Source organism: Mesocricetus auratus, unplaced genomic scaffold, assembly GCF_017639785.1.
Source record: "Mesocricetus auratus isolate SY011 unplaced genomic scaffold, BCM_Maur_2.0 Super-Scaffold_15014, whole genome shotgun sequence".
NCBI classification, from domain to species: Eukaryota; Metazoa; Chordata; class Mammalia; order Rodentia; family Cricetidae; genus Mesocricetus; species Mesocricetus auratus.
Genome location: NW_024429186.1, coordinates 43,643,436 through 43,766,804, shown reverse-complemented (window position 1 = coordinate 43,766,804; position 123,369 = coordinate 43,643,436). Strand labels below are relative to the sequence as shown.

Here is a 123,369-nt window from a genome sequence, read left to right as displayed (position 1 = left end):
TCCATCCCTGCATCTTTGGCCTATAGAACAGGACCTGGCAAGGCTGAGTGTTGAATACAGGCTTCCTTAGAAGACAGAATTCATTTGTTTTTGAGAGTCGCTTTGTATGGTAAAAATCCTTGAACTCTAGAAACCCCAAGATATATATTAATGTCTCCTAACCTAAGCATAGATTCAGCATTATTTAACAATTAATAATGTAAACGAATTGCTGCCGTGTTGTGCCAGCCTCCATAAAGACCCTGCCTGACTCATCCTTTTGATGGGAAATCAACCAGTGGCTTCGCGTCTTCCAGACCGAGACGACCAGTTTACCTTCTCCTTGCCGCTCCTGCTTCTTCTCCACCAGGGGAAAATTTAAGAGGGTGTTTAGAGCCACGTATTTTAAAAGCTGGCTGAGTTTTGTCCAGCAATGTAAGATCTCCTCACAGAGGACACAATCAAGACATCGAAATTCTCTGCCAGTTCCGTCCAGTTGTTGTGCAAATCAATGCGCATGCTTAGCCCTTCAGCAAAGCCCGCGTTCGTGACAGCAACTCTGAATAGAAGTTTTCCTGTTTACCTTCTTAGCACTTGTTTAAGTTCTAAGGAGAGAGACCTGGCTATTTTGTTACAGAATGGGTGTTTTCAATGTAAAGGGGGGGAAAAATCACAGTTTTGAGTTTTTACAATGTTTGCCCCTTTTCCCAGCAGGGATGTGTTTTGAGTGCCAGGAGACAAAAAGTGTGGCCTCAACAAGCAGAATTTTAAAAAAGAACATCATTTTCATTATGTAGTCAATCTCAATTACAAGCAAATGTTTTCTCTGTGGAGACTCTCCTCCTTTCAGGGCATTATGTGAGCCTCTTTTGTGAATTGAGAGAAAGGATCAGTGGTCAATAGGGAGCAGAGTGCTGTGTTCAGTGGATTTTTGTATCCCTCCGTCTCCTACATAATGCGTTTTGTCAGGAGAACAGCCCGCCATCCTGAGCAGATTTGCTGAATTAAAGAGCGCAGCAGGGATAGGAAACTTGTTGCTAGGTGACTGGCCGCCGCTGCTCGGCGGCTCCGGGCCTAAGGTGACTCCGCTTTTCTTCCACTACTTAATCTTGCCTTTTAATCTGCATCTACAATTAACTCTGTTAATGCCACACATCCATTTGTTTCTTCTTTACCGCACTTCAGGCAACCAATTTATTATCATTTAGTCTTTACACTCAAATAACAAAACTATTTTTTCTCCATTAGCGTCACCAAGGGGAAACCTTCTGCCTTGCAAAGGAGAGATGTAGTAGGCTCAGTAGCTACTGCCTCACTTCCTGCAAGGGTTCAGGGATTCATTAGCTAATCTGGAAAAAACAAAAACAAAACAAAACAAAACAACAACACCACACACACACACACACACACACACACACACACACACCAGATCCTCGAGGAAACACTCCTGCTTTTCTGCATTTTGAGTATTTTGGATTAATTGAAATGTCCTTGGTGACTTTAAATTCCTCTTGGTGGCATATATCAACATTTAAGACAATGCCTTTTTTTCCTTAGCGACTTATACAATTGTTTAGCCTGAAACAAACACATTACTTACATTAAGTTTTCTGTGATCATCAGCTGTGGAGGCTGAACTTGGGTGCAGATGAGTAAGGACTGTGCAAAAATGATTCTAGTAGCTTCCAGAAGGCAGCTTGGTTTCAGTGAATATTCATTCATCCAGTGGGAGAGCTAAAGTGGCTTCCAGGTCAGGCCTGTGCTGGCCTCCAACACTGCTCCTGACTGAGTGGCTTCGTCCCTGTGTCTGACCTTCCTGGGCACTGTGTGTGCTAAGACATGGTTTAAGAACCCTTACTGGCAGTTCTGCATTTATTCGTACGGTCAGGATAGAGGTTAAAAGATGTGGAGGTAAACTCACAGTGCATGTGTTCAAATCCCACACAAGCCACCTGCGTGTTGCTGGACCTGAAGCCATTTACTTAGTCTCCCTTTGGCCTCTTCACCATTAAAACAGAGATAATGGTATCTGTCTCTGTGTGCTTTTATGCCTCATGCAGGATTAAATGACCTAACATATGCAGAGCAGTTACAATTAGTGTTTATCAGCTGTTCCATTGATGACACAATGACATACTCATCACTGCACGGTAAAACAAAACTGTGTGCCCTCAGGGTTTCTGGAATGGTGTGGTCACTTGTTCTCCATCCTGGAACTTCTTTAGTTTTGCGAATTCTGTCTGGTTACTTTACCAAAGATAGCTTAAAGACACTTTGGGAGGCGGGTAAAGAGTGTATATTTTGTGTGTTCGGTAGGGTTATATTAAAGTTTTGTTTTAAAAAAGTGCTCAATCTCATCCTTTTAAATTAAGGCAAGGCATTTATATGGGCTTTTATGCCAGGCATATTTGGAGAGCATTAGGCTATAATTAAACTAACTGGGGCTAGTTGGAGGTTGTGATGGCTGCGCTTCAGCAGTGCATAAAAGCTCCATGCACACAGAGAATTAGGAAGCTGGGGTAAGGACCATTAGGATGTCATTTACTACATTTTCATTTGATCAATTTATAGTCTTTAATGTGATGGCCTGGTTTGCATCCTTTATGCAGGTGTTAATCCTTTGCCTTTGACTCTTTAATATATGTCTGCGAATGTGCTGCCCATCTGCTCCTGTGTAGAGATGGAGGTGAGATTGCATGGTTAGGGAAGTCAGCCCTGCATCGTCCCTGCCGCTGCTGCACACAATGGGGCAGCTAGGAAACATTCTAACATTGGTCCCAGATGAAGCTACACTGTGCTGTGCATGAAGAGCACCACAGTGAGGTTGGCTTTGATTTTCTTTCAGGATATTGCTTTATTGTTGGTCAGCAACAAGCAAACACAACATGTAACAGTGTTTGAAGCAAATGGTTCAACTGAGGACTCATGTCTGACCTCTCTTACTTTAAAGGTCTTCCTGGATAGTAAAGAATTCTCATGCTTGAGTGAGACAATTCACACCCGGTGGTTCTTGCTGCCTGAGTGTGAGTCCAGGGTAGGAATGAGTGGAACTCAGACTGCTTCCTTCAGATCCTGCTCCCTGCTGCACCGTCCCTGTTCCAGAAATCCCAGTAACCATATACAATAACAAGGTCACTACACTCAGGGTGAAGGGGGCTGAGGGGCCACCTTAACTGGCCTTGTGGAATTCATTACATTTGGACTTTTGCAAAGGAGTTTGTCTCTAAATATCAATAACAAAATACTCAGAAGTGTCTTTCTTGGTTCCCAGATAAAGATCTCATAAGATTGAAGTTCCATGAGCTCAGGGGTTGTACCTTTGGAGTCTACCAGTAGAAGTTAGCATGGTGTTTGGAAGTGCTTATAGTATCTGGTGAACAGTCAATTAGTGAATGAATTCATTATTCGGTGTGTTTAAAAGGGGAAGCTGTTACCCATCTTAGTTTCCTAAAATTCATTCATTTCCATTGTTTTTATTTATTCTTTCACAAATTTATTTATGTATATTATGTGTTTTATGTATATCATGTATTTCTGTCATATCCCACCCTTTATCTCCTGCCACTGACTTTCCCCAACAAATCCCTCTCCTACATTCATGTCCTGTGTGTGTGTGTGTGTGTGTGTGTGTGTGTGTGTGTGTGTGTTCCACTGCATTTAGTTAGGGTTGCTTCTACAGGCATGGATGAAGGGTTATTTTCTTGGGCAACAGTAATTTGCCAGTGGCTGTATGACTGAGGAGTATCAGAATATTGGTGGGCCCAAACTTGAGCAGGTCTTTAGGTGACTATGGCTTCTGTAGTTCCCGGGTCAGAAGAGAACATTTCTCAACACTCCTCCTTGCCCCCTACTCTTACATTCTTTCTGCCTCCTCTTCCACTAAGTTCCCTGAGTCCTAGAGTGACATAAATGTCCCATTTTCAGTAGTTTTTAAAAAGTGATCAAAAATTGGGTCCTGGGGAGATGGCTCAGTGGTTAAGAGCACTGACTGCTCTTCCAGAGGACCTGGGGTCAATCCCAGCACCCACATGGCAGCTCACAACTGTCTGTAACTCCAGTTCCAGGGGATCCAACACCCATGTCAAAACACCAGTGTACATGAAATAAAAACAAATTTAAGAAATGAAGAACAGTAGGAGATTTAAAAGGATTAAAAATAAAAAAGTCAAGGAATTTTTTAAAAAAGTGATCAAAGGGTAATCTTAAATTTGAAAGGCTGCTAGAAACTTGACTGTTAATTTTTTCATTTGTTGCCAGTGAGTCCTAGGGGACCATGGAGACTGTGGTCATTGACTTGTCACCAAGGAGTCAACTGAAATCAGTGCTGTCATCTTCTCAGGTGGATCCCTCTGTATCTGCAGCTGGATGGACAACATGAAGGCAGGGAATGCTAAAGCCTCTGCATTCACTTCTTCTCGAGGAAAAGTAACTCAAAAGTTTTTTCTTTCTGAAACACAGTGACTCTGTGTAGTCCTGGCTCTGCTGAAACTTGCTCTGTAGACCAGACCGGCCTCAAACTCAATGATCTGCAGGCTTCTGCTTCTGAGTACTGGGATTAAAGTCATGCACCACCACTGTCTGACTCAAAAGCTTTATTTAAGTATTTAAAAAATTTAACCTTATTCTCTAATGTTTAGGTGAGTATAATAATTAAAAATATATAAAAAAACTAAAAATTGAAGTTTAAGCTTGGAAGTCCAGCAATTACATTTCTTTTCTAGTCTAATGTATCTTTTTAAGGAAATGTAGCCATTATATGTATGTGCTAAGAACTTCTACTGAATTAGTTTTGTCATTCTAGTGTAATTTGAGAAATTAACATTGAATAAAGCTCATTAATAAACACTAATAATTGGTGGTTGGTTGTCTTTTACAGCAGGGAGAAAGTGTAATTTTCATTTATTCATGAAAACCCACCTTTTAGTTAACAAGTGCTGTTAATTGGCATCCATATGTATAATGGGAGCCAGGCCCAAACTGTATTTTATTTATATTCCTTTTGCATTTATTAAAAAACTAACAGCATTAATTATTGATCATTTCCCCCATAATAATCCTTTTCAACTTTTTCAGAGATTAGTGGATCTTTATTTGGATAAAAGCTTCTGTTTTGCTAGATGCAGAGACCCATATCCAACATTAGGCAGAGCTCCAGAATCCCACAGAAGAGAGGGAGGAAGGAATGTAGAAGCCAGAGGGTAAGGACACCTCAAGAAAACCCACAGAATTAACTAACCTGACTCATAGGGACTCACAGAGACTGAACTGACAGTCAGGGAGCCTGCATGGGACTGATCTTGGCACTCTGCATAGATGTCACAGTTGTGTAGCTTGACCCTCTTATGGACTTCTACCAGTGGAAGCAGGGGCTGTCTCTGATTCCTTTGCTGGTTTCTGGGACCCTAATCCCATCCTGGGTTGCCTTGTCCAGACTTAATAAGAGGGGAAGTGCCTATTCTCACTGTAACTTGATATGGCATATTTCCTTGATATCCACGGGAGGCCTGCCTTTTCTGAAGAGAAACAGGAGGGGGGGCTGGGAGGAGAGGAGGAAGGAGAAACTTCAGTGTAATGTAAAACATAATAATAATTGTAAACTCATTTTTAAAAATTTCTGTTTTGCTATTTTGACCATATTTATGTCTGTTGCATACTAATAACTTTATTGCTTTTAGAATAATTTCATGTATAATAGATAAAGATTAGATTCAAGAAATGCAAATAGGAGGATGTTTTACTGTAATGGTCATCTGTATAAAAAAGGAATATAGCCTACAATTTTATCCATCTTGCTTTATAATATGAACACTAGGATCTCAGTAAAATGCAATATAATTCTGAACATATTTGGTTTATTATTGAACAAACTGGATTACACAAGTGGTATTCCAATTTAAAAGAATGCTCCCAGCCTTAAGCAGCCTCCGGGAGCTGTATAACGAACAGAATGAGTTAATTTGTTCTGCTGCCTGAATACGCAATGCTGGCCTTGACTAAGTTCCCTCTGCCAGGTTTCTGTGAGTCATGTGCACGTGAATGCAGAAACCCATGGAGCTCAGAGCAGGGTCTGATCCAGATCCCGTGAAGGCGAAGCAGGAGTCATAGGCTGTTTTAAACTGCCCAGCATGGTCCCTGCAGCAGCAGTGTGTGCCCTTAACCACTGAGCCATCTCTCTAACCCTCAAGGGAAGCCATTATTATTGTTTTTTGAAACAAGGTCTCACTATGTAGCCCAGGCTGGCCTCAAACTCACAGAGATCCACCACCCCCTGCTGCTTTCCGAGTGTTGGGACTAAAGGTGTGCACCGCCAACACTGCCCACTGTCCCTTCCCCAAACCTGAAAGAAGTCATTTCTAAGACACAATTTTCTTTTTTCTTTCTTTTGTGTTTGTTTGTTTGTTTGTTTGTGATGTTGTTCCACAGTTAGGAAATGTCAGTAGCTTATCGGGTATCGCTTCTCTTGGAAATGTACGTATGCTAATCATTAGGCTCGAACACCTGAAGTACACCTTATAACTGGTTTGTTTACTCTTCAGAGTCTGAGACAAGCATTCTGGACTAGGCATAATGCTGATGATGCGTCCACTACAGGGTAAAGCAGACTGTGGTCCTCGGAGTCCGGAAAATTCTCTAAATCTAATGGAGGAGATAGTTTGGGAGGAGGGTGAGAGAGTAGGGTAGAAAAGGGCCTTGGGAGATGGATAATTAAGGGTGTTTAGAAACATTTGGATATCTACTATTTTACAAGCTCCCTAAAATGTACATATTAAAAAAATTAATTGGAGTCGCCCTATGTGGAGGGGTAATGCCCCTCCCAGAAACCATAGGTTGTCAAAAACAAAAGCAGTGCCAGATGTGAGATACTGCTGTGCAGCTGTCCATAAAGAGGGTCCCAGAGAACCCCAGACAGTACACAATATTGCTGCTACTCTTGGTTATGCACTAGAACTTCATGGTGAGCTGATATTGCTGGATATACCATACTTTGGTCACAGGACACAGAGAAATCAAGCTGGCATTGATCTGGAAGATTCTTCTCCAATGGCCAGATGTTCTGCAGCTGCTGTGTGTGGAAGAAAAGGTACCAGCTGTCTTACCTGGCTGTGAACCCTGAGAACTACAGCCTGGTAAGGTAAGTCCAATGGTACAGTATTGGTATGGATGTTACGGATGTAACCAACAACTTTATTTTTAGTTAATGCTAATTTTTTTGAGATTATAATATATTATTTTCTCTCTTCAAACTCTTCCAAATAAGCCTCCTTGCTCTCTTGCAAATTCATGGCCTCTCTTTTTAGTTGATTAGTTGTTGTTACATGAATGTATATTATATTTACAGAATACATAAATACAACCTGCTCAGTCTGTATACATTACCTGTACATCTATGTTTTCAGGGTTGAGCATTTGGTATTGGATAACTGATTGGTGTGCTCTTCCCATGGGGAAGACTATTTCTCCTGCTCTCAGCATCCCTTCCTTAGTTGCCCATAATTCTTTGAATGGGGTTGAGGCCCTGTGTATTCATGCAATGTACCCATCTCCCCCATTTTAAGGTGTCTATTGGTGTGACTGTCCTTGTTCAGCTCATGTTTAGGCAGTAATGCTGGTAAGACATTATGTATGAGACACACTCTCACAGCAAACTCCCTGTTCCTGACTCTTCTTTCTTCCCCAATGGTCCCTAAGCCCCTACAGCTTTCTACTTGGACTTAAGGGGCTATTCCACAGGAGGGAAAATATGTCTGGTATTATAAACCTGGTCAAATACCTGTGGCTATGGAGGTCATGGGCCCTATTACTGTTGATTTGCTAACAGGAAAGTGATAACAAATCTCCTTCAAAATAGTTTTCCTTTCACCCATAGACTAGAGCAACTCTCACCTCTCATGAGAGAAGCCCCTCTATGCACCAGTCTTACAACTTATCAGAGTGTAGAGAAGTATTCTGGAGGTCTCGTCCAGAAAGGACATGCATGTCACACCCCTGAGGATAGTCCTAGGTACTATATGAAAGCAGGATGAGGAAGCCACCAAGTAAGCAGTCCCCACCCCACCCCACCCCTGCCTCCAGGCTCCTGCCCTGCCTTCCCTGGAAGATGGGTAACAAACTGTTAAATGAAATAAACCCTTTCCTCCCCAGGTTGATTTTGGTCACAGTGTTTTAGCACAACAACAGAAAACCTACCTAAGGCAGTATACGTGCGTGAAATTGTCAAAAGATAAACAAAAAATTTAAAAATTAAACAAATTCATTTTCTTCATAAGATTCCTTCCCCAAACATTCAAATCACTTAAAGAGTGATAATTCTATTTTTGGATTTTTGTTTTGTTTTTGTTTGATATAAAATTTATTGGTAGATTGTTAAGTTTATTTTCCTTTACTTTTTAAAAATTAGGCTAGAAAATGAAGATTTAGTTAAAATAAGAAAATAAATGAAAACCATGTACAAACTTTCAAAAGCTGAATTTCTACTACAAAATGTAGAAAATGTAATTTTAAGTTTAATTACCTGAAAATTTTCAATAATATAACCCAAATTGCTATATTTCTAATAACTATTTGTGTGTATGAGAGGGTGGGTACATGTGTGTGGGGTCCCTAATTTTGTATTACTGAAAATCTCATTCAAGGGGACATTCTTCTCTGCCCTGGACTTTCTAGGGAATTACAGCTGGCTGCCTTAAAGGAATTTCCCCAATCAATGTTTTGAGTGCCTGATTTTGTTCTCTCCCCTCTCTCCCTGTCTTCCTGTCTCCCCCTTTCTCTCTCTCTCTCTCTCTCTCTCTCTCTCTCTCTCTCTCTCTCTCTCTCTCTCTCTCTGTCTCGCTCGCTCGCTCACTATTTAGTTTTCTGTTTTGCCTTGCTATATACTTAATATACTCACTCATTTGAAACCAAAAGTATGATTATTCTAGGTCATTTTCTGAACTGTACTGAACACTAGCACTGTGAATGAGACCAGTAGATCCTTGGGGTTTGTTGGCCCAATTTAGATAAGTCAGTATTTAGTGAGAGACTCTACCAAAAAGCAGAACAAAACAAAAAGCCCAAATTGGAGAGTGACTTACAAATATCAACTCTGGCCTCCACCTGTACATATGCATGTATGAACACATTCATACGTATGCACATATACACACAAAGAGATACACACGTGTTGTATGAAGACATTCTTTTTTTTTTTTTTTTTTGGTTTTTTGAGACAGGGTTTCTCTGTGGCTTTGGAGGCTGTCCTGGAACTTGCTCTGTAGACCAGGCTGGTCTCGAACTCACAGAGATCCGCCTGCCTCTGCCTCCTGAGTGCTGGGATTAAAGGCGTGCGCCATCAACGCCCGGCGTATGAAGACATTCTTATGAACAATAATAATACCCTACCCGCAGTCCCCAAACTAACACTGAGAAATGTAAACAATCTACTTTCCAGAATTACAGTATTGGGTTCATATTTCTAGGTTTGTTTGTTTGTTTGAGATAGATTTTCTCTGTGTGACAGTCCTGGCTATCCTGGAACTCGATTTGTAGACCAGGCTGTCCTTTAACTCCACCTGCCTCTCCCTCCATCCCCCATCTCCAACCCTCTGCCCAGGAGTGCTGGGATTAAAGACATGCACCATCATTGCTGGGCTCTGTATCTAAGTTTTAACAATGACAAAAACCCATCTCACAAGAGGCAGGAAAACAAAAAGATGGAAAGATGAGCAGGATGGAAACATTGATGGCAGATCTACTAGACAAAGGCTCTGAGAAGTCTGTCTTCAAGTTTCTTAAAGCATTAGAGAAAGATGTGTAGCAAGTCAAGGAGGCCACCTGTCAACTAGGGCAAGCGTTTATAACAAAGAGACAGGAACGCCTGTTTAAAACAAGAAAGTCCGGAATATAAAGGTATAATCACTGAAATGCTGACTCCTCCATCGGCATTCCACAGCCAGGACCATCAGCTTCAAGATGGGACAGCACAAGCCTAGCGGGGTGGTTGGTGATTGCGTAGTTCCCATGCTCGGGAGGTTGAGGCTGGAGGAGCTCTTGAGCTCAGAAGGTCAGGCCTCCTTGAGCAACACAGTGACCATACTTCAAAACACAAGGAATTAAAACAAAACAAACAAACCCCCTAGAAAGCACAATGAGAATTATGAAACCTAAGAAGTACCTGGACTGGCAAATCCGAAACATATTAGCAGAGCAGTAGGTGTCCTGCTGTAGTGCCTGAAGAAACACACCAGGCAGGGGGAATGTTTCAAAGCAACGCTGAAGAACTCCCCAAAGCCATAAAAGACACAAAACCCAAGAAACTCTAGGCTAAATTCAAATACACCCATACTAAGACACATGGAAGACAATGAGAAGCTTGAGAGCAGAGAGAGGCGCCTTGCACACAAGAGTCACCAGGAAAGACATCAGCAGATTTCGTATCTGAAATGTCAGCTGCTTACAGGCAAGTGTAAATCTAGTCAACGTGCTATAAGAAAAATACCTGTTAACCAAAAATCCCTTCATGCACTGAAACTTTCCTTCCAAGAATGAGGGCAAGATTGCAATGCTCCCAGGCAAACAAAAGCTGAAGGGACTATTCCGGCTGGCTCTACATTGCCTGAAACACTCCAGGGAGTCCTGTGGGGTACAGCGTGGCAGGACACTAGATGGTAACTTGATAATTTGAAGCCATATGAGAAGAAGGCTCCTCAGTAAAGGTCATAGACAGTTACAAAAGCCAGTATTATTGTCAGAGTTCTTTCTGTTTTCTACATTGAGACTAACACATTTTTTAAAACAAACATTGGTCTAAACACTAGTACTCCTACAAGTGGTTTGTAGCTCTACCCTTGCTTTCTATGTAATCTGATAGACTTAATACAGTTCAAAAAAGTATTTGTGTGTCTTTTGAGGCACACAATAAATACACAATTTTGTGACATCAGCTGAAAGGGGAGTAATGGAATTGTTAATCGAGCTAGCCGGGCGTTGGTGGCGCACGCCTTCAATCCCAGCACTCGGGAGGCAGAGGCAGGTGGATCTCTGTGAGTTTGAGGCCAGTCTGATCTACAGAGCGAGTTCCAGGACAGCCTCTAAAACAATACAGAGAAACCCTGTCTTGAAAAACCAAAAAAAAAAAAAAAAAAAAAAAAAAGAAATCTTGAGGTAAGTTTACATATTACTGAATTAAGCTGCTAGAAGTTAAAATTAGGGTGTTATACCTTTGGTATCTAAATGTAATGTTCATAGTAATCATAAAGAAAACAGCTACACACATACTCACCCATCACTGCAAGTTATTAGCTAGACCCTGAAGAACACAGAAATCAGAAGACGAAGAAAAAAAGAGCTTAGGGCACAGAGAAAACATGTGACAGAATGACGTAAGTCCCTCCCCGCTGGTCATCACTTCAGCACTTTGAGCTTTCTGACCCAAAGCCAGAGTTAGAAGAGATTTTTTGTTTGCTCCGCTGAAACCCCAAGACCAAAACTCAAGTTGGAGAAAGAAGGGCTTATTAGGCTCACACTTCAGCATTGCCGTTCATCACTGAAGGAAGTCAGGACAGGAACTCAAACAGGGCAGGATCCCAGAGGCAGGAGCTGATGCAGAGGTCATGGAGGGGTGTTGCTTACTGGCTTGCTTCCCCTGGCTTGTTCAAACAGCTTTCTTTCTTTTTTTAAGTAAATTTTTATTTAAATTAAAAGTCTTATTTTACATACCAATCCCAGTTCCCTCCCTTTCCCTTCCTCCCATGGCCCCACCGACCCTCCATCACCCCACCCCATCCACTCCCCAGGGAACTGTAAGGCCTCTCATGAGGGAATCATCAAAGTCTGACACATCATTTGGGGCAGGGTCTAGGCCCTCCCTCATGTATCTAGGCTGAGAGAGTGAGACAGTATCCCTCCATAGGGAATGGGCTCCCAAAGTCCATTTGTGCACTAGGGATAAATACTGGTTCCACTACTAGAGGCCACATAGACTGCCCAGGCCTCCCAACGGACACCCATGGTTTGATCCTATGCTGGTTCCCCAGCTGTCAGACTTGGGTCCCTGAACTTCTATTTGTTCAGGTCAGCTGTTTCTGTGGGTTTCCCCAGCGTGGTCTTGACCCCTTTGCTCATCACTCCTCCCTCTCTACAACTGGATTCCAGGAGTTCAGTTCAGTGCTTAGCTGTGGATCTCTGCTTCTGTTTCTATCAACTACTGGATGAAGGCTCTAGGATGGCATTTAAGGTACTCATCAATATCATTTTAGGGGAAGGGCATTTAAGGATTCCAGGAGTTCAGTTCAGTGCTTAGCTGTGGATCTCTGCTTCTGTTTCCATCAACTACTGGATGAAGGCTCTAGGATGGCATTTAAGGTACTCATCAATATCATTTTAGGGGAAGGGCATTTAAGGTAGCCCCTCCCTTATTGATTAGTTCTTAGTTGGGGTCATCCTTGTGGATCCCTGGACATTTCCCTAGTGCCTATAAACCTATAATGACTCCCTCTATTAAGGCATCTCGTTTCTTGCTCTCCTCTATTCTTCCCCCAACTCCATCTTCCTGATCCCTCATGGTTTCCGCCCCCGCTTCTCCCCTCCTCTTTTTCCTCCCTCCCTCCCACTACAATCCCAATGTGTTCAGGAGATCTTGTCCCTTTCCCCTTCTCTGGAGAACCATGGATGTCTCTCTTAGGGTCCTCCTTGTTTCCAAGCTTCTCTGGGGTTGTGGATTGTAGGCTGGTTATCCATTGCTTTATGTCTAAAATCCACTTATGACTGAGTACATACCATCCTGAGTGAGGAAACCCAGATACAGAAAGACAAACATGGTATGTACTCAGCCTGCTTTCTTATAGAACCCAGGATCACCAGCCCAGGGATGGCACGACCCACCCTGGTCTGGGCTCTCCCCGACTGATCACTAAACGAGAAAATGCCTTACAGCTGGATCTCATGGAGGCATTTCCTCAACTGAGGCTCCTTCCTCTGATGACTCTAACTTGTGTCAAGCTGACACACAAACCAGCCAGTACAGGGGCAAAGAGATGGCTCAGTTGGGAAAGTGCTTGCCACATGAGCCTGAGGACCTGTGTTCAAGCCGCATCACCACACAGAGTCAGGTATGGAGGCATGCACGTGCACCCACAGTGCTGGGAGACAAGACCAATCCCTGGGGCTCACTAGCCAGCAACTTAGCCTCATTAGTGAGCCAGTGAAAAATATTGTCTTATAAAGAACAAAACGACAGCAAACAGAGGTGGATGGCTCATGAGGTTGACCTCTGACCTCCACATGGACACACATGCATGTGCACCTGCTGCCTATACATTTGAAACTGCACACACACACACACACACACACACACACACACACACACACACACACAGATAGAGTAAGACAATAAACTCACAGGCATATCCAAGTGCTCTATCCAGTTAAAACAGCATATATATTCTTTCTCAAGTATACATGGGATACTTTTCAAAATAAAGCAGTTGTTATCACATAAATCAAGTCTCAATATATTTGAAAATACAGATAGCATCCAAAGTTTTTTCTCTCATAAGTAGATGAAGTTAGAAATCAATGCCTGGAAAATTTATGTACTGTTAAAAACAAATGGATGGAGGGGGCAGAAATCACCAGTAACACTTTAAAAATACCTAGACAAAATGAAAATAAAAACACCACAGAGAAAGTTATTGACCAGAGAAGACAGCACAAAAGGTAAATTGAGGGATGAGGGCTGGAGAGACGGCTCAGTGGTTAAGAGCACTGCTGCTCTTCCAGAGGATCTGAGGTCAATTTCCATATCCACACGGCAGCTTCACAACTGTCTGTAACCCAGTCCCAGAGGATCCGACACCCTCTTCTGGCCTCTAAAGCACTGATGTGTATGTGATGTACTGCTGGGGAATATTATATTAAGATGTGTGACTTTTGTTTATGTTGCATTTGTTTAACTCTGTGAAGCTGTGTTACTCTGCTTGTCTAAAACACCTGATGGCCTAATAAAGCGCTGAACGGCCAATAGTGAGGCGGAAGAGGGAGGTAGGTGGGGCTGGCAGACAGGATAAGTATGGGGAGACATCTGGGGGAAGGATCTGAGGAGCAGGCAATGAGAGAGGAGGAGAACTTCAGGGGCCAGCTACCCAGCCACCCACAGCCAGACACGGAGTAAGAAGGAAAGAAAAGGTATACAGGAATAGAGAAAGATAAAAGCCCCAAGGCCAAAGATTGATGGGATAATTTAAGTTAAGAAAAGCTGACAAGAAACAAGTCAAGCTAAGACTGGGCATTCATAACTAAGAATAAGCCCCCTTGAGTGATTTATTTGGGAGCTGGGTAGAGGGCCCCCAAAAGAGTCAAAAGGGTAAAACATCGCACAATGAACAGACATATATCCTTTCAAAATACACAAAATACAAAACAATGAAAAGATGTTACCTTGATTTTATAACGTCATATACTAGGAAGAGAAATAAAAGGTTCAAAGTTAGCATAATGAAAAAATAGTAAAGATTGGAGTAGGAGCCAATGAAATGGGAAAGGACAGGCAATAGGTAAAAACCAATTATACCAAAAGGAAATTCCAACTGACAAACACTTAGAAAACTGAGAAAAAAGAGAGAAGGTGCCATTACTAAGACTCAAATGGAGGTGAGGTTTTGCTGTTAAATGTAAGAGGATCAATTATAATGCAATAAAATGATTGCAACAAATTACAGTCCTGGGCATAATGGCCTTGCCTCACAGCTGAATTTTTGAAAAATCTAAAGAATGAGGAAGCGAGTGTTTTTTCAAACTTGGCCAAACAAAGGAAGATAAGAAACTAATATCTAACCTCGACACCAAAGCCAGACAAAAATACTATTGACCAATATCTTCTATAAACATTAATGTAAAAACAGCAACAAATTACTATCAAACCAAAGCAATATCTTAAATAGAGTATACCACAGTCAAGTGGAACTTATTCCTAGAATACTAGAATACAAAGATGGCTCAATGTAACGGAAAAAAATCAATCAATACAACATTTCACCTTAACAGAGTGAAGGACAAAAACTATAGCAGTCTCTCAACTCATGCAGAAAAAAGTATTTGATAGATTTTAACACTCCCTCATGATTGAAAAAAAAAACTGAATGAACTAGAAATAGCACGAATCAACTTCAACATAATACAAGGTACCATGAAAAGCCCACCAGTGACAAACTAGCAGCATTTCCTCCGAGATCAAAAACAAAGTGGGATGCCTGATTTCACCACTTCTATTACAGTGTGTGGAAAGTGCCAGTAAAAGCAAAATAATGAATAAAGGCATCCAAATTGGAAGAAAGATAAGATTATTTCATTTTATATATGATGCACTCTTGTAGGTAGCAAACCCTGAACAAGACAAGAGCATTTGTGCATGAGTGTGTTTGCATAACACACACACACACACACACACACACATGCACACATGTACACACATCCAGTAAGGGCTAGTAAATGAATTCAGTGAAGTGGAGTACAAAGACAAGAAGCAAAAGTCAGCTGGGTTCCTCCTCTACACTACCAAGGAACATTCCAAAAGGCAATTAAGAAGACAATTACCCTTCTAATAGCAACAACAACAACAAAAAAAGAAAATGCATAAGGATGAACCTAGTCAAAAAGGGTCCACGGGTGTGTATACTGCAAACTGTAAAACATCACTGAAAGAAATCAAAGAAGACATACAGAGATGGGAACCAATCCTGCATCCATGGACTAAGGGCTGAACACTAAGATGCCAGCACTATCCAAAGTGATGTACAGACCCAGTGCAACCCCTATTGAGTCTCAGTGGGAGTTCTGTGCACAAACAGAGAAGCCTAGCATAGAATTCCAAAATGCAGTGGATTGCAGAGAGTCAAAACAGTCATGAAAGAGAACAATGATTTCAAGATTTGCTACAAAAGTAAAGTGACTGAGCCACAAGAGGGAGGGAAACCCACCACAGAGGGATGGATCCACAAAAGGTGGACACACATATAGTTGAGGATTATTTGGGCCCCATATGGGAGGAGATCATGGCAAATACTACAACGAGGATCTCCAAGGACATTAAGCTAAGTGAAATAACCTTCCTAGTCACAAAATGGCATCCACTTACAAAGGAATTTAAAGTGGACAGAATTTACAGAGACAGAAAATGGAATTGCTACTGACCAGAGGCTCGAGAAAGATGAAATGGAGAGCTGTTTGATGGGAATAGAATTTCAGCTGTGGTATAGAGAAGGTCACATAGTACTACAAAGGAATTACCTCAAATGGAAATACTCCTGGGAAATACTTTCCATGAAACCCTGAATATATGCCTGAAACATGTTTTCTCCCCCTGTACATAATAAAGATACAACTAAATTCAGAAATTAGGCACATGAAGAGATTAATTAACAGCAACAGTAACAAAATGCAAGAATTGTAACTGTGTATTATAACATTGTGTGGCTGCCAGCCCTCCCTCCCTAAGGAAACGGACTAGGACAGGGTGCCTAGAGTGGATACGCTGGACAAGGAATGACTCATCCTGGTGAGGCGGAACCAGGTGTGGTGACATTCCAGCCGCTCAGAACAGGACTCAGCCACTTAAAGTCTACTGGCTGTTTATGGAATTTCCATTTAATATTTTTAGCTATGGTTGACTGCAGTTAACTGAAAACATGAAAAATGAAACCTACAGATAAGAAGGGACTAAGGTGGTTAAGATGGTAAATTTTACTTTGTGTACATTTTACCACAATAAAAAGTTATTGGAAGGAGTTAAAGTTTTCTTTAAGTAATTATATTTTCTATTGAAAACATTCTTTTATGTAATATAATACAGAAATATAATACAGTATGAATGCAAGAACAGTAAAGTTTCATTTATATTTTAAAGCTAAACACAGAAGTAAAAAGTAACTCAGTGACACAGTGTTTGCCTAGTATGAGTGATTGCATAAAAATAAATAAATAAAAACAGTAACATCACAGAGAGTCATTTATTGTTGGCATTTTTCATTTGGATCTTCGTATGTATTTATGTCTTGACACAGTTGAACGTGAGTTATACATAAGCATGTATGCTTTTAATTGTTTTAGATAATAGGGTGCGTGGTTCGCTGAGAGCATTGAGCATGCCGTACAAAAACATGATTTTCTAGAAGGAACTGCTGAGCTGAAGACAACGTGGTGGTGAGTCAGAGGCTATTACGACAAGGCTTGTCCACCAGGAATACAGATTTGATTACATGTGACTCGTGTCAGCCTTGGAGAAATCAGGAGCAAAATATAAAGCGAGGCGACGGAGAGGTTTCTAAATGAGCCTTTGAGCCTCTGAGGCAGGTCACATGGCGGCAACTGAAATCCAAATGGAAAGCATCAACATGCCAGCCTTACTGTCTTTTAGGTACGTACCAGTGCTCATCCATTCCTTCAAAAGGTCAGAAAGCTTACCGGGAGTGGTGGCACATGCCTGAATCCCTGCTCAGGAAGCAGAGGCAGAAGGATTGCAAGTTCGAGGCACCTTGGACTACGTAGTGAGACTGTTTAAAGATAACCAGGGCTGGGAGGACAGAAGCCACATTATCAAAGGGGCTGGGCATGGAGGCGTGCACTGCAGCATCAGCACCACTGAGCTGCAACCAGGCTCAGTGGCCAGTGAGCCTAGGCTTTGAGGTGAACTCCAGGGCAGTGAGAGACCCTGTCTGAAGAAGGAAGGAAGGAAATGGGGGAGGGGAATGGGCCAACCTGAGGAACAACACCCGGGGTTCTGGGGTTGTCCACACATACACATAACCATGCCTCTAGCACCTGAAATCCTCTTCAACTGAAATAAACAAACAAACAAATAAAACTTTATATTTCCACTCATCAAAAGGATTTGCAGCCCTGGGTCGGCAGGGTAGTGGAGGCTTAGCTTTTGGCAATGTGGAGTCACACATCCCAAGCTACTCTGTCAATAGCATTTACATCTCATTTCCTGAGTCAGCGAAGTGCACTGATGTTACAACACACAAGCAGATCTTATTCCCGAGCTTTAAAGCAATATAATTTACACTGCTTAAGATCTAGCCGAGCCGAGCATTGGTGGCGCCACGCCTTTAATCCCAGCACTCGGGAGGCAGAGGCAGGCGGATCTCAGTGAGTTCGAGGCCAGCCTGGTCTACAGAGCGAGTTCCAGGACAGCCTCCAAAACAATACAGAGAAACCCTGTCTCGAAAAAAACAAACAAACAAACAAACAAAAAAAAGATCTAGCCGGATATTGAGGGAAAAATTCAGTTAAACAGTGAATTGCCTTAATACTCTACGGAGTCAAGAACCCAACTACAATCGAGGTCTCTGCATCGTTAGTGACCATGCGGTTTGGGAACTCTAAAGAAGGTTCATCCAATTTGAGTAAACGTACTCCAGTGTAAGAGTTTCAACAGAGATAAAGAATCCAGGAGAGTACAGAAGAAAGAGGTCATAGAGACCATTCAACTTTTTGACAGCTCCAAGTGCACTTCAGTGAAGCCTGGTTCCAGGCTAATTTGACAACCCCCGTGCTTCATTCCAGACTCCAAGGGCCTGAGCTACAGACCTACCCCAATGCCAGGCAACCTGGGCTGCCTCAGGTTCAAGGTCCATTCTTTTGATTCCAGTATTCATGTTCTCCCCAGGACCAGGGCAGCACTCACAATTCCAGACTCCAGGTCATCCAAGGCTGCTCCAACCTGACTATTACCAAAAGACAAAAGGTAACAAGTGTTGGCAAAGGCATGGAGAAAAGAGAACTTGTGTCCGCGTTGGTGTGCATGTAGGGTGGTATGAACCTTATGGGAAATAGTTAAGAAAGAACTTTTAAAAGTTAAAAATAAGCCGGGGATGGTGGTGGAGGTGATGATGATGGTGTACACCTTTAATCCCAGAACTCAGGAAGTAGAAGCAGGCAGATATCTATGAGTTTGAGGCCAGCCTGATTTACAGAGTTCCAGGACAGCCTCCAAAGCTACACAGAAACCCTGTCTCAAAACAAAACAAAACAAAACAAAAAACCAAAAAGTTAAAAGTAGAACTACACACTAGAAATGTATAAGGAAAGTAAAATCAGCATTGAAAATACATTGGCAGAAAACTTCGATTGCAGCACTGTCATCAATAGACAAGACGTGAACACTGTGTTTAGTGATTTGGATGGATAAAGCAAGCATGGCACGCACAGTGGTATGCTTAAAAGAGATCTTTTCTATTTGTGACAACTGGAGGGCAATGTGCTAAGGAAAATGAACTAGGTACATAGAGACAAGACACCTGGAGAATCTTTCTCTTACTCATAGAAGGTTGAAGACAAACATTGAAGTCATAGAAACTGAACGGAACGGTGGCTGCCAAGGAGGAACAAAGTAGGGGAGATTGAGAGATGCTGGCTAAGGTTTCAATTAAGTGGGAGGAAGTGTAGCAAGAATTCTAATAGTTCATAATAATAAAAACCTGCAGTCAGATACTGAGGGTGGGGGTAGGGGAGAAAGCTGAAAGATCAGAGGAGCAAAGAGGTAGCCACTAGAGAATTCTTTCCTCTCCCAATGCTCAGACCAAAGGGGTGATCCTGTCCTCAGACTGTATCCTCAGACCGCATCTCTCTCTTGTCTCCTCGAGCCATATGTTCTTCTCTCTGCCCAGCCATATCCCTTCCTATCTCCACCTCCCTAGTGCTGGGATTAAAGGGGTGTGATCCCAACTTCTGGGATCAACTTTGTGTGAGCTCTTTCTCTTTTAGACAGATTCAATCCATTGTAGCCCAGGGTGGCCTTGAACTCATAGAGTTCCATCTGCCTCTGTCTCCGGAGTGCTGGAATTAAAGGAGTGTGCCACCATGGCCTGGCTTCTATGACTAACTAGTTCGGCAAGCTTTGCATGCTGATCTATAGGCAAACTTTATTTGCTGGATCATAAACAAAATATCACCGGAAGGAAGCAACTATTAGTACAACATGTACAACATGGTAAATGCAGTCAATAATACCTTGTTACACACTGGAAAATGCTAATAAGACATATCTTGCCAAATATCTAACAAGCAAATATCAGAATCAGTTTTGACACAGCCATTGGAATTGTTAAGAAAATTAAATATGCAATGATTAGGGTGCTAGGACTATCATCTAAAATACAGACAACGCTCAAGATCGAATCGACGACTTCAGAGAAGAAACTGAAACCTTTGGAAAGACTCCAGGAAAGTGTTAATAAGGGTAGAACACAGTAACAAAGAAAACTGCCTCTGATGGGCTCAGCAGTGGGCTTTGCACGTCAGTTGGCATAATCTCTGTAGTTATCTTCAAGGTCACTGGCCTATTATTCTGGCGACTTTATAAAAGGATATACTTTTTTTTCTATCTCCCATTTAAAAGTGTCTCTCTCTCTCTCTCTCTCTCATATATATATATATATATATATATATATATATTTATTTATTTATTTATTTTGGGTACAGAATCTCATTTTGTAGCCCTGGAAGGCCAGGCACTCACTGTGTAGACCAGGCTAGCCTCAAACTTACAGAGCTTCTCCTGACTACTTCTAGCGTGCTGGGATTAAAGGTGTGTGACACTACACCCAAGGACTTTCTTCTTAAGTGTACCTGCTACATTCACCAATACACTCTATATTCTGCACTATAAAACAATCCTTAACAAATATCTGTATGCTCCAAAGGACGCTGTAACGATAGGCGACACACAATTACTGAAAGTAAAACTAAGTATTTATTGTAGAAATTACTCACAAGATACCAAACAAGCAACCCAGAGGAGCCAAGCAGTTTTCCGCTGCCAGACCGGAAGCCGAACTCCGGGAAAAGAGACCGAGACTTCCTGTGTACTGTCTTTTATACCTTCCCCCGTAACGCCCCCTAGCCATGCCCAAAAGTGGGCCTGGCTAGTGACGTAGTTCCGCCTACGTACGTATAAGTCTTTAGTCCTGCCTAAAGTGGGTGTGGTTAGTGGTGTGGTAAACCGCCCTTTTATTACCTCATCTGTATGCGCCTCTAATAAGTCACATGTTTAATGGCGGCATACAGACTTCCTCCTACAAATATCAAAAGAAACAAGTCGTACAAAGTATTCTTTGGGTCATAATGAATTTAAACTTGAGACCAATGACAGATGGATCCCTGAAGAATCTCCCAATAATATGAAAATAAACAATAAGCCTTTAAATAAGAGTCATGGGTGGTCCCAAAGGAAATGTAAGCATACTTTAATTATTATTTTTATTTTATGTGTATGAGTATTTTGCCTGCATATAGGTGTCCATGGGTGTGCCTGGGTGTCTGTGAGATCAGAAGAGGATGTCAGATCCCCTGAAACTGGAGTTACAGATAATGATGAACTGCTACATAGATGTGAGGATTGAACCCAGATCCTCTGGAAAAGCAACCAATGCTCTTAACTATGAGCCATCTACTCGGCCATCTGAGTTACTCTCACCCTTAAACACTTTCATATGAAAATAAGAATACTAAGATTTGATCAAGCAGTACTTAAAACATACAGAGAGTATATATAGATACAGCTAAAGTAGTACCAAGAAGAAAATCCATAGCACAATCTAGTAGAGAACACACCAACAATTATTCAATTATTAGAACTAGAGAATGCTCTCAAACAATTAGCTTCCTATAAGATTTTGAAGACACAGGCAGATCTCTGAGTTCCAGGAGAGCCTGATCTACATAATGAGTTCTAGGTGAGCCAGGGCTGCCGAGTGAGACTCTCTATCAAAACAAAATTTATAAGAAACTAAAGCAAGAGAAAAAATTAAACCTAAAACAAAGAAAGAGAAGGTGGGAAATGATGATTATAAATTCATGAAATTAAAAATAAAAAAATTGATAAAATCAACTAAACCAGAATCTAAATTTTCATGTGGTAACAATAATAAACTTTTAGAGCCAGGTGTTAGTGGTGCATGCCTTTAATCCCAGCACTCGGGAGGCAGAGGCAGGCGGATCTCTGTGAGTTCGAGACCAGCCTGGTCTACCGAGCGAGTTCCAGGACATGGTCCAAAAAACAATACAGAGAAACCCTGTCTCGAAAAACAAACAAACAAACAATAAACTTGTAATGCCCTCAACATTAAAAAGAAATTTCAGCTGAGCTTGGAAGCCAGAGGCAGGTGGATCTCTGTGAGTTCAAGGCCAGACTGATCTACATAGCAAGTTACCGGACAGCAGGACTATGGCAGACATCCCATGTCTAAAAACAAAACAAAAAAAAGTCAATGTCACTATTGATAAAAGATTTTAAAAGGGCGGGGGGGGGGGGGCTGGAGGCATTGGATTGATACAAAAAAAGAAACTTCAAAGTCATTCGAAATAAAAATTCTCGGCAAATTACGTCTTGAAGTCAGTATGTAGCCCAGGCTGGCCTGAAGCACGTGACCTTGCTGCTTCAGTTTTCTTGCTCCGCATGCAACACCACAGCTAGTCAAACAGCATCAAAAGCATTTAAAGTAGATGATACTAAGTGCTGTCAAGGCTGGAATGCCCACACAGTGCTGGAGGGAACACAAACTGATACCATCACTTTAGAGGACACCCCTGGGCACTTGGATGTGAAAGAAACACTCATTGCTTAGAAGGCTTACATCCCTGTAAATTCCACATACTGACATCTTAACCCCCAAGCTGATAGGGAACGAGGGCTCTCATCAGATTAGAGTCCTTCTGAAGGAGACAGACCTTCTCTACCATGTGATGGCATAGCTAAAATGGATCACACATGACTAGAAGGCCAACCTCTACCAGACACCAATTCTCCCCATGGAGGTCTTCCCAGCCTCCAAGGCTATGAGAAACAAGTATCTGTTTATAAGCTTCCTAGCTGATGGTGAGCTTCTAGAAACAAGTATCTGTTCATATGTTGCCCAGTTGATGATCAGTGTCTAGCACACATACACTAAGTTATCAACAGAAATCCTGAACAAGAATATTTATAGTTTTATTTATAATCATTGAGAGTTACAAAAGACAGCACACTCGGGAGGCAGAGGCAGGCCTCTGTGAGTTCGAGGCCAGCCTGTCTACAAATCTACACAGAGAAACCATGTGGGGGGGGCAGAGAGACAGAGAGACAGAGAGACAGAGAGACAGAGAGACAGAGAGACAGAGAGAGAGAGAGAGAGAGAGAGAGAGAGAGAGAGAGAGAGAGAGAGAGAGAGAGAGGGGCAGGCATTAGGAATCAGTGGGTAGCAGAGCATGCCGCAGCTAGACCTGCCTTTATAGCCCCTCCTAAGGTCCTATTGGCTCAGGCGGCTGACTCTGCTGTGTTGTCCCTTCCTCACTGGTCTCTGGTCAGGCGTCTCTGCATTAGCAGTCTCTCAGCACAGAGGCAGGCCTGGCTCAGGGAGGAAGTGACTGCACATGCGGGCTGGCTTGGGTACCTGGGCAGGACCACTTCGGCGTGGGTAGGCTGGCCACAGGTTCTCCTACACCCCCTTCCCCATCAACAGACAAGCTATACTATAAACATACAGTGGACTATATCTAGCAATAAAAATGAACTATTACTATGCAGTATTGTAGGTAAAGCGTAAATGCATTTTCTTATATGAAAGAAGCCAGACCCTGAAGGATACAGATTCTATATTTCTATTATGACATTCTGGAAAAGACAAAACTAAAGAAACATAAAACAGATCTGTGGTTTCCAGGCATCAGAAATAGAAAGAAGAGTTGACTAAAATGGGACTAGGGGATTTGATGGTGATGGAACTGTTTTGTGTGGTACCGTGTGAGTAGACACATCGTTCTTTGTCAAAATCTGTGAAACTATATGTCACAAAGGTCTGCTGACTGCTGTGACTAGGAGCTTTTAGCAAAACACTTCTCGTCCCCTCCTCCCAGCAAGGCCTGCGTGCAAGTTCCTGTTTTCTGTCCATCCTTATTGTCTAAATGCTAATTCCTGTTTTTGGACCACCCTTTTCTGACCTTGGTGGGTTTTCCACCATACCTGCCTTTGGTATATAAGGCTCCACACTTGTTAAAATAAACGCCATTCTCCTTGTGAGAATAAGCCACTGTCTTTGTTTTCATTTACATCCTTAGCCCTTCGCCTCGGAGCGTTGTGAAGTAGTGTAGCGCCATAGTCTCAAACACTGCAGGCTCGTTACTCGTATATAAAATTATAAAACAGACTGGCCAGATGGCTCAGTGGTTAGGAGCAATTGTTGCTCTTTTAGAGCACCAGATTGGGCTTCCAGTACTTCATGGCAGCTCACAACTGTCTGTAACTACAGTTCTAGGGGATCCAATGATATTTCTGGCCTCCACAGGCACACATGTGACACACACATACATGCAAGCAAAATATTAATAAGGATAAAATAAAAATAAATCTTAGAAAATAGGACTGGAGAGATGGCTCATTTATTAAAAGTTAAGGCTGACAAGCAGAATGACAAACATATATAAAAAACCTTAAAAGCAAACAGGAAATTGGGTAGACAAGGTGGAATGTAGATGACCATAAAAGAATCCATCCAACCATAAGTCAATGATGTAATCATGCTCAAAATGTAATGGAGACAAGGATACAAGTAAAGATAGTGGGAAACATTTATTTTGACAAGACTGAGGATCAAAAGATACTGTGATCTAGGCTGAAAACTGGGTCCCTTCCCGGAAATATACATAACCTATTTCCTGGAATCTGTGAATGTTACTAAGTTGAGGACCGAGAGCTGGGGTGACAGTCTGAATCATTATCAAGCAGATCTTAAAGCCACTGCATACACTCTTATAAAAGGGAAGCTAAGAGATTTCATATACAGAAAGGACATGTGTAGGTAGAACAGAGAGAAATCTGGAGATGCCAGCTATGTTGGATCATTTTTTAAAAACTGGATATGGTAACCAATGACCAAATACCTCTCTTATTTTTTTTCTGTGAAGATATTTTTAAAATATAATTAACTTTTTTTTTAATGTGAGGATCTCATTTATGTAGCCCTGCCAGCCAGGAACTCACTATGCAAGCCAGGCTGGCCTTGAACTCCAAGAGAGAGCCAAAGAGATATCCTCACCTCTGTCTCTGTAGTGCTCAGAGCACTAGGATTAAGGGTGTGTGACACCACCATCGTTTAAGTGATCAGGTCCTATTATGTTACCCAGGCTCCTCTGAAACTGCTCGATTCTAAAGTGATCGTTGGAGAACGAATCCTGATACTGACTACTGAAAACCCTGCTCCTATCTTTTATACCCCTCTAGTGCTGGGATTAAAGGCGTGTGATCCCAAGTGCTGAGATCATCTTTGTGTGATATTCTCACCTCTGTTTCTGTAGTGCTCAGATGTGTGAGATGTTTCTCTTTAGGGCTAGATCAATCTTGTGTAGATCTGGGTGGCCTTGGACTAACAGAGATCTGTCTACCTCTTAAACCTGAGTCCTAGGATTAAAGGTGTGTACCACTACCTCCTAGCTTCTGGCTGCTGGGATTAAAGGTGTGTATCACCATTACCTGATCTCTATAGCTTAAGGTTGGCTTTGCTTTCTGAATCCTCAGAACAAGACAATATTTATACATGGTAGACAATGACATCCAGATTTCAGACTAGCATAAAAAGCAGTTACAAATTAGAAAAACTAATCAGGTGTCTCTTGCCACTCAGAATACCTGAAACAGCTAACTCGGAGGAAATTATTGATCACATTTTAGAGGTTCCACTATCAAGCTCAGAACGTAAGAGAACTGTTTCATTCTCTGGTGAGTGAGGCAGATGAGCACACCATGCAGAAGTACATATAGATGCAATGGGAATTTTCTTTTTCTTTCTTTTTTTCTTTGAGACAGGTTTTCTCTGGGTATCTTTAGAGCTTGTCCTGGCACTTACTCTGTAGACCAGGCTGGCCTCAAACTCACATAGATCCACCTGCCCCTGCCTCCCAAGTGCTGGGATTAAAGGTGTGTGTTATCACTGACTGTCTGCAAATGGTCATATTTGATCAAAAGTATGGAGATAGGGTAGCAGGGTCCTACAATCCATTATGTCACAATGACCCAATAACTTTCCACTCATAAAACTTGTATCACCTTCTATAGTGACTTCCTAGAGACTGAGCCTTCAGTATATGGACCCTCAGGATTTAACATGAGAACAGTGTCCAAACCACACCCACAAAATGAATCATGTTGCTGAATTACTTTATAAATGTTTCATTTTTATCAGTGTACACTGATAAAACATGTACACTGGTAGAGGCGTGTTGTGTTTGTGTGTGTGTGTCTGTGTATGTGTTCCTCCAGCAGTGATATCACAGAAGCTTCTGTATGCTTAAATACACATGTGCTTTGAGAATGTGAGTCTTGGCTACTTTTGGAGTAGTACTCTTATATTATAAAATCTTTCCTAGGCAGAGACAAGATTAGCCCAATGTTGTGGTTTGAAAGAAAATGGTCTCCAAAGGAAGTTGCTCTATTAGGAGATGTGGCCTTGTTGGAGTAGGTGTGGTTTTGTTAGAGGAAGTGTATCACTGGGTGGGTGGTCTTTGTACTCTCAGCTCCAGTACCATGTCTTCCAGCATGCTAACATATTCCAGCCAGATATTATTAGTGGACTGAACCCATAACATTGTAAGTGAGCCATACTAATTTAACGTTTTCCTTTATAAGGGTTGCCATGGTCATGCTGTTCCTTCACAGTAACAGAAACCCTACCTAAGGCACCTGATTCTATTAAAATAGTTTTTTCCTTAAACAAAATTAGATATCTGCACGCCTTTAATTCCAGCACGTGGGAGGCAGAGACAGGCAGATCTCTGAGTTTGAGGCCAGCCTGGTCTACAGAGCAATTTCCAGCCAGAGCTAGAGAGAGAAATCCAGAGCAATTTCCAGCCAGAGCTAGACAGAGAAACCCTGTCTTTTTTTTTTTAAGCAGAAAAGAAAAATTAGATATGCAGCGATTATTTTCTCCCAAATGTATTAACGGACTCTGGAATTTGAACCCATGTCTCTGAAATTTTACAGACTAAAAATGGGGACAGTCATTGGAAGAGGTGGCCTATATTCTCAGTATTTGGGAGTTGGAAATAGGACGATCAGGAGTTCAAGATCATCCTTAGCTAAATACCAAATTCAAGGCCAATCTGGCCTATGTAAGACCCAATCTCAAAACAGAAAAGAAAAATGGAGGCAAGTTTGCAATTTGAAGACAACACCAGATTTTTCTCAAAAGGAAACTTTCCTTTCTGAAATCTATCTTATGTGGACAATGATATGGGAAGATACCTAACGCTAAGTTCTAGCTTCCACAGGTATCTGCATATATGAGCAAGCACACCTGTACAAACAGCCGTTTTCCAATTAGAAACACTGCACCGCACATGCTCCTGCTATGTATGAATGGCCTGATACTTAAGTAGAACACAACCTGCAAAAACATGACATTTAGTCAATCGTATTTATTTCTTTTAAGTAAGATAGTTTTCTAATTTTGGTGCCAGCAGAATTAAACCACAGGACAATTAGTTATGATGCCCATGTACCCAGACAATTGCAACTGCATTCTAAGTGGTTTATCCCTACGTTCTCTCAACACTGACTACATGGCCAGTTTAACTTCCTTGGTTATTCCTTTTTGTGAGTGTGTATATCCAAATGTGAAGTAAGAGGTCAACCTTGGATATTGTTCTTCAGATACCCCTCACTTTGTTTTTTGTTTTGTTTTGTTTTGAGATGGGATCTATTCTTTCCCTGGGACTTACCTATTATGCTAGACTGGCTGGCCAATGAGCTTCAGGATTCCCATCTCTGTATCCTTAGTGCTGGGCTTACAAGCACTAGAGGTTTCATGTGGACTCTGAGGATTAAACTCAGTCTTCATGCATGCTTGGCAAACACTGATGGGCTACTGTCTTCAGCTCTGGACACTTGCTTTCTGGTATTTAAAATACAAGTTCTTTATTGTCCTCAATTTCAAATCCATCATGACATACATAATATGAGTTCTGCCATATCTATTAAACTCAATTACCTGTTTTTCTTTAGTCCAGTAAGACTATTTATTTTCCTTCATACATAGTACTTTTTATTTTATTGTTTTCCCCTTACATAGATAGCTTTCATTGTCTCCTTTTCCAATTTACTTCAATTCTATTAATCAAGCATTTAATTAAAAGCCTGCTAAACATCAGTCATGAGAGTTGGCCAACAACAGATTCAATGCCCAAATGCCATCAACTGAGATCTAGGGAATAGCTCAGTGACCAAGAGCATTTGCTATGCAAGCATGGGGATGGATGTAAGCTCAAACTCCTAGCACCCACGTAAAAAGCTGGGTGTGGCTGCATGTGCCTGTAACTCTAACATTTTAGGGAGAAGACAAAGAGAAGCCTGGGAGCTCAGTAGCCATCCATCCAGCCTAGCCAAAACTGAGAGCTCCAGGTTCAGTCAGACATGAGGAAGTCATCTGCACATGCATGGGCATACACACCTGAGCACTCACATTTATGTATCAATCACAATACCCACTCAACACAACAAATAGATACGTAAACAAATAAATATATAAATAAACAAATAAATGCCATCAACTCAGAGCTGTAGGTACAGTTTAGTAATAGAGCTTACATGGGTAAGATTCTGGACCCAATTCCAGAAGGCCTCAGATGGACTGAGAAACTCCAGACATAAAAGTTAACTTGACTGATAACACTGTGCAAGTTTCTGACAAGGAGATCCACACACCAAACCGTACTTCAAGACTTCCATGCCCTTTTCCGTTCTGTAAACACCCAAACCCCTTGGTACTACATGCACACAGTCTCTACACTTGCAGAGAGATGTGGTCCTTCAGCTGTTCTGATAAAAGAACAATTCTGCTTCTGGAGATGCCTGTCTGCCTTCTATTATTTCCAAGTGGCCTCCATCAGTCATGATCTCACAAGAATCCCCAGTGTTCAATGAATTAGCTTATTAACTAAAATGCATGCTTAGCAGCATTGTTACTCTTGAACATTTTATAATTTACATATCTTAGTCCTAACTAAAAACCTACTTCTTCAAAGAATCATTCCTTAAGCTTTCCAGTCCATACCTTAATTCTTTTTTAAGAAACTCATGTCTTTTCTATAACATATCAGTACAGTCTATGAAAACAAGAGATAATTATTTTATTGTAGTATTCTTTCGTTAGTTTCTGTGTTTTGTCTTTTCAATCACGTTACATATTCTTGAGTGTAAAACTAAACTATATGTTCTCAAGATGACATGTGCCCTTAGATATTTTTAAAACACCATTTTATTTTGCTTCATTTATTGACTTAAAATAAATTTAATCATACCAGTGTACTACATATTATTAAAATAAAAAATAAAAATAAACTATGAGATTTCTACTCAAGGCTAACACAAATTTTGAGTATCTTAAAACAATTTCCAAAATCAACTCTTTTTTCTTTCTCATAAGTCAATATCTTTATCATATCAAATCTATATCATATCATAAAAAGGTATCTGATACAAAAAACTCTGGATTTTTAAAGTATATATAATTATACAAATGAATTTCATTATGACATTTTCATCTGTGGATATAGTGTGCTTTGATCATTGTCACACACACATACCAATTATCCTGTCTTGAAAAACTCTTCACCTTTTTTTTGTTTTTGTTTTTGTTTTTCGAGACAGAGTTTCTTTGTGTAATAGTCCTGACAATTCTGGAACTCGCTTTGTAGACCAGACTGGCCTTGAGTTCACTGAGATCTACTTGCTTTTGCCTCTTGGGTGCTGGGATTAAAGGCATGCACCACTATGCCTGGTGAAAAACTAATTTCTAAAAAATATTTTTTTAAAAAAATGGATTTCCATTCATGGCTACTTAATTTTGTATTTATATAACTATAAATCTCTACATGTTATATTAAGCATATAGTTTGGGTCTGGATAGATAGCACGAAGACACTGATTACTCTTCCAGAGGACCTGGGTTCAATTTCTAGCACCCACATGATGGATCACAATCTTAAAGGGAAATCTGACACCTGCTTCTGACTTTTGCAGGCACCAGACATAGGGCATGTAGTGACATATATGCCAGCAAACATTCATACAAAATAAATAAATAAATAAATAATTTAAAATATATAGTCTAAAGTGGTCTTAAATTCTACCATTAGTTAGAACAGCCTCCTGAAGTCTTTGGGAAGGTTTAATTCAATAAACTGTGACATACAATGAACCTGACAGACCTTCACTCAATTTTTGTTGTGTGTGTTGAGAATAATTCCACGCACATGCACCACAATATAGTAAGAAACAATTTTTTGCTCATATAACAGGGATTATTTTTGGGGGGGGAGAGTCCAAGCTTGAAACATTTTGAAAATAGCTTTAGAAAGCATTTGAGTTTTAAATAATGACTAGGGGTGAGGATTCCCACAATGACTTTGAACTTCTTGTTGGCAGCAAGGAGAAACCAAGTGGGTATTCTCTGAAATTTGATCAGATATATGGAAAAAAAAGTGAAGGGTTAAAAACATGTCAGCAATTACACATGAAAATACGGAGTAATACTCTTTATTACTGGATAAGTCAATTTAAAAAGCACATTAAGATATTGAACAATGTACATAATTTCATCAAACTTTATATATCTTAATTTAAGCTATATCTAATTGACAAATATGGAATATAATATAAACATGAAATACAAATATGAAACAAAATATAAATATAAAAACTAAATATGTTAATATGAAATGCTCCTTGTTGAAGATGGAAAACAGAGTATTTTTTTATTCTTCAAAAAAGGTTTAACCAAAGCCAGGACAACCAGAGATATAACAATACAATTTTCAGGTATTTCACTTTCCACTTTCTTAAAGACATAGTAACATAATTAACAAAATTAGAATTTTACTGTTGTTACATTTAGAAGAAAATAACATAAACCTTTACTGTCACTGACTTTATTTTTTTAAGATTACTATCAGAATTCCATTCTGCATCCTGCAATAATGAAGCATATATAAAACCCAGTGATTCCAAGACTTTTAATTGCTAAATATTAATTTTGCAAAGTTATCATTAAAAGGTCTTCTGATAATTTGGAGGCATTCTTGTTATTATCAAAATAACTAAAATACTACCAGACCAAAACATAAATCCCAGGGATAAATGGACTTAATATTATAAAAAAAATTAATGGAAAAAGTACCTAAGTCTCTAAGGTAGAAGGACTGTCTGATAGGGCTTACAAAGTCAAAATCAAAATAATGATTAGTTAATGTCACAAACAAAAATAAAATATTCAATATTTAAATAACTTCAGTCAAATAATTCAACTGTAGTAACTAATTACTACTTTAAAGGATAATACAGATTTTAATGATAATACAGATTTTTCTACATTATTAAAGAGCATTAAATAGTTCAAAAATAATAATTAAAAAAAACATAAATTGTGCTTTAGCTTGTGATGATGAAAAATCTTTTGAGGAAGAGGAAGGTACTGTATTTTGATCCTATTCAAAAGAAAATGGAAAACTAAAGTCATCTTTTCCAGCTCCAAATGTATGTGTTGAAGAGTCTGAGGGAAAGGAAAATGTGAAGGTATCTTCTCCTTCTGATTTTCCAAATAAATTTCCTGAAGAATATAAATATTAAAATATTGTATTCATGTTATATAAAAGTTAATCTACTAGATTACAGAGTACTGCATACAATAAATAGACGAACACTGTATCGCTTCTCTATTTAGCAGACACTTAAATGGATTCTTCATATACACAAGGCATTGTCTTTGGTACTATGGAAAGGTACACTCTAACTTAAGCCCTACTTACAAATAATTTGAATTCAAGTGTGTAAATAACTTGTACACATAACAGGAATTAGGGAAAGACATCTCAAAAAGAGAATAGCACATAGGCCCAGAAACTGATGTGCATGGGGAATAGTAGGGTAACATAAATCCATTCAACTTAGCAGGTTGCACAAAAAAATGACAAAGAATTAAACAAGAATTAATGAAGATGAGTTTGCTGAGACTACTGAATGCCTCACTGTAGAATATAGGATTAAATACTTAACAAGAAACCATTAAGTATTTTTGAGCACAGATAGAACATAACTTAAACTGCTTTATAAGGGTACTTGGAAAACATGTACAGAATGATTGTAAAGGAGCATTTAGAATTAGTGATAACTAAAGGGGAAAATATATTATCCTTCTATTATTTATTGAGTAATTACACAATAGTTTTATAGCAGTGTTCAAAACCTTTGACAAATCTGTGAAGAGAGTTTTCCACTGTTTTTAAAGAAAATTTATAAATCAAATTTATGTATAGATTTTCTTTATTTCAATTTCCATTCATTATTAATTATTTGAAAGTGAAAGCAAAAATATTTTTCAATATTTTTAAAATCAGCTATTACTCAACAATTTAAAATCTCAGCAATACAGATGCTTATTTGAAACAAGTGGCATAAAGCAAGTAACCAATGTCAAATGTGCTGGCTGTCAGGAAGGACTGATTAGCAGACATTTGCGCTCCCCACTCCCCTTTTTATTTTATTCTTTCCTAACTATATTTTTCATTTCATAACCATGAGACCTAGACAAGAATATACAAACTCAGAAAGAAATAAAACATTGAATTTCTCTTTCATAAATGAGTTTTATTTTCTTTTTAATTTAAGAAGTTCCTATGAAGTCTTCATAAAATTCTTAAGCATTCTATAAATAAAAGTCTATCACTATATAAGGCAGTATTTTAGGTGCTCTGAGAAATTCAAAGTAAATACTTAAAAAAGCCCATTGCCTTCAAAGTTCTGAAGGACGTTTTATATCTGTTCATAGATACTTAATGATATTATGTAGAATATAAACATTGTTTTAAAAAGAAGAGGTGCAGGAAAGTGAAGGAGAGATTTTTGGGGAGGTGGAAGGTAGAGGGTGGAAATAGAGGTTTTATGGAAGAGAAGTCAGTCTTTAAAGACAAAGATGGAAGTTGAAGGTTGTAGGAAACAAGCAGGTAAAAATGTCTGGGTACATTTGAGATATGCTCTTCAGTCTGACCAAAGCACAGGTCATTTAAAAACTTAAAATTTAAAGCTCCTTTAACAAGAGCTTCAATGTTACACTGGAGTTGAAATTTAGAAAAGGAAGATGATACATAAATGACAGTCAACGAGAGCCACTTATGTATCTGACTATGGCAAATGGTCTAGTCAACATTACGCATAGGGAACATGGAGCTGTTATCTGTAAGCTGAGGAGAAAAGATCAATTAAGATTTCACTGTAATATCCCATGTGAAAGATTATGAATCAGAAACACAATACTCTCAGAAAAAATAGAAAAAGAAGAATTTTCTAAAAAAGAACCAATAAAACTTGATGATTGGTTGAATTTAGTCACAACAACAGAGAAACGCTAAAATTATCACTGATACTCTGAATCTTGACAAGCAGAAAAATGGAGATACAATTAGGGATATCAGAAGACTAGCTTTCATTTCAGATACACTGAGATTTTAGTGTCAAAAAATATCTTACTAAAAATAGCTTATCACTAGCCAGTCAGAAATAAGGGCCCAGAGTTGGGGGTGGGAGGAGTTGGAGCAATCACCAGTTTCCATTTTAATTATTTTAATCATGCTAATTATTTAATGCATGTTAATCATCTCCTTGCATGCATTTATACAGTGTTTTCTCCATATAGCAATCCACACTTATCCTTCAAACAAACAAACAAAAAACCTGTCAATCATTTCAGTCATTTGCTCAAAACCCTCTGGTAGCTTCCTATTTTACTTAGAAGAAAATCCAAAGATTTTAATGATCAAAATGTTGCACCCTTGTTCCTCCTCACACTTCTGATTTATTTTCTGCACTATTCTCCTTTCTCTCCATTTTACTCATACAATTTAACTACTTTTCACCAAACATACCAAGCATGTTACCCTGTCAAGACCTTTCACTCTTTTGTCTAGAATACTTTTTCCAGCAGCTACTAGCTCCATCTCTTTTATGTCTGTGTTAAAATGTCTTTCCATGATGTGTTTCTGAATGCCCTTGTAGCACAGCAACCATTTTCCTAAACCAGGAATTTCTTAGTCTTCTTATTCTGGTTTATTTTCCTTCCTAGTATTTGTGATCAATAATAAGGGTTAACTCAAGACATGGCTGAGGCAGGCTCACATGGAAGGATGATTAAGAGTTTTACTTCTCACAATACCATTTTCTTAGAAAATATAAGACAAGGGGCAATGTAGAATGCTGTACCAGCCAACAGTGCTGTATAAAAATACACCTCAATTAGAGAAGCTATGATTTAGCATACAGGTCTTCAGCCTCATGACTAGAGTGGGATGAATGACTGATGGGAGACAAATAGTGTAGCTTTTGTGTGTCAAGGTCACCTGCATGCATGCGTCTTGTCCATAGCAGCATGACATGTTCCATGTGGATGAGGTAGCAAAAGAAATCTTATTACTTGAGTAGCTGGCAGGCTTTCAATGAGACAAAAGACACTGTATGTGCTGTTATCTCATATTTTGCATCCTTCTACAAAGTAAATACATTAAAAATTATAACAGGAATCTGACTACCTCTTCAAGTCTACAAACTATTTGGTGTACTAATATAGTAGACATTGATATTTGTCTGTCTCTGTCTTTCCCAACAGAATACAAGTCCTATAAGCATCTTGAATTCTTGTCTTCTATTCTTTCACCAAAGCCAAAAGCAGTCCCTTATAACAAATGGAATACATATACATATAAAGATATGACTAATCAAAGAATAAAAGAAGAAAGGCTACCCAATAAAAAATATGTACCAAAAAAAAGATAAATTTTTCCAAAAAGATAGGGATAGTTAATATTAAATTATTAAAAGGGACTAAATATGATAACAAATGCAAGACACCCATGATGTTTGATAACTGAGAAGTCAGTAGTAATACAGGAGGAAACAAGTGTTGACAAGTTGTGAAAGATGTTTAAGTACTGAAAAAATGAAGAAGGAAGAGGAAGAAAGGGCAGGAGGATGGGAAAGAAGATCAGAACAGAGCCTAGCAGTGGTGGTGCACACCTTTAATTCCAGTACTCGGGAGGCAGAGGCAGGCAGGTCTCTGAGTTCGAGACTAGCTTGGTCTACAAGAGCTAGGTCCAGAACAGCCTCCAAAGCCAAAGAGAAACCCTGTCTCAAAAAAAAAAAGTTCAGAACAGTCACTAACTGCTTTCTGTGCGATGAGATTGCAGCACTGTCTCCTTAGTTAACACTGTCTAGAAATAAGTAGTTTTAAATAAATAAACCAAGTATCTGAAAAATCAATTGGAAGTAAACCAAGCACCATTGAGGAGAAGTAACATTTTTTTTATATGTAGAAAATTTCAAACCACTTACCAATTTCTTGTTGTGATGAAGAAGGATTTAGGTTTCCTGGAGAGTAATGTTCATTAAACTGGAAAATAATTTCCATTAACTACTACTTGTGAAATCAAAAGAACAGTATATGTAGCATTTATATTTTACACTACGGTCTGTACTTTTAGCATATAATATTAGAATAGATATGACAGTAACTTTCTACAAGATTTTGGGCTCGGTATGTAGCTCAGTGTTAGATTCCTTATTTAGCATACAGGTTCCTGGTTTAATCTCTAGCACTGGATGAATAAATTTGTCATTTAATTATATTAAAACAAGGATTGGTCTGGAGGGCATGACTCAGTGGTAGAGCGCTTGTCTATAGCATTCCTGAGGTCTAGGTTTGGATTCCTAGCACTGAAATCAATCAATCAATCAATAAAGCTTAATAACTCGATGATAGCAATACATAAAATATTTACACTCAGAGAAACATCCCACTATTTCTTCTGAACACTTTATGATTAATATTTCTAAATTTAATTTAATTCATCTGTTAAGTTATACTGGTGTAGTGTAATATAAGTTCCTAATTTATTCTTAAAATCTACTGGTCCCATCTTTAGAACATTCTAAATTCTTTGTTTTCAAGACTACACCACTGATTATTGGATCAATCCTGCCTTTACAATACCAAGTTCATATAGTTCTTTACATTTAGTTATTATGTGTGTGCATATGTAGGTGCACATGTGCCATGTTGTGTATGTGGAGATAAGAGAACAATTTGTAGGAAGAGGTTCTCTCCTTCCACCATGTGGGCCCCAGGTCAAAGAAAGCATCAGGCTTTAAATTCATTGTTGAGCCACTTCACCCACTGTTTTAATGTGTAGAATGAGTTCCTTTCACCAATATATTTCACAATATTTATGACTTATTTCTAATAGAGGTAAGTGGTCTTTTTTTTTTCTTTTTTCTTTTTGACAGTCTACCTAGAGTTGGCCAGTCTTGCTAATCATTTTCAAAGACTCAACTTTGGCTTTCTTAATTTTCTGTTTGATTTTTTTCAGCTCATTGATTTCTAGTGTTTCTTATTTCTTCATTCACTTTGTATTTGCTTTGCTTTGTTGTTCTTTTTATATCTTTTCAAAAGAAAACCAAAGATCATTAATTTTGGACCATTCTTTTCTATTAATTATTTGTCTTAATAACTGAATTATTTAACTGCCATCTTTTCTCATGGTTGTGTTACCACCCTACAATTTTCATAGTAAGTAATTTCAAAATCTTTTCTGATTTCTCTCATAACTATTTTCATGCCTCAAAGCCTAAATGTTTAGTATTTTCTACATATCTTGTAAGTTCCAATTTAATTTCATTGTGGTTAGAAAATATACTCTGATTCCAATACTTTTATACTTATAAAGATTCATTTAATGAACCAAAACACAGCCTATCTTGTAATTATACCATCAGAGATTGAGAACTTAAGAGTTTTGGATATGGTGTTCATCAAGGTCAATGAGACCAAAGAGATCGTACATGTTTATTATGTTGTCTAATTTTAACAACTGTTAAGATAAGGGAGTATAAAACCTCCATAGTTGTGTATCTATTTACCTCTTATGCAAATTTGAATCATCAATTATCCAATTAACTCAATTAATTTTACTGTGTGGAATTGAACCCAAGGCATTATAAAGGCTAGGCAAAGACTCCACCACTAAGCTCAATAACATAGCTCAATGTTACATGTTGTAAAGCTGTCACTAGACATAAACCATATTTGTGAATGTTGTATCTTCCTTGTGCGTTGAACTTTTTTTATAAATTATCTTTTATTTCTAGCAATGTCTTTATCATGAAGGGCACCCCAAGTGATAATATAGCTACTATGGCCATCTTAGAATTTTCATGAAATATAATTTTACATCTATTAATTTTCAATCTATCATCAGCTTTATATTGACATATGTCTCTCTCTCTCTTTTTTTTTTTCTTTTCTTTGATTTTTCAAGACAGAGTTTCTCTGTGTAGCCCTGGCTGTCCTGGAACTCATTCCAAAGATCAGACTGTCCTCAAACTCAGAGATCCTCCTGCCTCTGCTTCTGAGTGCTGGGATTAAAGTTATGTGCCACCACCACCCAGCTAATTTATCAATATTTCAATTATGTTATGATTACATTTAAATTGCACTGAAAAGAAATAGATTTTCATAATATTTCTTCCTATGTAAATACCTCATGTATTTATGCATTCAATAATTTTTCAATGGTTTTATAGCTTTCTTTTTTTGTTTTTTGTTTTTTGTTTTTTTTTGGTTTCTTGAGGCAGGGTTTCTCTGTGGCTTTGAAGGCTGTCCTGGAACTAGTTCTTGTAGACCACCCTGCAGTTTTATAGTTTTATTTATTCAAAATGTCTATGCTTCCTGATAAAGTTATATATATATTTAAATCCATGCTACTATTGTAAAAAATAATTTAGTTCTTGTGGTCTGTTTTTTCATGTCTAGACATCCCTTTTAGAAATTACTTGCTTAAACCGGGCGGTGGTGGCACATGCCTTTAATCCCAGCACTCGGGAGGCAGAGGCAGGCGGATCTCTGTGAGTTCGAGGCTGGGCTCGACCGACAGCCTCCAAAACAATACAGAGAAACCCTGTCTCACAAAAAAAAAAGAAAAAGAAATTACTTGCTTATGAAATAAATGTATAAATAGCAACAAAGATAAACACATTAAATACTATAAAATGTATAATACTATATCTTGTATCAATAAATTTGTAATTTTTTCAATTTAATATATTGTAACAAAAATTTAAGCCACATAAAATGCTAGGTATGGTTATTTAAATGAGCAATAACAAGAAAATATTTATGTTTGTGCTACATAGCATTAATACATGATACTTTTGAAAATACTTTATGTGTATATACTCATTTAATATTCATAAACTCTATGGCAGCCACTGTCATTATTTCTATTTTACAGATAAGAAAACTGAATTATTTGCACCAACTTCATACACTCTACATGTCCAAATACTGAATAGGAGTCCATGTCTAATTTTAACTACTATATTTTATTGCTTATTCCTACTAAAGTTTGAGTTAATATTGACTTTAATTGCTAAGTTTAGAAGTGAGTAGTTTATAGCGATTTGCATCACTGAAAAGTAGTAACACTGGTACAAATCCTTCAGGTCTTTTAAAATTAACTTATCAAAGTGTTGCCACGTATGTACATAACTGAAAACACTAATATAACACAATAGTATTATGAATTAAATGATAACATGTAGTTTATTTTTACCCTGAAAATGTGTACACATTAGTTGTAAGACAAAATTCATTTTACTCTGCCTTTACCTATAATTTAGATTATCCCCATCTTGTTTTTCTTTTTATTTAATTTGATTTGGGTGCTGGAAATCAAGCTCAGGACCTCATGAATGGTAGGCAAGCACTCGACCATTATGTGAGCCATATCCCGGCCAGAGGTTTTTTCCTCTTAAGATTTATTTTTATTGACATGTATTTCTGTGTATATGTGTGTATGTGTGCACCAGATGCCCTTGGAGTCTGGCAGAGGCCGTTGGCACCCCTGAACTGGAGTTTCAGGTGGTTATGAACAGCCTGCATAGGTGCTAGAAACTGAACTCAGGTCCTCTGAAGGGCAGCAAGTGATCTTACCTGCTGAATCATCTCTCTGGCCTCAAGATTTTCTTTTAATAAAGAAATGTGAATCTGGGTTGTCTGAAGTTATGAATGAAAAGGTAATAGGGATTTTTTTCCTATACTAACAATATTCAGAACTTTTTTCCATGCTGGAGGTAGAACCCAGGTCTCAAGGACACTAGTCAAGCACTATACCACTGAATTATATCCATAGCATTTTTTAAAAAGTTGCCTCTGTAAATATTCAGTCCCAAGAAAGTTTGGTACTAAAGATTAAAACTGCCTAAAGCTCTGATGTACAATTTTTAGAAATAAATCACTTTACCTGATCTGATGAGATTTCTGAATCAGATACAGAAGAATCAAATAAATTCAGTCCAGGTGTTCTAGGAGTATAACTCATAAGAAATGAAAATCCAGGAGAATCTTTTTGTTTTTGTCCTTCAGGTACATTTCTAGTTCTGTTACAGAAAGATTTTAAAAATCACCAAAATGTTATAAATGTATTACTAAACAATGCAGGCTGGGAATCACTATAAGCAATGCCATACAAATAAGAATTTGTAAAGAAAGACCGGAGGTGGGTTCTAAAGTGGCAAATTTATGGAAAAAGGATGGTTTGAATAGGGAATATAAAAATCAATCCCGAGATAGTACCTGTGCACTCTTACTGAGAAGCGCTGTCAGTACTATTGTAGGTGCTTACATAAAAGTAATCTACTTCTTGAAACAGTCCATCAAAACAAGGTATTGTTATCACTTTCCTTTTACAGCAAATAATTTTGAAGTTTAGAAATGTTAAGTGATTTGCTTAAAAAAACAGTGAATGCCAAAGTTGAAATTTAGATGTGGGAATTCACATTCAAAATCCAAGCTCTTATCTCTGACAGTGTCTTCAGGATCTTGAAAGCTAGTCACAAAGCATGTTTTACAGAGTTTTATATGACAGAAGATAAATTATAAATGATCTGGAATAAATAACAAGACAATATGCAATATACTATACTGACAATACTGCCACAGTAATCTCTATGATCATAAATAAATCACATACCTTTAGAGATCATAATGTTCTCACCCACAGAGTTTTAGTATATAATAGAACATTCATTCACAATTTTAGGATTTGAATACATTTTGCTTGAGTCAAAATCATGGCATTCATACATAAAATTCTTACTAGCAATTTAAAATACAAAAGTAGAACACAGGTAAGAGACATCTGATGAAGCAAAAATCTGATTTAGGTCTAAGGGGAACTTAGGATTCAGTATTAAGGAACAGACTAAACCAAATGCAAAGACTAAGTGCAGCAATGCTTTCTTAGCTGCAAACCCTCTATCAGTAGTTTCCAACGTTGTATATTTATATTAGAGACACTTAAGTCTTAAGATATGAGAATTCTTGCTTCAAACACTACACATGGAAAACTGTTGAAACATTACTCAATAAGTAGTTTACAACTACTATATGTATCAGTACTTCTTAAGTTTGACTTTTAATTTTTCCACATTTTTTACCTTTGTAATGTCTGAAATCTAAATATTATCACACTGGATACTCAGGATCTATATCATCTTCTATTTTAACAACAACCCCCAAACAAACTAAAAACATGGAGGAGAGTCTGTGAATCAAGAATAGCAGAACAATAACAACTATACAAATCAGTGCATGGGTACATGGTCTCTCTCTCTTGTTTTCATGACTGAAATACTAAAACTTCCTCAAGTTCTAAATAAACAGATATTTTACTACTCCTATAAGTTACTTAAAACTCAATGAATAAATAATTCAAGTAGAATTATTAATAAAAATCATACGTTTCAAAAAAGGGGCTTTTAGGGAACTGCAGTTTCTCCACAGATTCAGGTGTCTTCAGTATTTCTAGAGATCTTAGAAATAAAGGAGTTTCAGAAGTTTGTGGAAAATTCTCAGTCCTTTCTTCTTCTTGAGCACTATTATTTTCTACTGACTTTCCAAAGTGTTCTATGAACATGGCCTGCAGATGGAAAACAACAGAGCACTTTTCACAATGACTATTACTACTTAATGAAAGAACACCCATATAATGCATAAGGTAGGAGGCACCACATTAACCTGTTATCCCTTCATAGATGAGGAAACAGATACAGTGACACATATACTCAAAAATAGAAAACCAGTTATTTTGTCAGACAATTCTTCTCTTCTTCCCAGCCTCATCTCTCATATTTTTACATGAAAAAAAAGTAAATGATAACCAAGATGTACTGAAATTGAAGGAAAATACTGAGGAGTGGTTTTTCTTTTAAAATTTCCACATTATACTCTGCTAACTCCTTGAAAAGGAAATCTGCTTTTAAGCAATTTTATTTATTGCTTTATGCTATGCTCTGGATCTGTGTTGAAAGTGTAAACCCAGCCTGGCATTACTGGGAAGTAGTAAGGAATCTACGAGGTAGAGTCTAGGAGTTCTTTAGATCATGGTGGGTGGTATGCTCTGAAGGGGACTGTGAGGTTTCTTCTTTAAAAACAATTCCTGCTTATAGATGAAGGATTTGACTCCATTTTTCACTTCCGCCATGATATGTGCACTAATGGCCAAAAGCAATGAGACAACTAATAATGAACTCTCAGACTACAAACGGTAGTAAATCTCTCTTCATAAGTTATCTCAGGTAACTGTGCTTTAAGGTGAATATTAACAACTGCCTACTTTGCCTTTGTGTGTTTTGCCATTATAATTTTAGACCACATTAAAGATTGAGAACCTCCTTTATCTCAGTTTTGTACACACACACACATACAAAAAGAGAGAGAGATTTGTCATATGTGATTATAAAAATCCTATTACAGAAACAATTTGGGTCTGTATAAAAAATTATAATGTGTTCATTACCTGTATTTCCTTCACAGTAGAATACTGCTTCATTATTTCTTATTTTAACCATTGGTATCTTAGTCTGCATCTGTCATCATTAAAGCTTTCCACTATACTATATTATCAAGATACTTTCATGGCAACCACTGGTCTTGAATTGACATAACAAATCATTCAATCATGTCAAACAAAATTATTTTCTTCAATCATGAATTGGTTTCGTTCTCAATAAGTATCATTACCTATGAGTGACAACTTTTTGGTAATTAATCATATAAATTTTTGTGGATTTTTTAATCTAGAAAATAAAATTTCTAGCTTCCTAGAACCTGACTTCTAAGTTCCTAACATCCTATATAAATATTCTTCATTATAATAAATGTAAAATTTAAATGGGCACAGAATTTTTTAATTAGGATGCTTCACTTAGAAACTGAAGATCTAACCTTTGGCTTACCTGTGGAGTACATTTGGATTCTCTTAGCTGTCTTAGTGTCTCTTTATTTCCACATTCAGCATCTATTTGTTAAACAAGAATAAACTACTTCACTTATGCAATTTCATTATGAAATTAAATAGTTTACTTTAGATATATGAAACATCTCTCTCTTTGTTTAGCATATGCTAAACATCATTGCATGTAGACATAGTTTTCTCATTACTGACATAAAAATTCCATATATTGATGCAATCTAGAACAAATGGGTATTGGAAACAATATAATGACATTCTTTTACATATATTCCATATTTCTATTTCTCTATGTATGTATCTAAGGTGCAATTATGAGACACAGAATATAGGTATCTCCCAATATCAGTTGTCAAACGTTTCCAAAATGGCTGTACCAATTTTGGCTGAGGTAACTAGCCATTGTAAAAGTTATGAAATCTCAAAAAATTAGCTCTTACTTAGGTGATTTCAGTGCACAGTAATCTATTAGTTACAGTTCATATCACTTGCTTATGAGAGTTCCTATTGCTCAACACTCTCATGAATATTAATATTCATTGGCTTTTAGATTTGCTAATCAGGTAGATGTGTAACAGTATCTCACTGTAGTTTTACAGTTCCATTATTGCTTAAGCACCATTTCATGTTCACCTGCCAGAAAAGTTTCTTTTTAAAGTAGCAAATCACATTTCTGTTTGCCAAGTTTTAATTTTTGTCTTTGCACATGTGTCTGTGTAGATATTCACATATACATGAGTGTGTGTGCACATGTGGAAATCAGAAGACAGTGTTGACTCTCAATTACTGCGTTTAATCTTGTTTGAGACAGGGTTTCTTGTTTGTAGCTGACCTACAAATTAGAGACACATGCTACTGCGTCCAGCTTTATGTGAGTTCTAGGGATCTGAACTGAGGTCCCCACACTTGTATACCAAGTGCTTTACCTACTAAGCCACCCCAAGCCTCTATTCTAACATATTCTAATTGAGTTGTCTGCTTTTATCCCCTTGGTTTGTAAAAGTTCTTTACAATTTGTGGAATTACTTTTTGGGCAGTTTTTTTTTTCTTTTGGTTTTACGAGATAGGGTTTCTCTGTATTGTTTTGGAGGCTGTCGGCCCAGGCCAGCCTTGAACTCACAGAGATCCACTCTTTGGGCAGTTTTATGTATTACAAATCCAACACCTCCTTCTGGCCTCTGTGGACACCTGAACTCATGTGCATACCCCCACACTCTGGAACACACATATACATAATTAAAAGTAAATCAAAGGTAAATAAATCTTTAAAGATTTCAGAATCTATCTTCTGAAAGCTTTGTACCTGCTGCCTCTTGCATTTAAATCACAACTATTACTTTTTACCACATATTAATTTCCTCAAATTATAGATTTAGGGATTGTTGAAAGTATTTGTTTTTTCTAAAATGCTAACATTATAATTACAATAATTATTCTTGAGTATGAAGCCTCATTACACTAGCTTAACACATGTAGGACGATGCCAATTATATATATTTCCCAACATCTCTATGTCAAAGGTGCATTGTTCTTAAGAGATTAGCTACTCCTTCTTGTCTAATACAATCATCTTAGCTTATCAAGAGGATTATACACAGCTGGAGCAGATCACAAGCACAGGAAGGCATAATGTTTTTTCCTTAGGAGAAAGCAAAGAGAGTATTCAGTTGTATAGGATACATATGTTGTTTTAGCTGAACCACATAAGTGAGAAAAACAGGCTAATAGAATATGACTATTCTAAAAAAATATGTCTACAAATATTTTAGGGATTTATTTTTATTTATAGGTATATATTTAAGTGAACGTAGGCCATATGTGTACCAGCCTAAGGAAACCAGAAGAGGTCAACAAATGACCTGGAATTGGCATCATAGGTGGTTGTAAGTTGTCATTGTAGGTACCAGGAACTGAATTGAATCCTCTGGAAGAGCTGATGTACTCTTAACCACTTAGTGGTCTCTCCACCCCAATTTACTTCTATATAAGCATAATATAGAGAATATTACTCATTAATAGTAACATGTGCGTTCACATGATATACAATATACAAACATATATTCATATGTGTATGCTTTTGTAACTACACATCCACGTATATAAACCATATACAGATATTTGGAAAACATCTGTATGCTACAGTTCCAACAGTTAAGTTGATCTTGAGGAAATAAACTCATACATGTATCTTATGACCTTTCTATGATGTTCAGCCAAAGAAAATAGTCAAAGCAGCAAAAAATAATGTAAAATAATATAGGAGGCATTATTTATAGTAGCAAAAAACTCGAAACAAGAAAATATTCAATGTGACAGAGTAGCTGAAATCTGCTATATTCATTCAGTAGAACACTATACGGTCATTACAAATAAAATTAATGATATAAAGAATAAACTCATGTCATTATTTTTAATGTAACGACTGTATATTGTTAAGTATGGAACTGGAGTATAAATTACATACATTGCATAATTCAAATTTTGTGGGCAGAGAACAAAATGTACCTGTGTATTAGGAAAAAAGACCATGTATTATGTCAGTTATGTCTGGTTAGTGATATTTTGTTTCTTTTATATTTTTCTGTTTTCCAAATTTTCTACAAGGCAATGTATTCATTTCATTTTCTGATAAAAAATGTACTCTTGAACCACATACATGTCCATTAACCAGAGATGAAAACATTCAGATTTTATTTAGTATAAAAAATGATAAAATTTGTTCTGTAGGAAATATATCAACAGTAAATACCTGTATGTCCTTTATCAATCCATTGACTGTAATTTGATTGATTCAATCTAAAATGCAACAAATGTAATCTTTATTATTTCAGAGTCAATATTTACAAGTTATCTCAGAGAGGATAATGTTTCTTTTCTTTGGGGGAGGCAGTGCTAGGAATTTAATGCAGACAAATACACTAGTACTAAACTATACCCCAACCCTTTGGGCATTTTCTTATTTTAAACAATTACCTGAATTGCATAAAACCTTGTGAATTTTTATCAGCTGTAACATGTGAACTTTTTGAGGAACTATCCATACCAGAGTCATTAAGTATCTGAAAGAAAGAAATTAAGCATTAGATTTCCTATATAAAATAATAATCATGTATCATAGCTATGCTGGGATCTCTAAGTATATTAGCATTTCATTCTCATCATCAACACCATTATCAACAACTACAACTACACACATTAGCTGAAAGAACTACATAGGAAACATAAAGGCAAATAGACTGAGAAACCAAAAGGTTTAGGATTCTTAAATAATTTCATGGTTAACTATTTGTGATATTCCTACATTTAAGGTAAAGTTTAAAAATTCTATCTTGCGGGGCATTGGTGACACACACCTTTAATCCCAGTACTCGGGAAGCAGAGACAGGTAGATCTTTGTGAGTTTGAGGCCAGCCTGGTCTACTGAGTGAGTTCCAGGACAGGCTCCAAAACAATACAGAGAAACCATGTCTCAAATAAGAAAGAAATTCTATCTTATCCATATTCACTAATCAAATGTTATATATTATTATTTATTGACTACCTCATTTCTATATCCTTTTTAAAACATATATGAGGTGATACAAATATTCTGGGATCAATGGTGACAGTTGTGCAACCTATATGCTAAAAATCATTGAGATTACCCTTCTAAATAGTAAATTTTATGAACGTGAACTACGCCTCAAAGAAATATATTTTACTGTTCAAGCACAAAGTGAGTGAAGTTTTTGATGGCTGGCAGTCCTTGGAGAATCTTCTTATGGTTCTTTAAAAACCTCTCTCAGCTGGGCATAGCAGCACAGGCCTTTTAATTTAGGGAGGTAGAGGCAGGCAGATCTCTTGGTCCAACAGTCCTTTTACAGAGTGAGTTCCAGGACAGCCAGGGCTACAAGGAGAAACCCCATCTCAAAACAAACAAAAAGTCTCTCTTGAGAGGGATAGAAATAGCTCAGCAGATAAAGGTACTGGCTGCCAAGCCTGATGACTTGAATCTGATCCTTGGAAATGACATGGTGAAAGCAGAACTGACTCCTGAAACTCATCTTCTGATCTTCACATGCGTGTCAAGATACATCACAGACAACACACACACACAGAGATACACACACAGACACACACACACACACACAGAGTAAGTATCACACTCATACATGGAGCTGGAAAGATGGCTCCATGGTTAAAACTGACCTGGGTTCGATTTCCAGCACCCACTTGGTGGCTTACATACTCATGTGGCAGATCATACGGTCTATAACTTCAATTCTGAGAAGTTGGACACTAAAATGTTTTACTAATGTGTAAATGCAATGAATTATATTAATAGATTTTCCTAATTTTCAAAGATCATTGCATTTCCCAGAGGTGGCCACGATTATTATTCTATTAATGTTATACTAAAATATTTACTTTGAGATTTTTACAGCTATGCTCATTCTTCAAATTGATTGTATAAATTCTTTTTTCTATGTCTTTGCTATCAAACAGGTTTTCTGTGATAATTCTCCAAGTAGTCTCAATTTTTCTGTATTTTAGAATTGTTTAAAGAAACTTAACCCAGTGGTTGGACAATTTTGCTGTCAGAAAACATGTAAGAATATATGAAGATATTTTTAATTGTCATTAACTTAGAAGTAGGGTGTTACTGGCCTCTATCTACAACAAATAATTTATCTAGTCAAAAAATTTCAGTAGCAGCTGGGCATGGTGGTACAAGCCTTTAGTCCTAGCACTTAGGAGGCAGAGGCAGGTGGATCTTAGAGTTCGAGGCCAGACTGGTCTACAGAGTGAGTTCCAGGACATCCAGAGCTACACAGAGAAATCCTGCCTCAAAAAAAAAATGTAAAAAATTAACAAGTCAGTAAATATCAGTAGCATCAAGGCTGAGCAGTCTTGATGCAATCCTGAAAGCTTTCCTGAGTTCACCCAAGAACCTGAGTCTAGGTATACATGCTGAGAGGAGGAAGGGAGAAGGGTAACTAACAATGGCTCTTAGAGATTGCATTGGTTTTGCCTAGGAGACCATATACTTGTGTTTCCTTTTATTTACTTTTCAGTCTGTTTATAACTTAAATTGTCTTACAAAAATATCCATCTCACCCCAAATTTAAAGGTAAAAAGTCTTACATAGTATTCTCTCAGTGTGTTTAAAAATATTATTTTCAGTATTTCGGGTGATCCAAAAGATAAACACACTTATTTTACCTTTTGTCTCCCTTGTTTTGGGGGAAGAAGGGCTATTTAAATTGCTGGCACTTTATTAATATTTAAAGTACATTAGCTTTTGATCAGTTTCATCAATCCAACATTTTAGTATCACTAGTTTTTGATTTTCTGTTTACTAACTTCTATGTATGAATTTTGTTCTCTTAGATTTTTAAGTAGAATACTTGATATCTAATTTTTTTCACTTTCTAATGTTCATTTTTAAATATGCATTTTGCTCTGAGAACTAGTTTGTTTCATGTTTTAAACTATTTTGTTAAATCTTATAAACTTTATTTTGACTTCTGTAATCCCACAAATAATTTAGAAATGTAAATTTCTTTTCCCTTGGCAGCTAGTTTTCCCAGGAAAGGGCTCTTCTTTTCTCCTCCATGAGACAGGACGTACCATGTAGCCCTAGTTAGTCTAGAACTTTCTACGTAGACCAGACTGGCCTCAAAACTCACAAGAGATCTGGTAGCCTCTGTTTTGTAAGTGTTGTAAGTAAAGGTATGTACCACTGTGGTGAAAATGGTTCTTTTTGTTTGACTTCTATTTTTCATTATGACAAGACAGCAATTATTTAGAATTAGTTAAGATAAGGTAGGGGTGTGTGTGTGTGTGTGGTCATGCAGGCCTATAATCCTAGAGAGAGAGAGAGAGAGAGAGAGAGAGAGAGAGTGTTTTCACGCAGGCCTATAATCCCAGTACTTACAGGGCAGAGGCAAGAGGAAATTGAATTTGAGGCCAGTCTACACTATATCTCAAGACCCTGTCTCTGTCTCTGTCTCTGCCCAGGGACTAGGGAAATGGCTTTTGGTAAGTATACTTGCTGTGCATATGAGGACCTGAGTTTGAATTCTCAGTACCCACATGAAAGCTGGGCATGGGGGGCAGAACAGTCAGGTCAAAGGAGCTCAATGGCCAGTCAGCTATCTGAAATACCCAGCTTCGCATTCAGTGAGAGACCTTGTTTCAATGGAATAAAGCAGAGTGATGAACACCTCATTGTTGTAGTTCATAGGCCTTATTGCTAGGCGGGAACATTATTTGCTTTTCTCCCTTTGCAGCTTAAATAGCATCTTTGAATACTAAGAGAACTAGTTTTCAGCAGGGAAACTTCCAGGTCAGATTCAGCTCAATTCTTCCAAGTTGTGTACTGGAAATGTATGGTATTTTCAGCAATAGGGTCATGAACGTTTAAGCTCTGGGAGTCAACCAAGAGTAATAACAACAACCTATATTGTTACAGGAGTCACATTTTTTCTCTTTATAAATTAATTGTCTCTGGGACTGTTTGTGCATGCCTTTAATCTCAGCACTCAGGATGCAGAGGCAGTCAGATTATTGTGAGTTCAAGGTCAGCCTGGCCTATAAAGAGAGTTCCAGAACAGCAAAGGCTGTTACACAGAGAAACTCTGTGTCAAAAAAAAAAAAAAACAAGAAAAAAAGTTCATTATCTCTTGTATTTTTTTAAAGATTTATTTATTTATTACATATACACCAGATTGAATTGTAGATGGTTGTCAGCCACCATGTGGTTGCTGGGAATTGAACTCAAGACCTCTGGAAGAGCAGTCAGTGCTCTGAGCCATCTCTCCAGCCCCTCTTGTATTTTTTTAGTGACAGAAATCCCTATGAAACAGTGCTGTAGGTACAGCCTGTACAATCAGTACTGTAGTGAAGGATTTAGCAGCTATTTCCCAAAAGTTCTGATCTACTAACTACTAGACTTGGCATTTAAAAAAATATTTTATGTGATATTTATATTGATTGTCATATTGAAACTCTTATTAAATGTTTTAGACCATGAGATAATAGTACTGGTAAATTTAGTATGTACCCATACATCCTTGTATCCTATCTATATTTATTATCTCATTCAATGCAAACATTTATGCTATTAGAAAACAAAAATACATACCTGTGAATCATTTTCTTTTTGTTTCAAATCACTACTAGCAAACTTTGACTGACTGATTGAATTTTCTTCTTTTTTATCTAGATTAAATGTTACATCAAATTAATTCTGAAGACAAAACCAAACATAATCTCAAACCCATTGTCCCATATATGCTAAGCTCACACTCTGCCACTGAGTTACACACCCAGGCCTAGCCCTTATCTCTCCAGCATTTAGTCACATTTTATACTTTGGAAAATCAAGTTTATAAGAGTATTTAACTTAAAATATGAAATTATTTCAAACCTTTTAATTTACTACTGTATACTAGTTATTACAATAACCATGAATGTGAAATGACAAAATAGTCAAGTGACAAAACTACTCTCTTAAAATTGATTACCAAAGAAGTCAGAGTAGTGATATTAATGAAAAATTAAAACAGTATAGTCAAAGTAATACAATATGATTAATCTTCAGACTATTGAGTTAAATCCAATTTAAACATTTCAATGACCATCACTATATTACAACAGCTATCCCTTTACTGTAGAGCTAGCTAGTCATCCTCTTCTGACATTTGTGCTACCAGACTGTAACACTTTTAAAAACATTACACAATGATTTCCTTCTCAAAAATGAAAGAACTAAAATGATATTTCCTATGCCTACAGCTCTTCAATATTGTTTGTCATTTCTTAAACCAGGTGATAACTAAAATTACTTTTATTTCCTCTCTGTCAAGAAAAATGAGGTTTCTGAATGATAAACAAATGCTGTACCTGTAACTCTTGGTTCTGAAGAATGCATCTTTACTAGTCTTCCAAATTTCTGAGACTCACAAGGTAGTAACAACTGGCTACTTTGAGAGAATCTATTCAATACATGATCATCTTTTTCAAAAATTCTGAAGAGAAGAGTTTACATTCACTATTAGGTAAGTAAAAATTAAAATTTAAACCCAGAAGGGACATTTAGATACTATATAGTTAAAATTCTTCATTTTTGCAGATCATGATGCTGGGCTTGCAGAGCATTTAACAGATTTTATCACAGTGTTAAATCACTTGGTAGTAAGTAGTGCCAATATCATTCTAATTAAGTCCAATGCTCTTTTCCATGTACCACACGCTTCCTTTAAAACATAATCGTTTTTTAAAAGACTAAAACCACTTTATACACTTTCATTATAAATAGCAGGTTTTAGATTTCAGAGTACTTCAAATTTTAAAAAGATTTATTTAGAAACAAATCAACTACCATTAATACAGAAATTATTAAAGCAACATTGTAATCATAAATGCGTCTTCTAAGTGTAAGAATAACGTCACTGAGTTTTTTCTAAATCAAATGAGTATAAACACTATCAAAAACACGTTATTCTCTTTGTGAACAGAAGATTTATATTCTATGACCCTCAACCCTCAGTAGCTACCCAAGCCACAGCTAGTACCAAAGCTTACATATATTATACCTTTTCCTATACATAGAAACATACAGATACTTAATTTCTTTTCCATCTTAACTTAGCATTTATTACACACTGTAGCTATAATTTCTGCATTAAGGTATGAGAGTAAAAGTATTATTTATTTCTTCCTTCAGAGTTTTACAAATAAACTCAACATCACAAACATTAACAATCAAAGTATATTGTTGTTTTCTTTTCTTAGGTTGAAAACTTAAGGAAATTTCATCATAAAATTAATGGCAAACTGTCATGAGGCAATACATAGGAGTGGAGGCATAAATATAACAGTTCCAAAGAAATAGGATCAGGGAAACTAACTCAGAAGGGCAGTTTGTTGGGAATAAATTAGGGTAAAGGTAACAGAGTCTAAGGAGTGAAATTTAATAACAACAAAAATGGTTATATGCAGAAACCAAAAAGAAGAAAGTTGATTAGAAACAGCAACAGTAAAAATATTTTCCTTTCCTATAGTAATGCCTCACTGATGCCTTGTAGTGTCTCTACAAGTATCAATGAAAATATACAATGCTGCAGATTCAGAATGTGAACTCTCATCTTCACTCTCTGAAGTAAAGGAGGATCTAGTCAAGCAGGTGACTAGTCAAGGGAAAAAAAGGGTAAAATCATTGCTTCTCTATTGTTTAACTCTTGCAGTCCTACCACAGAAACTGAAAACATTTTTTGTACACTGACAGGTTACAGAACAGGTGAACTTGGGAGACAGAGGCAAGCAGATAGATCTCTGTGTGTTCAAGGGCATTCTCATCTACAAAGTGAGTTCCAGGACAGCCTGGGCTACAACAACAAAAAGAACAGATGAGTTGATCTTACCCTATTTCTTGCTGTATGTTGTCTTTGGTCTTCCTAAACAACAAGCAGTTTTGGATATTAGTCCATAACATTTAGATAAATAATATTTTCATAAAATTAATAGAAAAGTAGTTTGCATAAAATTATATCAGATACAACTCAAAATTTTAGCTGCAGAATATCTGCACATTAAATTCAGTTAAAAATTTAACTATACCTTTCTTTAAATTCTTTTCTCTTCTCTGTATTTTTATTCTTTTCTTCCACAGCTTCTGAAAAATTCTTACTTTCAAAAAGTCTTGCAATTCGCTAAAAAGAAAAACAAGAAAAATCAAAATAATTAGCTTCATGATGGCTCACACAATCCTTAGCACTTGGAAGACTATGGTAGAAACATTGCCTGGAATTTAAAGAAAGAGAGAACTTAGTGAGCAAAGTGCTTGCCCTGAAAGCTTAAGGACAGATTCCCAGTTCCCACATATAAGCTAGGTATAAGGGTGTGAGCCTGTAATCCCAGTACTAAGGAGGTGGAGATAGACAGATCTCTCAAGCTCACTGTCCAGTTAGCCAAATGGGTGAACTTCGGTTTCAGGTGAAGAGGAATTGAGGAAGATAACCCAATGTTGACTTCTGGTCTGGACACACACACACACACACACACACACACACACACACACACACACACACACACACACACACACAGGGGGGGGCGGGGCATGGATATGGGACAGGGACAGGACGGACAGAGACAGACAGACAGATCCTTCACAGTAGTCAGCTTTGGAGGTTGTCCTGGAACTAACTCTTGTAGACCAAGCTGGTCTCGAACTCACGGAGATTCACTGCCTCTGCCTCCCGAGTGCTGGGATTAAAGGCGTGTGCCACCACGCCAGGCCCAGATATATACACTTTTCTTAACAGATATGCATATGATATTTTTCTAGAAACTCCGATTTGTATTTTTGGTAGCATGCAGTGAAAACTGCTGTGTCATGGCTAGTGAGATGGCTAATGGTTAAGAGCACCTGCTATTCTTGCAGGGGACCCAGGTTCAGTTCTCAGCACTTATATGATGGCTCATAACCACCCATAACTCCAGTTCTAGGGAGTCTGATGCCTCTTTTCACCTCCACAGTCACCAACCATGCATGTAGTACACATACATGTAGGAAAAAATACTCAAACAAGGAAAATAAAATCTAAATTAAGAAACCCAACAACTCAAGGGATGATACTAAAATATATTCCAGAAAATCCTAAAAACTATTTTTACCCTAGTTCTCTAAATATTATAAACCATAAGTTTTTCCAAATCCTGAAACTATTTACTATTTTGTTCCCTCTTTCACAGACACTGTTATTCTTTAAATTCTGGCTGAGGGTGCATCCAGTAATGCAGTTGTCTAACAAGCACAGGTACCTAGGTTTGACCCTTCACTGAACAAAATTAATCAATTCTTACGACTAAGTTACATCCTATTCTTTCTTCATCTTTCCTCATACCTCAAAGAAATCCAAACTATTCCCCCAAAGTAAGAGTTAAGTAGGTTCAGATCCTGAAATGCATTTTGGCTTCACTAAGGCAAATAAATTGACCTCTCTCCATATTTAAGTTGTCTTTAAAAACAGCTTTTCTAGGACTGCAGGCTAACATTATCATCTTATTTACACATTAACAATATATTAAAATATAATATATATGTATACCTTGTTTAAAGAATTAATTTCTATTTCCATATCACCTGCTTCTTTCTCCAATTCAAATGATCTCTTGGTAAAATCGTTGGCACATTTAAGAATGTCTTGTGTTTTATATCTCAAATTAACTCTTTTTATGTTAAGGAACAGGCATGAAATAAATTTTACTTTTATATATAATTAATACACATTATTTACTGTATAACAAATAATATATGATTATTTATTTTCTACAAAAGTAACATTGATAATCGGTATCTGAAAAAGCAGGTAACATGCTAATATAAATAGTTTACCTATAGTATATTAATGAACTTATTCTATTGAGAATACGTGTTGGTATTTTTTTCTTTCAATAAAATATTTTTGCAAGGTAGAACTCTGATCTTTTTCTATGCAAGTTCATTGTGTCATTTGGTATAACTAATAAAATATAATCAATTCAAGAAGAAATTTAACTTACTCTTCTATCATTTATTTATTCCATTCTCAACATTAAAAATCCACTAAATTTCCCTTTCCTTTATCCATAATGTTCATCAACTATCCTGTATAACTGACAAAAGCTTCCATCTGGGCTTCCTGTTTGAAATAATTTATATCTATAGAGTATTTCTCAGCTATTAATAGACATTCTGTGAGATTATTAAATAATATAACTTCTTAAGTTACATTTTAGGAGAACTAAGGACTGATTAGAATAATAAACCATTAATAAAACTCTTAGGAAACTTTTTTTAGTCCTTTCCTTTCTTGCCTTATAACATGTATAATTTGTATGCTACAACCAAAATTTCAAGTGAGTGTTCTATCAAATGTTATTACCAAAAGTGTCTATTTAAAATTTTACATATAAATACTTAAATCCTAACCTTCAATTCGTCCTACCTCCACCTACCTCATTTTGTCATTCAAACTTTGTATGTCATCCTAAATCATATTCAATCCCTTAAACTCTGGTTGAATCTTAAATTACCTACCACTCTCCAACCCTTCTCACTGAGAATTTAAAGCACAGCAAATAAAAAAACTAAAAAAAAAGAAAGTCTAAAATCAAAACACAGAAAGCAAGCAGCAGAGGCATTAAAATGATGGTTTGGGTATGGGAACAAAACAGAATGTATGGATAAAGAAGACATCGTGAACAGTGGAGTTATAATCCAATAAGAAAGCATATAAAGAATTCTAAAGGTTGAAATAAGATTAAGCTTTAAGTTCATTATTAGGGAAGATCTCTGATAAACAGTTGAGACTTAAGCCATTTAAGAATTATGTAACTGTCTACTATAGTAGTACTTATCAGATTTATTTATGTGTCTACTTTTCATGCTAATCTCCAAGTTCTTTCCAAGGAAATTCAATACATTTCAAAATGAGTAATTATGAATCACTTCCTTACTACCTTCTGTTTTAAAGAGTAATTAATAATCAATTCATCTGGGACTTTTTAAAAGACAGAAAAAGATAAAATCCTTTGTTTGGTTGCCACTTTAAAGCCAGATTCATATGTCATTTTATTTTCTCTGAAGCTATTTGCTTTTGATCACATGGATATATACAGAAACTAAACCCAGAAATCTGAGTTAAAGACTTTTAAAATCTAAGATCTTTAAAATCTGAGGTAAACTGAAAACAAATCTATGAGATTCTCAACAGGAAAGCATATTAACAATTAAAAACAAAAATTATACTTATCTAATAAAATTATAAGTAAAATCTGTTGTGGATACATGCATAATGTCCATTTAGTAAGTGACGGGAATGGAGCAGGCACTGGAAAACAAATTTGTAGTTTAGAATGATTATATTCTTGTAATTGTAAAAATGCTGTATCTAAAGCAGCATATAATAAATATGTTAATACCTAGAAGTTCCATAAGAATAGTTTCATTCTGTTTCAGTTGTTCATTACATGCCAACACTCTGTTTTGAATTTCTTCGTGTTCTTTTTTCTTCTCATAATATTTATATGAAAAACATGTTTCTGAGTATTTTAGTTGGTATTGTTTCAAAACATCTTCATACTGACATATATAACCATGATACATTTTTCTGTTAAAATGAAAAGAATTTATTAGAGTCTATTCCATTAAGCATAAATGCAATTATTTATTCATCTTTACTTCCTTGAAGTAAAGTCTTTCAAACTCTCTTTAACGGCTCCACCATAACTGTTTTATTACCTGAACTATTTATTTCACGCCTTAGTCCTCTTCAATTTATCATCCATTCCCATCATTTTAACGACATTCTTTGAGAATTTCATGCAATGTATTTTGATTATATTCACCCTGAATTCCTCACAGATCCATCTCCACCTTCCCACCACCCCCGATATTGTGTCTTCTTTTTGTTAATTATTAGTCCGTCGACTCTAGTTTGTCCTGTCCATGTATTTCTGGGTGCGGGGCCATCCCCTGGAGCATGGTCAACCTACCAGAAGCTACCTGCTTAAAGAAAACTGACTCCCTGTACCACAGAAGCCATCAATTATCTGTAACTCCTCAGGTGTGGGTGAGGCTCATGAACCTCCTTTCCACTCCATGCTAGAATACTGACTGTCGCGATAGTGTGCAGGCAACCACAACTGTTCTTCATAACTGTGGCAGTCCTATCATGTCTACAAAACACTATTACTAAACTCTGTCCTCTTTAACAAGATGTGGAAATTGAGCCTCTAAATAAGCTTTTTCAAACTTTGTATTTGCTAATTAATCACTTATTACTTGGAGCGACTTGGGAAAATAGCATAAGGGACTAGAATACCTTTAAGCAAGCTAACATACCATATGAGATTAGCATACACCCATCTTGTTCATTAAATATATTTATGGCTTAACATACTTCTAACATAATCCATATAGTAATTCCAGCAGACCACATCTTAAGTTCTGATCTAAGAAGAGTCATTATTATCACACCTTTTAGTAGCAATATTAATTTTCATAAATGCCGTAGGCAGGAATAGGAGACTAGCACTAAGCAACTGGAAGAGTGAGCTGAGAGAATTTAGAGTTTGAAGTAAAGGTGGGCTATACACCAAGTTGGAAGCTAGTTGAGAGTACATAGTGAAGCCATGTCTGGAGAAGGAAGTCTGGCTGGTGTATTAGTTCATTTCTTTTTTCAAATGTCTGATAGTGAGTCACCAATTCAAATTATCTGTGTGGCTGGTTTAGAAAACAAACAACTGTCTTTACTTTAGTACTTCTGTTTATCTTGAAAGGTATATAGAATAAACACTATTTTAAAAATATATATTTGGATTGATTTGCTTTAGCTTTTCACTGAAACATTTCTCTTAAAAATTATATACACACACAGCCAGGCGTAGGTGGCACACGCCTTTAGTCCTAGCACTTGGGAGGCAGAGGCAAGCAGATCTCTGTAAGTTCAAGACCAGCCTGGTCTAGAGAGCGAGTTTCAGGACAGCCTCCAAAGCAATACAGAGAAACCCTGTCTTGAAAAAAAACAAAAAACAAAAAAAAATTATACACACATATGTAAATGGGGGCTAGAGAGATGTCTCAGTGGTTATCTAGGTTTCCTTCACAACTCTATAATTCTAACTCCAATGTCCTCTTCTGACCTCCAGAGACACCAGGTACACTTGTAGTGCACAGACATACATGCAGACACAAATAAACAAACAAATAAATAAATACATCCTTTTAAAAAATCCTAAATGACTATGAATTGCATTTAAATGATATTAGTACACATGCATGAGCACGCACACAAATAATTACCCATTTCCTCTTTTTGAAGACCTAGAAAAGAAATTTCTTTGGCGCTTTAGGAAAACCAACTCATCTTAGGCAACAGAACTGTTTTTTAAATTAATAGTTTTGAGTTCCAAACTAATGACATTTCTACAAAGCCTTGACTATTAGTAATTTTAAGTCTAATATGCACCTATATCCAATAAAATATGCAGGACCACCTGTGTAGATTTCTATCTCATCAAAGGTTTTTTCTACATTATCCTTACTTCCTGGAAGCCTTGATTTGAAAAGCCACATATCATTATATAGACCACTACAAATTCTTTGAGGAATGAAGCAGAGTCTATAAAGACCAGCCTAACAGTTTCCTTTTCCATTTTCTGCCTTCAGATGGTATACTCTAATTCACTCTTTGTCTTAGTTACTTTTCTATTGCTGTAAAGAGACAACATAACCAAGGCAACTTATAGGAGAGTTTATAGGGGGATGACAGCTCTAGAGAGTTAGAGTCCATGATCATCATGGGAACCAGCCAGTCAAGCAAAGCTCTGGAGGAGTAGCAGAAAGCTTGCACATCTCATCCACAAGCACAAGGCAGAGAGAGAGAGCCAGCTAATTAGGAATGGCCTTGGGGTTTTGAAACCTCAAAGCCCACCCCTAAGGACACACCCTCCAACAAGGCCACAGCTGCCAAATCTTCCCAAACAGTTTACCAAGTATTCAAACATATGAGCCTTTGGGGCCATTCTCACTCAAACCATCATGCTCCTGGTTTTGCTCCATACATTTCCTTGAGACATGTTACAATTTTTCATGATTTCTAATGACAGCCACTCCAAATCTATAACTTTCATCTTTACTTCTTTGAGGACTCATCATAGAAAATAAAGGATTACAGGTTTATTATATGTAGGACCTAGATTTCAATGTGTGTGTGTTTTTATATGTAGATGTATGTGTGTGGCTAACAAAACTAAAAAGGGGAGGGAGAGGTGGGAAATAGTAATGTTTTAAGGAAACAGGAGGGGAGCTTACTAATGGACCGATAGACAGGAGCTGGAGGTGGGGAGGGAGCATAGAGGAGAGTAATGAGGGAAGGAAGCAAATGAGAGCAAGGTATGGCACACATGTGCAAACATGCTGAGATCAATACCATTATTTTGTATGCTAATCTAAATTTTTTCAAAAATTTTACTTGATTTTAAATGAAAGTATTGTTTTCACCCAATTATGTTTCTATAATTTCCAGCTTTCCAAAAAAGTCAATATCCTCACATTTTCATGAGCTAGCTCTATATGGTTTCCTAAAAGGAACATTAAATGATTCTGCTGCAATAGTTGCTGCTGAGAAATAGTTTATATCTGAGGCAGTATCTGAACACACACAAAAATTAAATGGAGATTTATAATAAATAGACTTAAAATGGTACACAGCATCCATTTACTTAAAACTCTCTTAAAATACAAATCTGCTACATTTTTCAATTACCATTCTTACACAGCATGTCCTGATAATATTAATTTATGAAACTGATATACTTAATATACTATATATACATATATACTGTACTTGTCTTTTTCACTGGTTTCTTGGAAAACAGTAAGTTGGTCTTGCATGTAATCTTCATGTTTATGAAAAACATCACATGTTGACTTCCAGCTATGGAAAAAAATCATAGTTATTATTACCATCTCAATGTGATTACTATCTCAAAGTGATAAATGAATATAGTGGGATGGGTATAGGAACAAAAAAGAATGTAATCATGGGGCTGGAGAGATGGCTCAGTGGTTAAGAGCATTGACTGTTCTTCCAGAGGACCTGGTTCAATTCCTAGCACCCACATGGCAGCTCACAGCTGTCTATAATTCCTGTTCCTATTCAGGGTTCCAGGGGACACAACAACCATGGCAAAACACCAATGCACATAAAATAACAGTAAATAAATAAAAAAGAATGCAATTATTTAAAGAAAAACTAATCATTCTCTTTCTAGTGAAAGTAAGTTCCCATTAAAAAAATATAGTAATATCCTATAACCACCACTTATCATTATTAATGTGCCCATATACCGAAATATTAATACTTACTAAATTTTACTTAAAACTTCTTCTCATTACTAGAGAAGTACAGGTTAAACTGTGTATTACTGGGACATTTCTATTGTATATTCTATTAATGTTCTTATATTAATACCCCAATGTTAGTCATCCTTCCTCATCAGTTTTGTGATTTTAGCAAAGAAATTCTTCATTAACAAGTTTTCTCGTTTTGGGGGGCTTTTTTGTTTGCTTGATTGTGTTTGTTTTTGTTATTTCGGCACAGGATTTCTCTATATAGCTCTGACTGTCCTGTAATTACCTTTAAAAACCATGCTGGCCTCGAACTCACAGAGATATGCCTGCCTCTCCCTCCCTCAAGTGCTGGGATTAAAGGCATGTGCCACCATCACTTAGCTCAGCATAAATATTTAAAGAGCTAGGAAAAGGTCTAAAGAGAAGTTTTTTTTTCTTCATTGACTCTTAGATTTCTATGCTCTTTTGAGATTAAAGAAACTAGATCAAAATGAATTATAAAATCAGACAGTATGGATAAAATGAGTATCTAACTTATGCTTTCTATTTTATTGCACAACTTGAAAAATATTTCCAAAATGAAAAATAAATCTAAAATTACTGTATACAATGGTACCTCTGTTCTAAATGAAATGTGAGTATTTTCTGTTTTCTAATATTTTTCAAATTCAAAAATTAAGCATAACCATTTTATAAGTACAGAAAAAGTATATATAGAAAAATAATTATCCACATTTTTCCTTAATTTTTAATTTTTTAAAAATTTTTTCCAAGACAGGGTTACTCTGCGTAACAGCCCTGGTTGTCTTGAACTTGTTCTGCAGATCAGGCTGGCCTCAACTCAGGGGATCCGCCTGCCTCTGCTGGGATTAAAGGCATGTATCACCACTATCCACATTCTTAATATTAAGTAACTAGTATTATTACTTTAATAAGTTATCTCCAGATTTTAATACTATCATATTTTAACAATATTGAGATCATAATCACACATAACAACTTATCTTCTTTTATCATTTGCTGAGCGGAACTTTTACTTAAACGTTTGTTTAGATTTCTGATCAATTCTCAGAAAATATTCTCCAGAATAGATTTAGAGGTTCAAAGATTACATAAACATATATTCTGAGCATTTAAGAATGCTCACAGTGATCACTAAGGAAATATTCACTACAAGCCTTTTAATAGACAACCTATGAAGTTTCCTAATTTTGGAAATACAGGTATACAATTTAGTTGGGTTCACACTATAAATGATGTTTTATTATCTGCTTTGTTCAATTTGTAATTACTGTTAACTTCTTTCCATGTCAAACATAGATGTCATAATTTCATTGACTGTTGATTGTTCAGTAATAATTATATAACTAAACTAATAAAACCTCTGTTATATATTAAGAGTTATTTTTATACAGTGTTCTCCTACAGTTAAAATGTTAAACAAGAAACTCAATTCAACTACAACCAAGTAAAGTAACATATAAGTGAATAAACACAAAGATTTATTTCTTAAAAGAAGTCTTTATCCTGAAACTTTTTAGGTTGATTTTTTTTTTTTTTTTTTGGTTTTTGGTTTTTACCAGACAGGGTTTCTCTGTATTGTTTTGGAGGCTGTCAGTCCAGCCTGGTCACGAACTTACAGAGATCCGCCTGCCTCTGCCTCCCAAGTGCTGGGATTAAAGGCGTGCGCCACCACCGCCTGGCCAGGTTGATTTTTTTTAATGTGTATGGGTGTTTTGCCTTAATATTGGTCTGTGTACTAAATACATTCAGTGCCCATGGAGGCCAGAGAGGGCATTGGAACCCTGGGACTGGAGTTACAGCCAGTTCTGAGCCACCATGTGGGTTCTGGGGACTGACCCTGAGCCCCTGCAAAAGCAGTGAATGCTCTTAACTGCTGGGTCATCTCTTCAGTCCACAGGTTAAATTCTTACAGAAATCTAAGACCTTTGAAAGTCAAAGATCAATAGCAATTTTACATACCAAGCTTATACTCAAAATCATTTGTTTATTTGTAGACAGGATCTTATAAATCTCAACTTGGCCTAGAACTATATATCACTGAAGACAACCTTGAATTTCTGATTTTTCTGCCTCTAACTCCCAAGTGCTAGGATACAAGCATGTGCCAACACTCTCAGTTTACAAAATTCTGTTCAGATTAATACATAATCTCACTGAATTATAACCTTTGTTTCTGCTTTTCTGTTGAATCTTCTGGAAATCCCTCTGCATTTGCATATAACTAGTATTCTGACTTGACTATTTTGTTAATATGGATACTAACTTGGGAATTGGGGTTTGGTTCAGTAGGAGGGAAGAATGCAAAAGGCCTTGGGTTCAACTGATGGGGAGGGAATAAGTAGAAGGAAGAGGAAGATAAGGGAGGGCAGGAAGAAAAGGGGGCCAGCGAGAACACTGTGACTCTAAAATAGGATGTTTGTTTGTCTGCGGTAATCAAAACAAGGGCCTCGCACATGTTAGGCAAGTGCTCTACCATTGCGTACATTCCCAACTCAACATTTTCTGCTAAAAACTCTAAAATCTTGAGTAAAAATATCAAACGATAATAAATGAAACATCATTTTTGTCAAATACTTACTTACTGCAGCAGTCTTTGATTTCTTTACTATGTTTATAGTAATAAGCAATTTCCTCATCTGTTTTGTTTATAGCTTCACATATCTTAGAAACATTTGCTTTGTTTTCTTTAATACTTTCAAGGCATTCTGAAAAAGGAAATGTTTGTTTTATTTACATAGAAATCATAAATTCAAAATAAAAAACATACCAGACAAACAAAAGTATCTGGCACTGACCTAAAAGGAGGAGAATCAGAAAATGGAAAGGAAGCAAGGTCTGAGAGAGACAGGAGTCTATACTAAAAATCAAGAGAACCAAAGCCAGGCCTATTCCTAGATCCAGAAGCTAAGTAGGACATAAGACTAAAGATAAACAAATGTCCCTGCTCCCCATCTTCTACAACAGAGGGCTAGATTAGACAGCATTTAAAACTAATCTATCTGACTGAGAGGCCAGCATGGAACTAATCCAAACCCCCCCCCAACCTGGAGGCCTCTGCAATCTATAGGACCTTGGAGAGTAGATCAGTATTTATTTCTGGCATACAAATGGACTCTGGGAGCCCATTCCACTTGGAAGGGATGCTCTCTCAGCCTGGACACATGGGGGAGGACCTAGGCACTGCCCAGGACGATATGACAGACTCTAAAATCCCTCATGGAAGGCCTTACCCTCCCTAGGGAGCGGAGGGTGGATGGAGTGGGTTGGGGGGAGAGTAGGGGAGGGTGAGGGAACTGGGAGTAATGTGTAAAAAGTTAAATAAAAAATTATAAAAACAAAACAACAAAAAAACTAATCTATCTTGTGATGCTATAAATTCATGTAAGTATTTACTCAATAATGATACTACTAAAGACTTTTGTTTTTGACAAATGTGAAATTTCATCCATTGCACATCAATTATTAAATACACCAATACACTTGTTACTCGTGATTAAATAAAAAGATTTCTTTTAAAAATTGGGATACTTTTTAAAAATGTATGTCTATGAGTATTTTGCCTGACTGTATATACATGTATGTGCCTAGTGTCCACTGAAGACTGGAAGAGGTAATCAAGATTCCCTGAAACTGAAATTACAGGCAGTTGTGACTCACATGTGGGTGCTGGGAACAGAGCCTGGGTCTTTTACAAGAGCAACAAGTGCTTTTCACTACTCTCTCCAGTCCCGAAATAATTAATTTTCTATTTTCTTTTTGATTGCAGAAAAGATAATGAAATTCATTGTAGAATGCTAAGAAGTTAACAGTTGTATTTTCTTTTATTTTTTACTTATTTATTATTTTATTTTTTAATTACAAACCAATCCCAGTTTCCCCTCCCTCCCCAACAGTTATGTTTTCACAACTAAAATTAGAACGAAACCATCTTAAGAATTCAAAATATTGAGAAGTAGCAAGGAGACGTATCAGCTACTGCAGGTGTCTCTTTGGACTTTAAAATTGTTCCTATGCACCTTATTTTATTTTTGTTTAATCAAATAAGAGGGTCTTCCTGTGGAAAAAAAGAATTCAAAATATTTCATTTATTTAATTTACCCTCATATTTTACTTATTATTTTTCAGAATCATTCTTCCTGAAAGCAGGCAGCTTATCAACTGCTGGTTTTTTATTATTTCTAGAGAAAAAATCAAGTATTTGAAATGATCTTGTTATTTTAAGGGGGAAAATGCTGTGCAAAAGGGATTATTTTGGAGAAATGCCTCACAAAATGTTTTGAATGCAAGCATTCATCATTGTAACACTAGGTAAGTTATAACTATGACCCCTAAGATAAAACAGCTCATTATTACTCAAAAGAAAGATCTCTCTCACAGACACAAACAACTATAGGTTGCCCTAAGCACTACAATTATGCATTACGCTATGTAAAATAAAAATCTAAAATATTTCATTCAAAAGTACTTACTATTAATTCTTTGAATCATATCTTCTTTAGTACTTTTGTCTTGCTCATACTGAAAAACTGAAACAAACATTCCTTTTGTGATTTTACTTCATGGTTAAATGTCAAATGTTAATACAAATTGCCATTTATTTATTTATTTATTTATTTATTTATTTTCATTGTATACTTACCAAATTCTAACAAAAGCCTGTCCAAACTGACAAACAGGTTGTCATTCATCTTGTATCCTGAGTAAAAGAAATAATAAAACTTTCAGAAACCATACATGAAACAGCATTCTGTAGACCAGGCTGGCCTTGAACTCACTGAGATATATATGCCTGCCTCTACCTCCCATGGGATTAAAGGCATGTGCCATCACCACCTGGCACATACAGCATTCTTAAAAAAGAAATACAGGTGGATTAAGACACGGGGAGGGCCATTCCCACCTGAGTGGCCATCCCTACCGCCCAGAGCCCAGGCTGCTGCCAAGGACCATGGCTGGCTCTGTGGTCCCGCCCCAGCTGGGCTCTATGTTGATGTCCATGGCCGGTGGCACCTCAGCAGGCCTTAGGAACCATACATAGGAGATGAAATCAGCGGGCCGTGCTGAGCCAGCCACCCCCACTGCCCTGGGCAAGCTGGCCTTGCCTCTCTCTGACCACCACAGCTAGAGAGCTGGCCCCTGCAATCCGGAAAGAGGGCTCCACCCTCACACGGTGGGGATGAAGCCACCCTGAAGGCACAGCATGTAAGGGAGCTGACTCCACCCCTGCTTCTGAAGCCGGGCAGCCCCAGGGCTCCGTCTGACTTGCCTGATGGCTAACCCCCAGACCCACAACACGGCCTGGGGAGGACCTGCTGGAGCTGGGGAAAGGCCTGGTCCTGTGGAACCAGAGTCGTAAGACCTCCAAGGCTCGGGGTGGCCACAGGACTCCCCAGAGGACCCGGTGAGGATGGTGGACCAAAAGTCAAGGCCTCGAACCAGACCAGTGACGACTCATGGTTACAATGACCGCTTTCCGGTCACGCTGATGACGGGTAAGACACACCAAAGCCTCCAAAGCCTCCAGGATGGATGAGGAAGTGGTGGAGAGGCAGGAGAGAAGGAGAAGCAAAGATTTTTCTCTTCCTGGTGTGGTTTTTTTTTTTTTTTTTTGCTTCCTTTATTTTCTTCGGGGGAGAGGCGCAGCAGGAATGAGGGGGGAGGATATGGCGGGACTGGGAGGTGAACGGAATTGGGGTACATGATGTGAAACCCTTGGTGGCGCCCGCCTTTAATCCCAGCACTCGGGAGGCAGAGGCAGGCGGATCTCTGTGAGTTCGAGACCAGCCTGGTCTACAGAGCGAGTTCCAGGACAGCCTCCAAAGCTACACAGAGAAATCCTGTCTCGAAAAACAAAACAAAACAAAGAAATCAATAAGGAAGTTTTTAAAAAATAAAATAATCAACCAAAAAATTTTTAAATAAATTTGAAAACAAGCAAACCAAAAAGACTCGGGGAGCAGAGCCTCTTCCTTTCAAGGGCTGAATTCCCAGTCAGCGCTCCAGAGCCCGGATAAGCAACTGAGAGGGCCCTTGAAAGGCGCTGCAAGACGGAAAGTTCTGGAAATTTTCCTTCATGACTGGTTATACTGGGTACTGCAAGCAGTCTTCGGATGACTGGAACCCACAGACATTCAGAAAACTTGAAGTATACTCTAACACTCCTGTATCAAACTGCAGGGGGACTGGGCGGGTGTGAATTCACCACCACAACTTTTTCTTTTTTCCTCAGCTCTCGGGTCCTAGACCCGCCCCAGGCTGGCTTCGCCCGCCTGCCCCGTCGCATCCCCGGCTCCCGCCTTTGTGGCGGGAGTCCGCTCAGGGATGATGACACCCGCAGTCTCTCCTGTCAGTGCAGGCCGCGGTCCCTCAGCACCAGGCCAGCGGGCGAGCGAGCGAGCATCCCAGCATCCGGGCGAGCGGGCGGGCAGGCGGGCTGCGGAAGCATGGCTGCCCGCCCCCGCCCCTCCCCAGCCGGCTCTTCCCTCCCCAGGCCGCCCAACAGGTTCCCACGAACCCTGAGCTCTCCCCGGAGTCCCCAACCTCCGGTTCTGCGGATGCCGCTAAGTCCTTTGGCGCTGGCCTCGGGAGACCCCACGGACCACGTGGTCAGCCGCAGATCTCGCGAGATCATGCTGGCCGGAGGCGTCAAAAAACCCCGTATGGGTGCCGGGAGTCAGAAGGCAGCACCAAAAGGAGTCCACGACTTTCTCGTTACTGGTGGAGTTCTTTAAACACTACCCAGTCCTCTAGTAAGGAAATATACTGGAAATCAGCAGTGAAATGGACATTAACACAAGGAGAAACTTGAATTCGAAATTCAGCTTGAATACAAAACTTCTCAGAACTTCCTGAAAAGCAAAATTTAGGACGATTCCATTTCCTTAAAAAACAAAACAAAACAAAAAAAACAAAAAAACCACAACAACAAAAAAAAACCAGGGGGTCTGGAGATATGGCTCGGAGGTTAAGAGTCCTGAGTCCTGTTCCAGAGGTTCTGAGTCCAATTCCCAGCAACCACATGTTGGCTCACAACCATCTATACAGGAATCTGATGCCCTCTTCTGGCTTGCGGGCATACATGCAGAGAGAATACTGTATACATAATAAGTGAATCTTAAAAAATCAAAAACAAAACAAACCCCAAAATTTCTTTTTAAAACTACTGTCCCTAATGTAGGGTAAAGAGTCAAGGAAACAACTCTAACTTAATGCTAAGACAGGGTAAAGGAAAAAAACATCCCCCAAAACCAGGGCCAAGAAGCAGAGTCCCACCAACCCCTGAGCTTGCCTCAATAAGAGGCCACAAAAACCCCACAAATCCCAGAGCTTCTGCCCCTCCCCCAAGAAGATCTATACAAACTCAATCTTCAGCTCAGCTCCCTGCAGAGCTCGCCCAAGCAGAGGCAGGCAGCCTCCTGCTTTTCCCCCCTCGAATAAAATCTCTTGTGTGAGGTTTGTTGTTTGGTGTGACTTTGTGGTATTGCTTGGATTCTGATTGCCAGGATAACTTTCCATCTGAACTGTAACACTTGCATTGGGGAAACCTTCCCCCCACTAGCAGAGTTAGAGCACTTCTGTTGGGGAAGCCTTCCCCCTCAGAGCTGTAACACACTAGATAATTTATGGTTTTTTTTGGCTTTGTGAACATACAGGAAAAAAAGAAAAAACAGAAACCCCCTAAATTGCTTCTTTTTATTTTATTGTTTTACTTTATTTTGATTTTTTTGAGACATGGTTTTTCCATGTAACATCCCTGACGAGAACTCATTCTGTAGACCAGGCTGGCCTCAAACTCACAAAGATCCACCACCTGCCTCTCCCTCCCAAGTGCTGGGATTAAAGGCATAAACAACCATCTATTTTTATTTTTTAATCTGTTAGTGATGGGAACTGAATCCAGGGGCTCATGTTTGCTAACTGTGCCGTCTACCACTGAGCTATACAACTTCTTGATTGTACGCTTCTAGTGGAAGTGGTTTTATCATCCTAAATGATCTCAACAGTTGGTGTTTTCATAAATTTATTTAACTGAAAAAAACAGACTTTTAGCATTTTTCTTAAATGTCTCAAATCACACACACATACACATTCAATTTTGTTATGTCATATTACTGGTTTTAATGATAGCAGGCCATCAAAGCTAATAACTTTTTTAATTGAAAGTTTTATTGAGGGGAAGGTAAGAAAATAAGGTAAAGAAACACAGAGACAGAGGACAGAAGAGAAGAGGGAGACAGGAAAAGTCCTGTCTGCCCCAGGGGAACAGCAGGAAAGAGCCAAAGCTAATAATTTTTGATGATATAAGAATTTAGCTAATTTATTCTTTTTGTACGTGTGTGAATCTTTTATTTTTCCAGATTAATCTGAGAATAACTTACAAATAAAAGTTCTATAATTTACAGAGTAGAGCATATAAACTTGAATGCATTAGTGTATTGTCTGTCTATTGCTAACAACACAATACTACGGAGTAGTACATTTGCCTTTATGATGTATATTTTGGCTCAGACTTCCTGAGGCCCAAACCTGAGAGGCCTTATCTAGTGGTAGCCCTCTTGGCAATAACATCCCAATAGTGCACATAGATGTTGTAGCAATTTGCAATCCCACCAACAGTGAATGAGGACTCCCCAAATCTCCTCCAATGTTTGTTGTTGTTTTGTTGATCTTTGCCATTCTGACTGGGGTGAAATGAAATTTCAAAGTTGTTTTGATTTGGGCTTCTCACTTTCTAGGGACAAATGCAACTTTTATAGATTCCACAGACAAGTGAAACGATGCAATATCTGTCTTTCTGTGCCTTTCTTATTTTCCTAGCATAAATATCCTGTAATTTCATGCAGTCCCAAATTATAGGACTTTCTCCTTTTCAAAACTAAATGGTATTATGTTGTCTGTATGTGTATATTACGTTTTCTTTATCCCTTTAACTGTCAGTGAACACTTAGGTGGAAGCCACACATTTGGTTACTTTGAAAAATGCTGTGAGAATGAGTACACAGATTCTTCCTGGTCATATGATATACACTCAGAAGTAGGATCACTGGATGGATGCATGGATGGATGGGTGGGTGGATGGATGATGGATGGATAGGTGGATGGATGATGGATCTGAGACAAGGTTTTGCTAGGCACCCCAGGCTGGTATAGAATTGGAAATCCTTTAGCCTTAGCCTCTGGAATACTGAAACTGCGGGTATGTGCAATCATGCCAGGCTCCTCTTTTTCAACTTCTTTTGCGGAAGCTTCTTGTTTTTTCTATGATGGTTATATTAATTTATATTTCCACCAACAGTTTATACAACTTTTCATTTTCTACACATAACCACCAACACCTTGTTATCTTTCCTTTTAAAATTGTAAGCATGGTAACAGGTGTGAGGCTATATCTCAGGGGTTTGATTGTGTTTACTTGGTGTCTAATGATGCTGTACATTTCTTCGTATTCCCATTGTGATGTGTATGTCTTTTCAAAAAGTTTCTACCTAGGTCCTTTGCTCATTTAAAAAGAAGATCATTTGTTTTCTTGTTACTGAGTTCTTCCTTCCTATTTTAGAAAATTAGCCTGGTTTTATTTGTATTATACTTGCTTTATTATGTTTATTAACTATGCCCTCCTAGGAAAGTTTATGAAAAAGCTATGAAGGGTAGAGGCATTGAGTTTTGTTGGCATCATGTTGCCAAGAAAATGTAATAAGAGTTGACTCATTTCAACACAGTACTAGACTTTCTAATTAAATTTTGTAGAAATCTAGAAACATCACCTTATTGTGATGTAATAAAATCAGTTATTTGCATTTAAACATTCACATGTGTGCGTATCTTAGTTTCTTTCACATACACGTACACAAATGTTCCTGAGTTTTACCAATACCACTATCACCTATCCCATTTTTGAGTAATTAAAAAAAACTATTTAAAATTATCCAGTAGATAGAGAATCTTCCAAAAGAAGTTTTGGAGCCTGCATTAGTGGCTAACACCTTTAATCCCAGCACTCGGGAGGCAGAGGCAGGTGGATCTCTTGAGTTCGAGGCCAGCTGGCCTACAGAATGAGCTCCAGGACAGCCAAGGCTACACAGAGAAACCCTGGAGAGAGACAGAGACAGAGAGACATAGAAAGAGACAGAGAGAAGTGTTTCTTACCGGCCCATGTGACCTCTTAAAAAGGAAAGAGGAAAGGGTTTGAGCTCTCTTTGGTGGTAAAGAAGACTGGATCAGGTGGCATGAAGTGTGGCTTGTGATCGGTCCCCAGCTTTCCAAGGACTCTGCATACATCTTAATAAGTCCATTCTGCGTACTAGCCTGGAGAAAAGGCTACCTGAATCTGTCAAATGCTGGATTTACCAGCCTGGTAGTTAGTTCTAAGATAATATCCTGCACTGACTTTCCTACATCATTGCCAAGCCAATGGAGTCTCTCTGTGTGTTGTGTGATTCTAGGAGAAAGAGACAGACCTTAGGTCATAAGTCTATCATGGCCTCAGAGGCTCAATAAGGGTCTGGTCTGAGGACAAGTACCACTCTGCTCAATGCTGGCTTTTCCTCTCTGGCTTAGGCTTAGCTCTTGCAGACCTTCTGCCCAACACAATCTCTCTCCATGCTAGCCCACTTGAAATTAGGGAAGGAGTAAAATCAGCTACTCTTTCCTTTGCCTTTTTAACACGTTGTGCTAAACACAGACTTTTCATCTTATCCTTAGCATCCATGAAGGTAGTTTTCTACACAAATTGCTGTTCAAGTTGATTTCTAGAGACTCCACAGCCAATTTGTTTGACCTTCAGCCAACACATTTTTAAACAGTTGTTCAAGCTCACTCTGTCTTCCTCCTAACTTATTTCAACTGACTCCAATAATCTACCTTCCAGTTCCATAAACTTTGTTCTTATTGAACACTAAAATGGCATTCTATCATTGTCTTAGTTCAGATTTCTAGTGCTGTGATAAAACACCATGACAAAATTAGCGTGGGGAAAGAATGGCTTATTTGGCTTATATATCTGAATCACAGTGAACTGAGGGAAGCCAAGGCAGAAACCTGGGGGCAGGAGCTGATGCAGAGGCCATGGAGGGGTGCTGCTTACTGGCTTGCTCCTCATAGCTTGCTCAACCTGCTTTCCTATAAAACCCAGGACCACCAACCCAGGGATGGCACCGCCCACAATGGGCTGGGCCCGCCTCACCAATCGCTAATTAAGAAACTGCCCTACAGGCCTGTCTGAGCTTGATCTTATGGAGGTATTTTCTCAGCTGAGGTTTCTTCTCTCTGGTGGCTATAGTTTGTGTCAAGCTGACATAAAAGTAGCAAACCAGTCACTGACTCCACTAAACATGCTTGAGTCTTCATGTGACCTGGTCTCTCCACAGCATTTTTGCACATGCTCAGTTTCTTCTTCCTCCCAAATGACTATGGCAGGAATTCTCCAAACATAAGAAGTAGCATTAAATGAACAGTCATATAGAGTAGCTATATTCCCAAGTTACCTATCTCCTGGGTTCCACACCTATATCCATAGTTGCAACATGGCAAGCTGTCTTATTTCATCTTTACTGTTCTAGCATAACAACACACACACACACACACAAATGGTTTCCTTTTGTTCCCATAACAAAACTTTTACCATGGTCTATAGGATCCATTATTGTCTGTCTGTCTGTCTGTCTCTCTCTCTCCAACCTCATACTGTATTAATTCCATCTGCCTTTTTGTAATGTATCCATATTACAAATCTTTCAGTTCTTAACATACTCTTTTCTGCGGGACGGTGGTGGTGCACGCCTTTAATCCCAGCACTCCGGAGGCAAAGGCAGGTGGACCTCTGTGAATTCGAGACCAGCCTGGTCTACAAGAGCTAGTTCCAGGACAGCCTCCAAAGCCACAGAGAAACCCGGTCTCGGAAAAACAAACAAACAAACAAACAAAAAACCACAACTCTTTTTCCACCACAAATTTAGTTTCTGGATAGGTCCTCAGTTTAGAAATCTCCATCTTTTGGGCTGGAGAGATGGTTCAGGGGTTAAGAGCACTGGCTGCTCTTCCAGAGGACCTGAGTTCAATTTCTAGTAACCACATGGTGACTAACAACCATCTGTAATGAGATCTGATGCTCTCTTTTGGTGTGCAGGCATACAATCAGATAGAGCACTCATACATAAATAAATAAATCTTTAAAAAAAGAAATCTTGCCGGGTGGTGGTGGTGCATGCCTTTAATCCCAGAACTTGGGAGGCAGAGGCAGGCAGATCTCTGTGGACTGACAGCCTCCAAAACAATACAGAGAAACCCTGTCTCGTAAAATCAAAAAAAAAGAAAAAGAAATCTCCATCTTTCTTCACTGAATAATCTATACACCCTCCAACCCTCACCTAGAGTATTTCAGCCTTAGCAATACCCATTATAAACTCTTACTTCTTATCCTTCATAGTCAATTAGCACAGTGTCATTCTCCATTATCTGTATAACTGTTATATAATTTTATGTCTTCCTCTGTACTGTATTCTTTTTTTTCAATTTATTCTGAAACAATTTATTGTGAGCAATATTTAGAGTAGTCTCATAGTCTCGAAAAGTAGTCTCTAAACTGGCCATAAATGCTGCACAATACATGGTTTTCATCACCAAATACATGTAGAAAACATGGCAAACTACCACTTTATGAGATCATCACTACATAGATCAAGAGTAAAGGCCAGTAATGAACCAGATGTAAGCTTACTTAGTCCAATATCTCCAAAGCACTTGTAATATTAGAACCGGTTATGCCATACAATACATATGTACTGTACTCTTTGTGCCATACAGTTCTCTAATTTTGCTTCTCTTTTTTGCCCACCACTCGTATTTTGCACCCAACAGAGGGTGAACACTGTATTGGACTAGAAGAGGCTCTTTCTCTTTGAACTGCCCTATTCTTTCCATACTGATTTTTTTATCTTGTTTTTGTATGATTGCTCTGTCTGAATGTATGCCTGCATTCCAAAAGAGGGCATCAGATCCCACTATAGATGGCTGTGAGCCACCATGTGGTTGTTGAGAATTGAACTCAGGACCTCTGGAAGAGCAGCCACTGCTCTTAACTGTTCAGTCATCTCCCACGCCCCAATTTTTTTCTTTTTCTTTTTTTATGGTGAAAAAGTGCATGTATTTGGACTTAGCCAGCTGAACTCAGTTTAGATGATCCTAACTTTATTGGCAACATTCAGAACATCATAGTCGGGAGCCAATCGAACATATGCCTTCTTCTCTCCCTTCAGGCTTTTTGAGGGTGTTGACATCAATATCACAGAACTTCTTCACAGCCTGTTTGATCCAGTGCTCGTTGCCCTTGAGGTCCACAATAAACACCAGTGTGTTGTTGTCTATGTTCTTCATGGCTGACTCAGTGGTCAGGGGGAATTTGATATGGCCGAGTGGTCAAGCTTGTTTCTCCTGTGTGCACTGTTTCGATGGTGTTTGGGCTGCCTCCGGCGCACGGTCTTGGGCCACTGGAAGGTGAGTGACATGCGGATCTTTTTTTTTTTTTTTTGTGGCTGTGGATGCCTTTCAGTACTTCCTTCTTGGCTTTCAAAGCCTTCGCTTCAGCTTCGGCTTCGTCTTTGGGAGGGGCAGGAGGTTCCTTCTTCGTTTTGTGCGCCATCTTCCTTATACCTTTCCATCATATTATTTATCCGATTCAAAATAGATTAACTATACTGGGCATGGTGGTGCACATCTATAATCCCAGCACTCAGGAGGTAAAGGCAGGAGAAACGGGGGTTCAAGGTCATCCTTGGCTACTCAGGGAATTCAAGGTCAACATGAGCCACATGAAGCTCTGCCTCCAAAAACATAGCTGTTTAATTCATTATGCTTGCATTTTCCTCTGCTTTAGAATGGAATGCCCCTTCACTCTCTTAATAGTTTCGAAATTTGGGCCTGGTAGAGACACTGTGCCATGCATGCCCTTTCCTTTCCAGCCTCCATCTCAGACCCTGCAACCACCACCATGTTGATGCCTAAGACAACTGGATTGCCATCTATGAACTGCTTTTTAAGGAAAGAATGATGGTTGCAAGAAAGATGTCCATATGTCCAAGCACCCCAAGCTAGCAGACAAGAATGTGCCCAGCCTTCCCACAATGAAGGCCATGAGGTCTCTGAAGACTCAAGGCTGTGTGAAGGAGCCGTTTGCCTGGAGAAATTTCTCTTGGTACCCTCTGAGATGACCTCTGGAGACAGTGCCTGCACCCTACACTGTAGCCATCCTGAAATTGGCAGGCCCCAGCCCAAAAGTCCAGAGAGTGACTGACTTGCAAAATTCCCAAGAAGGGAGGCAGTGAGAGACACCCCAGAAGGAGTGCTGACAAGAAAGCTGAGGCTGGAGCTGGCTGAATTAGGGGAGGCTTTGGTCCTGGACGTGGTCAGCCTCCTCAGTGAAGTTGGAGATTGTGTTATACTGAGTAAACTTCAAAGAAAAATGTGGGGGAAAAGTTACCCAAATTGACCTCAACTTGGTTTCCCAACAAAATATCTCTAATCAAACCAGCTTCCTCAGTGATCCATGAAGACTTTTGACTATTCATGCTTCCATAGTTTTGCGTTCATGTTGTTCCTCTCAACTGGAGAAAAATGTATCCATTCTTCAGTACCCAATTCCTCATCTCCCTAGAAGCTCCAGTGTACCATCACAGCCCTTCTCTCTGACGCCCACTGCTTTCTAGAACAGTGTATACAGTTAAAATGAGGGTCCTGCTGATCACTGAGAAAAGGTGTTTGCCACCAAGCCTGACAATCTGAGTTCAGTCCCCAGGGACCCACCCGCTCAAAGAAGAGAACCCCTGTCTGTTGTCCTCTCTTGCCATCATCAACACACATGCACAAATACTATAATGATTAAAATTAAAGATGAATTAATAAAGTGACGACTTAGGACTGGAGAGATGGCTCAGCAGCTAAGAGCACTGGCTGCTCTTCTAGAGGACCTGGGTTTGGTTCCCAGCACCCAGCTGGCAGCTCACAACTGTCTGTAACTCCACTTCCAGGGGATCCAACACCCTCACACAGATATACATTCAGACAAAACATCATTGCACGTGAAATAAAAACAAACAATTCTTTTTTGGGGGGGTTGTTTTTTTCAAGACAGGGTTTCTCTGTATTGTTTTGGAGGTTGTCCTGGAACTTGCTCTGTAGACCAGGCTGGCCTCGGATTCACAGAAATCTGCCTGCCTCTGCCTCCTGAGTGCTAGGATTAAAGGCATGCACCACCAGTGCCCAGCTTAAACAAATCTTTTCTTAAAAAGGAGACTACTTAGCCGGGCGTTGGTGGCACACGCCTTTAATCCCAGCACTCGGGAGGCAGAGGCAGGCGGATCTCTGTGAGTTCGAGACCAGCCTGGACTACCAAGCGAGTTCCAGGACAGCCTCCAAAGCCACAGAGAAACCCTGTCTCGAAAAACAAAAAAAAAAAAAAAAGGAGACTACTTAAAGATCCACAGATAGAGATAAAGTGTGTGGTATTTCACAGTTGAAAGTGAATGTCAAGAAACCCAGATACCAGCAATGAATGCCTACTCTATAATCTAAAGGCTAGTTGCACACCATCACAAAGACCATACCATAAAGACCACAAGAACCACACCATACCACAAAGACCAGGTACCACAGCAGACCAGAAAAGAGCCAAAGAGCATCAAATACATTCGAGGCTCTGACTACCTACCACAAAATCATGTCTGTTTCTAGTAGAGATTCCAGTTTAGTGAGACAGAGGCATTTTTTAAAAATTACATTTAACAAACAAACAAAAGACCAATTTACCAAAAACAAAACAAAAATAATCTTTAAGGTATCTTTAGTTGAGAAGTTTGAAGATGTCCCCACCCACACCCCACTGCTCCTGGTATATTTCAGGGAAGAGGCTAAAGAGGAAGATCAGTTATAGAAAAATAAAGGTTCAGCCAGGTGATGGTGGTGCTTGCCTTTAATCCCAGCACTTGAGAGACAAAGGCAGGCAGATCTCTATGAGTTTGAGGCCAGCCTGATCTACAAAGTGAGTTCCAGGACAGCCAGAGCTGTAACACAGAGAAATCCTGTCTTGAAAAAAAAAAAGAAAAGAAAAAGAGGTTCATGATATTCAAGTTACCCTCAGGTAACTGAACAGCTTATTCTTAACAAGAGATAAATCAGGACCCAATATGGTGGCACATGCCTTTAATTTCAGTGTGTGTGTGTGTGTGTGTGTGTGTGTGTGCATTTCAACACGGATGCCAAGGGTTAGTGTTTGATGTCTTCCTCTAGTGCTTTTCACTTTGACTTTTGAGACAAAAATCTCTCACTAAACCTGGAATTCATCAACTGATTAGGCTGGCTGGCCAGCAACCTCCCAGAATTCTCCTGTCTCCAACCCCCAGCCCTGGGACTGCAGGCCAGCAACCTCCCAGAATTCTCCTGTCTCCAACCCCCAGCCCTGGGACTGCAGGCATATGTGGGTACTAGGGATCCAAATGCAGGTCCTGATGCTTGTGCAGAGGCACTTATCTACTGAACCATCACCTTGGCCCTCAGCTTTTCTCTTTTATCCATAATTTATTACATATTTTTGTTTCTTATATGCTGTGATAAAGGTTATGACCCAAAGCAAATCAGGAGGAAAAGGTTTATTTCATCTCACAGCTTACACTCTATCACTAGGGGAAGTCAGAGCAGGAACCCAAGGCAGGATCCTGAAGGCAAAACTGAAGTGAAGGATGGAGGCCATGGAGAAATGCTGCTTACTAGTTTACTCCTGTGGCTTGTTCAGCCAGCTTTCTTTACAACCCAGGACCACCTGCTAGGGATAGCGCTTCCCCAACTGGCCACATCTGTCCACATGAATCCTTACTCAAGAAAATGCCCCTGTAGATTTGTCTATGGATCAGTCTTACAGAGGTGTTTCCTCAGTTGAGGATTACTCTTGAATCAAGTGGATACAAAAACAACAAAAATAAAAACTATCCAGCACAATTGATCCTTTGTCAACTTAGCTTACAAACATATCACTATTAAACCGTAACCCTTCCTTTGCTGTTTTTTCTCAAGATCTCATATCACAGTCTAAAACATGGTATAATTTTAAAAGTCCTACAGTCTTAAATATATTCTACACTTTATAAGTCCAAATTCTTTTTAAAAATCCAATGTCTCTTCATTGTGAGTTCCTTTAAAACCTAAAGTATGTTACACATTTTCTAACTCCAAGAGGGGAGTGTCAGTGAAAGCCTACAGCTAAATCAAATCTAAGCCAACATCCAGCAGTATTAGCAAATCCTGCAGGTCAACGCCCATCTCCTGGGATTCATTCACAATCTCCTGGGCTCTGAAGGGATTGGGCAGTTCTACTTCTCCAGCTCTGACATCCATAGCACACACAGCTTGAGTCATAGGCTCTGGCTGATTCCACTCCACACCTATCAATGCCCCTGTAATCATTCTTCAGTACTCCAATATCTTGGGGTCTCCACTGCACCTGTAGCTGTATCTTTACTAGTGGCCCTTCCTGGCTTCTCACAGTCCCAAGCTTCAGCTGTTTCCCATGATCCCTCTAGTCCTGTACTTTCATGACCCAAAACCAGTTCCACATGGAAGACTCTTAAACATTACCAAGCTGATTCAGCTACCAGCTTAAGATACAAACTTTGTCTCCTCTGTAACATATTTTCTCTGCCATATTCCTGAATCAACACTTCCTGGAAGATTTCACCCCAAAGAGGCTGACCTCCTATTAATCTACTTACTTTTCAGCCTCAGCTAACCAGAATTGAAGGTCCCAGTAAATGTTTTACTTCTGCAGATTCTTAATTCAAAATGTGACACAAATGATCCCAATAGTCTTCGCTTCCCTCTGAAACTTCCTCAGCCAGGCTTCCGCCATCTGCATTACTCCCAACCATTCTTATCTTCCAAGCTCCCACAGAACAGCCTGTTAAGATTTGAGCCATTATCATAAGCATCTTGAGAAGGAAAGGGCCTATTTCATCTCACAGCTTACAGTTCACCATAAAGGAAAATCAGGGCAGAAATTTGAGTCAGAAACCTGGAGGCAGGAGCCGGAAGCACAAGCCATGGATGAATGTTGCTTGCTGGCCTGCTCTTCATGGCTTGCTCAGCCTGCTCTCTTATGCAACTTCCTAGGAGTGGCACTGGCCACAATGATCTAGACCTGCTCTCATCAGTCATTAGTCAAGAAAATCTCCCACAGACCTGCCTGTAACATCCTCTCAATCCAGTTTTCCTCCTCTAAAATGGCCCCAACTTGTGTCAAATTGGCACAAAACTAACCAGCACGATCCCAAATTGCGATGCATTTCAGTTACCATCTCTGGTTTTCCCACATAATGAAACTCCAGCCATTTACTGGTGAGCACAAAAGAATGCTCGAATAGGGGGTGAATAAGGGCACTGGCTGCTCTTTTCTGGGGTTTCTTCCCAGCACCCACATCACGCAGCTCACAACCACTTATAACTCTGGTTCCAGAGGATGTCTCTCCCCTTTCCAGCCTCTGCAGGAACCTGCACACATGTGCTACATACACAGACAAGCAGTCATATACATATATGTGCCAGGAAAAATAAAAGGGAAAGGGATGCAATCATTTGAGCCATGCCCAGGGGCATTGTTTTGATTCGAGTCCACAGTTTTGAGCATGCATTTTTTTGACATCTGGTTGTTTTCCATATGGTGAGATCTTAATAGGAGAATTTTTGCTTGAATAATAGTCTTCACCCCTCTAATAAGAGAGGAAAGGAAAGACTGAGTAGCATAACAGAATTATAGCTGAAGGAGGATTTCACCAAACCCAAAGAAGCAGCTCACTGCTATATATTAAGTGACATAAATTATATGGAAGAGCTAACTCAAAATTCTGTCCTAAGCTTCTTCTGACTCCTCGGTGATATATTAATAGAGATCAACTGCATATACTATCATTTTAAAAAAGGGTGTGTATGCTGGAAGGAAGAAGATTGCCAAAGATAAATTCACTTCCTAATCCCCAGAATCTGTGAATCTGACTTTATGGTAAGACAAGTGATTAAGTTAAAGATCTTATGAGGAGAAACACCCTTGATTACCCAGATGGTCCCTAATACAACCTTCTGGCTCCTTATAAAATATGGACAGAGGTCACACACACACACACACACACACACACACACACACACACACACCGATGTGATGATCAGAGCCCAGACTAGAGAGAAGCAGTTACACAAGAAGAAATACCAGCAGAGAAGAGGCATTCTTCCCTAACCCCTCTAGAAAGAGCATGGCTCTGCCAACACTTCCATCACCTGTGGCTCCCGATCTGTGAGAGAATACATGCCTGCTTTTTTTGTCACCACCCAGCTTTGAGGCCCACTGTTATATCAGTCACAGGAAACAAGCGTAGTAAAGATCTTAGGAAATTCATGGAAGCTGTTTTGAATATTGTAGATTGGTTTATTGCAACAACAAGAAATAGGAAAGCCTACCTCGGAAAAATCTATTGCTCTGACCATTTCCAGGGGCTGAAAAGATGGCTCAGTGGTTAAGAGCATTTGTTGTATCGGACCTGTGTTCAATTCCCAGCACTCACACAGTGACTCAAAACCATCTGTAACTCCAGTTCCAGGGCATCCAACACCCTCTTCTGAAACTCTGAGGCACCAGGCATGCATGTGGTAGACATGCTTACATGTCAGCAAAGTACTGGTACACATAAAATAAAGTAAATAAACCTTTTTAAAAGATATCAAAGAACGTTTCTAGGGGCTCAAAGACAACACCAAAGGGTGGCAAAATCAAGAACAACATGGAAAGTGACACATCATGTAGACAATGCTTAAGACCCAGTTGCTAGATTAAGTCAATGATTGGTCACAGAGGGGAACTAATTCTTGTTGAAATGCATTATGTCAGGCATTGTGCAAAGGATAGTCATTCATATCTCACTTAATCCTTGTAATTACCATCTAAGGATTACTGCATTTGTTAGATGAGAAAACAGGGGCCCCCAAAACATGTGGTTAGTGCGATGACATCAACTCAAAATCTCTAACGTCTCCCTGCATCTGCTACTTCATGGCTTCTGTAAATTTTAGTGTACGAAGCATCATTCTCCTGAGACAGCATTATAGTGACTCTGAGACCCACTCCTCCATCCCATAATAAAAGAGCATTTTGTCTTTACCTTGCGGTTTAAGGTTAGTCTACTCAGCAATGGAGCCTAAGGGACAGATGGAAGGAGTCAAGGATCAGACCAAGTAGAAAAGAGAGAAAGCAGGGCATTATTAAAAACAATTAGCACTCATCAAGAAATAAGGTAACAGAGAAGCACAAAAAGGATTGCTATAGGTTTGAAGCACTAAAGAAACAAAAGATATAGAAGAATTTACTAAAGGAAGAATAAAAATAAATATGAAAATTTCTGAAACTCATTTCAGCCCCAGTGTTAATAACTGTTTTAATAAATTTTCTTTTTTTTTTCAAAACAGAAAAAGCGGAGGGTTTAAAATCTTGCAGTCTGAAGGACCTGAAGGGGAAAATCTGCTGTTAAAGCAACACATACACATTTCTCCATCCTTTATTTTTTGCACTTTCGTTACCCCTGTCTGCCTATATAATTCCCTGCCAGAGCTTTGCAGCTGGTCCTACTGGGGCTTAAGCTGACTCCTCTCTGGGTTTCCATTTAAAAATCTTTATTTCAATAGGTGGGCCTGAAGCATCTGCACTTCCAAAATTACCACACAACTGATCCAAAATGATTGAAACAAAATTGGTTTCAAAAATTGCCCCTAGGCTGAAAAGAAGATGAAGGCTAACATTTCAGACCTAAAGAAACATTTATCACAATTCTGAGGTCTGTAATCGACTTGTGTAGACGTAATAGAAAATGTTGACAGCTTGTTAATTATAGAAGTGCTTGTGAACATCATTGCTATTCTTTTGAAAGACGTGACAAAGAGTTCAGAGTTTTTTTCACCTAAACCCAGCCTACGACACCTCAAGTCCAATCCTCTCTCCCGAGGCTGCATTCAGTTCGTTTTTCCTGACAGTGGACAGTGTGCTGACTCAGGGAAGGCTCTTCAATAGTGCCAGTCCCGGACTCCAGCAGTTCCCCGTCTCCAAAGAAGACAAAGCAGCCCCAAAGCCACATTTTGATTCAGGGACTCTTTAGGTTTGCAAGGGTTACATCCAAGACAGTTGAAATCTCCCTGAGCCCTTTGAACTAGAGGGTTCCAAATGCTGAAGTCATAACTGCATGAAACAGTGGACCTTTACATGTGGATGGTCAGTAAATACCTGTGTTTGGTTCGTACCTTCTGCCCCCAAATCTGCTAGAATTAAACCATCTCCCCTGAGTGGGGAAAGCAAGGTGTGCAATGGATAATAATTGAATATGTTTTAGTCCTCTGTCTGCCACTAATTGGATGCATAATGTGAGTAATCTTTGGTCTCTGAAATGAGGGGAGACAGATGACCATTGATGTCTGCCCTAACAATTGTCCATAACTCTATCATGTTAAAAAGAAAACCCCTATCCTATTCTCAGGGTTTTGGCTTACCAATATAACTACTGGTACTAACTACAGTAAATTTCAAGAAAAAAATAGGTTCCAAGAACTGATTTTATTAATGTTGTCTACAAACATTTAAACTAAAAGCTTACTGAGTCCAAGCCTGGAAAGATGGCTCAGGGTTAAGAGCACTCGTTGCTTTTGCAGAGAACCCAAGTTTGGCTTCTGGTGCCCATATGACAACTGATATCCATCTATAACTCCAGTCCCAGGTGATCCAATACTCTTTTCTGACATCTCCAGGCACCAGACACACACTTGGTACACAGACATACACACAGGCAAAACATTCACATAAATAAATTAAATAAATAAATAAATATTTTTTTAAAACGTACTGATTCGGGCTGGAGAGATGGCTCAGATGTTAAAAGCACTGACTGCTCTTCCAAAGGTCCTGAGTTCAATTCCCAGCAACCACATAGTGTCTCACAACCATCCATAGAGATCTGGTGCCGTCTTCTGACCTGCAGATGGCATACATGCAGGCAGAATACTGTATGCATAATAAATAAATGAATCTTTTAAAAAAAAGTACTGATTCCTTTACAAACAATTAACCTCTGGGGCAAGCAGAATTCTATCAAGGCTTCATACCTTCCTTGTTTATGCTGAAATCCTGTGATACTAGAGTTCTTAGCAGCAATTCTATTGTTGTTTATTGTTAGCATCTCCAGCTCAGTCACTAAATGGCAATTTTGACAATCAAAAATGTCTTTGGGTATTGCCAAATGTCTCCTGCAAGTAGGGGAAGGGAATGGTAAAATTGCCCTTGGCTGAAAATGGCTACTTTGGAGGTAAGGTGTTTTGTGTGTGTGTATTATTTATGTTGTTATATTTATATTATTTATATTGTTATATTTATATATTGTATAATGCAATTTTTAAAAGGTGCTTTCTGCTAACCAAGGAAATCAACTCAGAGAAGTTAAGGTATTTACTAATGGGGTGCGTGTATGCGTGCGTGTGTGTGTGTGTGTGTGTGTGTGTGTGTGTGTCTATCACAGCACAGAGGTCAGAGGACAACTTGTAGGAACTAGTTCTCTCCTTTCACATGTGGGATTTGGGGATCTAACTCAGGTTGTCAAGCTTGATGGCAAAAACCTTTATCCAATGAGCCACTTCAATTTCATATTATGAGTATTTTAGAAAGATTCTTTTATCTTGGTTTTGAAAATGGTGAGGATAAGAAAGAAATGATGTTAATGATATTGGGGGAAATGTTAAATTATAACAGGAGGAGCAAATAATGTTTCAGTAGAGAACTATGTATTAATCATTTAGTCAATTAAGTAATGTTTTATTACTGATGATAATGTGTTTATAAGTCATAGGCCGGTCACATAGCTAAGCATTAATCCTTCAGATCCACTGATGCATAGCCCTACATAAGCAATCAGATTGTGTGGTTATCCCTGTGCACTTGGAGGCCTGTCTTAAAGATGCAGAAGAGGGACATGTGCATCTAAGACCATAGTTTATACTATGGGGGCAATAGCTTGCAATATACTCTTCTACTTAGATTCAAATTCTCATGCAGAGGTCTTGAATCCACCTCAAATGAGAACTTAAAATGCAGTTGGATGGGCCATACATTTTTTAAATATTACTAATCACTACCTTAAAAATAGCACATTTATACATAAACGTTTCTCTACTTAAAGACATAAGCAATTTTACATCATTTTAAATGCCATTTAAACAACAACTGATGAATAATGATATAATAACAAATGTCCATCTCTTAAAATTAGATCGGCAACATTGTAATGTTTCTCTTGCATCTAGTTAAGTTTCCAATGCTAGGACAGCTACCAACCACTTCTAAGGTAGCATTTGCTTGTTCTCAGGAATAGGCAATAAAGCCATCTCTCTGTTCTTTGTTACAAGGTGCGTCTTACACATGCCAAAATGTGTGGGAAATAGCAGCAACCTACCTCGGGAGGTGCTGTTTCTGTTTTGGGGCAGTGTGTACATTAAAATATGATCTAGAACTCATTCCACAATTTGAAGATCTGGGCCACCAAAGACATCAACAAAAACGCACCTGTATGTGGACAGTCTCAGCGGGAAATCAGAATTAAGTTAAGGAATAAATGAAAGCTATGAAATTTTCCTACTACCATTTAAAAGACTGCAACATACATTTTGACACTTTATAGAGGGTTTTCCGGCTATAAATGAGATATTTTAAGTAATTATGTTAAAATAAAAAATTTGAGTTAGAGGTATGAAGGATTAAAAAACAAAGCAAACAAAAACCCCAACAGCTTTTATCGTCAACATCAGGCTTTGAAAGGGAATAGGAAGACAAAATCTCCAAAAGTCCAAACGGACACACAAAAGACTGGAGCCTCATTGTCTTCCTGCCTGTGACTCCCACATGCAGCACAGCGCCTTTATTAAGGAATTCAGATAGATTCAATTACTACATTCTTAAAGCCCCTGACTATTCAAAATGTGGCTAGCTGGGGGGAAACACACCATTATTTTTTTTTCAGGCATTGCAGTTAAGAATGGTTAAAAGCAGGCAATGAAAACCTAAGATTGGAACTCAGTGAAAAGTGTATTGACTTCTAAGCTCCTGCGTCAGTGTGAGCTACTGTACTGTATCTAACTGCCTTTCTACCTTAGAAAGGAAAAAAAAAAAACGTTGAGTGCAGAGGCTTGGCAAACCCTATGTACACAGAAATGTGGTACTATCTTAATCTGAACAGTTATCTGCCCTGAAGCTTTACCTCTGCATAGTTTTCTCCACGTTCTGCCCCCAAACTAAAACTGACAGCAGAATCGACATCTCTGGATTCTTGGCCAGAACTAAGCACTGATCTCTCTGTAAAGCGTGGGGTAGAAGGCACCCCAACAGGCTTGAGGCCGCTGGCTGGCATGCTGAAAAGATGAAATTAGATAATGAGGGGGAGTGAAGATTGTCACAACGCCCCCACGTTCTTTGTTTTAACGCCTTTCTTTTCTTAACGTTAAGAAAAACCAACCCAAAGGTACAGCTTTCTTCCTGGCAAACGCTGGCTATGAGCGCTTGTGGGTGGGGTGAGGGCTGCGTTTTGTACAACTGAGTCATTTCTAAGAAGCCCACGAAGCGGGCCCCCGCCCCGCCTTTGTTTTGATGGGGACTTGGCCCACTCATCGCTTCCAGTTTTTGTCCAGGTGAACAAAGGTGATTCTAAGGGGCCGTTTATTTCTTTTGAGTTAACAAAATTAAGGCCCAGTCGAAGATCTAATCTCCCACCCCAGAGCTCAACCTCCAATCTCTGGGTAACCAGGCACCTGCCAAATTCTCACTGTACCTTCTGAGACCCAGCTTCCTGATGGGACCCAAACACGCACAGGCAAAAGTATCATTTTATCTCATATTTATGGAGCTGTTGTTCAAGAAGTGGGCAATGGGATACATATTAGGATTTCCTAGATGGAGGGAGCCCCTTGGCTCAGAAAATTAAAACCAATTTCTAACAAGGGTTAAAGGCAAAAGGGCAGTCCGTGTCGTCCCTGCCCAGCAACCTGCGACCTGTGTTTTTTCATTTTGTGCGTTGCCAAAGAGTGCTGGGGACACGCGGTGGCCGGCCTGCCCTGGGCCTGGGAGTGGCTGTAGGTCCAGGGAGAACCTCAGCCCAGTTTCCAAGAATATGGGATGGAGGTGAAGACATTCTGCCTCCTTGCGAAAAGAGAAAAGGCCATGCAGACCCGTTCGGGCACGCTTGTCCTTCCCTGCCCTGAGGGGGAAGCTGCTGTTTTTCCGTAGTCCTACTCCATCTCTGCTTTGTCCTCAAGGTCCCTGGGGATTTTCTGCGCTGCGGATTCTCCTTCTCTTCAAGGGTCCTAGGACCCCTGCGTGCAACGTTTCTCATCAAAATTTGTCCTTGGGACTGACTCAGAAGTCGCTCAGAGGCAGAGATGATTTGTGCTTCGTCACTACCCTCTTCATTTTGCCCCTATCCTGCAGCACTTCAAGAAAATGAGCTCTTTGGATAGGCAGCCTCGCTGCTGAGGCGGCTGGCAATCTCACAGAAACGCTGTAAATGGTTGCGGGGCCTTTCCCGTCCCTTCCCCTCTGCTACTTTTTTTTTCCGAGTGAACTGTGAAGATCTGTGAAAATAATATCAGGGTTTTCCGTCAGAACGAGCTTTGCCCTGCACTCAGGCGTGCTGTGATCTGACCCGACACATCCAACCATCTGCGCTATCTATCTGCCTTCTGATGCACTCGGTCGGTACACGCCTCACACAAAGTGTGCTTGATACTAAAGAAAAAACATCCAGGCCCAGTCCGGGGCGGGGTGGGGGGTGTGTGTGAACTTTGATTTCTTGGGACACCTTTCCCCAGTATCTCCTTTCTACCAAATAAGCATCATCAAAGGTCCACATGAGATCTTGGTTTCCTAGACGGAAGCTGCAGAAATCAGTATGATGTGAATGTCAATTGGGAATCAATAAATGTTGCCGATTCAATTTATTGGCCAGAAGGCAGGGTGCCAAGAAGGCCCATCCTCTCCGCGGGAGGGGTCAGTGCCCCGTGGCTCTGACAACTCTACCTTGCCACCTTCACACACAGGGTACAGTAGAACACAGCCGTCCCCTCCCCCATTTTGCTGTCACTGAACTGCTTCTGACCTTAAAAGCCAAGATTTTCGCCTCTAACCCAGGAGCTGTGTGTTCTAACGCTGGGCAGAGGCAAAATCAGCCTGCCATGAGAGAACGAAATATCTACGTTTTTAAAAGATCTTTGAAGCAGGCTTTTAAGTTGCTGTCCTGCCCTACGGATGACTTCTCACTTTTGATGTGGCTGCTGCACATTTATTTGTTCAAGTCCACTGAACTGGAGAGGAGAACTATGAAGTATAACTTTATTTGGGTCAGAAGCCCCTACAGCCCGCCTTTCTTTCTTGGTGTTAGACTCCGTGGTTAGCACCCTAGACTTCCAGTGTGTGTCATTTGCCACCGCCGTTTAAAAATAAGTTTCAGGAAGCCTTTGAAGGGGGTGAAGTTAGAATCCAAACTGACCTCTTCTACAGATCTCAGGTCCTGTTCCTTCTGTTCCAGGTTTGCTTCCCGCTCAGCCGCTTTTGCAGCTGGAAATGGGTAAGCAGGAGACAGACAGGAATTGGTGCCTGGAAAAAAAAAAATGAAGATACACTTCCCTCCCTGTCCCTTTGGTGCACGAACTCCCCTCGGGGTTAGCCGCTTCGCTATGATTTCTTTTTCCCAGTCCTCTTTGTCCTCTGAAGTCCTTTCGACCCAGGCATTGCGTCGCCCCCAAAGTGAATTCCTGCAGCATTCTGCCTCTCTGGTGGGAAAACAAGAGGGAGGAGCCGAGGAGGAGGAGTCGGGAGGGTGAGACGCTGATTTTTCGCGTGCGTTCCAGCCACTCCTACCTCTTTTTCATCCTTCGGGTTCTGTTAAACCCTGAGCAGTCTCCCGGCAAACCGCGGGCGCTGTCGAGTCTGGGGAGGTGCTGAAATGGCCGGGGCGCGCTAGTGGCTGCCTTGATTGGCAGAGCTGCCCGGTGACTGACAGGGGGTCTCCATGGCGCCCACGTCTCCAATCCGCCCACCCCAGTAGCGGCGCGGGCTAGCTGACTGGCGTGCCCAAGCGGAGCAAGCCCAGCCGAACCCAACCCACGGCTCTTTCCAGGCGGGAAGGCTCCCCCCGACTCTGTAGCCCCCCAGCCGCACCCCGCTCGGCCTGCGGGCATCTATCTGCTGCGTGTTCCTGCTCGGGGCATCCGCGCAGCCTCGATGTTCCAGCTGCCCATCTTGAATTTCAGCCCCCAGCAAGTGGCCGGGGTATGCGAAACACTGGAGGAAAGCGGCGATGTGGAGCGCCTGGGTCGCTTCTTGTGGTCGCTGCCCGTGGCCCCGGCGGCCTGCGAGGCCCTCAACAAGAATGAGTCGGTGCTGCGCGCCAGAGCCATCGTAGCCTTCCACGGTGGCAACTACCGCGAGCTCTACCATATCCTGGAAAATCATAAGTTTACTAAGGAGTCGCATGCCAAGCTACAGGCACTTTGGCTCGAAGCGCATTACCAGGAGGCAGAGAAGCTGCGTGGACGGCCCCTGGGGCCGGTAGACAAGTACCGGGTAAGGAAGAAGTTCCCGCTGCCCAGGACCATTTGGGATGGCGAACAGAAGACGCACTGCTTTAAGGAGCGCACGCGGCACCTGCTTCGAGAGTGGTACCTTCAGGACCCGTATCCCAACCCCAGCAAAAAGCGCGAGCTCGCCCAGGCAACTGGACTGACCCCCACGCAGGTGGGCAACTGGTTCAAAAACCGCCGACAAAGAGACCGGGCGGCGGCAGCCAAAAACAGGTCAGTAGTACCCAGAGGCCTCCGGGCTGGGTGCACACCCGGAGGGGGCAGGAAGAGGCATTCGGGGCGGCGCCCTTACCTGGTGCCTGGATTCAGTGGGAGTTGGGAGTGCCCTCTGTCTTGAGTTTATGAAACCCACTGCGTTCTGGATTCCGGTGCAGGCTCCTGGTTCCCCACCATCTTTCTTGTTCAAGAGGCTTTGGGGTCACTGTAGCAGCGGCTGTGGGTCACTAAACCAAGGTGTCACCTTAGGGCCCGGAGAGGGAGAAAGATTAAAAGCCCAGAATCAATTCGAAATCCAGAGGCCCAAAGCTAATTCTTGCTAGCGTGGACCCAGGCTCTTATCAAGTGATTCCTATCTAGTTAGTTTTATTTTTAAAGGCCGGCTGCATCCCTCCCTGATGCTCTGAAAAGGTTTCGGGTTTTGAGGGTGTAAGAAGCGGAAAGACGTGTTTCCTCATCTCAAACCGACCATCCTTGTCTCAAACCGAGCAAGCTAGTCGGCCTATGCTTTTCATTCTCGGTCGCGTGGATTTTACATCCCAGGTCCAAGCTCTCCTGCAGCCTCCAGGCAGTAATTTTTTACTTTGGCTGGAATAGACCCGATTTGCCTCAGGCATGAGCCCTGGACAGCTGTACTACTAGGAAAGGAATCCCGTGTTGAGGAGCCTTATCTGTCCCGCTTTGCTTTCTCTGACAATCCCCCGGTAAATCTCCCCACGGTGGGTGGCAACCCAGAAAGATTCGGGGAGGCTAAGAAGGAATTCACGGGGAGCCGACAAAGGGCATGAGGAAGAGCAAGGCAGCTAGAGGCGCGGCTGTGCATGCCCAAATCCTGTAGCCTCGCCTTCCCCACCTAATCAAGGTCTGAGAAAGCGTAGCTGGGGAGAGGCTGGTCCGAGAAAAGGAGAACCACGTAGCGGTTTGGTTTCTTGCAGTGACCGTGTCCCTTCCTTCCTCTGTAGACTGCAGCAGCAGGTTCTGTCGCAGGGCTCCGGGCGGGTGCTACGTTCGGAGGGTGACGGCACGCCGGAGGTGCTGGGCGTCGCCTCCAGTCCGGCTGCTAGTCTGTCCAGCAAGGCGGCCACTTCGGCCATCTCCATCACGTCCAGCGACAGCGAATGCGACATCTGAGCTGCCCACTCATCACGCTTAGAAACTGCATCCAGTGTAAAAATGAGGTACACAAAGGGAGAGAGGATGAGACTAACAAATATAGCGCTGGCAGAAGCCCGGTGGCCAGGAACTCGCGGGCCTGAGTGGGTTCCTGCTCCGCAGCCAGCCGGCTCTAGCCGCGCTCTTCCATCGCGACTCAGGGCCCGCGGTGAGGCCTGACCCAACGCCAGCCACTTCGCTTTGCTTTTTCTGAAGGATCTGGCTGCAGAGACCTCTTTGGGAGGAACTGCATGCTGAGCGTCTGCCCTCGAATCTCCTGCGGGTATTTTATGTCGAAAGGACGCTGTTATATATGTATAACTTTTGCTTTGAAGGTTTTTTAAAAACAAAACAAAACATATATATGGTGTTTATTTACTTATTTAAAAGACTTCCATAATAGGTTTCTCTGTAGCTTGGGGAATTTGCTGTTCTAAATGAGCAAGCTCATCGCATTCTGTGTGGAGAAGCCAAATAATAAAACAACTTGGTGGGTAACCTTTCTTAATTAAGAGAGCACCTATCTCGGATTTTTTTAAAAAATCACTCTTATTTCCTTTACCAGATATGAAGGATGAAATCTTATCCAAATAGTCTCACCGACTTCTCTATAACCTTTGATATCTCTCAGTAAACTACCACTGATAGACCACTAACTTCCTGCCACATTGAATTATGTGTATATGTATGTATATGTATACATATATGTACACATAAACACATACACATTAAACCTAGGATTTGGAACACAGGCATGCTATCTTTATATTCACCACAAAGGCGATCAAGGTTTGTTCACCTAATCATTCTTATGAAGTGTTAGCGATTTTCAAGAGCAATTTGAGAAAACAAATTCTAGACTCCGGTAATGAATCCTGTTTTACAAAAACGCAAAGACACGACAACTTTAAAATAATAATAAAGTGTTTTCATTTCATTTGAGGTCCACTTCCATTCAGAAGCAGTGGGCACTCATGATCATTCATGGCAAGCACACAGGGCATGTAGAATTGAGCTTTTATTGAGAAAAATAGGAGAGGTTGTCAGTAACTAGACCTCTTTCTGCTTCAGAAGTGGGCTTTCGACGAGTACATGATTTTCAACAAGAAAAATACTAAGATAGGAGACGTTATGCAACTAGGTTATATATTGACCATAAAGCAAGGCTACAGAGAAATGACAGGCATTTCCTAAATCAATGCTCCACATTCAATATAGAACAATTTATGAAGACCGTCATTGTCTTGAGAATAGCCTCAGTTAAGATATAAAATATACTTAGCATGCAATTGTTCTTCCTGCAAACACACAAAAACCATGTTCATTCACACAGAATCTACCACCTTTTTTGCTAAGAAAATAAATGATATCCAGGTTATCTAAGATTTTTTTCTTCCCTAGTGAAATGGATTTCATATTACAAAATTTGACACTTATCTTTAAGTCACCTGGGCTGGACTTCTCACTCAGTTGGGGGCCTTTTAATTCAGCCCTCTGTTCTTAGAAGGTGCTCCTTGGGTCAGATGCCTGCTAACATTTCTGGAGGCAAAGCATGCCAAAGTACAAACACATGAAAACTAAAGTTGAGAGTGACAATAGGCGGTGGTCAAAAGGCAATTGGAAGCCCAGGGCATGAGTAAGGGATGATTTTTGTTTCTATAATTGGACTACTTTGGACTTTGTAAAATGTAAAATGTTCCTTATCCATACTATTCTTGACAATTGAAACTCATAGCAAAAGGGCACTGGCTTGACAAGTTTAGGGTCCTTTGTAATCAAATAGTTAATTCCCAAATCAAACAAACGCCTTTCAGTGGCCCATGAAAGATTTCCATGGCAAAGCTCTCTCCTTTGCTTCTTAAAGCCTCTGGTAGTTCTTTGGATGCCAAGGGGCAGTCTGGAACTCCAGAGACCAAACAAAGGGGGTGGGGGACACCAAGAGTGTTCACTCTCTAGGTCGCGTGAGGACAAGTGCTAGTACCTGAAATTGTCTCCTTAGTTTTGCAGCCTGGTTGTTGTTGGTGTTGTGACCCTAATCCCAGCACTCTTGAGGCAGAGGCTGGCAGACTGCTGTCGGTCTGAGGTCAGCTTGGTCTACAGAGTGAGTTCCAGGCCAGGCATGGCGACACAGTGAGACCCTAGGCTCTCTTGCCTCACCCTAGTCTAGAATCCACCCAGCAAGACTGTTTTGTTTGTTCTTCAACCCAGGCTCTCAGTCTTACCATCCGGCCCCACCTCTATATCGGCCATGGGGTGATCCAGAATCAGCACTTGGAAAAAATTATTGACAAATTTTATCTTTTATTTTTTTGGTCTCAGGTGTGTATGCGGTGTGTTTGAGGGGGGGCTTGTTAGTGAAATGATGTAAAAGTATTTGAGCTTCTAAAAATACCAACCAACTTGCCAGTACAAATAATGCCTGAAAACATCCACTCTGCTCTCCAGAAAATAGTGGAACACTTGGAGGAACTAAAGCTTTCTCTGTACAAAATAATTTTTAATGATACTTGCAGAAAACTAGAAGGCCTAACAGTGAAGGATCACCACCCCATCTGTTAAAGAAGATATACTGTTTACCTAAATTAACAAGCTGTCCAAGAATTACATTTAAAGTAGCTATGATGTTTCAATGACGTGGTTTATTCATCTAATTTCATGTTGGAGTCTTAGGGTGGTAACATTGTCCGAAGGATGTTTTTTGCATGTTTACCTGAAATCTGGTGACGCTTAATTGATTTGTGATTAATCAATTCTTCGAATGACTCTAGGTGGGAGATTAGTCTAGATCCTCACACAGAGACTTATTTAATCACCCGAATCTGCCCATAAACGTGTATTGTAAGAATTTTCTTTAAAAATTTTTTTAAATCAATTTCATGCTGGCCTAGAGAGCCTTAAATTCCAGGCAGCAGAAAGGCTCCCTCCGTTAAGGTTCTGAATTGAGGAGACTGTCCACACATACAGCACATTTCCGTTCTTCAAGTCTCCTGTCACAGTTTCCGCAAAAGCAATTAGTCCAGCACGGAGGAGAGAAGCCTTTTACATTTTAACAGACCTGACCGAAGCCAGGATTTTACCTCAGTCCCAACTCAGCTCTTCCATGGCTTCTCCAACCACCCGGAGTTCCACCCCAAAAGCTCCCCAAGGGCCTCTGCGCTCCTTATCTCCCCGTAACCATCTAGTCGGCGGCCACCCCAGCGCTCCCCACACCAGTTTGTTTATAAAAATCCCGAGAGAAGAGGGGAGGGGAGCCCAGGCTGGGGGTGGGGGAGGGCTTGCTCTTTGTTTACATTAAACAAATGACAGGCAAAGAGCTCCTGCAAAGTCTTCCCTGACCTCCTTCTCTCTCTCCAATTTCCACAAAAAGGAAGAAAATATTGTATCCGAAGAGCGGGTGAATGGGGCGGGCGGAGGGGAGCCGCAGCTCCTCGCTCTATTCAGCCGGGACCCCAGCGCGGCCGATTTCCGCTCCCATTGTGAGGCGGGCGGCGAGGACCGGGGGTCCGCGGGGCGGCCCGCGGGGCTGTCAGGCGGCTCAGCGTAATCAGGGCTAATGACAGCGGCCTGGGCCCCGCAGGACAAAGCGCGGGGCCGCGGGGCTTTGTCGGCCTGAATGGCTAATGGGTTTGCCCGCGGGCTGCGAGGGGGCGGCGGCGAGGGGAGCCCGGGTCATTGTCCGCGCGCTGGTCCGGGCGCGTCCCCTGGAGCTCAGCGCGCGACCGTGAAGCGCCCCGCGGGCCTGCTGGGCCTCGGCGGGCGGAGGACGCCCGGGTTCCCGCGACGGGGCGGTCCGGTCCTTCCTCTGGGCTCGGCCTGACAGTCTGTGCGAAGACTCCACTGCGTGCACCCACCTTTTGCGCACGGCGCCCCGGGGAGCTCTCTCGGATGGAGGCCTCGAGCTGCTCCTGCTCCTGTCCTCCTCGAGCTCGGGGACAGAACCCTCCCCAAACTTGGGGACCCAGTTAAACAAAACCCAGGTGAGAGCAGAGGCTCGAAGACCCGCAGCGGCCCGCGGGCAAGTGCCCTGGACTGGGCTGCGCTCCCGGGGCGCGGATTTGGGGCCTTCCTGAAAGTCTGGGCTGCGGCAAGGGAGGCCTGAGCTGAGCTGCCCCGGCCTGGGCCTCTGGCCTCACTAAGCTGGAGCCATAGTCAGGGACTGAGGGAGCTGAATTTGCAGACACTGGGGCTGGGAAAAGGCTCTACTCAGGGCGCAGGGAGAAGGCATGGGTGCGATCACCCACGTGCTGGATAACACACACACACACACACACCTCTTTAGGAAACTGCTACTCCCTCAGGCTCCATCCTGCCTTGCATTTTAGGAGTCCTCTACCTTGAGACAACCAACTGGTCTCATTTTCCATTCCCCTCCATCTCCCAACCCAAAGGGTTGTGAGCAACACCCCAGAGAGGCACAAGTAGTTGAGAGACCCCTTACCTCAGTACACTGTCCCCTATGGTTAGGTGATTTGTCTGCCCGGATGCTACCCCATACCTCATCAGTCAACCAGGCTCATAACCTTCTCCAACCCTTCAAGTCAGTTGGAGCTTTTGAGCTTGTAATGTTTTTAAGCATTCATTTCATTTGTGTAATTCCTTTCCCTTTTCAGAGTTGAATGGAAGTCCCCTAAGGGCAAGGCTTGACTCTCATTCCTCTTTATTCTCCCAGTGTCTGCCCTGAGCAATAGGTGCTCAATATATATGAAACAAAACACTGCATGAATTACAGTATCCTCCTTGACCCGAGTCTGTTCTACACAGCTCTCCTTCGTAATGCATTTGAACAAGCAGAGATAACTGATACTAGCTGGCCTCCAAGCTCATCCATTCCTTTGGGTTTGGATCTCCGCTATTACTTGTCAGGTCCCTGGAATGACTTTGAGTGGTTTTTCCGGGTTTTATGGTTTAGGGTTCATAACATGAAACCCATCTTTACACACAACTCATTTTCCAGACAGTATGCCTTAGGTTCCAAAATTTCTTAGCTGCTATTCTTTCTCAACCTGCCAATAAATTGTCTGATATTTTTTGTAATAGGATGATAGGACCCACTATCTGTTGTCTGCTGTGCTTTCAATGCTGTGTCCCTCCACACTGAGACTTGATTCCCGGTGCAACTGTATTGATGGGTAGGACCTTCAGGGAGTGCTGGAGTAATTGAGTGCGCCATGCCTTTGTTAAGGAGCTTGGGAGAGAGCTGTGCCTGTGATCCGAAGTAAACCCTCAGCTTCTACTCCAGAGCCATGACCCCCAAACTCTTCAATGGGAACTTGGGGAAAATAAGAATTCAAAAGGCAAAACTGCCTTTGCTCGTGGGAAAGACAGAAAGACTAGTGGTGGTGAAACCTGTGTATATTTTCCCGGATTTCTCTTCCTTTGCCAAGCTAAGCCTAGAGAGGCCTGAGTCTCTAAGGACCGCATCCTGGTCTGGAGCTACCCAAAGATGAAGGCCAGCCCTGGTCCTCTACCACACACTGTGCCTGTAACCACTTAGCAGAGACTGAGAGAGGCTGCAGGTGGCTCGCTACTTTTCACCAGAAGCTCTGGTGACACTTGTGGGAATGTGGCCTGGGCCAGCTCTTGAATCGGTTGGCCAATGGCTACCCCATTTATTTATTATTTGTTGTGAGGGTCACCCTGGAACAGATTTCTCTTTGGCCTCTCAGCAGGGCTACCATTTTGTTCAAGTGATGAAAAGAATCACTTCATCAAGACACTTTACTGCCATCTGTTGTGCAGTTGTAATAAATACACAAATAAAAAACAAAACAAAAAACAACAACAACAAAAGAGCCTGAGATCCTGGAAAGGACCTCTCCTGCTATAGGTAGATGCCAGTAAGATGCCGTTTTCTTCCAGTTCAAGACAGTCAGCCCTCACCAATCACAGAACCTGCTTGGCCTTGATCTTGGAATTCCCAGCCTCCAGCACCGTGGAAAAAAAAATCAAGTTGTGTTATGGATTGATTTCCTAGGCTAAGGTATTTCTACTTCTGGTATAGCAGGAGGGCTCACTCTCTCCGTTCTTACTTCTCTCTCTTTTCTGCTTGCACCCTCTCCTCTGCCTACTTCTTTTATCCTTCCACTCCAGTCTTGATCCACACATTTAAAAAGGAATAAGCACCCACAAACAGAGTCATAGCCTCAGTGTGCTAAGTCAAGATAGAGATTGATACTCCACCCCCATGTTTAACCTAATTTAAGACAGAAAACAATAAAGGTTCGTTGAAATCTGATACCACAAGGGCCTTATGAAAATCTACCCGATAACTAACTCATCTGAACTTTAAATTTTAATGAACAGAAGCCAGTGAGCTGTATAATTTCAAATTCTGATAAAAATATATAAGGCTGTCTCCAGGAAAATAATTTTAGCCTGGCTCTGTTAACTTGCAGCTGTGTTAACTGAGAATACTGATTGGATGCTTGTTTTTTCTCAATGAATGGATTAGACTTGAGTTTTCTTTTTCTTTAAGGTTTATTTATCTATGCTATGTATATGAGTGTCTGCATGTATAAATGTGTACCACTTACGTGCATGGTGCCACGGAGGTTAAAAGAGGGCTTCAGGTCCCCTGGAACTGGAGTTACCGATGGCTCTGAACCCCCATGAGGGTGCTGGGAATAGGTCCTCTACAAGAGCAGCCAGTGCTCTTAACCACCAAACCATTTTTTCTAGCCCCTACCCAGACTTGAATTTTCTAACCGTGAAATCAGACACCTAAGGTCAGGTGACACACATTAATTTGGTGCATGAACAGTCTGGGTAGTGATGAACTAGTTTATTTTGCATGTCAAACCTTTTCAGATATTCAGGATACTTATTGTCTAAATTTAGCACCATTTAAACTGTATTTTATTGCGCTGGCTATACTGGCTTTCAACAGATCTGTGATAATTTATATTTCCTAATTAAGACCTATGCATGCATACTAGAACGTTTCCTTTCAAAACCAACTAAAGGAAGAGAACTATATTTAAGCAGTCTGTAGTTGTGGCTTGAGACCTGATAAGGCAGATTCAATAAACCTGGTCAGAAATTCCCAGTCTTTATGAAGCTGGGCAAGTCGTTCAACTCTCAGAGGTTTTGTTTTGACTTCCATAAAGTAGGGCTAATGACATCCAGGGATACTGTAAATGATGTCGGTGAAGCATCCCTCATGACCCTCACATAACAGGTTTTGAGAAAATGAGTCTTACCTTGCTTCACTTTTCCTGGTTAAGTGTTAAAAAAAATGAAATGATGTATAATTTACATTCTAAATTTTCATTTATTTTTATTGTGTGTATGTGTATGTATGATGATGTACGATGTATGTGTTTGTGTGGAGCACATATACCACAGTACACATGTCAGCAGACAACTGTGCAAAGTCAGTTCTGTCTTTCTACCTTTATGTGGGTTTAGGGGATAGAATTCAAGTCACCCGGTTTGCATGACAAGTGCCTTTGAACATGGATCCATCTCAAAGGTCCTAAGTTCCTATTTTAAAAATGGAGTTGGGGCCAGCAGATGGCTCTGGGGTTTAATGCACTTGTTGCCAGGACTGAAGTCCTAGATTCCACACCCAGGATGCAAGATCCAGAGGCTACATCGTGGAAGGACAGAACCAACTCCTGCAAGTTATCCTCTGAGGCCCATGCCAACAAGACAAGTAAATAAAAACACTTTAAAAAATAAGGCTTACTTTTGTTTTGACAAAGCCTTACTAGTCAAGGCTGACTAGAAATTGTCATGTCCTGTGTGGGTTGTCCTAGCATTTGGATTATAGACGTATTACCACCGCAGCTGTTTTTAAAAGTTGTTTTTAATAGTCATTATCCACATAGTTGAAATGTTGCAGACTTTTTTTTCTGAGAAAAACTTTTATTGGCCTTTTGAGTAGAATTTATTTGCCAGGAAGGATGATCCCATCATGCATCTGCTGGAACCAGAGCATGGCCTCCTCTTTGCTGGCTCTGTGTTTGGCCCCCATGCAGCCTGTCCTGCTCTTCTTGTCTGCGATGCTGAAACCTGGCCTACCCAGTGCCACACAGAAGTCTAGGCCGTAGATCCCAATGCTTGGGTCGTATTTGATGCCCAGATCAATGTGTTCTTGAATCCCAAAGCCAAAGTTTCCAGTATCTGAGAAGTTATTTTTCCATAATTCAGACTCCCACACCTTCAGGCCATTCTCCAGAATTTCTTCTGCCTTGGCTCCACAGACAGTGCAGAGAACAGCAATCTTTTCATTTCTCCTGATGCCAAAGGACCTGACAGTGTATTTGGCTTTGGAAAATACAGGTGTCTGGCCTGTGAGCTGCTCCAACACCTTGGCTGCCCTGGTCAGTCTGTCTCCACTCTCCCCAACACAGACATTGAGGCAGAGCTTGGGGAGGCGAAGTTTCCGCATGGAGTTCTCCTTTACACCTTGATCTTGTGACATGATGGGGATGGGAAGAGAGGTTGCTGACTTTTGTGTGTACTGTAAGTATGACAGAGAGTGAGCATAGAGTGTAGCTGGAGGTTCTCACCCTCTCACCCCCGTCAGTTACCAAATAACCACTCTAGGGCTTAACATTAATTGTAGTTGTTTGACCAATGGCTCAGGCATATTACTAACTAGCCCTCACAATTAATTTACTAATCTGTGTATCACCATGTGACTATGGCTTACCCCTTTCTTGACTACATGGCATCTCTCTGACTTGGCCTTCTTTCTCTCCATATCTTTGTTTGAATTTCCCACCTGGATCTATTCTGCTTGGCCATTGATCAAATCAGCTTTACTTATCAACCAATAAAAGCAACGTATATTCGAAGCATACAGAAGGACATCCCACATCAACAGAGCCTCATGTAAACTTATCACCTGCTCTGCTTTTGAGCCACATGCCAGGCAAACCCTTAACATCAAAGGCAGCTCCCTGTTTCCACCCCAGGAAGAAGAACCAAATACCTTGGTCTTTCGGTGGAGGCAAAGGATGGGTCTGTGCTCATGCCTGGTGCTACTTATCATTTACAGGGAGCTCTTCAAAGAAGTCCTGGTCAACGTCGCACGATCAAATTTTATAGGTAAATATTCAGTGTTGAGGGTGTAGCTCAGCAGTAGAGTATTTGACAAGTGTGCCCAAAACCCTGAGTTCAGTCCTCAGCAACACATACAAAGATATCATTCTGAATTATGAATACAAAGCTGAAGAAAAGAAATCACAATTTAAAAGGAAATGTACTTGAAGAGCCCACTCTTCGGAATAACCAGCAACTGAAAAGAGCCCAAATGCTCATCAGCTGATGACCTAACTAAATGAAATGTAGTAAAGCCATACAATGTAATAGTATGCATCCATAAAAGGAATGAAATAGGAACTAGGGAGATGATCAGTGCTTAAGAGAGTACTTGCAGCTCCTAAAGAGGATCAGAGTTGAATTCCCAGCACCCACACAGGGCAGGTCTCAACATCTGTACCTACTGCTACAGAGGATTTGACACTTTTCTGGCCTCCATGGGCTCCTTCAGTCAAGCACACATACACATACATAAAAATAAAAGTTAAAGCCAAGTGGTGGTGCACGCCTTTAGCTCCAGCACTGGGAAGGCAGAGGCAGGCAGATCTCTTGAGTTCTAGACCAGCCTGGTCTACAGAGTTCCAGGACAGCCAAGTCTACACACAGAAACAAACAGAAAAACAACAAACAAAACAACAAAAACAAAAGAGGATATAGTGATGTGTGCTACAACATGCATAAGTCCTCAAAATATGATAGATTATGATAGATACAATAGGTTACATACTATATATTACATTTGCATGAGAAAAAGAACAGAAGATACAAAATATCATAAGGATTGCAAGGTTTTTGGCCTAGCAAATAAACTACAACGTCCAGACAAATAGCAAAATCGTTTTACTAACTGCCCTCCACACCTGTAGGATAATTCTATACCACTTTTTCTTTGTGCTCCCTGATGACTTCTTTGTTTGGCAACAATTTTATAGTAAACTTCAAAAAGAAAGGTAATTTTTTTGGATTGATTTTTAAGGTGGATTGATTTAAATGCATTTTACTGGCAGTTTAGAAATATGTTTTCATCTTAGTTTATTATTGCTAAGTTCATATATAATTTTTTAGATTGACATAAAATTTTTGAAAGCTGCAATGACTTTTCTTTCATATTTAAGAAGTCGGATTTCGTGCTACCTCTCGTTTCCTTGAACCATAACTCATCTGAAACAGTCTTTGCAGGGACAATAGTCATTAGTAAGTTTGTGACCAAGCACCTTACATGTACCTTTCATGACATAAATCAGTACGTTGGGCATTGGGGATACGCCTGTGAGGTGTTCTGCAATGTAGCAGCCAGCAACTTTATCCAGGAGTGACAGCAAGCCATAAAAATTCACGCCACTGAGCCAAATTGTCTCTTCCTTCCTTCAGGGACCATGGTTATCCCAACATCACCAAGCGAAAGAGGCAGTAGAAGGAGAGTGGAAAGAGGCTATAGTCTACCGTAGTAAACCACATTATTTTTACAAATTTTCAAAAACTGCATGATCACGTGAACATGCTACCAGGAATTGCTTGTGGGGCCTTGGAAGAGGCTGATACAGTTGAGAGATCTTAAAACCTAAGCATTTTCCCCAAGGTTGTTCTGCCTCCGAATAAACAAGGAGTGATGTAAGCGGCTGACCTGAGACAATGTATTTTCCAAGAAACTTTTCGCAAGGTTTTACTGAAAACTTGTTTTGAAAATGATTCAAGGGCCAGAGTAGCATGTGCCTTGTAATCTCACCACTGGGGCGGGGTGGAGGCAGGGAGTATTAGGAGTTCAAGGCCACCCTGGGCTACACAGTGAGACGATCACAGAAACCAGCCCCACAGCAAAATGACTCATGGTGCAAGGAGGGAGAGCTCAGGCTGATCATGGAAAGCTAGACCTGGATAGAAGTCCCCTTCACCTGCTCCTTGCAGATTCTGCCTCAGACTGTCAAAGGCTGGAGTTCTCCACCTTCCCTCCAACGGTCTATTCCCAGTAGTCATAGGAAAACAAAGCAGAGAAGTCATTTCACACCAGCATATAAGCAACTGCTAAAAGCTTAATGAATTACCTACAGATGGGGCTCTGGCATAGCCCTTCCTAACTGCCTGAAGATAATCCTTTAATTCAATACCCCCAATCACTAATGATAGCAATTCAGATATCACTAGAAGGCTAGTAGGAAATTATTTTTGTTGGAAGGGCGCCAAACATCCTTCAAGCCATTGCAATAAAGTAAATAGATAAAGGACTGTGTGTGTGTGTGTGTGTGTGTGTGTGTGTGTGTGTGTGTGTGTGTGTGTGTGTGTGTGTGTTTTACTCAAATATAACAAAGGACGTGGTAGCACACACCTGTAATCCTAGTACCTGGCAGGTGGGGTCAGGCAGACCAGAACTGTCAAGATCTTAGATTCCTGCAGTGTAGCCTCTGCTTACAGCTCTCATGAGCATCCCTTCTGTCAACACAGGACCAGCGTCAGGTTGAGGGGAGCAAGGTGCCTGGGAGGCAGCTTCATGGAGTCACCGATTCTCACACCCGGCAAGTGCATGCAGGCTTGGCGTCTGAGAACGAGTGAGTCTTTAAACCTGGTTCCAGGGATGCCTTCTCCTAGTCTTCTGGAACTTCATGGCCTGCAAATCAGCTGCCTTGATGGTTTGGCTCATGGTGCAAGCACGGATGCTCTTCCACGCCTGTGTTTGTGCCACATCCCTTCCTACCCCCTTCAGGCAGTGGCACCCTTAGGAAGCCGCCCCTCACCAAAAAAAAAAAAAAAAAAAAGAATCGCAACATCCCCATCCATATGGAATGTAAACCCCAAACTGGGACAGCCCTTTCCCAAACGACTGAATTGACACCAGAGGAATGGTTTTCAGTGCTCTTGGATTGAATCACATAGACCTGTAATGACACTGTGGTCATATCATGGGTCACAAAAAGGAGCTTCACAAGGAAGAGGCAAGCTTGGAATGTGGATCAGGCCTGCAACCTTTAACCCTGGAGACGCTGTGGCAGGAGCATGGCAAGTTCAAAGCCCACCCAGGCTACAGAAGGAGAAGAAGCAGGATGAAACAGAACCAGAAAGTACTGAGGCTAATGAAGTCACTGTACGTTGCTGATACTGAAGCCAGGGATAGCTCTGTCCCCTGTGTTTTACCACGGGGGCTAACATAATCTCCATTTATTTAATTGTTTAAACTGCTTGGAAGTCTTGTCACTCGAAAACAAGCAAGATTCACAATCTTGGTAATCTTCCAAGAACTGGGTGTAGACTCTTTCACACAGCAAAAAGTCAATAGATATTTGCAGGATAAATGAACTGTGATCATAATAATTAAAGGGTCACAGAACCATCATGTTTCATTTTAAGAAATTTTATTCTGAATGAGCTAAAATTGAAAACATTTTGTTAAAAAAAGAGAATGTATTTTATCCAAGACAAAAATAAAATGTTCCACTGATTGTCAGGGAAAGAAGTGGAAATTAAAAGGTGTCAGAATTTTTTTTAATTCGGGAAATAAGACCTTTTATTTACTTAATCTAAACAAATAGATAAATGCTAAAAGGACAATCAAGAAACAATGGTTTCAAGTTTACAGGAACAACTGAAAAAAAGATATTCTGAAATTAGAGAAAATTTCCACGTATAACTTTATATATTTCATAATTATTTAACCTACGAATCAATGCCTCTTTGAGCGTTAAGTTGTGTCTAGGGAGGGTGGGACAGTGGTGAGATGCTATTCTTGCATTGTCCTCCCAGTAACGTTGAAGCTCGGCTTTGACCATCTCTGACTTCTGATGTTAGCTGTTATGAGGTCCAAGCTCTGTTGCCAGGAAGGGATGACGGCTGCAGGAGATTGAAGAGAGTTTGAGGAGTTCTAGGCTGGTAAGACATACTTTATTTACTCCAATCCAAAGCTGCTACACTGGAAGCTGATGGCAGGCACCCAAGTGCACTATGGTGTACACAGACCACCAGCAGGTAGACACTGGCGTACACGCAGATGGAGAACATAGGCCGCATGGAGGTAGGGCCACAGACCTACAACAAGACACTCATAGGCAGACTGAAGTCCTCTGACCTCAAGGTCATATTTACACAGAATCACACAAAAGTAGCACTCTGCCCAAAATAGTTATATAACAGATTACATCACTTTTCCTCTCGGAGTCTCTCAAACATCTGATAACAGCCATTTTGTGCTAACTCATAGACTCTTGGATGTCCAGTGTCAGACATAGCTAATGCGTACTGGATGTTCACATCAGCACCATGTTGTCTAAATATAAACTGGCCCATATGGCCCTCTGTTTCCAATAGCTCATGACCTTGACTGTCTTCGTCGTTAGTCACTGGCTGCTGCCTCAGACCTTGCAGATATCTCAGGTCCTGTCCACTCTACAGATCTTTGTTTTCACAGCTTTTTTTTTCCACACAAAAGTAGTTTCATTTGTTCTTAGTTAATTCCTTGTTCAATGGTTTGGGGTCTCTTTCATGAAGTAAGTGGGAGCCACAACTTAGAAGCCATCCTTTTGTAGAATACAGATAGCTGTATCAGAAACTGTGGGGACAACAGACCTTGGCCAGAGACCCACTTCCCCATCAGCCTGGGACCAGGCAGTTGTAAGACAATGTTTACTAAAAACATGTTTATTAAAAACAATAAAATTCCCCGGGGCAATAAGTTCCTGAAAAGGGCTGGCCCACGGGAACCACCCTGATCTCGACCTTTTCCAAAGACTAACCGCCTCTTCTGACACACCCAAGTCAGTCTCTGGTGTCAGAGCAGAACCAGCCAGGGGTATGGAGGGAGCAGAAGCTTTTCTGGAGGGAGGCCTTTCTTGGGAAGTTTTCTTGAGCCTTTTTGGGGCCTGCTTAAAGTTTTCTTTACATCGTTGAACTGGTCTCTGTGTCATCAATCCCGACACCCTCCGCACATCCTTGGATACAGGCTGTGCAGTGGGCACGGCAAGAAACAAGAATGTGTAATATGCAATGGCATCTAGCGCATTTCTTCAAGGACACTGAGGTGGGGGAACAGGCAGCCTGCTGTCACTGACCCAAAGCTCATCCTTCAGACCCAGTGTGCTTGGTTACCTCATACCCAGTTACAAGTCCTCTTACTCTTTCTCCATGCTTCAGACTCTACTATTTTATCCCCCGGTCTTCCCAATCAAATAAACATGCGCTTATGCATTTGTTAAATCAAACTGCAAAAACAAGGAGAAGTAATTTTGAGTCATTTCAATTCACCTTAATGTAAAACATTAAATTGACTTCCCCTCACTCTCTCCACTCACACTTAAAAAATGATGGGAGAACACAGAGAGGGCGTCCTGCCCTAGGCACCAGATGGATTTATGGAGTCCCTGTGAGTCACCGCAGGAATGCTGTGTTAATTTGTATCTCCTCATTAATGCAGTATCCTTGACATCCTCACAACTGCTTATCTCAGCCACGACAGATGCTGTCTCTTGGTTTCTTCTCAAATTCTATGACCTCTGAGGTTTTCGGCAGACTAAGACTGGTCTAAAAGACAGATGGACTTAGCAGCTATCCCAAGAAAATAAATGGCCCATGACTACTTTGTATCTCAGATAAAGTACAGTGGTGAAGACCATTACTGATTCATTCGGTGGAGGTAGACTCTGAGGTCAGCATATGTCCTTCCTATTGCGAAGCAAGCCACAGACAGGAAAGTTAATTCTATCTACAATGAGAGAAGGGATGGATAAGGAGCAGAGCTTAAAGTTAAGACAGAAGTTGTGAATCTAGAACTAGGAAAGAAACAGTTACCCTTTGAAGTTTAAAGTCCTCCTCATTGACAGGCAATTTCCTCACTCTGTACATTTTAATACAGAAAATTCTGAAAGTTACCGGGCATTGGTGGTGCAAGCCTTTAATCCCAGCACTCGGGAGGCAGAGGCAGGCAGATCTCTGTGAGTTTGAGGCCAGCCTGGTCTACAGAGCTAGTTCCAGGACAGCCTCCAAAACAATACAGAGAAACCCTGTCTTGAAAAAACAAAATTTCTGAAAGTTGAAAACAAATCTGTTATGTTTCTGATTATTTGTATTATACTGTGGGCAAGTAATTAATTCAATTTCTCTCTCTGGGGCTGAGAGACGGCTCAGAGATTAAGAGCACTGCTGCTTTTCCATAGGTCCTGAGTTCGATTCCCAGAAACCATATGGTGCCCTCTTTTGGCATGTAGGCATATATGCTGGCAGAATAATGTGTACATAATAAATAAACCTTTAAAAATAAACCTTTCTCTCTCTGATCCCAAACCTTATTTTTTACCTCAAACCTGCTAGTAGAAAAACATCAGGACCTCTGGGCATTTATAAAAACCTTTGTTGAAAGCCCGTATGTCTCTAGCCATTGTTGAAAATCCACATGTTTCTAGCTATTGCTGAAAACCTACAAGTCTAGCCATTATTGAAAATTCACATGTCTAGCCAGGAGTATCATCCACAATAGTCAATCCCTGGAACTTGCTAGAAGCCCACAGTCTCAGGACTCCATCCCAGGCCTGCTCAACTGGAACTATCAACTCAAATTATCACTTACTGAGCCATCTCACCAGCCCCTCCAGAGGGTCTCCAAGCTGACCACCATCTCGGAGTCCTGAAGAACTACAGATCAGATGACCAAATCCCTACCTATGTTTCACAGCAACCTGTTTATCCCACCGTCCTTGGCTCCCCTCCCCAGACGCCAGCTGACACATGTTTCTTCCCTGAGTGCTAGCGTTTCAGAATATTTTCAGGTCTTGTATCTGAGCACTTACTTAAGGGAGAGAACAACAGATTGCCCTATTCGTGAGGATCCTGAGGACACTTAATGGAAGCCCCATGCATTAATTCTACGAGAAGAGCTACTGTGCACTAATAATGACATGAGATCTAAGCGGTTACGATGCTTTCAAAAACATTCGCGTGTTCCATGACCATTTTAAAAGATTGCTTCAGTTCTGATCATTTGACAAAACTGAAATGGGCGGGCAGGAGCATTTACAGAGCAAATGCAACTGTCACCTGTATCCCTTGAAATCTAGAGACAATGGATGTGTGTCTAGTAAAAATAGAACATAATCTAAGGTAATTTTTGCTTTCATATTGAAAGGATGTGGCCATGATAACATGATGGCACTCTGATTTTGTTTAAAAGTAACCACTTCTTGGACCAGGGAGAAGGCTTAGTGGAGGAAAGCACTTGCCATGATGCCTGATAGATAACCTGAGCTTGGTCCCGATGCCTAGGATCCACAAGGTGCAAGGCAAGGGATTCCTGTACCTTCAAGCTCCTACCCCTCTCCCCAAAGGGATGGGTGGATAAGAGTGTAATGTTAAAGTAACCACTTCTTCCTGACACTGATGTTAGGCTGTTAGAGGGAGAACCCCTTCCAGATCTTACTTCTCACACCTAAGGTAAGGTCAGGAAAGGCAGTGTTCAGAGTCGTGTAGATGATCAGCATCACTGACCTGGACCACCCTGGGCTAAAATCTCATTCCTGCACCTTGCCTCTGTGTCCTTGTCTTTTGTCTTCCTTTTTCCTTCAAATTATAACTGCTTAGGTGGAATGAGATCCTCCTAGCCTGCATATCACTGCTTTCTGGCATACATCAACTTGCTAGTAATACAATCATAACTGCACATCATGAATTCACAAGAAATAATAGCAAGCCTATAAACATGTTCCTTAATGCACTGACTGGAGTCAGTTAAACTACAGCGGAAGACAGCACTGGGGATGTTCCTTGATGACAGAACATCCCTTGAAAGCCGGAAGACATCCCAACTACATGTGCATAAGTAGGAACTCTGCAGGCAGATATCAGCCAGGCTGGCCATGGGCCTCAACTGCCTCGCATGTCTACAATGCATGTGCTGTCTGGTGTAGTAGCTGGCAGCCGCTGTAGCAAATTCTGGATTACCACACAGTAAGTTTGCTGAGGTGTGCTTAAAGTTCAAAACAGTTTTTATAGGCTTTTTACTGCAAAAGAAATTTAAATAGCCCCTAATACTGTTTCTATTGATGCTGAGATTAAGGCTCAGACATAGGCAATTGTCTCGTGTGGGTGGTTCTGTGTTGGATGCCCAATACCAACAGTAACAACCACTTTTCTTGAATAAACACTCAAATAGTATTTTGTTCTGTTTGGTGAAGTGAAATGTGTTTGCAAATTAATGTTGTTTCTTATAACATTTTTTAAGTGGCTGATAGAAGATTTCAGTTTCCTGCCTGATTTATGCTGTATCTCCACTAGACATGGCTCAGTGGTTAGGGCACAGCCTGGAGTCAGATTGCCACACAACTTGTCCACCACCATAGTCAGGTGCTGACTTAGACAACACTGCCCAGTGATCTCTAATCATCTGTTCCTCCTGAATGACTTGAATGGATCCAGATAGTCATGGTGGTTCCTGCAAGGGGTTAGACATAAAATATGTCCAAAGGCAAATATATAGAAGATTTGATCCCCAGGTGGTGTTCATATTGGTAATTTGGATCACAGAGCTACTAATCTCATCAATGAGTTTAGCTAACTAGTTCATTATTGATTGAGCATTTTTAATTACTTTATTTTAGGTCTATGAGTGTTTTGTCTGAATGTGTGTATGTGTGTCACATGCATGCTGTGCCTGAAGAGGCCAGAACAGGACATCAGAGTCACTGGAGCTGGAGTTCTGTTGCATAAGGTTGTAAGCCACCAAGTGGAGGCTGGGAACTGATGCCAGGTTCTCCGCAAGGGCAATAGGTGTTCCTAACTGCTGAGCCATCTCTCCAGCCCTAATTCATACTATTATCAAGTTCAGGCTGACTTGGAAATGTACAGAACAATTTTGAGGGTGATGTTATAGGAAACTGTGTTAGCCTTCAGTTGCTGTGATAAAAATAGATACATGAGTTAAAGAAGGGAAGATTTCTTCTGGCTCGTGGTTTTGGAGGTTTCAGTCCCAAGGTCATTGCTTTGGGCCTGAGGTGAGGTGGCATGTCATCATGGTGGAGAATATAGCACAGGAAGCTGCTTATTTACCATGGCAGAGGAAGGACGAAGAGAGAGGAAAAGAGAGGGAGGGGGAAGAGGTAGGAAGAGGAGAGAGAATGAGAGAAAGAGAGAGAGACAGAGACACACACAGAGACACACACACAAGGAGGGAGGGAGGGAAGAGAGAGAGAGAGAGAGAGAGAGAGAGAGAGAGAGAGAGAGAGAGAGAGAGACATACAGGGAAGGGGAGAGAGAGAGACAGAGAGAGAGAAGAGACAGAGACACACACATACAGGGAGGGAGGGAGAGAGAGAGAGACAGACAGAGAGAGAGAGAGAGAGAGAGAGAGACATACAAGCTATGTCCTTCAGCTAAGCCTCCCTCAAGACCACCATCTGTCTCCCCAGGGAAGACACAGTCCTCTTCTGGCCTCTGCAGGCACCAGGCATGTATGTGGCAAACACACACATGAAAAAATTAAAAACTAGTATGATTGTACAGTTCCAAATTTAACCCAGCATAGTTTATATGACTGTTTGGAGCGCTGAGTTTAATGACAGCTATTTACAAAAGGAATTTTCCTTCCTGTCTGTGTGCAAACTGCTTTGTCAAATACTGAAATGTGTCCCAGTTGGAAACTTATGGCAATTTTTTTTGGGGGGAGGATTTGGAAATTCAGCATGGGGTGGTTTGAAATAAAATGGCTCCCATAGAGAATGGCATTATTAGGAGGTGTGGCTTGTTGAAGCAGGTATGGGCCTTGTAGGAAAACATGTCACTGTGGGGGTGGGCTTTGAGGTCTCCTATGCTCAAGCTCTGTCCAGTGACACAGTTCACTTCCTGTTGCCTGAGGAATATCTGCCTGCATGATGCCATGATCCTCACAGAGATGATAATGGATTAGCCCTCTGAACTCTACTCACGCCCAGTTAAATGCTTTCTTTATAACAGTTGCTGTGGTCACAGCGTTACTTCATAACAATCAAACACTGACTAAGACACTAAGATACTGTCAGCTTTCATCTTTAAAACTGTTTCTCGATGATTATAGTTTTCTCTCAGACTTTGAACTTCCATACCAAAGATCTGTGCTGCCAAACTCTCTTCACCCACAATTCTTTCATTCTCCTCACCTTGCAGTTTTGTAAAATGTTGGAATCCCCAAAGTAAAACTCCTTAAAATCTAAAATCCCCCAAAACTGGAGACTGGGAAGATGGCTCCATTAATAAATTGAAATGATATGGACCTAAGTTCTGTCACACAGAAACCAGAACATGGTGGCTTGTGCCTGTAATCTCAGCACTGAGAGGTGGAGTCTGGAGGGTATTTGGGTCTTGCTGGTCAGTCAGCATAGCAGAATTCATGAGCTTCAAATGAAACACTGTCTCCAAAAGTAAGGTAGAGACCAATTAATGAAAACACCAGCTGTAGGCTGAAGGCAAAAATGTAACTAGAGCCGGGCAGTGGTGGCCCACGCCTTTAATCCCAGCACTCGGGAGGCAGAGGTAGGTGGATCTCTGTGAGTTCGAGGCCGGGCTGGACCGATAGCCTCCAAAACAATACAAAGAAACCCTGTCTGGTTAAAAAAAAAAGATGTAACTAGACCCAAGATGAATGATAAATGGTTGTTTATTGGAGAACAATTTTACAGAAAAATACAGAGCGTTTCCCTGCTTTTCCTACTGTATCTGCTGACCCAACAGAAAGAGAGCCCAAAGGAAAATCATGCCTCAAGTGCCTCTCTTTCCACTCTGTCAGCCTCAAGCCACACCCAAAGGGTTTCAGGGCCATAGACCAGATGCCTACTGTCAGTCTCTGCCCTGCACACGCATATGGACACAGACATACCCACACAACACAAATAGAAAAAAACCTCCCCAAACCACAATCTCAAAAGACGATACTCGTGAATATTCAAATTCTGAAAGCCCAAATCTGGAAAATTGTAATTCTCACTGGAAAAAAAAAGCGGAGTGGAATATGTAAAAGAGTAGAAAGCTGAATTCTGGGGAAGGAATTGGTGCGTTTTCAGTTGTGCACAGGACAATACCAATGACTTGATCAGGCACTGTTTACACCCTTCACACACAGCACCATTCTTGTGTTCACAGAACTCCCATGAGATTCAGGAGTAGTTTGGTGGAAGAGGGCCTAGATAACATTAAAGTTCTGGGTTTGTTTCTAAATCCCCCACATTTTAGTTTTATTTTGCCTGTTGCTTGCAGAGGTTGTTCAGTCTCTTGGAACTGGAGTTATGGATGGTCGTGAGCCATTTTGGGGATTCCAGGAACCACACACCTGGGTCATCTGCTTGAGCAGCAAGTGTTCTAAACCACTGAGCCATCTCTCCAGGCCCTAAATTTTCTTATTAATTTTTTACATTTATTTAATTTTGTGAGTGTAGCTGTGAGTGCGTGCGTGCACACACACACACACACACACACACACACACACACACACACACACACACACCACAGTGCATGTGTGGAAGTCAGAGGACAATCCTGTAGCATCTGGTCTCTCTTGTTATGATGTGGATCCTGGGGATCAATCTCAGCTTGTCAGGTTTGGTACCAGTTGCCTTTACCTGCCAACCCTAAGTTAAACTATTTAAAAACCACCCTTGATCAGAGAATAAAGAAAAATCTCATGAGCTCAGCAAGTGACTTCTCAATTAAACACACTTGACACAAAGGTTGGTATAAATGTCCCTCTGCTGTTATAAACACAATAGTGATCTTCTTGCTTAAGACTTTGACTATCAAATAAGGTTACACTTGTTGTTGTTGTTGTTTGTTTTTGGCTGCTACATGGTGTTTGCAAAACTATTTCCACTCTTTTATCAAATATGTACAATTTAATGCCTCTGTCGGACCCCAAATTCTACATCTTATCTGGTCATTTACATGTTAATGCCAGGAAAAATTGAAGCACTGTATAATGCCTGTTTGAAGCCCTGGTAAAAGTTACAAACACAGATGAACTAACTTTAGGTGGACCTCTGAACCATCAACAGGCTTGAAATTAGGTGTGACCAAGGTTCCTAAAAGTGAATTTCAAGATGTCACCAATAGCTTGTTTGTTTCCTATATGGTCTAATGTCTTTCTCAGAAAACATTCAGATGAGTGAATTATCCATGTGCCGTCACTAATGTTGATCTCACAGGATCTAGACTAACCTAGGAAACAAGCCCCTGGACACACCTGGAGGGATTTTCTAGTTTGAGTTAATTAAGTTGGGAAGATCTACCCTAAGTATGGCCAGCACCATTCCAGGGGCTGGGATCTGAGTCAGTCCAAAATGAAGAAAGTGAGCTGAGCACTGTGTTCTTCCTCTGCTTGTTGGCTGAATGCAGTATGACCAGCTGTGCCAAGTTCCTGCCACCACCACCACTCCCTACCACAATACACGGCACCCTTAGACTGTGAGCCAGAGACCCCTATCATGATGGAAACCTGCAGCACACACCTTATAATTTCTACTTATTTATTTGTTTGTTTGTTTGTTTTATTTGGAGGCAAGGCTACCTCGCTCTTCCTCTCAAGTTCAAGGGGATCTAATGCCCTCTTCTGGCCTCCTCTGGAAACGCAGTATACACGAGGTACACAGACAACACATATGCTAAACACTCGAACACATAAATAAAAACTATTTTAAAATGTGAAGTTCTCAGCTGGTTGGATACAGTCTACGTGGTAGGGACCCATTACGGTTATTGATTGATCTCACAAAAAGACAGTCTGTCCATCATCGTCCCTGAGATGCAGTTATAAACCTGGTGATGTCTTAGACATCTTGATTGATCTTTAACAGCACATTTTTATCTGTGCAACTGTGTAACTATTGTTAGTCTATCTGAGTGGTTATGTATGGAAAAGTGTTATTCTTGCCATTTTATTGTATAAAGTTGCCAACAGCATTTTCTATTGTGTTTTTAATGTTTCTCAAATTTAAATGTTAAAAAAATTATTCTTTTTCCAGAACTGTATTTGAAGGTCTTAATCCTTTGGTTATGTCAAAGTTTGGGAATATGGGGTTATCTCTCAGGATTATGGTCCATACTGCTCCCAGCCTCTGCACCTGTGTTCCTGCTCCCACAGAACAGAGGTCATGGGGTTAGGGGATGACCCAGTCTGTAAGGGCTCTTGTCATCAAGGCTGATGACCTGAGTTAGGTTTCTGGAGCCCACGTGGTGGGAGGAGAGAGTCAACTCCCGCAAGTTTTCCTCCAACCTCCACACGTGTGATCCAGTACCAGCCACCCTTACACCCCCCCAAAAAAGGTAAAATTTTAAAAATGTAAACAGATCATGTGGAGCCAGACTTGGTCTTTCTCGAGTCACCCCTCACCCAGCTGTGTCACATTAGTGACTGCCTCCAGACTGTCTCTGCATCGACTCTGCTGCCACTGCTGCCCCAGGCTTCTTTCCTTGTCAACGCTGCTGAGCCTCGAGGGGACTTGATGCTGCCCCTCGGCCTGCTGGATGTCCCCTCGCTGAATCAAACTTCCTCCATCTGGGAAGGCCGTCTTCCGCTCTCCTCTTCCGCTGCCGCTCCACCCTCACACACCAGAGAGACTGATGCCCATCTCCTCTGCAAATAGGGATTGCTAAGAATATTTCTTTTTAATGCTGTAGACAGTGCTGGGGTAGATGATGGTGGTGTGACACTTATATATATCCTGCACGGGGCCCTGGGCTTCATCTTCAGTACCACAGAAGTTAAATAAACAATCAATGAAATTGGAGGGAGCGGAGGGAGCAGAGGGAGCAGAGGGAACAGAGAGAGCGGAGGGAGCCGAATACTCTTTTGTTCAGAACATGCTGTAAAGATTCACTGGGCAAGGCTGGTTCTCGTTTTATTTCCACCCTCCTTCTCTGCCAATAAGTAGCCATTCTAATGTGCTTGATTTGATGTGTATCCTTTATTCATGCGTGGGTCTTCTTATTTTTGTTTTCTTTCTCTCTTTTTTTGGGGGGGTGGGGATGGGAAGATCCTTGGAGCTGAAGGCTGATCAACGATTACACATAAAGCATTTAGAACTGGGAATTTTTCTCTAAGTGCTTTTATAAAGGATTCTGGGAGGCAGGGTGTGTGTGTGCATGTGTGCACGTCTGTGGGAACTTAAAATGCAATTACTGAAAGAAGTATTTTCAGCCAGGCAGTGGTGGCGCACGCCTTTAATCCCAGCACTCGGGAGGCAGAGGCAGGTGGATCTCTGTGGGTTCGAGGCCAGGCTGGACTGATAGCCTCCAAAACAATACAGAGAAACCCTGTCTCGTAAAAACAAAACAAAAAAAAATGAAGAAGCATTTTCAGGTAAGAACAGATTTCAAGTCGAGAGGAGACTATTTTAACTGCTATTACAAAGATGTCACAGGTCTCAGGCTTCCTTGGAATGTGCGTAGCTTTAAAGATGCATATTAGTCCCTATAAAGTGACAGTCACCTCCAGGGAGATGACACTTTCTTGCCATCTCATCCTTTTTATGTCATAGGCTATACTTCATTCATTCATTCTTTTCATTCTCATTGGTTCTGCTCCTGATACTAGGCTCTGGCCTTGAACTCACTAAGTAGCCGACGATGACCTTGAACTTCTGGTCCTCCTCCCAACTGTTGTGATGGGTCGCTGTGGGGCAGGGGGTCTCATTCATCCCCTTGTGACGCTAGGTGAACTCTCTACCAACAAGCCTACATCCCCAGTGTTCACTCAGGATCTTGAGGACTGTCTCACTTTTTATCTCATTCTTCAGACTGCAGATTCATGCCCACAGACGGGTTCTCAACCACCTGGTTTTAGCCAAGTCTTTGGCCCCCTCTCTAAAGCAACCTGGACACAGACAGCTTCTCCTAGAGGTTTTGAATACAGAACTACCTTTCTCCACAGGTGCGGGCAGAGGTGCCCTTTGGCGCTCTGCTACTTGTATATTTCCAGGTCATTTTGATCCACTCCAGGACCTACAGGACCTCTGAGACTTCCATGTTGAAGGAACTTCAACCAAAACTTCTCAGTACACTGTTTTCTCCAATACCCTATGCTGGATCTTGCCAATACTTAAAAATCCTACCTAAAACTTAATAATTTTATTTTATAGAGCTATTTCAGGTTTATGGAAAATGGAGCAGAAAGTACAGTTGAATGCTGCATAGTTTCTCTCTCTGTACCAACCCTGCTTTCTGTTTACCCCGTTCTAACATTGGGCATTGATGAGGTGTATTTGTTACAATTAATGAACTGATACTGAACTAAACTATTTTATGAACTAAAGCTCCTATTTTTACCCTGGGGAACCACTCTGTGTTGGACAACCTGAAAATGTGTGAGCCTATTACTTTAGGATTGTTCAGAAGTTCACTACCCTCCAGTCCCCTGGACTACATCTGCTCATCTGTCTCTTTCCTCAAAACTCTAGGGGATTTTGGCTGCTGAGACTTAGATGTGGTTTGTCCTGCCAGGGTGTTATGTGTTGGGAACTTGGTCTCTAGTATGGTGATATGAAGAAGTGGGGTCTAAGCCAGGTGGTGGTGGTGCATTCCTTTAACTTTACACTTGGAAAGTAGAGGCAGATGGATCTCTGTAAGTTCAAAGCTATCCTGGTCTACATCATGAGTTCCAGGATGGCCCAGAGCTACATAATGAGATACTGTCTCAGAAAAGAAAGAGAGGAAGCAAGGAAAGAAAGAAGGTAGGAAGAAAGGAAGGAAGGAAGGAAGGAAGGAAGGAAGGAAGGAAGGAAGGAAGGAAGGCAAAGAAAGAAGGGGCTGGAGAGATGGCTCAGAGGTTAAAAGCACTGACTGCTCTTCAGGACCTGGGTTCAATCCCCAGCACCCACACAGCAGCGAACAACTATCTGTAACTCTAAGATCTGACATCCTTACACAGACATACATGCAGGTAAAGCAGCAATACATATAAAATAAAAATAAATAAATAATTTAGAAAAAAAGAAAAAGAAAGGAAAGAGGCGTAAGAAGCAGAGTATAGTGGGAGGTGATTCGTTCTTTGGGGCTGCTACTCTAAAACAGTAACAGTTGTCTCATAGAATGAGAGTAAATTCCCATGAGTCTTCCTGCTGGACATGGTAATGCACACCTTCAGTCCCAGCACTCGGGAGGCAGAGGCAGCAGATCTCTGAGTTTGAGGCCAGCTTGGTCTATAGAGGTGAGTTCTAAGACAGCCAGGGCAATACAGTGCGACCCTGCCTCAAAATAGAAATTAAAAAGTAAAAGAGTCTCTCTCTGTTCTCTGGCTTCCTGTCTGGCTATATGATCTCTCCATCTCATCCCTTGTTCTCTTACCATAATACCATTCATTGTGTGATGCAGATAAAAGTATCCTCACCAGAGCCCACAGGGTGTTGACACTATGCCCTTGAAACTCCAACACTGTAAGCTACATAAACCCCTCTTTTATAAGTGCCTAGTCTTGACTATCTTTTCAGTACAGCAAGGGAAATTGACTAATGCAATTGCTCTTTTTTTATGTCTCCAGAGTTTTGTCACTTCTGAGTATCACAGTTGGAATCTTGATCATGCAGCCTTTTCAGGTTGGTTGCTTTCATTAGCAATAAACATTTAAGATTCCTCTATGCCCTTTCATAGTTTGTAAGTTCATCTCTTTTCACCGCTGCATAATATTCCACAGCATTCAATGCACCATTATGTATTTATTCACTTATCTGTTAAAGACATCTTAGATGCTTCCACATTTTGGCAATGGTGGATAAAGCTGCTATAAGTATCCTTGTCCTGTATAAAGACATGTTTTTAAATAGTTTTGCTGTTGTTTCCATTTTGATACTGGGTTTTGTTGTCATTGTTGTTTATGTCTGGTTGGTTAGTTGGTAGGTCTGACTTGCTTGTTTTGTACATATCTAGGACTGTGATTGCAGAGTGGCATGTATGAACCATGTTTAGTCTTGTTATACTAAATAACCCCTTTGCATGAAATGGCCTTTCAAAGTGTTCACTGCACCTTGAATTCCTACAAGCCATGAACACTGCTCTATCCTGGGCAGGATTTGATGACAGTGTTTTGGATCTTAGCCATTCTGAAAGGAGAGAGAGAACCAAGTGGTGGGAAGTCAGAGGACATCTATGGGAGTCAGTTCCCTCGCATGACCTCAGAGATTGGTGCCTTTTTACCTGCTAAGGCTCCTTGAGGGCCCTCATCGCTGGTCTAATTTGAAATCCACTGTCAACAACACATGTGGTTGGTGTCTTTTCATGTTTACAATTTGTATATCTTCTTCAGTAATAGTTACTCCAGATCTTTTTGATTGGTTCTTTTTGCTTTTACTTTTTAAATTATTAGACTTTAATAATTCTTTCAATATTTCTGATGTCTTTTGTTAGGCATTTATTTTGCAAATATCTTCCACTAGTCTGAAGTTTCCTTTTTTAAAAAAAGTTATGTTAGTAGAGTCACTGAGCAGAAGTTTTTGATTTTAACAGAGTCTAATTTACAAGTTTTTTATGAATATATTTTTGGTGTTCTGTCCAAAAGTAATTACCAAACTCCTAAATTTCCTCTAATGTTATCTTCTACATGTTTTATAGTTTTGCATCTTAAATTTAGACTGACAGCATATTTGAGATAATTTTTTGTAAGAAGTATAAGGTTTGTCCAGGTTTATTTTGTCAGTTGATGTGTGTTACTCTAGCATTACTTACTGAAAAGATCAGCCTTTCCTATTTAAAAAGATCTTAAGCCGGGCGGTGGTGGCACATGCCTTTAATCCCAGCACTCGGGAGGCAGAGGCAGGCAGATCTCTGTGAGTACGAGGCCGGGCTAGACCGATAGCCTCCAAAACAATACAGAGAAACCCTGTCTCGTAAAAACCAAAAAAAAAAAAAAAAAAAAAAAAAAGATCTTAAAAATTTATGTGCAGTCAGGTGTGGTGGTGTACACCTTTAACTCCAGCACTTGGGAGGCAGAGACAGACGGATCTCTGGTTCCAGGTCAGCCTGGTCTACAAAGCAAGTTCCAGGACAGCCAGGGATGTTACACATATAAAACCAGTCTTGGAAACAAAACAAGACAAAAAAGAAAAAACAAACAAACAAATTTGTGTGCAAGTGTATGTCAAGTGTGTGGGGGGGCGTGGTAATGTGGTCAGTGTGGCCAGCATGCGATCCCCTAGAGCTGGAGTTATGGGTATCCTCAGAAAAGCCATAAGCTCTCTTAAGTCATGGGGCCATCTCTCCAGCGCCATCCTTTCCCTGGGATTACCTTTGCCCTTTCTTTCAAACTCAGTTGACTGAACTTGTGTGGATCTACTCCTGCCTTGTGTTTTCTACACCTGTTCACATTTTTTATCATTTGAGGGTGGACATAGAAGACCACACTTACAAAGCAAGAGCGCCATCTCTCCAGCCCTCTTTCTGGCTTCAATTGAACAGTTTATGACTCTGTTTTAGCACGTCAACCATACCTCTTTTTAGGAGTATTTAGCAGTTGTTCCATAGTTACAACTGCATTTACAATGAATCTAGTTCACTTCAAGTAACACTATAATGTTATACTTCAACTTCCTGCTAGATCCATTAGCAATAGCAAAAAGATTTTGCTTCATGGTTTTTATTGGGGGGGATGGTTTTTGTTTTGTTTGTTTTTATTTTGTTTTTTGAGACAGGGTTTCTCTGTGCACCAGTCCTGGCTGTCCAGGGACTCAACTTTGTCACTGAGATCCTGCCTCTGCCTCCCAAATGCTGGGATTAAAGTCATGTGCCACCACTGCAGGGGAGGTGCAAACAGTTGTGAGTTGCCATATGGGTGCTGGGAATTGAACCCATGTTAATTGAACCACTGAACCATCTCTCCAACCTAACTTCATATTGTTTTTGTTTGTTTGGTTGGTTTTTTGCTTTTTTTTTCCTTTTCTTCTCTAAGGGTCTCCTTTCTTGACACAGGCCTGAATTTCTGAGCTGAACCATTTCCTTCACTCTGTAGAACAGCTTGCAAGGAAGGTCTGCTGGTAACAGTTATTTCTTACCTGTTCATTTGAGAAAATCTTCATTTCTCAGCTTTGGTGAACACAGAAATCTAAATCGATGAGACTGTTTTTCAGTCTTTTAAATATCTGACTCTCATTGTCCTGACTCATGCTCTGAGTAGAAGTGCTGGGGAGGGAGGCATTGTTCTACAGTAAGGCGGTGGTGGGTCTCCTGAGCTTCTCACTGGGTCCTCTCTGCCTTTGATTTTCTTCAGTTTCATCATCATCTTCTTGGGGGACAATTTCCTTGGTGTCTCTGAACTTACTATATCTTTAGTTTGGTATCGGACATCAACTCTGTAAAATTCTCAGCCTTTGTTACTGCAAATATTTCTTTTGCTCCTTTGCTATTGGAGTTTCCTTTGGGCCACTAGCCCACAAACAACAACACAGAGACTTATTAATTATGAAAGCCAGGCCTTAGCTTAGGCTTGTCCCACTAGTTCTTATAACTTAACCAAATTTTTTATTAATCTACATTCTACCAACCGTGATGTTTATCTCTTTTCTGCCTTACGCCTCCTGTTTCCCCTCCAAGTCTCCTGGCCTTTCCTGCATGCCTAGATTCCTCCTCATCTTTCTTTCTCTCCCTGGGAATCCCACCTATACCTCCTGCCCAGCTATTGGCCATCCAGCCTTTTATTACACCAATCACATCAATGCATTTCACACAGTGTACAAATAACCCACAGCATTCCTTTCTCCCCTCTGGTACTCCCATGACCTGCTTGTTATGTGTTTTGTAATTTACTCTCAGTTATTGGGTATTTTGTTGCATCTTTTTATTTTCTCTCTGCTTAGCATATCAGGTTTGGAAGAGTCTATTGGCATTTATTCAAGCTCACTTTCTTTTTAAATAGAGATGTTCCTGTACTTAAACGTATGGATAATAAGTAGGTCAAGCTAAGTATACACACTGGCTTGGAGGAGAGTGAGGTTGGAAGCAGGAACATCACTTAGGCAATAGTACTAGTTTCGTCAAAAAGAGAATGGGAATCTGAGTAAGGACAGTGGCAATCCAGGCAGTAGGGAGGGGCAACAGGTATGCATGTGACTCACATACGCACATGAAGGCAAAACATTCATAGATATGAGGGAAAACAAATGACTCTAAAAGAGAAAGGACACGAAACGTAGAGAAGAACCAATGAGAGAAGAGAATGAACCTCGAGAGGAAAAGGTGGATCTGCAGCATGCCACCACGCAGCCAACCAGACAGGGCATCTCAAAATGAAGGGACTGTCTGGAGCTACAGGCGACAGAGACTAAATTAAGAAACTTGAGCTTTCTCAGCTTTCTTTAAAATGTGTCCCCAGAAAAAGAGATTCAAAGCCAGATCTCTGGTTTGTAAGAATTCCACCCTGTGGGCATCAGTTCCCTCATCTGCAATACACTGAGGGAGTGGGGGATGGAGGGGGATGGAGAGGTGGCTTGGACCAGGTAACTTCTGGTTCCCTTCTACCTCTATAGTTAGACGTGCAGTGAAGAGAGTGTGTGATCAGAGTGGGCTATCCCTAGTGCACTCTTCAGATCTTTACTTCCAGTAGTGGGACAGAGCAGACCTGCAATGAAATTTTGCCGAACTGAATTCAGGCACCCTTCATCAATGCCGAGACAAGTTCACAGGATTCCATTAAGTATCCATTAACACAGAGGGCACCAGAGGCACCTCTGAGATCTGTTAATAAGTCATCATTACCTGCCCAAAACTGTCCTGAAAAGTGCTGTTGCTTTTCAGCCATCCAGCCCCAGTAGCTTATTCTTGACCTGCCTGGCACTATTAGCATCATTGTGATATACAAATATGTTGAGTGTGGTTTGAAAATGGGATTACTCAACTTATGTGGTTTCCTTGTGTGTATCTGTAAGTTGAATCGTAAAGCCTTCCGAAGTTAGGACTGGATTTTTCAAATCAGAAAAGAACGGGTTCAGTTAAGAACTATGACTCTACCAGTGTATTTTCAGAAAACATACTTCTTGCTGAAACACCCAGGGTAAAAGCCATTTGTTGGTGTGGTGGTTTGAATGATTTGGTCACCATACTCTCAAACATTTGAACACTTGGTATAGTGATTATCTAAATTATCCTATTATTAATAAAAATTTGGGAGACAGACATTGAGAATAAACCTGCAAGATCTGTGGAGTGACAGAAAAATGATTCAGTTGATCCCTACTCTCCACACTTTCCCCAGATCAAAAGGGCCACAAGTCTCTCCCCACCCCTCCCTATACCTTCCTGTCTATCCTTGGTCCGCCAAAAAAACAAAAACAAAAAAAAACAAAACAAAACAAAAAACAACCTCTATAGTTCTTTCTGGCCAGCTGACTGTGGACTCCACCCTGTGAATCGAGGTAAAAACTTTATTGGCAGTCTCGGAGTGAAGATGCGAACAAATCTCCTGTAATAACTTGGGGATCAGGTGGGGGGTGTTCAGGAGGTGTGGTCTTGTTGGAGGTGTGTTACTGGAGGTGGGGTTTAAGAGTTCAAAGGTTCATGCTATTCCCAGTTCTCCTCTGTTTCCTGCTTGCAGTTCAGGATGTGAGCTCTCAGCTGTTCCTGCAGTCAAGTCTGTTGCCTGCAGCCATGATTCACTGGCATGGTGGACTCAAACTCTTCTGGACCTGTTAGCCCAAACAAACTTGCTGCAAGTTCCCTTGGCCATTGTGTTCCAGTACAGCAACAGGAAAATGACTAATACAGTTGGTGAAGGACCCACAATGAGGGAAGAAAGATTACTTCATTTTATCCCTCTTCAACAATGATCTCACTCCCTTATCTCTATGCTTGGAACAGAACCCACAAATTGGGGAGACAACCCTGCCCCAATTGGTCTATTTTTTATGTCATAGTTTAATTTCACCTCAGAATTCTACATAAAAGATTTTTTTAAATCAAGTATTTGGGGCTGGAGAGGTGACTCAGCAGTTAAGAGCACTGCTGTTTTTGCAGAATATAAAAATTCAGTTCCTGGCTGGGAGTTAGTGGCACACACCTTTAATCCCAGCACCTGGGAGGCAGAGGCAGGAGGATTTCTGTGAGTTCAAGGCCAGCCTGGTCTACAGAGCAAGTTCCAGGACAACCTCCAAAACAATACAGAGAAACCCTATCTCAAAAAACCAAAACAAGCCGGGCGGTGGTGGCACACGCCTTTAATCCCAGCACTCAGGAGGCAGAGGCAGGCGGATCTCTGCGAGTTCGAGGCTGGGCTGGACCGACAGCCTCCAAAACAATACAGAGAAACCCTGTCTCGTAAAAACAAAAAACAAAACAAAAACACACAAAACAAAACATGGCAGCCATGTCAGGCAGCACAGATCCCCAGGAACTACAGTCCCAGGGGACCTGACTCCCTCTCTACATAGACGTACAACAAACAGATAAATAAAAATGAATCATTTTTAAATCAAATACTCCACAGTAAATTCTATGTATTTTAAACAGTATGATAGCTCCTCAAAACTAATTAAAGATAAAGTCATCATGTATATGATCCAGACACTCACCTTTGATTATACCTACGGAATTGAAAAGAGGGACTAAATCAGATATTCAAACGCTGGTGTTCACAGCCGTGTTACTAATAATAACCAAAATGTGGAAATGACCTACATGTGAATTCTGGGAGGTAAATGGATACTTAGAATACACATATGATGCAACACTGTCACCCTGAAGAGAGTGGAATTCTGATGCATGCTACAGGACAGCCGAACCACGATCACAATAAGCTGTGCATTATTTTACTTGCTTACAAAAAACACCTAGAGTAGTCAACTCACGGTGACAGAGCAGACTGTCAACAGGAACCGGGAAAGCAGCCTATGTGACTATGGAGGACTTATTTCCTTCAAGGCTGACTTTCATTCCATCGTGACGGGAAGGCTTGGTGGCAGATGCCTCCGTGGCTTGTGTCTGGATTTCCTCCTCCTCCTATCTTGCCAGAACAGGAAGTAGAGACCTGATAGGACGGAGGGTCAGCTGTGGATCCCGCCCCAGGTGACCTACTTCCTCCAGGTGGCGCTACCTCCTCAGGTTCCACACCTACAAAACAGCACTGCCACGTGGGGACCAAGTGTTCAACACATGCACTGGGGTAACAGGGGACATCTAACACTCAAGCTATAACATGGTGAAAGGGACACATGGGAGGGGGGGAATAGTTGTCATTTAATGAGTACAGGTCCAAGTACCCGAGATAGATAATGGTGACGGCTGCCTGACAGTGTGGGGTAAACCAAATACCATCAGTTGCAGACACAAAGAGATAAAACAGCACTTTTTTCCCCCCGCATTTATTCATTTTACCATTTATAGAAGCCACTCCCGAAGCTTCCATAGAGTGTACAGAAAGAACCACAGTTTGGGGAAGAGGTCCTTAAGAGATCCCCTTCTGAGCCTTACACACTCGATGTGACTGGGAAAAGTTACTAAGGAGGCAGAAAAAGTAGGGCTTTGTCTTTCTTTTATTATTATTAGTTACTATTATTTAGCTTCTAGGTTATTTACTTGTTTGTTTATGTGTTTATTTTTGAGACAGGAGTCTCACAATGAAGCCCAAGACTGACACAGTATATATATAACCCAGGCTGGTTTCAAACTTTCATCATCTTCCTGCCTCAAACCTCACAAGTACTAATATTATAGGTGAGAGCCAACATGAACAGCTTTTAAGAAAGCGATTCTTGACAGGGAGATTTGTGCTAATCAATGCCTAAATCAAAACAGAAAGCTCTTGGGGTATAAGTAACCAACGACATTACACCCCAAGAAACTAGAAGATGAACTAAGCCTGACTTCTGTAGGATGAAGACAATAAACATTATCACAGAGATAAGCAAAACAGAAGGGAAAAAACAGCAGAAATTGAGCAACAAAACTAGCAATTCATTTTTTGAAAAGATAAAATCAATAAGCCTTCAGTTAGACTAAGAACAAAAAGCAGAAAAAGTACAAAAAAAAATCAAAATAGAAAGACTCATTGCAACCAACACTCTCAGTGATACAAAAAGCCAGAGGCAACGCCAGAGAAGAATCGTTTGCTAGCAAACTGTTTTCGCATCAGAAATGGATGAGTTCACATCCAATGTGCCAAGCCTGAAGTGTGAAGGAGAAACCCCCACAGAGCAAGCGTGGAGGCTACAATGGAAAGTGTCCGACAGAGAAAGCCCTGGGACCTGATGCTTCACCACCAGTGGGTACTTCACAGTTAAGGGACTGATGACCACACCTTCCCAAACAGCCCCACCAACTGAAGACTCGCTAAGAGGGGCATCGTCATCTCACATGCTATCTATGCGTGCGATGAGACATGCATAGATAGCATGAGATGGCCCCAGTGTGAGACGCTACCAAATGGGAGCTCAGCGAATAGCTGTTTTTTTTTTTAATTATGAAAAAAAAGTTTAAAACCATGTGTTTCAATTTAAAAAATATTTGCAGATGGTGATTAGACTCCAGAGTTTCTAGGTACACATGTGATTTAGGTCATTCTAGATGATGAACACAAGAACAAATTGTTTGATGTCGAAACTTTGGAGCCCTAATGGCTCTTATTTCTAATTTGCCCATAAATCGCAGCAGTGAAATTCTGCTCCATGTAGGTCTGAGTCTGGGAGCTCTGAGAGACAAGGGATTATTTTGTTTTTCCGTCTCCCTTTGGGTTTCAGCTTACCAATATTTTCATTAAACATTTAATTACCCGGCTGTTAAGTTACTCTTTCTGCATTTAATGTTCAATTCAAAGGCCAGCAAGTGCAGGGATTTGATGTAATTCTCGTAGTTAAATATCGAGGGATGGAATTAATCCCTAGATTACCTGTATGCTGGTGTAACTTTAGGAAGGCAGGATAGAGAAACAGCAATTTCTTGTGTGCTGTTTTGTAAGACGGAAGGCAGAAAACCAGCTTCTGCTGGGAGGAGGCCTCAATGAATTAAGGTTAAAAGGATTTGCCCTTGTAGGACCCAGGTCTTTAATTGGGACCTTCAATTCCTGTAATCCAGAAGGATTGGGAACAGACACATCTAGATTATTGCCAAAGCCCAAAGGTGACTCACAAGGAAAAACAATTATTAGTGCCTCCAAAACCTGCAGATAGAAAACAGGCATTTAATGAAACCTGGTGCAAGTCAGCCAGGGAAAGATGCTTACAGAAAATTCCCCCATTAGCAGAGAAGAGGAAGATCTACGTAGCACCCTCTTCTGTTTTAACCTCAAAAACATCTGGGCTCCACCTCCCAAGAGCCCATCAATGTGTTGCTTTGTAGGGAATATAAAAGTAATCGGACTCATTTAACAACGAGATTTTTTTTTCTTTGTAACCCCACAGGTTTTCATATAGAAGCAATAAAACAAAACCCAAAGTCTGTGAGGAGAGTCTAAAATCTTACACGTCCTGTCAACTGCAAGAACAATTTAAGTAAGAAAGATGAGCGTGGAAGGGGGTTCAAGAAACAAGACTGCAAGTTCACAGTCAGTGTCAGCATGGTTTGCACACTCAAGGAGTTTCCAGAACCTTCTGTGGTGCAATTGACCTGGGGGCAGTGCTGACCATTGAGAGCCTAAAAAAAATTCCACAGATGAAACCAAGGTAAGGTAAGGGAAAGTCAACAGGATGATGGTGGGAGACTATGGTCTCTTCTATTGGGACTGGCTACACAATTGTTGATGAAAGCAGAAACCCTTTAGAGAGTCTTTAAAATGCAAGGTGGCACAGGAGAACATAAACAAACTCTCCCTGAGCACAGGGCCCTCTTAGGCTGCACCCAGAAGCTGGCCGGGAGCTCATTCTTTAGTAAGCCACATTTGACTTGTGTTTTAGCAGCTGACATCTTCTGAGTAGCTAGGGAAAAAATTCACCTTTCAGTGAGGTGTTCGCTACATCTCCAGGCTTTCATGAAGGATTTACCTCTGGGGAGCCTCGCTGTCCCTTCCAGTGGCTTGCCTCGCCTTGAATGCACCCTTACTTTGTCAAGACTAATAAAAGGCAGAGCTGGGAAGCCGGCTGCAGAGACCCTTGGGTGTTCCCCTGCATATCCTTGTCCACAATAGAACTATTGTGCAAACCTAT

At 40.5% G+C, this 123,369-nt stretch overlaps 3 protein-coding genes, 1 long non-coding RNA gene and 2 pseudogenes across 4 annotated transcripts; 2 read left to right on the top strand and 4 right to left on the bottom strand.

Moving 5' to 3' along the window:
* Positions 1–16,743: 16,743 nt before the first annotated feature.
* LOC121139478 lies at positions 16,744–20,772 on the bottom strand. Its single transcript, XR_005876431.1, has 3 exons — positions 20,725–20,772; positions 18,545–18,677; positions 16,744–17,316 (listed from the first exon to the last, which is right to left on the bottom strand). It is a non-coding gene; the product is annotated as an uncharacterized LOC121139478 (long non-coding RNA).
* A 10,634-nt stretch (positions 20,773–31,406) lies between these two features.
* On the bottom strand, positions 31,407–63,921 carry CUNH14orf39 (chromosome unknown C14orf39 homolog). The gene is made up of 17 exons (XM_040743373.1): positions 63,873–63,921; positions 63,703–63,759; positions 61,812–61,938; positions 58,704–58,793; positions 55,276–55,463; positions 55,142–55,184; positions 53,421–53,541; positions 51,931–52,022; positions 50,215–50,339; positions 49,454–49,530; positions 45,301–45,386; positions 45,077–45,123; positions 42,314–42,375; positions 40,817–40,995; positions 39,319–39,454; positions 35,354–35,411; positions 31,407–31,583 (listed from the first exon to the last, which is right to left on the bottom strand). Exons 1-17 carry the CDS (start codon positions 63,919–63,921, stop codon positions 31,462–31,464), a joined length of 1,659 nt encoding a protein of 552 aa, XP_040599307.1. The 3' UTR covers positions 31,407–31,461.
* An 8,481-nt stretch (positions 63,922–72,402) lies between these two features.
* Positions 72,403–72,869, bottom strand: LOC121139477 (annotated as a pseudogene).
* A 348-nt stretch (positions 72,870–73,217) lies between these two features.
* Positions 73,218–73,648, top strand: LOC121139476 (annotated as a pseudogene).
* Positions 73,649–86,558: 12,910 nt separating this feature from the next.
* Six6 (SIX homeobox 6) lies at positions 86,559–88,766 on the top strand. Its single transcript, XM_005072771.3, has 2 exons — positions 86,559–87,130; positions 88,096–88,766. Exons 1-2 carry the CDS (start codon positions 86,559–86,561, stop codon positions 88,262–88,264), a joined length of 741 nt encoding a protein of 246 aa, XP_005072828.1. The 3' UTR covers positions 88,265–88,766.
* Positions 88,767–96,173: 7,407 nt separating this feature from the next.
* On the bottom strand, positions 96,174–96,710 carry LOC121139475 (60S ribosomal protein L11-like). The gene has a single exon (XM_040743372.1). It carries the CDS (start codon positions 96,708–96,710, stop codon positions 96,174–96,176), a length of 537 nt encoding a protein of 178 aa, XP_040599306.1.
* Between the last annotated feature and the right edge of the window lie 26,659 nt (positions 96,711–123,369).

Excerpts from the sequence above, each read along its gene's own strand:
- CUNH14orf39 (XM_040743373.1), bottom strand. The coding sequence starts at position 63,921 with ATGAATGACAACCTGTTTGTCAGTTTGGACAGGCTTTTGTTAGAATTT. Across the intron at positions 53,542-55,141 it reads ACTAAATGGACATTATGCAT|AGTTAATTTGAGATATAAAA; the intron begins GTATCCACAACA and ends TAACATAAAAAG. Across the intron at positions 52,023-53,420 it reads AAATTAATTCTTTAAACAAG|CGAATTGCAAGACTTTTTGA; the intron begins GTATACATATAT and ends TTTTCTTTTTAG.
- Six6 (XM_005072771.3), top strand. The coding sequence starts at position 86,559 with ATGTTCCAGCTGCCCATCTTGAATTTCAGCCCCCAGCAAGTGGCCGGG. Across the intron at positions 87,131-88,095 it reads GCGGCGGCAGCCAAAAACAG|ACTGCAGCAGCAGGTTCTGT; the intron begins GTCAGTAGTACC and ends CTTCCTCTGTAG.
- LOC121139475 (XM_040743372.1), bottom strand. The coding sequence starts at position 96,710 with ATGTCACAAGATCAAGGTGTAAAGGAGAACTCCATGCGGAAACTTCGC.